The sequence below is a fragment of the Physella acuta genome, unplaced genomic scaffold (assembly GCF_028476545.2).
Source record: "Physella acuta isolate Inbredline_101_S28 unplaced genomic scaffold, ASM2847654v3 ptg000150l, whole genome shotgun sequence".
Taxonomy (NCBI): domain Eukaryota; kingdom Metazoa; phylum Mollusca; class Gastropoda; family Physidae; genus Physella; species Physella acuta.
The window spans coordinates 58,992-203,170 of record NW_026731669.1 but is presented as its reverse complement, the minus strand read 5'-3'; the positions used below and the strand labels follow the sequence as shown (position 1 = coordinate 203,170).

Below are 144,179 nucleotides of genomic sequence, written 5' to 3'. Positions count from 1 at the left end.
GTCCAAAATCAACAAGTCCTTGACCTGACACACACACTTGAATGAGGTCGCCGGTTTGCAGATAATATACCCCACCTGTAATGGTTACAATCAAATCATGGTGCCTTTATCAGAAGAGTTTTAGACCATTGTATGATTATTGGTTTTCTTCAAATAATTGCAAGAAATGTTTACGGAAAACATGTTTTTTTTTCAATAGACACTATATAGTATTTAGTTTTACCCGTGAAACCGAAAACGTCATTTAGTTCGCACAATTTTTACTACATGTAGCCAGCAAATACATTGCATTAACTTACTTGGTTTTTAAGAAAATAATGACTTAAAACATCTTACTTTTTAAACCCTAAAAATATTTATTGAAGTTTAATATTAATCTTGTTAGCATCTAGTACTAATTACTTATAAAGTCTATTAAGTAGCTAACACCAACTCGCCCACCTGTATAAGCAGTTTCTTGGCTGTTAGTACAGTTGTCACAAAGAGTGTGGACTGTCCTCAACAAGACACCAGATAAAACTGGGTTGTTGGCTGAGTGTCTGCGGACGTACTGAAACCACGTCTGGGAAAAAATATAACATTTAAGTAATATTTTGTAAATAAAAAGATTCATTAATGCCGTTTTAATTTTCAAAACCTTTTTTATAAGGTTCCTCAGTAAACGACGTTTTGGATTAGAGTTAACATGTCTCTATGTAATGAGAATGAGGCTTTAACTAATAAATAATTACACAGTACAAAGATCACAGTCTTCTTCTTTCTTTTTCGTCTTAGTTTTTAGTTTTGGAAGGGATCGAGCCTTTTCTGCCAGAGGGTTCGAAATCGAGACATGTTTTTTCGAATTTTAACAACCATTTTCATTGACGTCACGACAACGCCTCCAGCACAATTAAGTATAAGTTTCCCCTGGTTATGCGCCTTAATATCACATCGATTTAAATAACTAAAACAATTCTTTGATATATGTAAGTAATTTTACCTGGTATGTGAAATATGATGAAGACCGGGTTGTGTTAGGTTTAAAGTTTACGTTGCTGTATATAAAGTAGAAACCTAAATGGAACAATACAGCTGTATGAATAAACATTTTTTTCACATTGAAAATGTAATAAACCTAACAAACTACGTTTGCATTACTTCTAATAATAAGGATAAAACGAGTCTTACTCTAATCTAATACATGGAGAACTTTCTAGAACAGTTTATTTATCAACCAACCAGAAAATAATATTTTAATCCCTTCTTGTGTTATATCCACACCACTGTTTTGTTGAGTGAATCCCAATGTACTCTGGTCTATATATAGAACTGAATGCTGAGTCGGACTGAATATTGGATCTTAGGAGTAGAATTAAAAAGGATTGTACACGCATTATTTTTCTGAATATTCAAACTTGATATTAAAAGGCGGAGTTAATATAATACTATTTACGAAGTGTTTGTTTTATATTATAAATCATCGTAAGAATAGTTTATCAATGTGTTGAGAATTGAGTTGTAATACAGTGAATCACTTGTTGGAGAATTATTGTTAAGTAATCTACATAAGACGATTGCGTAATGAAGAGGTAAACCCAAATACCAATTGAATTCTCAGTTCCAGAAAACCTGGTTGACGGTCGAAGATAAACGTGAGCTTGCACTTGATCTGATTTGTTGATCTAAAAGTATGCGTAATCAATTCTAAAATAGATGATATATATGTAACACATATCATGGTTACCAGATAAGGGGGATATTTTATTTTATGCGTATTTTATTAAATATGTATTACTCTATGCGGTCTGCTGAATATATATATATATATATATATATATATATATATATATATATATATATATATATATATATATATATATATATGTATATATATATTAGGGTTAAGGTTAGAGTTAGGTCTAGCATTAGTTTGGACAAAAGTTAGTTTTAGGGTTAGAGCTAGAAAGAAAACTTAGTGCAATTCAAAATGACATCCTAGCTTTTGATGCAACAAAAAATATGTTTCTTCTGATTCATTTGTTCTCTCAAAAATGGTGCTAATTTTGCATTTCTTCTTTCATTTTTTTGACTGTTTGGCATTACATACTTTGCCTGGGCAGTTATTGTCAATTTATTTATTGACTAGCTATTTTTTGTTATGCAAATGACAAGGATATATCATTGCCGATATTTTATTTTTGATTGCGTAATGAAGAGGTAAACCCAAATACCAATTGAATTCTCAGTTCCAGAAAACCTGGTTGACGGTCGAAGATAAACGTGAGCTTGCACTTGATCTGATTTGTTGATCTAAAAGTATGCGTAATCAATTCTAAATAGATGATATATATGTAACACATATCATGGTTACCAGATAAGGGGGATATTTTATTTTATGCGTATTTTATTAAATATGTATTACTCTATGCGGTCTGCTGAATATATATATATATATATATATATATATATATATATATATATATATATATATATATATATATATATATATATATATATATTAGGGTTAAGGTTAGAGTTAGGTCTAGCATTAGTTTGGACAAAAGTTAGTTTTAGGGTTAGAGCTAGAAAGAAAACTTAGTGCAATTCAAAATGACATCCTAGCTTTTGATGCAACAAAAAATATGTTTCTTCTGATTCATTTGTTCTCTCAAAAATGGTGCTAATTTTGCATTTCTTCTTTCATTTTTTTGACTGTTTGGCATTACATACTTTGCCTGGGCAGTTATTGTCAATTTATTTATTGACTAGCTATTTTTTGTTATGCAAATGACAAGAATATATCATTGCCGATATTTTATTTTTGGTCTAAAAACGACAAAGACTATATACAAAGCCTCCGCATTCTGTATAACGCAATGTTATCACAATTGTCGGCAATACACACACAAACACATTATATATATATATATATATATATATATATATATATATATATATATATATATATATATATATATATATATATAATGTATGTATATACCTACCTCAAAATTAAGATTTCTCTCAATCGTAGTAGATTTGTTAAACACGTTCAGCGTAACATTTGTGAGAATTCTGAATTCCAACTGCATAATAATATTAGAAATCATTATAAAATATTCTGACAAATCGACAGAACAAATTATTTTGTAAGTAACGCCCCAGCACTATACTCACACAATTTCTCTGTATTTGTATACACACACTCAAGATTAGTCCTTTAAGAAATTAAAATTAAAAACTCATCATGCATGCAAGGGTAAAATAAACTTACTTTAAAACGTGTAACTGTTTTAATTGAATAAATAAAAACAGCCACGGATAATAATAGTGTGCTAAGCGAGATACTGAAACAATAGAAAATAATGTTTAATTATTATGTAATCATATTAATATTTAGGCAAGTATAGATTATATTAAAACTGTTTACTTCGTTCACTGAATTTTTACGCTTGCATATCACACTAAAATCATTGTTCTCGTTTTAATTTGAAAATATTTCTGACTCGAAGTTTAAATTCAGATTATTTAAATTGAAAATGTAAATATTTGCTAATATGATTATTTTTTTTTTAAGTTTGTGAAAAGAAGTGTTCATCTGGTAATACTTACATATAATATAATAGCATGATTTGTCATTATGATTTGAGGTGTATCACTATTGTACATTTTTTTCTCAATTTTTAACCTGCATAAAAATAAATTTCGTTTAATACATCGTTGACTAATTTATTTAAAAATTGTTTGCCTTAATTTTTACTTAACGAATAATTTGAGTGCATAACTACAGACATACGAATTTGCCTTGCATAAGTTTATAACAGCATTACAAGCAAGTGCAAATTAGAATTAAACTCACATTATACTATTACTTTTAAAACACGCCTAGGCTGTTAATAATCTGTTGCGAAAGCTGACTAATCCGACACCTTTTTCCAATGCGTCAAAAAATCTTTGAAAGGATTTTAATCGACGCATTGATGTTGAAAAGGATGTTAGAGAGCAAGCAGTCTTGCATGGGGCCTAACGTTGTTCTAAACCTGACTTTAAGAGAACCACTTGACCTGATCTTTTCCTGCATTCGTAAAATGGTAACTCTTAGCTACCCGCAATTTTACACTTGACCATAAAGGATATACAGACTGCAATAATGATAACTTTTATCCTCGTTATCACTTACGGTTTTAACATTTACACTTAGCTTAAAGCAAACAGACCCCGAGCTTTACAATATGTAATGTAAAATACTGCATACTACAAGCTCTTAGAATTATTTTCATAAAAGCAGGGCATTAACTCATGTCAAGTATTGTCTCGGGTCATTTCCGTCTCCATACATTGCCCCTAAGTCAAATGCCTCCGTGTATTGCCTGAAGATTACTCCATTTTTAAAAACCTGGATGTGGACCATAGCTCATAACTTCTAACCTTTTATCATATTTATTATAATTACGTCTGACACTGACAGGCTCTAACTGACAACGATCTTCGTAACATAGAAATAGACTGCTAATGGTAATGAACAAGTGACTCATATCGTCCATATTTGGAAATAAAATAATACTTTATGACCACATAGATATTTTGTAAACATTGTCTGCTTCCAAATACTTGTATTGTCTTTTTTGTCCAATCATTAGTCGATTGCTGTTGATATTGTAATATTGATAGCTAGGAACCTAGATGTTTCTTGCAATTATGATTTTAATACATTTTTTTATAAAATAAATAGAGAGTAGCGTAATTGGTTGGGTTTGATAGATCAATAATTAGGTATTGACCCTTGAGAAGTTGACAGTTTGTTTTAGACATAATCTTTAAGGAAAAGCCTAAATAAATTAGCAATTCTAAGTTGATGTAAGTAATAAAGTTAGGATGGTTTTAAGTGTTTACTCTTTTTCTCGAATATCAACTGTTTATTGTTGTATCTGCCTCTACACAACAAGTTATGGGTCATGCAATTTACAATGCCGATACCATCACACAAGAAGAGATTTATTCGTGGTAAGCAATGGTAACAAATACAACGGTACAGCTAGAAAAACCGAAATATAACTTAAAAAGACGCAACTGTATTGATGAATGTACATATTCATTTGGAACCATTTTTTTCTATGGAGTGATGAGGCACCATAGTCAGCTATGTATCAGCTGCAGAGTTATCTCCAGGAAAATGGTTCACCATAGGTCACGTGTCTTTTGGAAACTCTTGCAGCCTAGAAGCTTCAATCAATATTTCGGAAGCATACAGCAGCTTATTATCATCTCTCATATCTTCTGATTCAGTGTAGTGAAGATGTAGGACCAGCTCATTTCATCAATTGAGTCACCATCTTTTGGTAACTCCTCGAGGAGACGCTGATTCTGTTTTCCATATAGATAAGTTTGTGATGACAGGACATCTAGAAAACAAAAATATACTATAAGTATTTGGTAATGATATTTAAACAAAGTGCCAACTTACTTCTAAATATACAAATACATAAATATCATTTTATTGTCCATTTCGATCATTTATAATCAAACTAATATATTGTACGTCAATCCACATCTAAAATAGGTAGTTTCCAAGAAATCCTAAAAAAATATTTGCTGTTTGTCATGACATTTCTCCTAAGCATTCGAATACACATTGATCTAAACAACATTTTGAGTAAAATGTTATAAATAAAAATCAAACACGCTTACCTGACTACTGAAGATGCAAATAAAAATATTTGGGCATGAAAAAACTTCAGTATTGAAATAAAACAAAGGAAAATTTAAGAAAACGTGTGCGAGATCTGTACAGAACGATTGTGAACTATCGATACAGGATAAAATTGAAAATTGCAACGCGAAAGATATAAAAAAAAACAACATCGAGCAGCATTGTGGAAGCGCTACTCCCCTAAATCACCTGCCCTATACTATTGCCTGGATTCAGCGTTAACTGTTTTATAAGATAAGAGCAGATTTAATTGAAGATAAAACAACGATAAATTATATAAAGGATTTTCTCTGCAACCTGTGAAAATAAGAGTTAACTTAAAATTAAACATACTGACGTGCTAAAACCTGATAATACAATTACATTTCAATTAATTGATTTGAAATTAAGTGAGTAAATAAAATTTCACAATGAGAATTACCCCGTTACGTTCTCAAGATCAATTGTGTTGTGAGCTCTCAGTGTTTCCAGAGAGGTTTAATTCTATCACAGACTATCTATTGTGATGTCAACAGTTTTATATAGTAGAAAAGTTGTACCAAGTACGACCCGCGTGACTAGTAGAGGGACTCTCAAACTTCAGCTTGTTGGGTGGATTGTTTTATAGTTGCTAGTTTCAGTGGTGTACGGCGGGTTAGAGCACACGTTTAACAACTAACAACACGTAAGCACAGTGGATAAAAGGTAAAGTTAAAAATACTCCATTTATATGGCAATATAATCTTTTACGGGACAATATCATAGAAACAGAAGTACGCAAGTGTCATTTGAAGTAGCAAGACTGTTCTCTAGCTCGCCTTCCAAATTTGCAACTTGCAACTAGCAACTACAAAACAATCGACCCAACAACCTAAAGCTTGAGAGTTTCTGTACTGTGTCACGCGGGTCGAACTTTGTACAGCTTTTCTACGTTATCAATATGTAATACATGGCTTAACTCTTCTCCATCTGCTTACGTATCATGTATATGCAATGTTGGTGATATATATATATATATATATATATATATATATATATATATATATATATATATATATATATATATATATATATATATATATATAGGCCTATATATGATATATAAATAGGCCTATATATGATAAATAATAGGCATATATATATAAGATATATATATATATATATATATATATATATATATATATATATATATATATATATATATATATATATATATATATATCTTATATATATATATATATAAAATCACAAAATACGAACATAGGATACTCATTGCTGGCCTGTTTGGGATTTGAAAAAAACATCAATTTAAAACATTTTCAACATGTTGTCATGTGTGTAAGTGCATTAGTGTGTTTTGTGAAAATCAGTTTTAATTAATTTCTGATAGAAGCCCTCTTAACATCTAGACGGTCAAAATAATATAAAACATTAAAGTTTTGTATAAGTAATGGTGTCTCGTGTTATGTTTTTTTTTAATGTTTTTTTTTATTGTATTTATATTATAAATTTTTAAAATATTATTGATTTAATACATTTCCTTTTTATACAATGTCATTTTTTAGTAATTACTTATAAAAAAAATAATAATTAAGAGAAGTAATTGCTTTTTAATTTGTTTAGTACCAATTTATTAAAAGGAGATTATGATCACCCCTATTTGACAATTTTTTTTGAAAAAGGGAAATTAGTCATGGAAGTGGTTTGAACATTTGCTTATCTTTGATAAGTTTAATTGTAAGAGAAAGGCTCGGCTCTCACAGTGGCTTAAAAACAAATGAAAAAATAATATACAAGAGGGTGGGGTGGTGTTTATAGAATAGAGATAATGCAACCGCAGCTACGGTTATTTTTTTTACAAAACAACCATCAAGTCAAAAATGAAAGAAAATTTACTTTTTTTATCTATAAAAAAAGTTATATGGTCGGCTCTGGGCCCCTAAATGGCGTGCCCCCCTCCCCCACTGTAGTTCCGCCCCTGCACTGTAGTAAATACAGTGCTGCACTGCTCATTGTTGTATTAAGGTAACTCAGGTAGAGGAGTCTCATTTATTTTTACCAAAGTAGGCGAGCTTGGTGTAGTCAGACTGGCTATGCTGTTGACCACATTACTTATTTACAAGCCGGGTTAGTAAAACAGATAAACTCTACTTTTCTTTATTCACACAGTGTGTTCTGATAGTGGATTTTGTCATACAACTATTCAGAATCACAAAATAATACTCGTGTAATGGAGTGGGAAAATTGATGACTTCTGATATTTACCAACATGCAAAGACAACTAGTTTCTAATCGTGAAACTTCCATAGAAAATAATTAGAGGCTATCTAGTGACTCAAAACGTATTTCCCTTGGGTCCATCATTTGTGTAAGAGAGGGCCCTAATAGATGGGCAACATCTGGCCCTTTGAAATTTACTTTCCATAGGGTCCATCAGTTGTTCGAGGCCTGATGCCATTTGAAACGTATTGGTCTAGCTTTGTGGCTTGAAAACAAAATCGCAATTATCAAATAGTATATATCAGAACATGCAGACATTAACTTAATTTAATGACTAGCATTTGTCCAACTCTACACATATATGAAAACATGTTACTTGTCAAATTGTAGCTTCATGGCATATGACACATTTGTTATAATAGATATAGCTGATTTTTAGATTTTTATTTAGACAAGGTGGCATAATGTCACTTTGCGCTTTTCTGTCAAACGATGCCAGTTTCTAGTAATAACAATACAAAAGTATTGTTTTTTTTACAGATATAATTTTACTGCTTACGTGATCTATCCCAGCGTTTTTGTTATTGTTATCAATAGCGATAACCTCCGATTTTATTTTTAAAAATGGGAAGTTCCCGATCAAAAAGGGGCGTTGATGGTACAGTTGTTATCTTTGTTTATGTGTAGATACGTTAACAGGGGCGGGTTTATTTAATGGCGACTTTCAATTTCAGGGGTTCTATTTCTTTTGGAAAGATAATCTGTTTGAAAAAAAAAATTAATTATTACTAGTTGACTTAACCTGTTAAAATATACATTTAAAAACTAAGTAATTAAACAATATCACTCTAAACAAGTAGCCGGGGGTTTTTATATATATATATATATATATATATATATATATATATATATATATATATATATATATATATATATATATATTTATATATATATATATATATATATATATAATGTATATATATGTTGTCTTTAATAGTTACTGGTTTATCTAATGCTGTTTTGTGAACCTCTTTTTGGTATGCTAGCATATCATATCAATCTATATATATAAAGCAAAGTGGTCAAGTGCCCGATAGGGCACTTCCCGGCGCCGCAGGCGCGTCAAATTTAGCACGATGGTGCCTTCGGGCGATAGAACACGAAGGCCGGTGACGGTTTGCCGAAAAGCATACGGACAGGGGGTCAAAACTGACCTCGACTGACCGGCGCCTTATATGGGCTATATTACGAAAAAAAATTTCCTCCGACGACCCCCCTTGATATTTTGTGAGGTGGTAGAAGAACACCTGGGGGTGTCACAAAAAACTCGGCATATCTGGGAAAACTTCGTAAAGCGGTCAAAACTGACCAGTTGTATTTCCCTATATAATCTTTGTATTTTATTGGAAAAACAGGGAATTTTCAACACACGTTTTAGGTTACTCAACCTCTGTACATCATGCTAATGTTTTGCATACACTTCTATGGATGACTAGGCCGTATGGAAAATCTGTTGGTCAGACTCAAAGCCCTCGAGCAGGGCTAAAAGATGACCGCGAGTGAAATTCTCCTTATATGAGATATATATATATAAATAAATTGACGAACGATCCCCTTAATATTATTTGAGGTCGTAGACCGACCCTGGAGGGTAACAAAAAAACGTTATTCCCGTCGGAAAAAGCCATTGTAGTCGTTAAATATGTTCATATCATATTTTCTTATATAAGCATAGTAACTGTTTTTAAAAAAAGTAAACAAAAAAATACGTCATTTGGTCTATTTTCAAGGAAGGTAACCTTTTTAATAATTATTTTTCAAATAATTGTATACTATTTTAAACAGAAAACGACAAAGTATAGCATTTTTTTTTTTTTAAAAATAAGTTTTTAATTAATTTACGTATAAAAATTAAATAAAAAATTAATTGTAAAAGTCAATGTAATATAAATTTTGAGATATACTGTTAATGGAACCTCTGTATTTCTAATTCTATTTTAGTTATAAATTGCGTACTTTCAAATTTTTGCTCTGAAAGCGAATGTTAAACAACATACAACATCTTCTCTAAAATAATAAATTACTGTTTAAATTTAAGCTCTCCACACCTCATCCATCACCAAATAATTAGTATTCAAATTATCAAATGTTTTTGAAAACCTAAGCGAAGCTAGGCAGTATGCCTAGTTATTTTATAAATATAAGTTGCATATAATGTATAGTAGAACTAGTCCAAAAGGAGGCGTTAGGAACACGGCCATCTTGGTGGGGGGGGGGGGGGGGGAGGGTCTGAATTTAAATAGCAGCAGATCATACTGATGTGTATGATGCAGTAAACAGTGTAAATATTTAATAATACTAGATCAGTTTCTTGGTAATGTAAACTTTTACAATAAGCCCTTCTTCCTTTGTGAGAACAACAGTGTGTATTTGTTCTACAAACACATATAACATAATGGCAATTGCTATTAAACCTAAATAAAATATATTATAATGTCAAATGTTGGTTTTAACGATATAACAAGAACAGAAACCTGCCTTAGTAATTGTTACCTGAATGCTATTGTTTTTCTTTATCACGTGTGTGTTTTTTTTTTTAATTTACGCATACCCACTTCACCCCCAAACATCATGTGATGACGCAAGATTACGTCAGACATGTTTAGCAGATATAGGTTAGCAGAAATAGACTATAGGCCTAGTTGGTTGGTTAGAGAGGCCAATGGGTGCACAGGGCTGACCGGTCACGTGGGACGGTCAGCTGACCAGTGAAGCGTGGGCCACTGTTAGGCCGGAGATCATGATCAGTTAGCGTGGGCAGTTGATAGGTAGCTAGCGAAGAGTAGAGAAGGTGTTAGGAAGCGGTCGGAGACGATCGCAATATGTAGAGCTAGAGAACAGTTAGTGTTAGGATTGATCATGGGAGTGTGTAGTTAGTAGTATAGTGAACAGTTAGTAGTAGAAGTAAACAGTAGAGAGTATAGATTAGACTAGTTAGAAAGACCTGATTATATACATTTGAATAAAGAACAATTATAGTTGAACTTGAACGTGTTTTGTTGGATTCGTGACGCCCTCTTAAAATCCCCACCCTCACAACTGGTGGTAACCACCATCAAAACACCTGTACCCTCACACATCACTTATGCGAGAATTTAATGTAGCTAAGTTCCCATTTAGACGTTACTTCGGGCAAGTATCCATTCGGGCATTTGTCGCATTCGGGCAAGTGTCCATTCGGGTGTTTGTCGCATTCGGGCAAGTGTCCATTCGGGCATTTGTCGCATTCGGGCAAGTGTCAGTACGGGAAATCGGCCTTCGGGCAAACGGCATTCGGGCAAGTGTCTTTCGGGAATTTGTAAAATATATCGATCTGTACAAAATATTGAATTATTTAGTCAAGGTATATGACTGATCCTCCAGTAACCGACCCAATGATCCATACATAGGTCGATAAACCAAATACATAGATTTTACACTTTTAACCCTCAACTAATACCCTCTTAGATGCCAACAGCACATAGTTTCTCTTGGACTGTAACCGGGCTCTTTTCATGTGCGTGACACAATAGGTCAAACCACAATTGGCATGTCGCTGTGTGAGATCCTTTCTATGCCGAACCATTTAAAAAGAAAGATAAGTATGACATGCTTTTGCATTTGAAATATGTTTATTATTTCCCTTTGACGATGAAATTATGTCCATGCATAGCTTACATACTTAAAGACTAAGGTAACTTTACCCTAATAGTCATAAATGAACGTAAATAAAGAAAACATTAAGAAGATATTACACTTTTAAGAAATAGGCTATTCGTCTCTAATGTGCTGTTAACTAATATTTTTCTTTTGTTGAGTATAGAGCGATGTTATATCTATTATATTGAGCTGTCGGCATACACTTATAAAACTTGTGGGACATAGTACCACTTCAACATGTTTTAAATTAAAATGTATTAACATTGACATGATGACTTATCTTAAAACTATGACTGATTTGCTACTTAGACGCTAACTTGCCCACTGTAACACGCGTATATATGTGACAATACGTTGTCATTGTGAGTTCTTTCTTCAATAGAGACGATGAACAGTTCTTTCATTTTCCATCTTTATTTACAGTAATAAAATAGATCCATAAGGAATAATGACAATAAATCTTTAGTAATATAATAATAATACAAGTACAATCCAGAAGCAGAGTGACAAGGGACAGCATACATTCTTCTATACGGGCACACTTAGTCCACCTTAAACACTTTTATATCCTTCATTCTCTCCCCTAACGTCAGTGAGCAATATGTCATAAAAGCATAGAAAAACATGATTAGTCGGTCGCTCACACAGTCCTTCCCTCTACTTTCATACAAGTTCATGCTAAAAACAATATAAATAAAAATTACAAGTAAACAATATAAAAAGTACAGTCTTTTACACATCCCCCCTTCAAATAAAAAATTGTTGCAACACTATTCTCAATGTAGAATGTCAATAGGGCAGGATCATGTGTCAGACAAGAAAAAAAATATTTTTTTTTGTCTTGTATCAGTTAAGTTTATTTAAACTTCACTTTATTGATCATTACTACATAGTTATTTATCCTTATATATTATGCTACATAGTAAAATTAGGAATGTTTTATTAATATAAAATTAAAAAATATATTTTTAAAACGTTTAGCACGAATTTGTTGCAATTCTAGACAACGCATTTTGTAAAAGACACACACAGACACACACAAACACACACATACACACACACACACACATATATATATATATATATATATATATATATATATATATATATATATATATATATATATATATATATATATATATATATATATATATAAAGCAGACTAAATTTCACAACAAAATTTCTTAACCTGTTTGATGGTTGATTCTTAATTGTAGGCCCTATTTCTAAATTAACTATGTTTAAATTTGAAAATTTAATCTGTTGCATCTAGCAATTTATAATTTAAAATATTGAGTAAATTGCCGTAATGCTTAACTGTAAAGGTGGTACAACAGCCTTATTTACGTCATGTTGTTTGAAGGATTTTTTTCTCTTGTTGATTAGAAAAACATTATATCTTTAATAAAAAAAATGTAATTTGCAGAAAATTAAAAAAAAAGTGTAAAACTTGATCATAAGAATGTGGTTTTTAAGCTTAGATTCATAATTAAAAATATCAATAAAGTTCTTATTGTAGAAAAAAATGTGTGTTTAATATTAGAGCATTAAATCACTGTCAAAAAAGATGTATAGGTATTTACTATAATTAAAAAGACTTTAGTCTAGTGGTACTTAACTAGAGCTCGATTTAACACCAGGAGTTTGGTGAGTCAGCCTCAGGAGTTATGCGGAGACCAGGATAAACACACAGACTAACATGATTCAAAATCGGATTTAGTCAATGCGCACGAGAGTTAGGGTTAGGGTTTCGATGCATGCACATATGAAACTGGTGAGGTTCGGTAACGTCGAAAATGTTAACAACCACTGCCATACACAGATATAAAAAATGTATTTGCATTGTAAAAATGTACGCATACTTAATAGATCGATAGATAAATTATGCACATCTAATATAAAATAACCACAGGTTATCACCAAACATTTTTGTGTGTGTTAAATCATCAGTATCTTCGACTGGCGATTCAAGACATGATCTTCAAGTATAGCCTGGATTCATGTCAAATATTTTGTAATATAGAACTGGCCATCAGAGAGAGAGAGAAACGTTTTTAGCGAAATTTCCATTCTGGAGAATTGCGTTTATTAACTCGTCATTTCTGGGAATGTATGGATGTGTGTCCGCAGCTTTAAGTCGTCTTCAAGTCGTATCTCCTCCTCAACGAAGCAATATCGAGGACTAGTTTCAAAAGCAAATATGTTAAGCAAGTTCCGAGGATGAACATAGGCCAAAAAACTTCCCGGAATTCCTTCTTGGATTTCCCGGAAAAGCCAAAAAAACCTCAAAAAAATGCGACTTGAAACATTTACCAATCGATTTCTGCTATAATTTAGAACAATATTGCCGAAGAAAGTTTTCAAAAATATCCTTTGTTAGGTCACACCATTTTTTTAAAAAGCGCGACAACTAAACACCCCCTACACGCCGCATTATTTAAAATTACATTATACAAAATACATTACAGTACTATATAGCAAAGAAGGCAGTCGAAGGCGAAGGAAAGGTGGGTAAATCATGTGACCTGGCTGGCTTAGCAGCGAACTGCGCGAGACGCAGGCGAAGGAGGAGGAGCTATGATTTATCTCGATTTAAAATTATTATGGATAACATAAGGGAATTGCGCTTAAATTGTCACTAGACATTTTATTAACTTGTTTTTACAGCAGTGGCGTCTCTCGGATCCACATTCAACAGTTGACACAGACGTGTAGAAGGGAACCAGTTGAAAGCAGTACAGCCGTCTGTGTAAAGTTTCTCTATACATTGAACAGCACACGAAATGGAACTGGACACTGTAAGATCAAACAGGACGTGATGTTAAGTGGCTTGTTGAGGTAATCGTTTAAGAGCTGGTGCTTCTGCCACAACTCGCAGCGCACAAAAGTTGGGGTATTCTTGAGTGTATCTGTTCAAAGAGCAAAAATTATATTTAAATCTAATTCTTTCACTCTCTCTCTCTCACACACACACACACTTTCACACAGACACACACACACACACACACACACACACACACACAAACAAGTCTGTATGATAAATATATGCGTAGCCGTTGCACACATTTAAAAAAATAGAAATAATATTTGTAAAGACATCAAAATCTAGAACAAGCCTAGCCTCATGTCGAGCTGGTAAAGAGACTACCCGGCATATGTATTCATCTGAAGCCAACATTTCATCACACTGGTGTAACAGCTATAAATCTAACTCAACTTTCCGTATTAGCTTTCATAATTTGTAACCCTTTGCGTATTTTATTTTCGTCTTTAAATGTGACAGTCTGTCTCGAAATAAAAAAAGTAACAACGTGAAAATTGTATCATCAACCTATTTTAAAAGACACATGCCACGACCAACAATAGGCTTGGTGTAGTTCCAAGTGTAGTTACCTGTTTCAACAGGTGCTGTTTGGTTGTAACACATTTCTCCAGAATTTAAAGGGAAGTTTGGTGCTAGTCTGGGGTCTATTTTAAACACGTCAATTTGGAAGTGGTTGAGTCTAACTGCTGCTTCGTAGTAATCATCTCTGAGTTATATATATATATATATATATATATATATATATATATATATATATATATATATATATATATATATATGTATATATATATGAGTATCTGTCAAACAGACTGAATTCTGCACCATTTAATCGATTGCTACGAAACTCCAGAAGGGTTACAATCATAAAAATTTATAATCCCTTAAACAGACCTTTCATTTCTTATGTGTTGCTGCTCATAAAGATAAAAGAACAAAGTTTCTTTTTTACATAAACAGATTACAACAATACTACTATTATTATTGAACGTTTCGTTACTTATCTGTTTGTGAGAGTTATAGCTTGGATGATGTATTCAGCCATCAAGTCCACCATCCACCAACCGTTGTATTCAAGCGATGTGTGGATACAATTGCCACTGCCCATGTTGCCACTCATACGACCGTCGTTTCCTCTATTGGCGGTATTGTTCTCAAACTCGGAAGATTGAAAAGCTGGTTTATAGAGCGCCACGTTAAACTATTTGTCAGCGCCAATCGTGGCTTGTAGAAATACAAATGCTGCAAACTTCTTGAAATAATGCATTGTTTTGATACGCTCTTTAGGTTTAAGTGTAAGCTAAATTTTACTGAAAGCTACAGCAAGTTGAACACTTGTAGATAATAATAAACATTATTTTTGAAGCCTCTGCTCTTGTTTAATTTTAAGAATGTAAAGAGAAATTATTCTTAAAAATATGTATTAATCGATAAAAATCGATTACTCAGAATTAATCAATATGAGTTAACGGTTCAAAATAACCAATCAAACTTGTGTTTTATTTAATCGATCTCTTGCTGTTAACGTGTTTATCAAATAACAATATAAAAACGCTCCATAGGTTTTTAAAGCAAATTGCAAAATGTTAACAATAAAATGATTGAATTATTATATAATATATAATTAAGGAATTCACGGATTTTTTCATTTCCAACCATCTTAAAACATGTTATTTTATACTTTGAAAATAAGTAAAATAATATAATCTCATGTTTCAGTAGGCCTATAGTTTTTTCCATATTGTTACTATGCAAAATAGATCTTGCTAACATGATATAATGTTGAGGTCGTGTCGGAAATGTGATATAAAAGAATGTATATATTTAATGAAAACTTAATGATTGATAAGTATTGCTACTTTGTAACATCTATTTATACAATTATCAATAAGAAAGCTGTATATTTGTTATCGTATTGTATTCATTAAATGGGTAAACGATCTGTAGCTGTTTTTTTTTTGTTTTTATATCTCATTGTATTCACCTCGATCAGGGGTCTCTTAACTTTGGCCCGCTGGTGGGATGCAGCGTGCGAGGCCCTCTCATGCGGAGCGTGGAGATATTTTTGTCTAAAAAAATTATGGAAACTTACGTGTATCCTGTCAAGATCAGCCGCTTACATTGACGTTATGTTTTTACCGAATTAAAATAGAGGCGTGTAGCAGTGCGTAATGTCTTCAAACAGATCACAGCATTGCAAACCATTATTACCAGAAATGTGTTGGACGGCGCTAAGAAACTTTGCCCAGAAAAGTCAAAACAAGTAGCCGAGTTGCAGAAGTGGGTTAAAGCATTACGATGCATATAGAGAAAAAGGCTAGACAGTTTTGAAATTTTTCAATTGCAATGGATGAGTGGCTGGACAGCTGCTCCACCTCGCAACCGAATCTGTTCATTAGAGGTGTGGATGAAGACATGAACACAACGCAATGTTACAGATGATGATTTATTTAATGAGTTGAAAAAAATATTTGCTGATTATAACTGAGATTGGACTAACCATATTTGCCAGAATATTGATATATGAAAGAACATTAGAAGCATAAAGAAAGGATTGGTTGGACAGTGAAGCAGATATTTAAAAAGAAATATATTCTACAACCAATGTTTCTGCAGTATATTATTCACTTGTAAGATTGGAACAAAAACAGGTCAGGAAAGGGAAGCAGTTTCATTTGTACAATGTCTTCATGGCAGAAGCAACAGCTGAGTTTCTCACGTCATTTGCATGCAAGATTATCAAAGACCTTCAACTAATGTTTCAGCAGCTAATTTATGACATGGATTGAACAGCATTTGAAGCAGATGTGGCCTGTTGCCCAGATGAACTGCAGATGGAGGTTATTAGGAGCAAGTTCAATGAAAGGCTGGTGTGGATTTACAAGATTTTTCCTAATGCCAAAACTTTTGTATCAATGTATTTTTCAATTTTTGGAACAACATATCTGTGTGAACAAACATTATCAAGAATGAAATACGTAAAGAACAACTTGAGAACAAACTTGTCTGATGATAATCTCAGGTCACTGTTGATGACGGTCACCGTTGATGTTAATGACATTAAATCAAAAGCCAGAAATGTCTGCTGTTCAGGCATCTAGGAAACAATTTCTCCATTTTACTTATACAACGATATGTTTTCTTGTGTAGAAATGTGTATTTAATAATGACTGAATAAAATAATATTCAATAAATAATTAAAAACAACATCAATGTATTGATTCGGCCCCCGAAGTGCTACTTGATGCGGCCATCGAGATGAAAAGTTTATTGATACCTGATCCAGATGATATACTAGAACATCTAGAGTATTGTGTAGAATTATAACGTGTATACTACACCCAGCCGCACTAAACCCAGCCACACTACACCCAGCCACACTACACCCAGCCACACCACACCCAGCCACACTAGCCACACTACACCCAGCCACACTACACCCAGCCACACTACACCCAGCCACACTACAACCAGCCACACTACACCCAGCCACACTACACCCAGCCACACCACACCCAGCCACACTAGCCACACTACACCCAGCCACACTACACCCAGCCACACTACACTCAGCCACACTAGCCACACTACACCCAGCCACACTACACCCAGCTACACTACACCCAGCCACACTACACTCAGCCACACTAGCCACACTACACCCAGCCACACTACACCCAGCCACACTACAACCAGCCACACTACACCCAGCGACACTACACCCAGCCACACTAGCCACACTACACCCAGCCACACTACAGCCAGCCACACTACACCCAGCTACACTACACCCAGCCACACTACACACAGCAACACTACACTCAGCCACACTACACCCAGCCACACTACAACCAGCCACACTACACCCAGCCACACTAGCCACACTACACTCAGCCACACTACAGCCAGCCACACTACACACAGCAACACTACACTCAGCCACACTACAACCAGCCACACTACACCCAGCCATACTAGCCACACTACAACCAGCCACACTAGCCACACTACACACAGCCACACTACACCCAGCCACACTACAACCAGCCACACTACACCCAGCCACACTAGCCACACTACACTCAGCCACACTACAGCCAGCCACACTACACACAGCAACACTACACTCAGCCACACTACAACCAGCCACACTAGCCACACTACACCCAGCCACACTACAACCAGCAACACTACACCCACCCACACTACACACAGCAACACTACACCCAGCCACACTACACCCAGCCACACTACACCCAGCCACACTACACCCAGCCACACTACACCCAGCCACACTACACCCAGGCACACTAGCCACACTACACCCAGCCACACTACACCCAGCCACACTAGCCACACTACAGCCAGCCACACTCACACAGCCACACTACACCCAGCCACACTAGCCACACTACAGCCAGCCACACTACACACAGCCACACTACACCCAGCCACACTACACACAGCAACACTACACCCAGCTACACTACACCCAGCCACACTACACCCAGCCACACTACACCCAGCCACACTACACCCAGCCACACTACAACCAGCCACACTACACCCAGCCACACTACACCCAGCCACATTACACCCAGCCACACTACATCCAGCCACACTGACCCAGCCACACTACACCCAGCCACACTACACCCAGCCACACTACACACAGCCACACTAGCCACACTACAGCCAGCCACACTACAACCAGCAACACTACACCCACCCACACTACACACAGCAACACTACACCCAGCCACACTACACACAGCAACACTAGCCACACTACACCCAGCCACACTACAACCAGCCACACTAGCCACACTACAGCCAGCCACACTACACCCAGCCACACTACACCCAGCCACACTACACCCAGCCACATTACACCCAGCCACACTACAACCAGCCACACTACACCCAGCAACACTAGCCACACTACACCCAGCCACACTACAACCAGCCACACTACACACAGCCACACTACACCCAGCCACACTACAACCAGCCACACTACACCTAGCCACACTAGCCACACTACAGCCAGCCACACTACACACAGCCACACTACACCCAGCTACACTACACCTAGCCACACTAGCCACACTACAGCCAGCCACACTACACACAGCAACACTACACCCAGCTACACTACACCTAGCCACACTAGCCACATTACACCCAGCCACATTACACCCAGCTACACTACAACCAGCCACACTACACCCAGCCACACTACACACAGCAACACTACACCCAGCTACACTACAACCAGCCACACTACACCCAGCCACACTACACCCAGCCACACTAGCCACACTACAGCCAGCCACACTACAACCAGCCACACTACACCCAGCCACACTAGCCACACTACAGCCAGCCACACTACAACCAGCCACACTACACCAAGCCACACTACACCCAGCAACACTAGCCACACTACAGCCAGCCACACTACAACCAGCCACACTACACCCAGCCACACTAGCCACATTACACCCAGCCACACTACACCCAGCCACACTAGCCACACTACAGCCAGCCACACTACAGCCAGCCACACTACACACAGCCACACTACACCCAGCTACACTACACCTAGCCACACTAGCCACACTACAGCCAGCCACACTACACACAGCCACACTACACCCAGCCACACTACACACAGCAACACTACACCCAGCTACACTACAACCAGCCACACTACACCCAGCCACACTACACACAGCAACACTACACCCAGCTACACTACAACCAGCCACACTACACCCAGCCACACTACACCCAGCCACACTAGCCACACTACACCCAGCCACACTACACCCAGCCACACTACAGCCAGCCACACTACAACCAGCCACACTACACCCAGCCACACTACACCCAGCCACACTACACCCAGCCACACTACAACCAGCCACACTACACCCAGCCACACTACACCCAGCCACACTACACCCAGCCACACTACACCCAGCCACACTACACCCAGCCACACTACACCCAGCCACACTACACCCAGCCACACTACACCCAGCCACACTACACCCAGCCACACTACACCCAGCCACACTACACCCAGCCACACTACACCCAGCCACACTACACCCAGCCACACTACACCCAGCCACACTACACCCAGCCACACTACACCCAGCCACACTACACCCAGCCACACTACACCCAGCCACACTACACCCAGCCACACTACAACCAGCCACACTACACCCAGCCACACTACACACAGCAACACTACACTCAGCCACACTACACCCAGCCACACTACACCCAGCCACACTAGCCACACTACAACCAGCCACACTACACCCAGCCACACTACACCCAGCCACACTACACTCAGCCACACTACACCCAGGCACACTAGCCACACTACACACAGCAACACTACACTCAGCCACACTACACCCAGCCACACTACACCCAGCCACACTACACCCAGCCACACTACACCCAGCCACACTACACCCAGCCACACTACACCCAGCCACACTACACCCAGCCACACTACACCAGACCACACTAGCTACACTACACCCACACAGCCACACTACACCCAGCCACACTACACCCAGCCACACTACACCCAGCCACACTACACCCAGCCACACTACACCCAGCCACACTACACCCAGCCACACTACACCCAGCCACATTACACCCAGCCACATTACACCCAGCCACACTACACCCAGCCACACTACACCCAGCCACACTACACCCAGCCACACTACACCAGACCACACTAGCTACACTACACCCACACAGCCACATTACACCCAGCCACATTACACCCAGCCACACTACACCCAGCCACACTACACCCAGCCACACTACACACAGCCACACTACACCCAGCCACACTACACCCAGCCACACTACACCCAGCCACACTACACCCAGCCACACTACACCCAGCTACACTACACACAGCCACACTACACCCAGCCATACTATACCCAGCCACACTACACCCAGCCACACTACACCCAGCCACACTACACCCAGCCACACTACACCCAGGCACACTTGCCACACTACACACAGCAACACTACACTCAGCCACACTACACCCAGCCACATTACACCCAGCCACACTACACCAGACCACACTAGCTACACTACACCCACACAGCCACATTACACCCAGCCACATTACACCCAGCCACACTACACCCAGCCACACTACACCCAGCCACACTACACTCAGCCACACTACACCCAGGCACACTAGCCACACTACACACAGCAACACTACACTCAGCCACACTACACACAGCAACACTACACTCAGCCACACTACACCCAGCCACATTACACCCAGCCACACTACACCCAGCCACACTACACCCAGCCACACTACACACAGCCACACTACACTCGGCTCCCGGTCGAAAACCCCCTGACATAAACCCCTTGGACAAAAACCCACCAATTGAGGTTTTTATAAAGAAAAACCAAAGATGACGAGAAACAAAGTTAATATATAAATACAAAACAAACTTTAGAAAAAAACTTATTTTTATTATAACTTTAAAAAGACAGATCGTGAGCGATGCCTCGCAAATACTCAATAATGGAGGACTCATTAAAATTTTTAACAACAGTTAAAATTTGAGAGCTGCTATCAATATTTTTTTTTTCTGTTTCGGTAAACAGTGACCTGAATTAATCTGTGTACAATAAACCTCTTGGAGCGATTGTTCCTTTTTTATAAAATCAATAAATTTCCAAATATTTGGGTGGCAACATCCCATATGCGACTGAAAACTTCTGTGCCAGCCTTCAACTGAGTTGTTTGTTTTTGGCATATGGTCTTCTGTACGTGTGTGCATGTTCCACATGTCAAGTGGAAACATAGGTTGTCTTCGACCTCGACGTTGTGGTCTGCCAATATCGTAGTCCTCAAAGTAGTCTGCAATTGGCATTGCTTCTTGGGGGAAAATTTCCAATAATTTTTCAAAGGCATAACTCATGTGTTCGATGGGAACAAAGGCCAACGCAGGTAGCATTCTGAGCTTGAGAGCAAATTCACTATCAACTTGGTAGAGTTGTTGAAGGCCTTGTTGCGTCTTTTGGAACACTCGACTGACAACGCCGTTCGCCAGATCTTTTTGCTTGACATAAACATAGCCTTCAAAAATCACCTTTAAATTTCCTTTATTGGATTGAACGAACTCAATTCCAGATAATATACGATTTGTCGAGAAATAAATTTGATTTTATATTTATACCATGGTTCTGTGTGCCAAGGTGGATATGAACCAAGCTTCTCACATCTTTTGTATTGTTAAGAATGTGTTGCTTTGATGCGCACGGCTCCCATTTGTGGATGACCTATATCTAATGTGTTGTCGGTGCCCGATCTTTGATCAAATAAAACTAAGTTCACTCCTTGATTTCGAATATTTTTTTAGGAAGAAACTAATTTCTTAGTCGTAAAAAATGTAAATTAATTTAAAGTAATTTTTTTTATTTCTTGGTTCACATCATCGTTACTATTTCTTTATACAAACCTCAGTCCGGGGGTTATTATCCGGTATCCGGGGGGGGGGGGGGTTGTGTCGCGGGGGTTTTTGTCCAGGGGGTTTATATCGCGGGGGTTCAAGTCGGGGGTTTATGTCCAGGGGGGTTTTGTCCAGAAGGTTTATGTCGGGGGGTTTATGTCCAGGAAGGTTTTTGTCCAGGAGAATAGGTTATGTTTTCAAAACAACATCTGTAGAAGTTAATTGCAGACAGAAAGTTTAGCCGTGTAGGTAATACTTGCACATAGAGATTAAAGGTGATACTATTTGGCTTATAGTGTAGGTCAGGGGTTCACAACCATGGCGCCCGCCGAACGATTCGTATGTACCCACCTCTCACTATTCGACAGAGACAGAATTTTTTCATAAACATTGAAAGGTTGAAGGGGATGGAAATCGAAAGTTTGAGGGGGGGGTGTAAATCGAAAGTTTTGTCCCAGGGTGACGAGAAGGGTCGCTACGCCTCTGGAAGGAGTTTGTCGATTTAAAATAGGTGGTGCCCGCCACCCTACCGATATTTTAGAATGTGCTATAGAGTAAAAAAAAAGGTTGGGAACCCCTGGTGTAGGTGATACTCTCTGAGAAAGTGTAGGTTATTGTCTAGGTGATTGTATCTTACAGAGAGTATAGGTGACACTAACTAATATGGAGCTTAGGTAATTGTCATATTAGAGCTAACTGTAGAAGTCGAGCTTATGTGAAGAAAATAGGTGTGGGACAAAAGGCCGACATCCAAAAGTCCGACAAGACTAAAAGCCGACATGGACAAAAGGCCGATAGCAAAAAGGCAGACAGTTAAAAGGCCGACAGACCATAAGACCGATATACCCTAAAGCCGACAAATCATTAGGCCGACAAGCATAAAATATACTAATATCGCAAAATATGTGTTACTGCATAGCGCCTATCTTGAAAACCATCGAAATAAGGCATTAAATAAGGTGAAATGCTCAAGAGACGGTATTAGTTGCTATCCTTATAAGGTTAACCATCAGGTCCAATTGACTGAAGTTTACGGGAGTTTCTTAAATTCTAAGAAGCAACACCTAAATAATGTGACATGCGTTCACAACTGTTTGCATAGCTTCTTTTATGTCAACCAGATGAAACAACCCTCAGAGAACGAAGTCAAAAGCTGCCGGCATCATCATCCGCATGGAACAAGAAGGAACGCCATGAGACAATTCTAGTTGCTCTCCTTATAACGTGAACAATGGGGTCCATGCGACTAGCGATGACAAAGGATAAACAGATGGGTGGCGTTATCACCATATTTCGCAAAGAAACCAAATGAAGGTGACCGATCACATGCATTGACTTGACTACATGTTAAATACCGTCAAACTTTGAATTATATTTTTAGATTTCTCCATTGCGGATTGCGTAAAACTAATTGTATACTATATTCATAAACGTGATACTAGCAGGCAGAGAGTGTAGGGGATAATATCAGCTTAAGTTGTGTTCGTCTGTAAATATTGTATTTGGGAGATGCAGCAATCGGACACTGGTTTACAGATAATTTAATCTTAGATATGTTGTATAGATGATATTAGAAGACAGAGGGTGTAAGTGATACTATCAGTTGGAAAGTTATGTTCAAACTAGCAGACCGACAGTGAAGGTAATACTTACACACAGAGACGGACCTATTTTTGTTTTAAGTAGAAGATATTATAAAAATATGAAAGTTTCAAATCGTGTCTGACATCTTTTTCTGTTTCTGATAGAGCTGTGTCTATTGTCTGTATCTTGATTTATTATTGTCTTGAATCCCCTAGCAGGCCTGTAAATCTTCTTAGGCTGGCCTGAACATTAAGCTTAATTCGTGGGCGGCAGAGAAAAAACGTGTTTAATTTTTGTTTAACAGCCACTTGAAGACTCTTTCTGTAAGGTTTAAACGACACGATTTGTCGTATTCGTTGGTGCTGATAGTGTACCATCTCTTTTGGTATTGTTTCTATTCATGTTTACGATAACGTTTGCAAAAAATATTATTGTTCTGAATTTACTAATAAGAAAGACAACCATGAAATTCTATTGCATAAAAAATATTTTTATTTTTACTTCCCTTTGACCATTGAAACTTTGTCCATGCAAAGTTAATCAATACGCCTAAACTAAAGTCCAAAGGCACCAATACCTAATGACCTAATGACCAAAACTAAATAAAACATTACACAAGTCAAGAAGACATTATATAATATAACCATTGCTTTGCTATACAATATATGACTGTCCCTATATTACGATGGAGGTTAATAACTTCGTTTCTTGAGTATAGAGAAATTTAACATGTTTTTTTTTAAAGCACTCTGTTATATTGTGTTGTCTTCAAAGAATTTTTAAACGGATAGGACATTTTACCTCTACAACCTGCACTTAATATATTAACATTGCTTCATGACTTAGCGTAAAACAATGATTGGCTTCAACTCGTTCTCTCATTGTTGATAAGACCGTTCTGACTGGCTAAAGGCTAAGGTAAGCTACAACCTGGTTATACTACATGTTACATTGTGTCACAACAGTGAAGATAATTCTGATAATGTCTGCATTTCAAGTCAGATAAAGTCGAGGAGAAGAAAGTCTGGTGTAGTGAATGATAGTGGATGGGATCATGGGAACGATTTTTAGAAAGAAATAGTAATTACGTTATAGTTCATTCTGAATTAGATTCTATTCTATTTTAAAACTTCGTGGATTTCAAAAGTCTTCACTAATTTATAAATTTGCCAAACAGATTGTTTGAGCTAGTCATGTAACAGATTTCTCTTTATTTTACACAATAATAAGTTTTCTCTAAAGATACAAGGACTTAAAAAATAAGATAACGAAAATCGTTTTCCTAATTTTAATGTAGATGGCTTTATCTTGCAAATACAAAATGTTTACAATAACATAACCATACAATTGTAGTTTAATGAATTATATATTGCTCTTTTAAATTTAAATGAGTGAAGTATAAAGAGCTTCTGTCTAGCTAGCAATACACAGATGACGGTTTAGGAGAAATGTAGATTCGACAATATAAAACAGTCTTCCTTATATTTATAGGACTTAAGTGCTTCAATAAGTTCCTTTAATATATATTTTACTGTTTTATATGGTTGTCATGTATTGAAAGTAGTAAAATGCTATGAAAAACATTTCTGCTATTACAAAAGAAATATATTTTTGCATCCAGTTATACAAAATTTGTTATCGGTTGGAACATGTTAAAAAAAGAAAGATAATGACAAAAATCTATAGTTTTAAAACATTTTAATTGTTGCTTCCCCTTGACCGTAAAAGTTTTCCTATTTAGTTTCAACACAAGACGTGTATCTTATAAAAAAAAACAACTAGCATTTGTCAGATAAAATGTCGGGTATATTTTTACCAGTAAAGCTTGTAATTACTTTGATTTATATTACATAAATTACATAAGATCTAAAATATACTTCAAAATAAAACATGCCCGTATAACCTTTAAGTGTTTTGCGAGCTGGTTTTGAACCGTTGGTTTTGTGCATTAACCATGGTTTTAAATTTTCCAAATATTTACCAGCTTTTGCCATAAAAGCGAAAAAAGTAACGGTATCTTTAAAATGTGAAGGTCAATCTAGCTGATGAAATAGAGTTAAGATATTTCTTTCAACATGGCTTATGAATCAACTGGGTCGTCACACACGGGTTTATATTTCCCAAGTTTTACCCAGGTACCCATCAGAGCTGGATGGACTCAGGAACAAGAGACTTACATTTCAACATGCGAATGCTCTATCACCAGTTGTTGAAAGTATTTAGAAGAAATAAGAATAAAGAAAATGTTTACACAAGTGTCAGTTTATCAGAGAGACAAACTCCGATCCCACTTAACATTTCTATTGGAGTAGGAGAACACAAGATGTAGATCTTAACGGTTGTGTCTGGTAACAGTTAAGTTTATTTTAACTTCACTTCATTGAAGTAGATCATAACTAGACATTATTTATCCATATATAGGCTACATGTCGGCCTTGTCGTTACATTGAATTAGGAATGTTTTAAAACCGCCGACAGCATAACGATAATACCAACAACAGTATCAAAAAGTTGTTTGATAACAATTTGCTGATTCTAATTAGTCTATAAAAATAAATTAAGAAAACAAAACAAATAAGTTTTATCTGGTTCATTTATTTTCTAGTATGTAATAATTTTGTAAACAAAAAAATAGCATTTAATGTAATATGTAAAGTTACAATTCATGGTAAGGTTGAACCAACTATGTTGCCGACATTTGTTACAGAGATAATATTTACAACATTAAACATGAAATGTGCCTAAAATACATTGTGGTAGATGCAAATTATAACGTTTAAACGGTTTGTGTCAATCAAAACATTTGTTTTAATTATTTAAATGTAATAAAATGTTCACAAGGCATGCAGGTTTTAACACAATCAGTTTAATGACGTGGAAGGTTCCGCCATTTTGTTTGTTTACATTGTGTAGACAAGGGGAGAGAACTAACAGTTACATCAGCCCCAACACTCCGCACTATAATTTCCTTCAGAGTTTGATCCACTGTGGGGATGTTGATACCACAACCTGTCATATCCCAGCTTGCAGACAGACGCTCCACTGGAGCCTGGACATGTACATGTTGTGTACCAGTACCTGGTGTAGGGGTCATCATCATCAAAAACATCATCCAACCTCTCACGTCTATGTGTCCATCGTCCTACAGAGACCTGTTTAGGACAGCCATGAGGATGTGACACTATAACGGTCAAATTGTCCACATCATCAAATCTCCTGTATTTGTTCCATACTTCCCAACATAGACCATTAAAGCGCTGACACATCTTGTCCAGTTCATCAACCAACTCTAAGTCACATGTCGCATATCTTAAATAACACCAGTCTCCCTCAATGCCTGCCCCACCCCACACCTCCCAGCCATCAAGACTGACCACTGGACTTTTATTGTCATCAAAACCTAAAACACACCTGGTCTGTCTCGCCTCACTGTCATCAAACACCACATGTGTGGCTGTCAACACTTCAATCTTCCCCCACACTTTGCTGGGTGTGGCAGAGACTTGACACTTGGCACAACGACACGTTTTGTCACTCTCTGTGTACTTTAACACACCACACACCCTCCCGGTACCTAACCTCATCACGTGACTTCCTCTGTCATTATAACATGGATATGGAACTTGAGTGCCTGGGTAAAACTCTGGTCTCTCTAGACTGGTGAATTTAGTCTTTACCTGGACAGTTTCGGCTGCCAATGCTTTGATTGTCTCAGACACAAGCTCGTCGCCATGGTAATGCGAGGGGAGACAATTTGAGTTGAAATCTTTAAGAGGTTAAAAATCTTTGTGACCTGGATTTTTCTTACAGCCAGTAACATGTTTGTGTAGATCAGCTTCTCCTCCATAGCACATCTCAGCTTCATGATTTCCTACAGGAATAGGGGAAACAGATTGTTTAAATAGCCTAAAAATGTAAACACTGATATAAAATGCACCTATTATTATTTTGATTATACTATGTTTACACTAACACTTAATTTAGCAAACTGATATAGATATAAATTAAACTTTTACCATGTCCTTCATTTCATCAACTTTACATTTACTGTACTAAAGTCATCTAAATGTTATCACTAGCACAGATTTATAATTGTTTAGACTAGAGTTGTCTTATGTTTGTCATATCTCACCTGGAATAAAGACACCTGTTTGGTCACTTTTGTTAACTTTTCTTGGACTCTCACAGCATGGCACATCTAAAATAAATAATAAGAAAATAACACATACATTACTTTATAATTACAGGGACAATAAATGTGGCATTACTGAGATAAACTCTTACAGTGTTATTGATACACTCTTAAAGTTTATAGTCATGTATGTAAGAAAATACATTTCCATAGAATTCATTGGGTATTGAACATTTTGTTTTTACACTTAAGGATATCACATAAAGGTTAATAAGAAGTTGATTTTAAAGTATTTGAGTGTTAAAAATGCCAAAATAATTTATAAATTAGCTAAATTACTTAAAGATTTGGTTAAAAGAATGATTTATCATGTATCTGGCTCTACCTTCAGGTGTACTTGGTGGCTCCAATTTTCCTTTTCTCGCTTTGTTTTGGGTTTTCATGGTTTGTTTTACTGTAGATATGATTATATAACATTAATATCAAATAGTAACTAGGTTTCATAAGTGCACTAATAAAAAATGTAAACAAAAAAGAATTTGTAGAATTAACTTTACATCTGAATATCAACGTTTCTCTAGTATTAGAAACATGTAGTAACTTGAAATAGATTTGTTTCTTCTAAGTAGTGAAAAACACATAAAATTAATACTACAAATGAAAAAAATTAAGATAATTGTTGGCTATAAACATAGCACCTATGGTAATCAGCTTAGTATTTATTTGATATTAGCTTCTGGTAAACATATTAATAATTTTAATTAAATGTGATTTTCAAATATTTATTTTTCTGATGAATGAGTTATATTGGAAAATAAGACCTTAAAATTGCAGCTTACATAATAAATTACCTGATTAATTTTGATACAAATATTGGGATATTCACTAGCTGTCACTCACGTGTCCACTAAACCTTGAAAACAAAAGTATCTGATTATTTTGATGAATAAATTTAGATTTTTTTTTTATTTTTTAAAAGATAATTTATTTTCTCAAAAGTCAGAAGTGTTAACCTAGAAAAAATATTTCAATTGATTCTCAGCTAATCAATATTCAGTTTAATTGCACTGTTTTCTAAACAATATAGTCTTAATATACTTATAAGCATGTTGGTTGTTAACTTTCCTCTACTATGTTTAATAAATATATAAAGTATTTTATTTAAACATTGGAAATAGCAACTAAAACATCTACACTAAGTTTGCAGAAACTGTAACTTATTTAAACAAGTATTATACACAATGTGAATGTTTAACAGCTTCTGTGGATACATTGCCTAATCCAATTAGTTTAGAATATTCCCATGCCCAAAAGTTCAGATGAAGTTAAAACACATTTCAAATAAAAATATTTTATGAGAAGAATCTTGTTTGGTAGTAATTACAGCAAGATACCTAAGTAGCCTGGATCATTAATGAGTTTAATAAAAATCAGTTATAACATTTAACTTTGAACTATTATGAACATAAAAATAGAATAGAGCATGTGCATGCAATAACAGTCGTCACATAAAAATGGTTAGTATTTCATATATATTCTCAGGCCTAAATAAAATGTATGAAGATTAACTTCTGAAAGAGAATCCATTTGTCTTTCAATATTCATTTTTTTGTAGATCTACTTATGAATAGCTCTATAGCATAGTTAATTGTTGAAACAAAAAATTGACATAAAAATTGAAAATACACCTCTATAAATCCCCAATGATGTTTATACTTATTAATGCATTAATATGCAATAATAAATTAGGCTAAAATACTACACTGTAAAATGACATATTAGTACCAAACATTTGGTTAGGTGGTTTAAGACTTCATACTGAATACTATAAAACTTTAAAAATGATACACCTACTATTATTTGTTATGGACTAATTTGATTAAATTTACTTAAGGTTTACTTTTCAGGTTTAGAATCTATTTTCTTTGCTTTATTTTTATTGTATACTTATTGGTTGAATTCTGCATCTTAATTTTAACCTGCACTCTTTGATATGACCCAAAATCCGTAGACAGAATTTCTAAATTGGATTCAGTTCTGGAAGTTGTATTGATATGAAATTAGATCTAGATCCAATCTAGTCTAGATTTCTAGATCCAGTTTAATACTAGAATTTAGATGTAGATCTAGAATATCTATATCATTAGATGATTAGAACAGATATAGAATAGATTTTCAATATATCTAGTGATCTATTATCTTGTCCAGATCTAGATTATCATGATATATTATTATAGATCTACTACATAATTAATAGGCCTATAGATCTACAACTACCGATCTAGATTCTATCAACCGCCTAATAATAGATCTAGATCTACTTAAGTAAAGTACTACTCTTAACTCTTAACTTGTCTTAAAGTCTTAAGTATCTAGATATATACTCTGTAGCTATAATTCTAGATCTATCTAGATATAGTATAGAAATCTAGATCTAGACTAGCTAGATCAAGAAACTAGATGAGCTAGATGTAGATCTAGATGTGGGCTTAGATCTAGAAAACTGAAAAGTAGAATCTAGATCTAGATCTAGATCTCTAGATCTAGATTCTAGATCTGGATTCTAGACTAGTCCCTCAAGATCTAGATTTCTAGATCAAGACTAGAAATCTAGATCTAGATTAGATCTAGATCTCACATCTAGATTCTGGATCTAGATCTAGAATATTCTAATCTAAATCTAGATCTAGATTCTAGATCTAGATCTAAATCTAGATTCTAGTCTATCTAGATCTAGTCTAGATTAGATCTAGATGCTTCTTTAATTTCTAGCTAGAATTCTAGATCAAGACTAGATAATCTAGATCTAGATCTGATCTAGATCTCACATCTAGATTCTGGATCTAGATCTAGATCTAGAATATTCTAATCTAAATCTAGATCTAGATCTTGTCTAGCTAGATCTAGATCTAGACTAGATCTAGATAGATCTAGATCTAGATAGATCTAGATTATAGATTCTAGATCTAGATCTAGATTCTTCTTTAATTTCTGATATTTAAAATCATAAATGTATTAGGGCCCAATAAATTAATACAATTATTTAAATTTTATTTTTAAATGTTTACCAAACTGATCAGTAGAATCTAGGGTTAATTGCTTATACCAGTCTCCGGGATTTGACTACATCCGGCATCGGCCAATGAAATACGCGCTTTCTAAGCGTTTTGGTAAGGCGTGACGTCATCAGCGCGGTGTGTCAAAACAGCGGTTTTGAAGCCTAAATTTAATTTATAGTTCAAATCGCAACGCGTTTTTTCAAAATGAGGGAAAAATGACCCTTTTAAAAAATGGAGATAGTCGTTTTTTTCAATGATGACGCCACAAAATCTCAAAATATTGACGTCCGAAAAAGCAATCATTGTTAAATATTTGCCTTTTCGTGCACTAATATTTTGTCAAGTCTACCAAAACGCTTATAAAGTGCGTGTTTCATCGGCCGATGCCGAAAGTATGTAAATAATACAAAGAAAACAGACAATAAATTTATTTTGATCATATTTTATTGCGTATTGAAGTAAAGCATGCAAACAAAGTTGTCAACAGCACACCGCGGAGGGTTGCGCGGCACGTGTTCCAAATTAGGTCAAAGCACGGATCTAGGCTAGCCCGCGCAGCTAAATGCCAAAATATAATTTCTTAGCGTAAAGCCACAAAGCAACGTTAACTTTATAGACAAGGGTGTTAAATGCTGCATTGTTTTAAATTTGCATTATCTAGAACGTGGGGATATTGGTATGTAATTAATTTTAAACTGTAACCGATCGATGGCAAAGTGGTCAAGGCGGGAAAATGAGGTCACGTGATGTCTCAAAAGTTTAGATGGACACCCGACATCTAGATCTAAATCTAGTATTTCGACGAACAGCGGCTTAGCGGCTGAATTTATTGATTAAACGCTTTGATGGAGGTATAGATAATTAATAAAAAGGAAAAAAAATTATCCTACTTACAAAATACGACATCATATCCATGCAGAAAAAATTATTCCAACGCCATTTATGAATATTAATTAGATCACCACATGACCCTCGAAGGCTCAGACGTGTAGGTCTAGGGCTCTAGGTGTAACACACATTCGGCCCGGGATGTTAATAGTAATAATATATTTTATTGGTTTGGGGCCTATGCCTAATTAGTTGGCCCTGACATAAGGATAATCTTTTTAAAATATTATTTGTAAATGAAAGTGGGTAAGGGTTAAGAAAATGTGAACACATTTTGTTTTATGTATGGCTATACGTTTAACAAGAAACATGTTTGAAAAGGAGGGCATTTATTTTTAAAATTTGACGAGTGCTGTGTGTTTTTTATTCTCACCTACTTAAAGTGACGTAAGCAAATTTGCATATGGCCTTGACCTTGTACTGCTTTGTAAAGATTCTCAAGCACCAAAAAAGGCCTGATTTATGTTATTAATACGAAAAACGAAAATACATGGACATATTTATAACCACGATTATCTACGCGGTCAAACGATTTTTGTTACATTTTATTGGGATTGGAATTTAATAATCAATATACACGCAGTGGTCATGGAAAGTTTAAAAGATGTCACTTTTTTGACGAAGTTTACCTCCTCCTCCCCACAGTTTACAATAAAAATTGCGACCCCCCACCCCCCGTCTCTGAAATGTGACGATGTTTATGGACGATTCCTATGTCCCACGTAGAAGGGGGGGGGGGGGGAATTAGTAAAATATATGTATGTTCTATAAAGTATTATAGATCGTTGTCTATTATGTTCGGGTCGGGGAGGGGTGGTAGGCTGTTTAAAAAATAATACTGTTTACAAATATCTCAGACCTGGCCACGCTTGGTGGGGGGGGGGGGGGGGGGGGAAGGGGGTGTATCCAACCCCCCCCCCCCCCCCCCACAAAGTGCAGAATAAAAATTAAATGTTGACCATTGTAAATAATCTATTTTAAGCATTCTTTATCTTCCATAAAAAAAATTGTCTGAAATAAATCCTAATTCAGATATGCATGTTTGCCAGAATACACATATCCACTCCTCTTACCGTAACTTACCCCAGCCACAACACAATTGGGTATTTTAAGGAATGTTTATAATTATAATTTGGGGTACTTGTATAATTAATTTAAAAATTAATCAAACTATTCAACTATAAAATAGACATCTGAATAAAACAATCAAATTAATTATGTTAATCACTGGATTAACATAATTAATTAATCTGGTCATGATAATATTTAAGTTCAAGAAGTCTTTTCAAGACAAAAAAAAACTTTAAAAAAAAAACACACCTTATAAACGAACCCACAAGTGCATTAACGAAGTAATTAGCATAATTAACATATTGTAATTAAGCTAATTAATTAATTAGCACTAATGATAATGAAGGGAGATAGTTTTTTTTTGTTATGGCACCTCTCCAAATCCTATTATTTTCATAATCACTATGCAAAAAGTATTTATGTTACAAAAACTACACATCTCTGTTCTCTCGGTGCCTAGCGCGACCTATTTAGGCCAAAGTGAGTTTGTTTATGTTGACGTTTTATTTTTAGACTTCACGGTACAACGCAGATCATTGGCCGGAAGAACATATTGTCAGACACTGGTATAAGTAATCATCGGAATCTAGATTCTATTACTCAGATAAGACTGTAAGATCTGCTATGAATTTTATTTTTAAGTCGGACTAACCCGAGAGTTGAAAGCAGCTCCATTAAAACAAATCGGGCGACCAAGGAAGTGAGAACGTCTGCTACAAATGATTGCTCCTTTTTATAAATATTTTAGTATCGATAAAAAGACACGAACTCACTCCGGACACTATTTATCAAGTTATATATAACTACTCAAATTTTGATTGCAAATTAGTTTGATCTGCTAAATAAATGCTAGATATAAAAATTATTTACATAACTTTACTTATTTTTAATTATTAATTTTTTTGCATAATCTAACACTAAGGTAATTGATGCTAGTACTCGATTTCTTTTTGGGTGTCGATACCGCAAGTTTTAATTGCCACATTTTAAATCTGTTGACGATTATGTGTTGGATCCAATTTTATGTTAACCAGTGTCTCTACTATTAATTATGGAATTGATGTTAAATCTAATTGCTTCGTTTATGGGTCCAGAAGCTGTTTAATGTGTACCTCGGAGCTATAATATTTTGTTGCAACTATTTTATAAAGGCTAAATATTTTAATAATTATTTATGCATTATAGTTGAAGGTTGTATCATCCCTTCTGGCATATGCATCATCAATACTCAAGACTAGAAAACATTAATTATGGGAATGATGAACGTTATTTGTTTTTCAGAAAGAACACTGTTTCTTTTAAGCACTTCTTCGGGGGGGGGGGGGGGGGAGGGATGGTTATGGGGTGGGGGTGTAAAGCTTCCTTATCAGGCAATTCTCTCTCCAACCCCCTCCCTTTAATGTCCTTGTAAAGAATGTAGGCCCATAGTATTTGCCAATTCAAACGGCGAAAATACTACATCCCTCTACACTATGATAGGAGCCTACATACGAGGTCGTCACGTGGTTAAAGTACAAATATTCACTAACAAGTAACGTCTCACACTGAAACTTTACCATTTAGATCCGAGATACTGGTAAAACTGGCCGTACATTTCAACGCCGTCACTTACGCTATCAGTCAGTCTGTTGCAAATTCAGTCTTGACCACATAATTATGTCAAGTCCTACCCCTTCAATGGTCGCATATAAGTTGCTGAATGAAGTACAATAACACAACAAGACACCCACTTCCCCTGCTGAATGAAGAGCAATAACACTACAAGACACCCACTTCCCCTCCAAGGACAGATAACGGGGAGGAGTCGGGTGGTGACGTTTTGAGCTATTTTACCTCAGCCGCCCACCTACCTCACTGTATGACGGGAAACTGAATGCTTTAGACTTAAGAGCAGCACAACCCTGTACTTGGACTACGAATCAATAACTTGACTGTAAATTTGGTTGTTTCCTCTTGCATCATAACTTGTATGTCGTTGTTTCTAGTGTGTTGGGAAAAAATGTATTTGCTACATCTACAATTGCATTTATACATCACACACATGTTTGATTAATAAATAAAAATGTCCAATAATGTTCTATAACACTTGCCTTTTATTTATTGTATATATTTAATTATAAAACTAGAAGTAGAAGAATAAAGCTAAATCAATTAAAGGACAAGAACATTTTACGGACAGTTTCTAAATTGTTGCTAAAAACTAGATAGGCTTATATGTTAAATGTGTTACATTTATATAAGAAACTATTTTTACACTCCTAACTAGTCTTAACATAGCTAAATATAATACAGATCAACCTTTTAAAAAATTAAGTTATTGCCTAATTTGGTTTCCGTTGCGTTTTTAATACAATAATCCCAATTAATTGCCGTACATGATACATCTTTAAATCTAGGCCTATATTATTAAGAATATAAAGTAATACATCAACAACAATCTTAAATTCTACCTTCAGATGCGAATTAAAATGTTTTCAAAATGGCCGTCCAGTCAGGTACTACGAAATTCTATTTATAACCTATAAAATGTCCCGGTTGTCTGATTTCCCCGCTATTACTTGTGTATGGGAAGTTAAGAAAACGCATTGGTTAAATAACGTGTGGTCTATTTGTGTCATATTTGTTCAAGTAAAGATAATACGACATAAAAGAGGGTTAAAAATGTGTCTGACAAACGTATTGTGTGTATTAAAGTACCTGCTGTAGCAAAGAACAGCGGGAACAGTCATTATTAACATCCTGAAAGTCACAATATGTAAAGTTTGTACTCCTTGTCCTTAGCACACTTTGTTATTTTATAAAATCTTCGCCATACAATTTGGTAAAGTAATAACATTCAACATAGCATTGGAAAGCTTTCAGAAATTATTTCTAAATAAAGTGAAGGAACTCTGATAATGACTTAACTGTATAACGAAATAAGGAGACCTATTTCTGGCGTACATAGATATGTCTAGATTTATTTCTAACATTAAAGGGAAATGATCAGATTTACATCTACCTTAAATAGGCAAAAATCAATGTAAACAATCACTTTTAAAAAAATCTTTATTCAAAAATGGTACTTACGGGAATGTGTAAGTTTTCGGGGCAGGGAAGTTTAAGTTATTGGATGGTCTGAAAACTCAATACCTACTTGCTCGTATACAGGGTAAGTGTTTCCATCGTGCGAAATCATGCTTTACGCGTACCTAAGTAAGACAATTGATTTGTTGTATTCTTGTCTGTGTACTTTTTGACTGTACACTCGTATGCATGTGTTCTTGTGCTTGTGTTATGTGTGCTTGTGTATATGTACGCGTTCGTGTGTGGGAGACTGAAAGTATGCCGCTCTTATCCAGCAATGTTCTATAACGTATTAACCGATTATTATAATATTTTAGGCATAAAAAAAGTATCACACAGTTCCGAAATATGACGATAGAAAGTACAGTCACAAAATTTATATCTCTAGCCTTCAATTGAAGACAATCCCGTGTCTTTACTGCCTAAGTCATATCCGCTTTTAACTTCACTATTTTAGCCCCAAATTATCATAGATAGGTTGAATGTGGTGTGTAGTTAATTCAACATTTTTTCGATTATATGAGGTGTCAAAAATCATGATTTTGTTTTTCTTGAAATCCCATTCGATTTCTCGTTATTGCCAGCACTCGATCATATGCAGCTTTTCGTTTGAGTCTTATAAAAGCATGATATACTTTCGGACCCTATCGCATTTGCAAGGTTAGTATAGAAAACTCTCGGTATTGTAGCAAGGTCTCTGTGGCAATCAGCTGATTCATGTTTTTTTCCCAACATACTTTCTGACATAACTAGGGTAGCCAAATCCTTTTCTTTAAATAAGTATTCATACACATACACATTATACTTAAATATAGATAGATATTATAATATTGATTAAATACAGATATATATATATATATATATATATATATATATATATATATATATATATATATATATATATATATATATATATATATATTAACGTAGGCTATGTGTAGCCTATAAATATGGGCTATATTGTCGAGCTACATAAGCATTATCCTTACCTTCTTTTTAATCCATCCAGCTATTTTCTAATCTATTTGTCTTCTTACTGTGACAAAAATATTTTAAACAAGCAGATACTATTATTAGAAATATAGAAAAAAGAGGAATTAAAATGAAATTAAAAAATCTTCTTAGCCTGTGTCTTTTAGTGACCCCGCTACAAGTGTCAAAAATAAGCTAAAAACGCCACATAAGAGTCTCGTGATACTGTATCAAACAGGAATTCCCGAAAGGACGCAATGTTGCGGTGCTTTATACACTAGGCTTAAATGTGTTCTTTTGTTTCTTTAGCCACTGTGTTTTAATTTATATATCTGTCTTTTAAAACAATTTGGAAGTCAGCGACTATTTCAATTGGGTATACAGAAATTAAAGATTTTCAGATGTAAAAAAAACTTGATATTTTGTACACTTTTTTCTTGAGTTTATCATAGAATTGCATAGTGAATCCAGCAAAATAATAGCAAAATCCTTATTGTATTAATTGTAAATGCCTACGCAACTTTTAATTACACAAAATATTTTCCATGAACCAGTAAAAATATCTGACGCGCTTAAACACGTAATAATATAATAGCACAACAACAACTAAATGATGCGTTAAAATGTGATACAGTAAAATATCATTACACTGAGAATGTATCGTTAACTTTTTTTGTTGTGTATGAAATATGTAAACCCATCTTCAAATTCTGTAACAGTTAGTTAATGAATAACGGGAAGAGAGATTTGATTTCTATCACCATAAAAGTGGCAGAGAGTAGAGTTGAGTTAAGAAAATGTTTTATCTTGCTCTTTAGCAGTTTAAAAATTAATATTCTATACTTTAGTCATTGTTGTCTATTCTCACGTTTACAAACATTGTGTAAATCTTTTAGAATGTATAAATGTTAGCCATGTAATTGGATATTTGAGAAAGAAAAACTCGAAAGACGTGAAGTAGTATGCTGAAATGTGACAAATGCAGTAGTATGTAATAAATGGAGGTAAGAGGTGGGTTGGAGTTACTAAATAAACGTTATGAGGTTTTTTTTAATGAATGCCAAAAACTCCTGGCAATGGCCTAGAAATGTGATAGTGACACAGACCTATATACATGATATTGTCATTGTTTATACATCACATGATTATGTAAATTGGTAATTCATTCTATAAACACACGCACTATTAGATTATTAAAAGTATTCTGAAATATAGTGCAACAGGAAACTAGAGACCTGGGTAACACTACCAATACTCAGAATTTCTGAAGAGCAGTTACTTTAGGACAACCATGAGGATTTGATACAATAACGGTCAACTTATCGACATCAGCAAATCTCCCGTATATTTTATTTACTTCACGACAAAGATCTTCAAAATGTCGCCACTTTGTGACCAGTTCATCAATAAAATCTAGATCACATGTGACTTAATTCAACCAACACCTGTCTTTCTCAACGTCTGCTTCTTCCACAGTCCAGCCGGTTAGACTGGTTACGTGACTTTCATCGTCATCAAAACCTAAAACACACGTGGTCTGTCTCGCTTCACTGTCGTCAAATACCATGTGTCTGGCTGTCAAAATACCTAGGACGCCATACACTTTGTTTGATGTGGCAGAGTCTTGACATTTAGCACAATGACAAATTCCGTCTCGTTCTGTGTACTTGAAAATCTGGACCACTCTTCCAGTCCCTAACCTCATCACGTGACTTCCTCTGTCTTTATAACATGGATATGGAACTTGAGTGCCTGGGTAAAACTCTGGTTTATCTAGACTTGTGAATATGGTCTTTACATGGACAGTTAGGGTTGCCATTGCTTTGATTGTCTCAAACATGAGGTCATTGTCATGGTAACGAGAGGGTAGATAATTTATATTGAAATCCTTCAGAGGTATAAAATCCTTGTGACCTGGATTCTTTGTACAGCCATTAATGTTTTCTTGTCTCGCAGCTTCTCCTCCATAGCACATCTCAGCTTCGTGATTGTCTACAGGGTGATGTATGCATTATAATAGTAAAATGCAACTATATTTTATTAAACTTCTACAATAAATTATATCTTCACATATGGATACCTGTTTTGTATTAGTTTTTGTCATATTTTATGTATCTTACCTGGGTAAACTGCGCTTGTTTTGTCCATAGTTGTAGATTTTTAGGAAATAAGCTGCATAACAAATCTAAAATTAGAATTTAAAAAAAAACCTGCAGTTTTCTCTAAACAACGCACATACATAAATGATTTGTCTTTTAAGGTAAAGTTTACATATTACTTATTACTATATCATTCGTCTAACAATCAATGTAAATCATTTCTAATTTATTGGGCATAAATATTGGTTATAGAATCCACATACAATTAATGAAATGCTTAAAAATGTTCTAACGTATTTTGATTGATTCTATCAAGTTATAGTTTTTAAGCCCTCTTTCAAAACCTGTTTTTTTAATTATAGTGATTTTATGAGATGTCCTGGGTTTGTCTAACCGTATATATATATATATATATATATATATATATATATATATATTTCTATTTATATTTCTATTTATATATATATATATACAAACAGATAAATAATTATGAAAGTCATATTTATATATATATTTGTTTGAATATTTATTTATATACTGTATGTAGGTAGGTATATATGATTGGTGTATGTGTATAACAATATTTATATATATGTATATATATATATATATATATATATATATATATACATATATATATATATATATATATATATATTTATTTATTTATATATATATATATGAATTTTGCGTTACTTTCCTTAATCCTTTTTTAAGTGAAAACATCTCAAATTAAGTGCCAAGAATATTATTCTTTCGCTACCTTTCTTTGATTCAGTCATGTATTTGAATTTTTAAAAATTTCATGAAAATAAACAAGGCAAAGCGTGTATGCTGTTCTATGTAAAATCTTTTTGCTAATGAGTCGTTGATTATTTTTTAATGGGACCAGTTACAGTTTAACTGAAACTTATCACATATTTTGCAGATCTAAGTTTAGAAGGGTTAAGTAATCGGGAAAAAAATGACAATAAGTTTAGAATTTCAGTTAGATTAATAGGACATATAATGCGTGTTTTTAGAGTAAAATGTGTTAAATCTAAATATAAATAAAGCATTACTTCGAGGTGTATGAACTCGGCTGCCAACAATTCCTAAACATGCATGCACAAACTTTGTAACCTGCCTCGGTGAAAACTTCACCGACCCTAGTATGGACTCTAAACCTACCGATTCCAAAACATACATGTTCCGAGTTCAAAACCTACCTCGGTGAAAACTTCACCGACCCTAGTATGAACACGGCCCCTAACAATTCCAAGGATGCATGTACGAACTTCGAAACCACCCTCGATGTAACCAAAACACCTCCGTCCCTAGTATAAACTCTACCTCATCCAATTCCAAAACATGGATGTCCCAACATTGAAACACGCTTCAGTGAAACATAAACTCCCACGACTCTCGTATAAATTCTCTACCTTTCAATTCTAAAACATGCATGTACCAACTTTGCAACCTGCCTAGGTGAAAACTCCCCCGACCATACTATAGACTCGACCCCTAACAATTCCAAAACATGCATGGTCTAGCTCCGAACCCTGCCTCGGTGAAAACGTCACCGACTCGTGTATAAAATCTGTCCCAACCAACTCCAAACCTTCCCTGGGCACCCGAATAAAAATAACTCACCCAGCCCCTTAATCAATAAAAATTATTGATTTGTACTTTAGAGTGATTAGATTGAATGATATGTATGCTAACGTCATATCATATTTAGTTTTTACGTCATTATATTGGTGAACTTTAAATGTAGGCATTTTAAACGGTGTGTCATTTGACACGACGTACTATAACGTTGTTGTTTTTTAAAACTTGAAGTTTATAATCTTAAGCAAATTTTTACTAAGGTGATCAAAAATTAAGATGACAATGTAAGATATAGAAAAAGAAAATACATTGAGTGGTAAAAATAAAAAAAAATGTCATTAGACGTAATGTAATATGTATAAGTAAACTTTCTTAAAAATTAAAGAAGTTCTAGTCAAAAAGAAGTTTGATGAAAACTGTAATACTAAAGCGAACATGGGAAGGTAATCTGCTGTAAGACTAAGATATATATTCGTCTTCCTTCTAGGTTCATTGCCTTTTTTGGTTGAGGTTAAACATCGCCATGTTTTCAAATATCGCGATGCAAGTCACGTTCTCTCCCCTCTTACTTAGTAATCGCCTCCTCTACCCATTGTTTACAACACGCTTACAAAGAAAAAATATCCCACCCCTCTAATTGAGACATAAAATACAAAAGTGTATTGTGCCTTGTCGTCACAGGAAACAAAAACGGTGGCGTCTAATGTTGTTAACCATTGTCTTCCTAAATTATTTTTAACTTGTTAAAGAAATTGACTGTTTAGTTAAGGATTCTGACGCGAATTTTTTCACAAGGGACGATATTCGTGGCTGTAAACAAGGCTGTTCTAATTTTAGAACAGTTGTCTTTGCTCTCGTTTCTCTATTAGGGAAGACATGTGGGGAAGACACGTGACACGTTTTTTAAAATGTAAACAAACGTGCACAGGGTGCACTTAAAATAAACCCCGCTGCGAAAATGACAACGGCCTGGTGACACTTTTTGGAAAACACGCTTTCATGTAAATAAAATAAGGGTCGCTTTTGTTGTTGCCATGATAATGTATACCTATAAGTTATCTCCGCCTTTACCGACCTAGTATGAATTTCGCGCGCGCGTCTGTGTGTGTGAGTGTGTGTGTGTGTGTGTAAGTGTGTGTATGTGTGTGTGTGTGTACGTGTATCTCAAAAAAGTGTATCGTGTCAACACCTGGACAACCAGTCATAGTCAAAAAGGCCTACTTCATTACAGATCTATAGGAAACCCCTCTTTACATGTACTTACATTAGGAAAAGTAAACTCGTTTGAATCGAAAAATGTATTTAAATATATAGAGTTATATAACCTTAAAGTTAACAGATGATGAAAAAATAAAATTAAAAATTAAAATTAAAATCCGCCTCCTCGCCCACCTCACTCAGGAGGTAGAGTCTTTTACTATATATCCTTTACTCCTACTCGTGTTCCCCCTTCACCCACCTTCTCCACCTTCACCCACCTTTCACCCTTCACCCACCTGCTCACCCTTCAACCACCTGTTCACCCTTCACCCGCCTACTCACCGCTCTCACCCATATTACTATAATCGAATATGTATTGAACACTAGTTAAGTTTACGCCGTGATATTTTAAAAGCCTTTGATGCCTTGGAAAAACGTTAATAAACAAATAAAATATAAGAAGAGTTTTGTTCTAATTTAGTGTGTGTGTGTGAATGTGTATACGTGTAGCGTGATAGAACAAGAAAACCAACAAGGTAGTGAACAAAGCCCTGGAGGCGCCTCTAATTACAGCACCAAATCGATCGGGGAAAAATCCATTAAAGTGGTATTATCTGTCGCTACAATTAACGGTAGCTTTGCGGTTAACCACTTAGCTCTTTCGATTAAACACCGGACCCCTGCGGTGTTCGCTTCGGCGAACCCCACATAAATCGCTGATGCGTGACCAAATTTAATTAGGCAGGCTCTCATTTGATGGCCCTGTGGCTGCGACCGAGAAAAAACCCATAAATCTCCGGGCGGTACCTGTCAAAAACGGACAGCACCGAAAAACTTCACTGGTGAATCGATAAGTAACAGGTGTGGCTGATCGTTATATTTAATGAATGTTCTATTTTCGGTACACGTTCGTTGTGGGGGAGAATTTAACCTGTTTTATGTACACGTTCGTTGTGGGGGAGAATTTAAAGCAACATACAAAGAAATAAAAGGAATTTCAAACAAACAAACAACAAATAAACAAATTAAAATTTAAAATTAAAAATTAATAATTTTAAAAATTTAAAAATTTAAAAAATTTAAAAAATTAAAAATTTAAAATCCAATCACGTAACTAGTTAATAATAATAATTAAACTAATTAAAAATTAAATTTTAAAAATTAAACTAATTAAAAATAAACAAACAAAATACAAACAAATAATTAAATTATGTAACTCGTTAATAAAAATTTAAAATTTAAAAAATTAAAATCAAATCAATTAAATCAAACTAAAATTAATTAAAATTTAAAAAACAAAATAAAAATAATTAAAAAGTAAACAAAGTAATTAAATTACCTAACTAATTAAAAAACTAATTAAAATTTAAAAATAAATAAAAACAAACAAACAAACTCATTAAAATTACGTCACAAGGTCACTGATTGCGTCACAAGGTCACTAATTACGTCACAAGGTCACTGATTACGTCACAAGGTCACCGGTGGTGACCCACCCTCCCCCACCCTACTTTTACTTTATGTCATTGCGCCAGGCTGCGCCACCCTCCGCATCACCCACCATCAGGTGGGGGAGTATTTTACTATATTTTACTTACATCTGGGTGAGCTTAATCTCTTCAGCTGGTTGAGCTAAATTCTTACAAATAGATCAGCTAGAGTCTGTCAGTTGGTTGCGCTTCAGTCTAACGGACGTATGAGTTTAAATATTACAGCTGGCTGAACTACATATGTATGTGTTAACGTCTTGTAGGTTGGTGAACTCTAAACGTATCAATAAATGATCGTATTTTTTAAAACTTTTTTTTTTACTTTTCGTTTATACGAAGTATGGAGATAGTCTTGTAATCGAAAAAAAAAATATTTTTTTTTGCAAATATCGACGTTTTACAGCTCCATGAGTCGGTAAAACATAGTTTTGCAATCTTGTCCGTATGTCTTTGTGTGTGTATAATTTTCTGTCAACACAATAACTTGAGTACCGTTACAGCTAGGTTGATTAAATTTCATATATAAGAATTATATCAAAATCGTAGATTCGTGTCAATTTTTTTAGCGCTTTAGATAACTAAAAGTGGCACTTTACCTTCAATTTTTCAAAATCCTATAACTTAAGTACTATTAAAGATAGATAAATGATCTTTCACATGTAGAAAAAATAATGTAATTGTCCGCCATCTGTCTAATTTTGAGTTGACGGGAAGTGGTATTTTACGCTATTTCCGATTTCTAAAAATACTTATGTGAATTTATAAAGTACTAATAATATTCCGCACTATTATGCACATTTTATTTGGCGCTCACTTAGTGTGCAATTCCTTTTTCTACGAGATTATATTCTATTTTTAAAAGTTTAAGTATTTAAAATGGACTAAAAAAATTCCATAAAAAACGTTTCAATAACAATCTTTTTTAAAATAATGCACTAAAAATTAGAAAATAAATTATACACTACTATTTAAATAACTATAAACAAAAACGTGAGTCCCTTTAGTATCTATTGGATACCTTTACTAATAATTAGGATGCGACCTACGCTTTAGTTATAGTTATTTAAATAGTATTGATAATTTATTTTCTCATTGTTAGTGCATTATTACATAATAGCTTGTTTTTTATGAATTTTTGTTTAGTACTTTACATGTTTTTTACTTTCTCGTATATACGAAGTATAGAGAAAGTATTGTAATCGTGCACAAAAATAACATGAAATTTTGACAGTTTTCACCGTTTTACTCCTCAGTCCTACATCACATCCGGAGTATAGAGGACTTATTTTAATCAGGCAAAAATTATTAATACAAATATATAAACGTTTTGGCGTTTTATGCGTTATCGAGTCGTAAAAACTGGACTTAGCCATTCTGTCCGTATGTCTGTGTGTCTGTCTGTGTGTAAAAACGATAACTTGAGTACCGTTACAGCTAGGTTGATGAAATTTCATGAAGTATTTTATCAAAATCGTAGATCCTGATCAACTTTTGAGCGATTCCCGATAACCGAAAGTGGTACTTTTTCTACTTTGAATTTTTCAAAAGCCTATAAGTTGCGTACTATTTTAGATAGATGCATGAAATTTCACACGTACGTAAAAAATCTAATTCTCTACTTTCTGTCTAATTTTGAGTAATTTCCGTTTACCGGAAGTACTAATCTACGCTATTTCCGATTTCTCAAAAAACGAATGTAAATTTATAGTTGCGTACTATTTTAGATAGATGCATGAAATTTCACACGTAAGTAAAAGATCTAATTCTCTACTTTCTGTCAAATTTTGAGTAATTTCCGTTTACCGGAAGTACTAATTTACGCTATTACCGATTTCTCAAAAAAACGCATGTAAATTTATAAAGTACTAATAATATCCCGCACTTTTATACACATTTTAGTAAGAGTTCACTAGGTGTGGGACGGAGTGGTCTAGCGGTAGAGAGCTGGACTGCTAACCCGTTAGTCTCGAGTTCGAATCCGAGTTTAAGTCAGTAGACGTCCCTGAGTCCACCCAACTCTGATGAGTACCTAACTCCTGTTAGGGAAAGTAAAGGCGGCGGGGCATAGTGCTGACCACACAATCTCTTCATACGCCGAGGTCACAGAAACAACTGAACTCTACTTCACTTGCCCCATAGACAGTCATAGAGATGCCATCCCCTGTTTTTTCATAAAAGAATATTCGAGAAAGTTTAGGGGAGATCACTCCAGGTTTATTAAATAGACAATACAAAAGGTTATATTATAGAATAAAATAACACAATACATTGCTTGATTATAGAGAACAAACGTACAAGCTAGACGATTCTATAAATGTTTTAAACATATAGATCCTATGCCTTCGATACAAATAACATTAGCAACATGGGCAACTGATTGGGAAGCCACCTTCAAACCCGAGTCATAGTAATTGTGAAGTCAACCGTGCAGGTGAAATACTTTTAAGGCTTTTTACATACGTCTTAAAAATTAATAATTTTTTTGAACATTCATTACAATTAGTGTATTGTCCAGAAAATCAATTTACTTCGATTAGTTAAAAGTTACAGAATATACAATACCATGGCTAGTGTTATTCCGTCTTCGGTCAATAAACATATTGTGGTCAAATGTTGCCGTCGACATTTAATGCACGAATTGACCATGTACATTGCTTTGAAGGAGTAAATCGTACGGCCACTTACAGAGACGTAGCGACCCTTCCCGGCACCCGGGGACAAACTTTTGATTTGCACCACCACCACCCCCCCTCGAACTTTTGATTTGCACCCCCCTCAAACTTTCAATTTGGCGCCCCCCCTAAGGTCGGCGCCCGTAGACATATGTCGTCCCCCCTCGCTACGCCTCTGGCCACCTATCAAAACACAGTGTGTCACGATGTACTTTACAAATCCTAAGTAGATTTTCGTAGCCTTGTCTAACCGCTTCCAACATTAACTAACTAGTGGTGGCTAATACTAATATATTGTAACTTAATGTAGGTGTCGGAGTGTTGTTGTGTTAAACATGTACTTTACCTTGTGGCTAATGTTACAAACGTCGCCTACAGATTTTGAATTGTTATTAATTATTATGTATCATTATGTTATAAGAAACATTTTAACAAACATTTTACATCCTGACTCGTCAACATCAACTGTTAGATATAAGTAGAAGTAACAGATCTTTATAAATTGAACATCATTCATCAAACACTTTGAATCGGTGACAAAATGTTGCAAATATCTAACTAACTGTTACATAACTACAATAGCAACAATAAAATATATTTAAAAGAAAAGCAATGCTTATATCTAACGCTAAATTTAAATAGCAGCACATATACCGTAATCTAATCATTATCTTTAAAGCTCACACACATAAACGCATACACACTCAATCAAAAGAACCAAAATGTGTCTACTTTACATTTACAGTTTAATAAACCCAATCAAAAACATAATATTTTTCACATATGTTCATTTTTATACAAAGTTAGCAAACTCTGAAGACAGTTTTACAATATTGTATAACGGGTAAGAAAATAAATTTCCAGTAACCTTTTTTGCAGTTGGATTAATCTTTTGCATATAAAGATATAGTTTAAGAACTGTCCGATTTGTATTTAAAACAAAAACCATATAATGTCATACCTATTCGTATATCACACGGGTTCCCAACCGGGGGGGTCGCGACCCCCCTGGGGGTCGCGAAGGTCTTTCTGGGGAGTCGCCAACTTGTATACTAAACCTTAGTAATTTGAAACAAAGCATAAATATTTAGAATAATTTTTTTTAAATTCGACTTCATTAACATCACTGGAAATGTAATAGAGAAGTAACAAAGCGCACTGTACAAAGTTGTTCTCAGTCACGAATCTATGAAATCTTCAAAACTAAAACGTCATTTGAGACGAGTCATCCGGAACACACCAAAAAATATATGGAGTTCTTTCATCGGTAAGAAGCTAGTTGCAAACGCCAGATACTTGATCGAAAAGAAAGTTTTCACCAGCATTAGTGCAAGCATCAAATGAAGTCGCGATAGAAAATGCCAAGCAAAAAAAAAAACAATAGGAGAAAATCTCATCAAACGCTGCATGTACGTAAATGTTAAATAACACATTTTTATCGAAATTAAGCTTTCACCATTGTTTGCTTTTCAAGTTGATAAATCAATAGACGTGAGTTCGTGTTCGCAGTTGCTGGTCTGTGTCTATATTCATGCGGACGATAGCAAAGAAGAGTTGCTCATTTGGGAAGATAGCATGGAGAAAATAAATACCTTTTTTGAAACTGGATTATTAAAATGGGTTAGAACGGCTGTGAGGGTTAGTACAAATGGTGCGCCATCTATGTTTAGGTAAAAATCGGACTTTCAGAAAACAGAAAAGATTTAGCTCCCTAACCACTGCCCTAACCAATCGACATCAAGAGTCCATTGCTTATATAAGTCGTAAAGTATATAAAATCTGGAGCCTTCAAAGAACTGAGCAAAAACATTAATATAGATCACGAGGTTCCGCTCTTCTACACTACAGTACGCTGGCTGTCAAACGAAATGCTTTAAATTGTGTTTTTGAATTGAAATCTGAAATCAAATTGTTCTTGGAAGTGCAAAGGAAACAAGACTTTTTGCTTACTTAAAACGACATAGAGTGGTTGGAGAGAGTATCATACCTAGCAGATGTGTTCGAACATCAAGATAAGCTTAACCTGAAGCTTCAGGGAAAATGAACGATTATAATAACTTTCCATGATAATCTCGGGGCATTTTCATCAAAGCTGCAAAATCGGTAAAAAAAAAAAAAATCTTGGAAATATTGTAAATTTGAGAAACTCTGCGGTGTGGTAGATGAATCTGATTGTGAGTTAATTAAAATTTTGAAAGAAGCGATTTCTGGGCATATTGAATCTTTTGAAAACGAACTACATCGCTGTTTCTCTGAGCTGAAAAAAGAAGAATCTGCATTTACGCATTACCCATGCTCTTCTTCCCTTGAAGTTGCCAGCATTCCCGATGAATTACAAGATGAATTCTTTGATTTGCAGAATGATTCCGCGTAAGATGAAAAACTGCAGACACAATTTTGGTGTAGTATTCACCATTCATACCCAAACGTAAAATTGATTGACTTTTCAAGAATATATTTTCAACACAATTCTTCGATTATAAATAAAATTAAGATAATTATAATGACATAGGTTGGCGTTAACAAAAATTTGTTTTAATTAAAAACTTAACCACGAAGATTTAGTGAATAGTATGCAATTTTTCTCATGCTATTAAAATAGTTATCAAAAGTAGTTCATATTGAAAGTCTACTAGAAATCTTATTTTAGTGCTTATTAAATTCCATACTAATTTCGGCTTTTTAATTCTATGGGGGTCGCGGGTCACTTACTTTTTATAAAAGGGGGTCGCCATTCGAAAAAGGTTGGGAACCACTGGTATATCACGATCTAGATGGGTTGAATTGTATTAATTGGTATCTGATTGATGTTTGACATATGCTGGTCTACGTTTTTACGACATAGAAATTGACATTTTGTACTTTAGTAAACTTTGCCACAACATTTACAACTCTCGTGTCAAAATTCTGCAGTTGACACAGACATGTAGAGGGGAACCAGTTGAAAGCAGTACAGCCGTCTGTGTAACGTTTCTTTACACATTCGGAAACACACATCACCGACCTTGATACTGTGAGTTCAAACATTGACGCCATATTCATTTTCTGGTTTTTGTAAACGTTAAATTCACTGGTTTGTGTTGATAGAGGGGACATCACTTGCAGCTCACAAAAAATGAGATACTGTGAAGGAAACCTAACGACAAAGAAAACACAAATAACGAATGCGACAAATGCACGAGTAGCTTTTAGCGCAATTTCCATTCTGGAGAATTGCGTTTATTAACCCGTCATTACTGGATGGATGAATGGATGGGTGAATGTATGAATGTGTGTCCGCAGCTTTAAGTCGTATCTCCTCCTCAACGAAGCAATATCGAGGACTAGTTCAAAAAGCAATTATGTTAAACAAGTTACGAGAATGAACATAGGCCAAACAAATTCCGGGTTTCTTTCATGGATTGCCCGGAAAAGCTAAAAAAAACCCTCGAAAAAATGCAGTTTTTTTCCCATATCTCGGCAACCAGACCATTTAGCGACTTGAAACATGTACCAATTGATTCCTGCCATAATTTAGAGCAATATTGCCGAAGAAAGTATTCAAAAATATCATTTCGTTTGATCACAAAAATTTTTTTGAATTAATTAAAATTTGGAACAAATTGGTAGGCATTTTTATCCAACCACACCACACGCGTCATCACGTTTAATAGCTACGCCATCAGTCCAATGGCTGCGTCATCACGTTCAGTAGCTAGGCGCGCAATGGTTTTTAGTCATGTAACTCTATCTATATATATAAAAAGCAATGTATGTGTATCTGTGTGTCTGTGTGTTTGTCCTTTATGCATTACTACACCTCTCATCACATCGCCGTGAAACTTTGGGAAGTTGTTGAGAATATTCCTGGGGAGGTTTCTGCGAAAAAAAAAATTTCAAATTCGCAGGGGTGGCGCCCCGGCAGGGCGCGATTTGTTTTTCTCTATATACGGTATATAAAAATAAAAGTCTATTTTGGTTTGGCATCGTTCATCCGATAGGCATGAAACTTTGGGGAGTAGAATAGAACACTCTAGGGAAGGGTTCTCTACAAAAATCATTTTTAATTTCGCAAGGACGGCGCCACGGGAGGGTGCAATTTTTCTCTATATACGGTATATAAAAATAATAAAAGTGAATCGCAGTGACACCGTTCATCCGATAGGCATGAAACTTTGGGGAGTTCATTATAAAACTCTAGGAAAGGGTTCTGTAAAAAATCATCTTTAATTTCGCAAGGGCGGCGCCACGGGAGGGTGCGATTTTTCTCTATATACGGTATATAAAAATAAAAGTCGATTTTAGTGTGACACCGTTATCCGATAGCCATGAGACTTTGGGGGAGATAATTAGAACAATTCAAAGAAGGGTTCGGTAAAAAAAAATCCTTTTTAAATTTCGCAAGGGCGGCGCCACGGGAGGCTGCGGTTTTTTCTCTATATACGGTTTATAAATATAAAAGTCTATTTCGGTTTCACTCCGTTCATCCGTGTACCATGAAACTTTGGGGAGATGTTTAGATCACTCAATAGTAGGGTTCTGCAAAAAAAATATTGTTTAATATTGCAACGGCGGCGCCCTCCGGGGGAGGGGGGGGAGCGATTTTTTTTCTCTATACACGGTATATAAAAAATAAAACTCGGATGCGGTTCATCCGAGTGCCATGAAACTTTAGGGAGTAGATGAGAATACTTCCGAGAATATTTCTGCGAAAAAGAAAACTAAGGTTTCTTATGGGCGGCGCCATATGAGGTACAACTTTCGTCAATACACAGTTTGGCGTCCAGAGTTTAAGAGCGACTATGTTGGCACTTAGCATCCGTTAATCGAGCGTCCCGCATTGCGAGAAATGGGTACTATAATATTCAGCGGTAAAACTACAACACGCTTCTAAAAATAACTTTGTAACGCGAGGAAATCCTTCAGTGTAGTTTCGTCACCTTGCCAAAGATGAAAAAATAACTTTTTGAATATGAGGAGCCTACTGTAGAGTTTCGTCACTTTGCGAATGATGCAATAAGCATCTACTATTAGACAAGCCAGTCAGGGGTCGTACGCCGCGCCTATGCGGTAGTCTAATCGTGGGGGTGGGGGCCCTGAGAGCGCCCCTGTGCGTCTCTGACACATGGGCGGTCACCGAAGTGTGTTCTAACATTATTTCGGTGAGTGATTAATGTACACTCAATGTTTACATGCGGTAGTGTAGGTAAACCTGTGTCCCGATATTTATGATTTAAGCGCAGGCATTGTTTACATTTAAATAACTCACTTTTAGAAAAGACGGTCACGCGTCTTAGAACATATAATTGGTTGCTGAAATCCTAATACATTTCGTCAAACTTACTTCTACCCCGCGGCAACGCGCGGGGGACGGGTACGCTAGTTCTAAATAAAACATGTAGTTTAACCAATGGTTTTACTAACCCTGCTCTTGATTTACGCTACGACAGAGCTATTTTTAGATAACATAAGGAAATTGCGCTTACATGTCACTAGACTTTTTAAATAACTTGTTTTGTAAACTTGATAAATTCACAAATGGCTCATGTAAGAATGTCGTTTGTCCGAAAATATGTTATAATATTATCTACGGGTAGAAATTATTAAAAAATGTGTATTTAAAATATTTTGATAATTAAAATGCAAACGGCTTTTAGAATATAATTATATTAATATGTATATTAGTATAACTAATTGTGTACACACACAAAATCAAATAGTGTATTGATGTATGATTTTAAACAAATCAACTTGACAAAAGAAATATTTGACACTCACATGATTAACCTGACGTAACGACCAATAAGAGGTTTGACACAGTTCAGTGTAAATACACCAATTGTCGCTGCTTCTGTCTGTTGGTAACAGATGTCTCCAGACACTGAAGGAAAGGATGGCGTAAGTCTGGGATCTTTGGTAAATACATCAATCCGGAAATTGTTTAATCTCGTAGCCCACCGTATGTCGTCGTTTCTGGATAATAAAATCAACATAATATTTTAATAAATTCCGCTCGTATTAACATCATTGATTTTAACTTAAATGAATAAGTACACTCAAAAACACACACACACACATATATATATATATATATATATATATATATATATATATATATATATATATATATATATATATATATAATTATGTGTGTGTATATGCGTTGCCAAATAAAAAAACACAACCGAAAACACTTACATAGCATGGCACTATAAACTACACTCCAGAACTAAAGCCGGAACTACCCTCCCTCGCATGCAACAAATAACATTATTAAAACCTTTTAAAATTGTTTCGTCGGTTTCGCGTGTATGGTTAGATTTGGTGCTTTTTTTTATATGGACAATACTATGCAGCTATCCAAAGTGTTGGAATACCTGATTTACTCATGTTTTAGAAAAAGAAAATGTCTGTCAATCACATAAACTCACCTGTTGGTTAGAACAACTGACTTGATGACGTAATTATCCATTAGGTCCACCATCCACCAACCGTTATTTTCTAACAAGGTGTGTACACATTGTCCACCAGATTCTGTAACAGTTGTACCACCATCGTTTCCTTTAATCGGAGTCCAGTCCTTATACACCGACGATTGGAAAGCTGGCTTGTAAAGAGCTACGTTGTATAATGTATACGTTCCAAATGTAGTCTTGCAATAGAACACGGAAAGCATAAACAGTATCAGAATATTGATGATGTAGAAGCACATCGTTGCTTTGATGTGCTGATGATTTTAAATAGTGACTAATTGTTTTGGAATCACTGAGAAGTAAGGATTGCACCCACACCTAACCACCGGACTCGGTTTGGGCAGCTCTCTGTATTTTTGACCAATTAAACACGGCAGTCCTTAGTTCTCTTCCTACCCAATTTCTATAGGATTGCCTAGGTATGCCTACTTTTAAAAAGAATATCAATATAAATTGTTAAAAAGCTTTTTAGAAGTGCAACGAATGATACTTTTGAAAATGAATAGATTATATTGACACATAACTATTAGAAATAATACACAAGTACGTAAATAGAATATCTAGATGCTGATTGAGAGGTGAGTTAGTCAATATATATCCTTCTCTTTTCTATAGCGATTAATATACTCAGCGCAGATTATATAAATCGTATTTTGCGCATTGAACAAAGAGAGCGAAACACGATTTCTTTTTCAAATATACCAACTTATTTCGCAAGTCTTTTAATACTGTCAAAATATATTCGATGTGATTGAATTGTGGCCTACCCGTATTTTCTGGCGACCAGTTGATGTATGGAAATTGAACACTACAGATGTACAAGACAAGAAAATTAAAATGCTGTTTAAAAAAACCGTTTCGCTACTATATTCTAACTGAATATTATCAGACTGTTTCATATAAACTAGAAACTCTTCTAGCCAAAGCTAGCAGTTACAATTTAGTTTTGAAACATTAATAAGTCATTCAGCTTGAGAAGAAGTTTACAAAGGTAGTAATTTATTGATTATAGTGATCATTATTCAGCCGTGACCAGACCTAGGTAGTGTGTGGGATTGTACTGTGAACGGTGTGGAGCAGCTAATATCTTCGTCAAATTTATAACAAAGAACACTTCACATTTTATTGCACCTATTTTGTAAGTGCAAGTATGAAACCATCTGCTTTATTAGCACATCTATCTATTGGTCGATGAAAAGATAACCATTGAGTGTTTTAGATATGTTTGCAATTTGTGACTTATTGCAATCATGTGTTGTGGAGAAAAACCAGATTTACCTGAAAGAAAAATGGTATAAATAATAAAAAAGAGAGCATACTTTATGACATTTGACTATTACAAGAATGAAGATTAATTACACCGTTAATACTTCAGGAGAAATGTCTTGAGGGAATACAAAAAAATACATTAAGATGGTGGATACCATATTCTGAGACTAGGAAGGGAGCCGTGTTTAAGAAAAATGTGTGTGACTATCAGGAATTCATTATTTTATAAATACATATTTTATTTTTTTTAAAAACATAATACCCTTTATGTGCAATACATGAATGAACACGGGCTATTGAAGTTTAGTTAATCAAAGACATCAAAGATACAATACGTTATGAACAAATGAACCATGACTATTATAGCTGCTAACTCAGCCAACCATTACATTTTCAGTGGGTTATGTTAACAATCTTTTGCCTTAAAAGTTTAGTTTTCACAAAAATAATAAAACGATAAAAACACAATGTCTGGGGTAGTACGAGACAAAGTATAAAGTACAATTGAAGAGAAGCAGACGTTGAAAGATGCAGCAATCACATTGTGTATTTCATTTTGTCAAATTGTATTTATCCCTGTTAAAGCTCGCTTGTAATTGAGTTAATAACATGTATCAATACAAATATTTCTGGGCTAATCTATGTGAGCGTAATGGTTAATTTAATCTCGTGTATGAAATAGTCTTCTGTTGAATGATTTAAATATATTCTAGTGCCTCTAATAAAAATTAAATCCTTAAGCAGTAGGGCTTACATAAAAAGCATGTACTCGCTCTGAACGTATAAGAATTGCGCACGTACAATATAGAATTTTCGGACTAAGCTACAAACAAACAGAAAGGATTATAATGCATATAAAATAATCGAACATAATTGTAACAGTTAGAATGTTTGAAGTTTTTTATTTTAATAAACTCGTGGTAATTCTTCTACTGAAAAAATCATTTTATTGATTTTAAAAACAATGGACTGAATATTTTAAATAATTTCTAAATAGATTAGCACCACAGTGCACTCACTATGTAGCACCAGCTAAAAGATATATATCTGTAAACTGTGACAAACCTTCAAAGAAGACACACATAAAGCCATACAGAAGTTGAAAGAGGATACTCTATAGGGACCGAAGCACTGACAGCGGATTTTGAAAGTAGCCCCTCACTAGTACACACACATTCGACAGCTTTAAATGCTGAGCTTATCTCTTTACAATAACTATATAAACTACGCGTAACATTTTGACAGTCTAAATAGATGGTGAAATAATATAAACGCTATCAAGTGCCATAGAATAAATTCAACATAATTATATCCTTATATAAAGTTCAAAAGAATAGAATATGGACAAAAGAGTACAAAGGATGAGATTGCATACTTTCTCCATTATTGTTCCTGCTAGCAATTTCATTGGATTATGAAGATGTCAACAGAGAATAAGCGAAACGTTATACACTGGACACTCTGAGCTAGGGTTAAAATCTAAGATCCAAGAAATGTGGGGACTTTGCTTACATTTAAGGAACTAGAATTATTATAGCTAGAAATAAGCATCTAAAGAGAAAAATACAGAAGTGTGGTTTAACGTTGAAATCAATGAATTTCTAGACAACTGGCACAAGTCATATATTATATTGCCGGTTTTTTAGTATATCGTGTTTTACTTTATTTTATTCTTCACTAAGCATACACAAGCACTCATTTTCATGACTTTAAAATTTTAAACAAAAGTTAAACTCATTATATATTTTAAGTAAGATTTCTGATAATTTGTAATGAATGGGGCGCAGCCGTTTTTACTTAAACCGTCTAAAGGTTGGTGAAATTTTGTTTTATATTACGCTAAAAGAACTAGTAAATTAACATATATTTTAACTTTTGTGTCTTATTACAATTTGGTCATAAAAACGAAGCGTTCTATTTTAAATTCCGAATGATTTAGTTCAAAGATTTTTTTTTTTAATTTATTTTATTTCATATGTATGTGTTCCATGCACACCAAACATTCAATACACTGAACATTCGTGCTTATAAAAGCCGATCGATTATATAATCGATTGTGGCGCAGTGTGAACTTGCCTTTGGTGTGCTAACAAAAATGGTGTGTACTTTCTCAAACACATTCTACCAACTAGCTTGCCACACTTCACCCGTGGTTGAAATAATTGTTGAATAAACTCAATAATTCCACCTTAATGGTGGTTTATAGTTGATCTGACAAATCGCTCGCATAGGCTCGTAACCTGCATACAAATGCAGAAATAAACATTAAACACGTTTTTAGTAAAACAATGTTTATATTTTTCGTTCGATACGATATTACAATCAATATTTCATTGATATTTTTTATAAAAGTATGTTATTATTAAATGTTTCTCTAAAAAAGAAAGTTGATTAAATTAGCTACAAGTATTTCGTTACAAATATATGCTGGCGAGCTACCAGGCGAGGGATATATTTTAATGCTATGGATACACGTTGAGACAGCTTACTTCTTAGCTGTCTTTACACATACCTGTGTAAACGTAGAGGGTTTATTCATTCCGGCACGGATATATTAGTCTGATGCTACAGATAAGGTAGAAAAACATATCATTTACAAGTCTTTGTATTATTGTTAATGGGACCTCATGATAGTTGCTGTTCTTTTCACTTTTCTCAAGAAACGTGCTCTTTGAGGTGGCTCACAACGCACCAAATTTGTTCTACATTATATTATAAACGAAAATAAATGTAATGATTATATTAAAAAGAACTAGCAACAACAAGTATAGTCGCTCACAACGCACCAAATTTGTTCTACATTATATTATAAACGAAAATAAATGTAATGATTATATTAAAAAGAACTAGCAACAACAAGTATAGTCGCTTCGTTGGTGAAAATATATTACAAACGTATATTTTACTAATGTGCACTGAAATATATGTATAATATGTAAATTATTCATGCTTTTGAATTTATTAGTTTATGCAACAAGCTGCTTTTTCAGTAATACACATACATTTTTACTGTATCTACAGTTTCTTGAATATCGATTGTAATACTATTCACTGGAAGGCTGGTCAACAACACAAAATATCAAACTCAAGGGTCGTTTTGTATTGGTCATTAATGTTGAAAGAAACTCGTCATAAACGTTCTGTGAAGCCTATAGTTATTAAAATGTTTAAATTGGCGTTAGTGGGTGTTTAGTATGGACTTATTGCAAGAAGACCAACATGCATAGTGTGATAATAAACTCTAATTCTCAATCGTTAAAAAAAGTACAATTCTATGTTAATAAAATGTCTCATTCAGGTCTGACGGTCGATCGCTGGCAGACGAAGTAGAGTTTTTTTGATTGGCTAATTCAGCGATAAACTCCGATCTCATTTAACGTTTCTATTTAAAAAGGTAGACAAGGGACCAGCCATTCAACGTATTTGTTGAATAACATTTTAGATAATATTATTGTAATGTGTTTTTCTTAACGATTTTTATCTATTCAAACTTGAAGTTTATTTATACTTCTTTTTTAAATATTTAAAATTACGGACAAAACTTCGAAATTAGGTATTTTAGTGCACTGAATGGGTATGGGAGTATGTGTAGTAGAATGTGTTGTATTAATTAAAAAAAAATTGAATGTGACGAGACATGTAAGACCGTAACGTGGTAAAATATGATTTTATTTTGTTAGGGGAAGGAGTTTAATGTGTTTTGGTTATGTCGCGTTAGGGTGTGGATGTCTTCGTCTGTCCTTGATGTAGTCGTGTCCCGTATATATTCAGCAGTGCAGTTATACTATGAAATGAATCAACGCCGTTCTGATTTATATTGGAAACTCCGACTTTTGTGTACGTTTTCTTCAACTGTCAACCCTATCCTCAGCTTGCATCGTAAAATATAGTTTTGTTATTTATTTGTTTTTATCTAGATGATAGAAGATCTGTAGATTTGTTATCTTATTGTCTTCACCGTGATGTAAGTGCCGACTAAGTCTTAGAATTACTACGTAGCACGTTTGGCGACAAGAAAAGTTCCGACCTGTTTCTGATGTTCAGCCGTCAGACTCCACATGCACATTAGTCAGCTCCGGAGTTCTTCTGCTGTCTGTGGTCAGAGATGACCTGGCTCAACAGACACCAATGTTTTAGCTTCACCGTCACACAGAAAAAAGTTTGTCTTATCTTATGTAAAGGGAAAAGGCTGTCGGATGTTAAGATGTGGAAGGTTCCAAACATGTGATCTTAAAACTGGTAGGGGTGCTATGATGCTGAATAAGGTGAAACTATGACACCAACATTCGGATTCTACACACATCTGGGTAAAGTATCATCATCGCACCAACCTTCAGTATCGACACACCTAGATAAGGTAACACCATGACGACATCAAACAAACATCATTACCAGCGTAACTATCGTAGTAAAGCTAGTAGCACCGCTGTTATAATGATTAGAGTGTTAAAAAATAAAAAGTGTACCCGTTCTAAGATTTTCAAAAATTTTAACAAACTTTTATTTTAACCAAATAATCTATTTTTTTAATTGTAATAAACCAGCTTGAACATTAAAAGTAAGCATGTGAATCCGACTATCAGCAATAAACTTCACTCTAAAATTTACACCTGAATACTGCCAACAACAATGATTGAAGGGACTTTAACAGCATGGCAATAGATCAGATATTTTACAAAGAAGATTCCACACACTTGGGAAAGTTTTTGACACGAACAATTAAAACACATAACATTACATCTCAAAAACGGTGCTAAAAAGCTAGATGTATCACGAAGAAAAATGTAGATGTATTGTAAAATATCAGGCACATTATTATTACAGCTTAGGTTGTAGTTATAAACCAAGTAGACGAGGTGTGTATTTTGAAAACATAGACTGTTATATAGTGACAAGACAGGTAGACGCATTGTAAAAAATTAGGTAGATCAATTTAGCTTCACCTTAGTTCAGCGTAGACACATGGCAATCACATATCGTGGTTCGGACCTAAAATAGACTTTGTCATAACGAAAACAATTGAAATATTGACGCATGCGTGTTCTAACCATGGCCCAGTGGCCCATGGACCCCTCTGTACATTTTTTTACTGTCATAATATATGTATGTTTAGAACCACCATCCAAAAACTGACACTCTGAGTCGATATTCCCCAACCCCCCTCCCCTACTTCACCACCTAAAGCGGGATACAAGATTAATGTCACACCTAGATATAGGCTGGATAGGATAGACCTAAAGTGACCGGACAGTGGTGAATAGAGTTATATATATATATGAAGTTATATATATATATATATATATATATATATATATATATATATATATATATATATATATATATATATATATATATGTATATATATATATATATAAAATGCTGGGAAAAAATTGACCCCCCCCGAGACGATCCTGGCTACGCCACTGCCATGGCCAGATATGTTTATAGTGTCATGTTTGTTGGTTAAGGCACCACAACCTGTTACATTGTAGTAATTCACCAATGTGTGGTAACAAACACATACATTCTTTAGCGGAAACGCTTTTTAAAACTATAAAACTAGCAGCACGTACTTGGCGCGTCCCTGAACGTGTCAAATGTATAAAGTGTCCTGAGTTTTAAATTTTACTTATACTTGGTTAACGTGTATACTCAACAGGAGGGAAGGGTAATTAACGTGGGTGTAATTCAACTGAGAGGGACGGGTTTTACGAGTGTAATAATAGCCGGAGGTTAATAGAACCATGTAGGCCTACTAGACGCTTACATCTTCTCTATTTTTACGTTAACGTAATGTATATACATGTTTACTACAACGGGTAACATTGAATAGTACGGGCTGGCCTACTGTTAATTATAATTAACTAAAGAGCTAAGTTTTATGAAAAGCTCGTCGGAATTTCAATTCTCTTCAAGTTGAAGAGAGCCAGATTCGAAGAAAAGGTTAATTTGCCTGTTCTAAGCTTTGTACTCATCAACAAGCTGATCCTCACAACATCGTTCAAAGCCGTTTACCTGATCGTATAGCGGGGTAAACCACACACCATTGGGGAAACACAAAAAAAAAAAAGCAATGTGAATTTATAAAGTACTAATAATATTCCGCACTATTATACACAGATTATATTCTATTTTATAAGGTTAAGAAATTAAAGATAGTTTAAAATTCATGTCTATATCCCCCGGAGTGTTACATAAGAATATTCGAGAAAGGTTAGGGGAGATCATTCCCGGTTTATTTTTTTTGCAATTCAGTTTTCAAGTTATAAAATAAACAATAAGGATATCTGACCAAGTGTCTTTTATATTTTTGATTGTACAGCTTTGATCAATATTGCTTGTATGAAAATAGCTCTAAAATATTTTCTATAAATAAAAAAAATTTTTGTGAGCTCATTATGAACCGTTGGTTTTGTGCACATTAACCATTGTTTGTAATGTTACAAATATTTACCAAGTTTTGCCATAAAATCCAAGAAAGTTACGTTATCTTTAAAATGTGAAGGTCAATCTAGCAGATGAAATAGATTTAATATATTTCATTCAATACGACTTATGAATCAACTGTGTGGTCACAGCCGGGTACATATTTCCCGATTTTTCTCAGGTACCCATCAGAGCTGGGTGGACTCAGGAACGAGAGACTTACATTTCAACATGCGAGTGTTCTATCACCAGTTGGTGAAAGTATTTAGAAGAAATAAGAATAAAGAAAATGTTTACTCAAGTGTCAGTCTATCAGAACGACAAACTCCGATCTCACTTAACATTTCTATTGGAGTAGGACAACACAATATGTACATCTTAACGGTTGTGTCTGGTATCAGTTAAGTTTATTTGAACTTCACTTCATTGAAATAGATCATAACTAGACATTATTTATACTTATATAGGCTACATGTCGGCCTTGTCGTTTCATTGCATTTGGAATGTTTTAAAACCGCCGACAGCATGACGGTAATACCAACAGCAGTATCAAAAAGTTGTTTGATATCAATTTGCTAATTCTAATTAGTCTATAAAAATGAAATTAACAACAAAACAAATAAGTTTTATCTTGGGCATTTATTTTCTAGTATGTAATAATTGTATAAACAAATAAAAAGAGCAAGAAATGTAATATGTAAAGTTACAATTCATGGTAAGGTTAGATCAACAATGTTGCCGACATTTGTTAAACACAAAATATTTACAACATTAAACATGTAAAGTGCGTAAAATACATTGTGGTAGATGCAAATTACAATGGTTAAACGGTTTGAATCAATCAAAACAAATGTTTTAACCATTTACATGTTATAAAATATTTACAGCATATGCAAGTCTTTACACAAACAGTTTAATGACGGGAAAGGTTCCGCCATTTTGTTTGTTTACATTGTGTAGACAAGGGGAGAGAACTAACAGTTACATCAGTCTCTCCACTCCCCACTATAATTTCCATCAGAGTTTGATCCACTGTGGGGATGGTTATACACCCACCCGCTATATCCCGGCCTGTAGACAAACGCTCCACTGGAGCCTGGACATGTACACGTTGTGTACCAGTACCTGGTCCAGGGGCCATAATCATCAACCCACTCACGTTTGTGTGTCGATTGTCCTACAGAGACCTGTTTAGGACAGCCATGAGGATGTGACACTATAACGGTCAACTTGTCCACATCATCAAATCTCCTGTATTTGTTCCTTACTTCCCCACTTAGATCATCAAAGCGCCGCCTCATCTTGTACAGTTCATCAACCAACTCTAAGTCACATGTCACATATCTTAACTCACACATGTCTCTCTCAATGTCTACCCCACCCACCTCCCAGCCATCAAGACTGACCACTGGACTTTTATTGTCATCAAAACCTAAAACACACCTGGTCTGTCTCGCCTCACTGGCATCAAACACCACGTGTGTGGCTGTCACCACTTCAATCTTCCCCCACACTTTGCTGGGTGTGGCAGAGACTTGACACTTGGCACAACGACAAGTTCCGTCACTCTCTGTGGACTTGTACACATAATACACCCTCCCCGTCCCTAACCTCATCACGCGACTTCCTCTGTCCTTATAACATGGATATTGAACTTGAGTGCCTGGGTAAAACTCTGGTCTCTCTAGACTGGTGAATTTAGTCTTTACGTGGACAGTTATGGCTGCCAATGTTTTGATTGTCTCAGACAAGAGTTCGTCGTCACGGTAACGTGAGGGGAGACAACTTGCGTTGAAATCTTTAAGAGGTATAAAACCTTATGACCTGGATTCTTCTTGCAGCCAGTAACATGTGTATGTAGATCAGCTTCTCCTCCATAGCACATCTCAGCTTCATGATTTCCTACAGGAATAGGGGAAATAGATTGTTTAAACAGCCTAAAAATTTAAACCTTGATATAAAATGCACCTATTATTATTTTGATTAGCTATACTATGTTTACACTAACACTTAATTTAGAAAACTGATATAGATATAAATTAAACTTTTACCATGTCCTTCATTTCATCATCTTTACATTTACTGTACTAAAGTCATCTACGTGTCTATACCAGCGCATATTTATAATTATTTAGACTAGAGTTGTCTTATGTTGATCATATCTCACCTGGAATAAAGACACTTGTTTGGTCACTTTTTATAACTTTACTTGGACTCTCACAGTATGGCACATCTAAAATAAAAAAATAATAAAATCATTACAGTGACAAGAAAGTTGTCATTACTGAGATAAACTCTTATAGCTTGATAGATACCCTCATAAAGTTCATAGTCAGGTATGTAAGAAAATTTTTTTTAATAGAATTCAATGAGTATTGAGCATTTTGTTTTTACACTTATAAATATCACATACAGGTTATTAAGAAGTTGATTTTAAAGTATTTGAATGTTAAAAATGCCACAATAATTTATAAATTAGCTAAATTACTTAAAGATTTGGTTAAAAGAATGATTTATCATTTATCTGGTTCTACCTTCAGGTGTACTTGATGGCTCCAATTTTCTTTTTCTCACTTTGTTTTGGGTTTTCATGGTTTGTTTTACTGTAGATATGACTATAGAACATTAATATAAAATAGTAACTAGGTTTCATAAGTGCACTAATAAAAAATGTAAACAATAAAGAATTTGTAGAATTAACTTTACATCTACATATCAAAGTTTTTCTAGTATTAGAAACATGTAGTAACTTGAAATAGATTTGTTTCTTCTAAGTAGTGAAAAACACATAAAATTAATACTACAAATGAAAAAAAAACAAGATAATTGTTGGCTATAAACATAGCACCTATGTTAATCAGCTTATTATTTATTTGATATTAGCTTCTGATAAACATGTTATAGTTTTAATTAAATGTGATTTTCCACTATTTATGTTTCTGAAGAATGAGATATAGTTGATTATAAGACCTTAAAATTGCAGCTTACATAATGAATTACCTGATTAATTTTGATACAAATGTTGGGATATCCACTAGCTGTCACTCACAAGTGTACACTAAACCTTGAAACAAAAGCATCTGATTATTTTGATGAATAAAGTTAGATCATTGTTTAATTTTCAAAAGATAATTTATTTTCTCAATAGTCAGAAGCGTTAACCTAGAAAAGATATTTCAATTGATTCTCAGCTAATCAATATTCAGTTTAATTGCACTGTTTTGTAAACCATATAGTCTTAATATCCATAAAAGCTTGTTAGCTGTTAATTTTCCTCTGCTACGTTTGATAAATATATAAAGTATTTTATTTAAACATTGGAAATAGCAACTAAAACATCTACACTAAGTTTGCAGAAACTGTAACTTATTTAAACAATTATTATACACAATGTGAATACTTAACAGCTTCTGTGGATATATTGCCTAGTCTAATTAATTTAGAATATTCCCATGCCCAAAAGTTCAGATGAAGTTAAAACACATTTCAAATAAAAATATTTATCCGAAGAATCTTGTTCGGTAGTAATTACAGCAAATAAGTTACCTAATTAGCCTGGATCTTTAATGAGTTTAATAAAAATCAGTTATAACATTTAACTTTGAACTATTAGTAACGTAAAAATAGAATAGAGTATTTGCATGCAATAACAGTCGTCACATAAAAATGGTTCGTATTTCATATTTATTCTCAGGCCTAAATAAAATGTATGAAGATTAACTTTTGAAAGAGAATCAATTTGTCCTTCAATATTCATATTTTTTCGTAGATCTACTTATGAATAGCTCTATAGCAAAGTTAATTGTTGAAAAAAAAAAAATGTACACAAAAATTGAAAATACACCTCTGTAAATCCCTAATGATGTTTATACTTATAAATGCATTAACATGCAATAATAAATTAGGCTAAAATACTACACTGTAAAATGACCTATTAGTACCAAACATTTGTTTAGGTGGTTTAAGACTTCATACTGAATACTATAAAACTTTAAAAATGATACGTATGTATATATATATATATATATATATATATATATATATATATATATATATATATATATATATATATATATATATATATATATATATATATATATATATACGAAATATATTTGTGCAAGGGCTGGAGTGCCTCTTTAAATAATACCACCTCAGTGTTACTGTGTGATGTCTTTCATGGTGCGTCTAACGATTATAGAAAAATAACGATTGAGGTGGGGATAGGGGAGATGGTCAAATGTTAAAAAAAAACGTTATTTACCAACCTAAGATTACAGTAGGAAAAGGCCGAGGTTTGTTTGTTCTCGTTATTTACCAACCTAAGATTACAGTAGAAAAATAACGAGGTATGTTTGTTTTCGTTATTTACCAACCTACGATTGCAGTAGAAAAAGACCAAGGTATGTTTGTTCTGGTCCAAAATCAACAAGTCCTTAACCTGACACACACACTTGAATGAGGTCGCCGGTTTGTAGATGGAATACCCCACCTGTACATTTTTCAATGAAAATCCTGTTGCATTTTTAAAGTCTTTGAGCAAATAGTTCAAATTTTGATTAGCTTATGATGATTGCGAAATTCGTAAACTTAAAACATGTTTTTGCACAAGCTAGCACCCAATACATAATTTGTACATGTAAAAACATATTATTTCATATAGTTTACTATTTTTACTATGTTGCCAGAATGTTCATATAATTAACTCGTGTGTTTTCATTTAAATATTGACCTAAAACAACTTTTAGTTTAGAAGTTAAAAATCTGTAATATAGTTTAATGATTCGCTTTCTAGTGTCAAAAGTAAATTGCTATTTAAAGTCGTACAGTAGATAAAACCAACTCGCCCACCTGTATAAGCAGTTTCTTGGCTGTTAGTAAAGTTGTCACAAGTAGTGTGGACGGTCCTCAACAAGACACCAGATAAAACTGGGTTGTTGGCAGAGTATCTGTGGACGTACTGAAACCACGTCTGGAATATTTTGATTAAATAAAATTAAAATAACTATTGTGCTATTATATATATATATATATATATATATATATATATATATATATATATATATATATATATATGTAACTAGGGTAGGCCTAGCTACTAGTTACAAATCTGATAACGAACGATAAGCCGAGACGCAGTATTACAGTCTGATGCAACCGATAGCAGGTGGCTTATTGGATCGGACTGATAACAATCTCAAAGCCAACGCGTGCTATTTTGGGAAACGGTACGAGGGGATTCAGACGGCCTGTCAACTTTGATTGATAGGATGCAGATGTTTATGACACGGACTGTACGTTAGAACTGCGCAACTAGTGGTCGGAGACATCGAGTACAAGTATCGATTACGGAGGAATACAAGTACGAAGATGAGTACGAATACAAGGGATAAATAGGAGGGGACGGCTGAACTCGTTCTCTTCCCTCTTCATCGCTCGCTTTAGATCAGTCAGTCTGTGTGACATATCAAGTTGGTTATATTGTGTTAAGAAGGACAATAGACATGTGGATTCAGTTATATGAAGCCTAGTGAGGACTGTTAGGGGTCAGTTGATTCAGACTATTATTGTGAAACATTCCTGTTGATTCATTGTGTTATATTGAAGCATTTCTTGATTCATGTAATAAAAGGATCAATAGCGAACATGCATCTTCGAGTCTTTCTACTGTAGTCGATGTTGTGTAGCATGAGTGGTTCAACTCGTTACAATTGGCGTTGTCGGGCAGGATAGACTCGGGGAAGGTTACAATTGGCGCTGCGACCAGGATGAATTCAACTAGACTTGCCGTTTGAGGCACCCATAGTCAACCTTGTGCATAACTGTGTTTTGTGTGTATGTGAATTCGGACATTCAGGAACTGTGAAAATTGAGGAACGAGGAAAATCTTTTTCATATACACACGGTAAGAAAGAACTCTTTTGTTTTACTTACGGAATAAAATGTCTACTCTGGACGAGAAGCAGACCCATATAGTGGTCCTACCCAGAGAGTCCCACATTAACAAATTTTACGGGGACGGTGATCCAACTTTAACCAACAGGTTCAGTGAAGAGGTCAAAGCGGCCTGGGCCTCGAGAGGCATGTCACCAGAGGAAAGATTAAGACTGCTGATGGGCAGTATAGGAGAGACGGTTAGGGCAGAGGTCAAATGCCACGATAAAACCATCCAATCAGATCCAGATAAGGTGCTGGATCTGATTATGGAGACCTTTGGGGAGAGACGGTCGGGATCGCAACTGCTAGCAGGGTTCGTAGGCTTAAGGCAGAGATTGGCGGAGAGTGTGATGGAGTACTCACACCGGATGAACAGGGCCTTTGATTCGGTAAAGGTCAAAACACCTGACATTGATGTGCGCCTACTGAGGGACCATTTCATCGAGGGGCTGGCAACCCCGATCCTAAGAAGAGAGTTGAAAGAGGAGGTCCACAAAGACCCGCAGTTGACCTTCCTTCAGGTCAGGAACTCAGCGATCCGCAGGTCCGAGGATGAGGACCAATCGAACTGTTCGGTGGACAAAGTCTCTGTGCCTGAACAGAGACAATCCCCACCCACAGGGGCCGACACGATGGAGACCATGATGGCTCAACTGTTGGCCCACCTAGATAAGGTTGACCAACGTTTGGAGAGGTTAGAAAGCAGGTCAACAGCTGAGAATCAGGAAAAGAACGGGACAAAACAGGGACGGGTTGGACGGCCGCGTCCTGCCAAGCCATCACTCCAATGGACGGTCGACGGTCGACCAATTTGTTTGTCTTGTTCACAACCCGGACATATGGCACGGTACTGCCAGGGAAACGGTCGTCCTCTGTAAGGCAGGGCCAGGCTACAGAGGGGCGAGGTTATGGCCCAAGAAGCAAAATGATGGGAGTCTGTCCCGAAATGGTGATTACGATTGGGGACATCGCGGTGAAGGCAATTGTGGATACAGGCTCCCAGGTGACGACAATCACGGAAAATTTTTACACCAAATGGATGAAAGGAAAAGACCATAGGTTGAGGTCTGACACATGCATGCGCCTGACGGCAGCTAATGGACTAACCATTCCATACTGTGGTTATTTTCTGGCGGATGTCGTGGTGGCAGGACATAGGTTGAAGCAGGTTGGGGTGTTCGTTACGAAACACAACCTAGAGACAAATGTGTCAAATATACCTTGCCTGTTGGGCAGGAATATTCTTGGCCAGTTGCCAGAATTTCTTACAAATATTGTCGGATCGACCACACCAGGTCGGGGATCCAAGTTGGCCAGGTTTGCCAAGACCAGAGGAAGGACAGCAGTCCCGGCAAACACGGTCAAGGCAATCACATTACAAATTGGTGATAGAAGTGTGAATGGTGATGTGATGATAGAACCATGTGGCGCCGCACTGAGGGCAGGCGTCGTGTTACTGCGGACATACACATCAGCGGAAAATGGACTAGTTCAAGGATTAGTGGCAAATGTTTTGGATGAGGAAATTTTTATACCGCCTAATACTCTGGTAGGAGTACCACAGAACGTCGAGGTACTAAGGTCGGCACAGTGCATCGAACTGAGCAATACCAGCAGTAATGAAGTAACAATTAGGTCGGTCAATGTGACGGCCGAGGTGAAGAAAGAGGATGGCCGATCATATACATTCCCGGAAACTGAGGACCCAAAACTAAATGAATTGCTGAATAAATACAGTGATATATTTGCCTCGTATGAGGGTGATTTGGGGTACACGGAAGTAATAAAACACCAGATACCCTTACTACAAGACAAGCCGGTGGCGCAACCTTATCGAAGATTACCACCGAGTCACTACTCGGCGGTGAAAGCACACCTGAATGATCTACTAAAAAAGGGAATTATTACAACCAGTACAAGCCCGTATGCGACACCGATAGTAGTGGTAAAAAAGAAGTCAGGGGAGATAAGACTGTGTTGTGATTACCGGAAATTGAACAATATCACAAGAAGGGATGCATTCCCCTTGCCTCGTATTGATGAATGTCTTGATGCGTTGGGGGGAGCAAGATTTTTTTCTACCTTGGATTTGGCTAGTGGCTACCACCAAGTGGCCATGCACCCCAACGATCAACATAAAACTGCATTTATTTCTCCACTGGGACTGTACGAGTGGACCCGTATGCCGTTTGGTCTAACTAATGCACCTGCTACATTCCAGCGAGTAATGCAGAGTGCTATGAGTGACTTTCTATTTCAAATAATGTTGGTGTATTTGGATGATATTCTAGTTTACTCAAAAACTTGGGAGGACCATCTAAAAAGATTAGAACAAGTGTTTCTCCGTCTTAGGGAGATAGGAGTAAAGCTGAACCCAGACAAATGCTGTTTTGGTCTGAAATCGGTACATTTTTTGGGTTATGTGATTTCGTCGGATGGCATCGCCACTGACCCAGATAAAATTGCAGCTGTTAAAGAAAGGAAACAGCCAACAACTACAGTAGAGGTCAGATCATTCTTGGGCTTTGCTTCCTATTATAGAAAATTTGTGCCTGGTTTTGCAAAAATTGCCGCACCATTGCATGACTTGGTAAACAAAATGACAAAGAAACACAGTAAGGAGAAAAAGAAAGGTAAAACACAACTGATAGGTGAATTATGGACTGATGAATGCCTGAACTCGTTTAAGCTCTTGAAAAAGGCTTTGACAGAGGCGCCGATATTGGGATACGCGGACTTTGACAAACCATTTCGGTTAGAAATCGACGCCAGCTCTAAAGGTCTGGGAGCTGTGCTATCACAACAACAAAAGCAAGGTTTCAGGGTTATTGCGTATGCCAGTCGAGCTCTGAAGGGATCAGAGAGGAACATGACAAATTACAGCGCCATGAAACTAGAACTTTTGACATTAAAATGGGCTGTGACTGAGAAATTCAGGGACTATCTATTAGGTGCTAAATGTGTGGTATACACTGACAATAACCCCTTGAGTCACCTAAAGACAGCAAAGTTGGGATCCATCGAACAGCGATGGGCAGCAGAATTGGCACTCTTTGACCTAGAGATAAAGTATCGCCCGGGGCGGTCCAATGGCAATGCGGACGCCTTATCAAGGAATCCTTACGAGAAACCGGGTGATGAGGAAGAAACGCTGACAGGAATATGTGAGGTCAGAGCGTCAACAGATATCCCTCATGGGGTACAAGTGATGCAAAACGGGCAGACCGGGGTGGAGCACATTTCCACAGAGCCCGGACATATGGACAGTGGTGATGTTAATTGCCTTAATCACAAAAAGATAAGAGATGCCCAGAGAACGGATAGTGGCTTACAACCGCTATTGAAATACGTCCAGGAACAAAAATTCCCAGGAAGAAGGGAAAGAGAACAATTTGGTCGAGAAACAAAGAAAATACTGAGTCAGTGGGACCGTCTCAGTATAGAGGATGGTGTTCTCATGCGGAGAATTCATGACCAAATTGATGGGACAATACACCAGGTGGTGGTGCCTGGACAGTTACGAGAAGAAGTGCTAAGGTTGGCACATGACAGGGCAGGACACCAGGGTCAGGACAGGACGCACAAAATATTACGACGGAGGTGTTACTTGCCCAATATGGAAATGGAGGTCAAACGCCATTGTGAGGCTTGTGTGAGGTGTCAGCATGCGAAAATGCCAGTTGTCAAAATGAGACAGCCATCAGGACACCTACTAGCGACAAAACCACTAGAGATTGTGGCTATGGACTTTACGTCGTTGGAGCAATCATCGGATGGGACGGAACATGTGTTGGTAATGACTGATGTATTCACCAAATGGACGGTGGCGGTGCCCACGCGAGATCAGACTGCCAAAACAGTGGCAAAGGTCTTAATAGAACATTGGTTCATCAAATATGGCATACCAAGACAATTACACTCTGACCAAGGAAGGGCCTTCGAGTCAGAAGTAATTAACCAACTGTGCAGCCACTACGGGATCAACAAATCTAGAACAACCACATTTAATCCGAAAGGAAACGGACAGTGTGAACGGTTCAACCGCAGCATGCATGATTTGCTGCGTACACTAGAACCTGAACAGAAAAAACGTTGGCCTGATTTTCTCCCAGAGTTGGTATATCTATACAACTGCACACCCCATGCCACAACCGGCTTTTCGCCACACATGTTGCTGTTCGGACGGGAGGCTCGACTCCCTCTTGATTTGTTCCTAGGAAAAAGAGAGAGTATGACTGGCTCATACACCGCACTGGAATATGTGAATGAACATATGAGAAGAATTAGAGAAATGTACAGGGTAGTACAGGAAAGACTAGAACATGAAGCACGGCGAAGGGAACCGCCGGTACAGACAAAGGACCCGCCACTCAAACTGAATGACAGGGTATTACTGCGTAGCCACCCGTTAGGCAGAAACAAAATCCACGATCTCTGGGGACAGGAGATATGGCAAGTCGTGGAGATGCCTAAAGTAGCAGGTGGCCCCTTTAAGATAAGACCCATCGATCACGCCAAACCGGATCGGTGGGCGAATATTGCTCAATTAAAGAAATATTGGAATAGGCAAGAAGAGCAGTTACACACAAGGAAATCCAAGACAATTAGGGAACCGGAAACTATAACGGAAATTCACATACCCATCCCGGAACCATATCACCATCAACAGAACAACCGCGATATACAAGTGGAGGATAACGGCAACAAAGAGGATCCCGTTCCTTCCAGAAGCAGAGAGACAGTAGACCATCAGATAAGTGGTCCGCGGAGAAGTTTGAGGAACAGAAGGAAGACGAAATTTTTTGTCAGCAACCATCAAGTCTTTCATGGTCGCGCTGGTATGAGAACAGACGGTTCAAAAAGCTATAAAACTGAACTGGTGAAGGCACCAAACGAAAAGGGTGGATGTGAATTCTAGAACTGTTTTGTGTCTCAGGAAGACGATGTAGACACAGTTGATATGTGAAATAGGTATAACTGTCAATCGTATACGAATGGAACGTCGTGGACAGTGAGTGGAACAATAAAATTTTTTTTACGATTGTGCGATTGACTTTGGAGGAGTGCACCTGCCAGGCGTTGTTTGTGGTTGAAAACACACAAAAAAAGGCAGGGGTGGATGTAACTAGGGTAGGCCTAGCTACTAGTTACAAATCTGATAACGAACGATAAGCCGAGACGCAGTATTACAGTCTGATGCAACCGATAGCAGGTGGCTTATTGGATCGGACTGATAACAATCTCAAAGCCAACGCGTGCTATTTTGGGAAACGGTACGAGGGGATTCAGACGGCCTGTCAACTTTGATTGATAGGATGCAGATGTTTATGACACGGACTGTACGTTAGAACTGCGCAACTAGTGGTCGGAGACATCGAGTACAAGTATCGATTACGGAGGAATACAAGTACGAAGATGAGTACGAATACAAGGGATAAATAGGAGGGGACGGCTGAACTCGTTCTCTTCCCTCTTCATCGCTCGCTTTAGATCAGTCAGTCTGTGTGACATATCAAGTTGGTTATATTGTGTTAAGAAGGACAATAGACATGTGGATTCAGTTATATGAAGCCTAGTGAGGACTGTTAGGGGTCAGTTGATTCAGACTATTATTGTGAAACATTCCTGTTGATTCATTGTGTTATATTGAAGCATTTCTTGATTCATGTAATAAAAGGATCAATAGCGAACCTGCATCTTCGAGTCTTTCTACTGTAGTCGATGTTGTGTAGCATGAGTGGTTCAACTCGTTACAATTGGCGTTGTCGGGCAGGATAGACTCGGGGAAGGTTACATATATATATATATATATATATATATATATATATATATATATATATATATATATATATATATATATATATATATTTATATTTCATTCATAATTTTTTAGTAATGGATAATGTTTATGTTGAAAATCGGCTGTTCAGTTCTATAGAAAATTCCGTTTGTGTTGGAAATACACATCTAAATTGACTATCGCAGTATAAAAGTTCATACGTTTAAATTTAAGATTACATTTTTACCTGATATGTGAAATCTTTCGAAGACCGGGTAGAGTTGGGTTTAAAGTTAACGTTGCTATATACGTAGTAAATTCCTACATTAGACAATTCAAATGTGAGTATGCTTTTCTTTCATATTGAACAAACAATAAAGTATATTTACTATGCTTACAACACTTTTAGTGATACACAAAATTCTGTCCAAAGATAATTTAAATCTTTGAGATTTACTAAGGATAATGATTTATTTTTTTAACCTTGAAAAACTCTAACTAACCAGAAATTGAAATTTTGATTCCTTCTTGTGTTATATCTACACCGCTGCTAATTTGAACAAGTCCTTTCGTACTTTGGTCTATATATAGAATGGAATGTTGCGTAGAGCTGAACGTAAGGTCTAACGCATAGAAAAGAAAAGATACATTCTGTTTCTACATGGTTTGAAGGTGACATTGATCTTAAGCATGAAAGTTTGACATTAATAAAATAATACTCACAAACTGGTAGTTGTGGAATATAAAATATATAAGGTATATTTTACCATACTATTAAGAAGAAGTATCACCCTTGGATTCGGAAAGTAATGTTCTAAATTACAAAAAAACCAATACGTTTTCACCAAGCACTTTTACTTTATAACCTGAACTAAATTAATTGCTTTGACGTAAAATTCGAATATTTTTTCCTTAATTTCTAAACTTCTCATCTGTCTAAGGCAATAGTATTACATTTTCAAAATTATCATGATACTCACAAATTTTAGAATTTCGATTAATTTGACCCTAATAATACAGTAAGTTGAGAATGTAGTTTTGTTTTTAAAATTTTGCAAGAATGCTAAGGATTTAGTCTCACAAAAAATGATCATGTTGGGATGTTACAATTATCGATAAAAAATGGCAAATTACTATAAAACATGTGGCTTTTTTTAATGTATATGTATATACTAGGACAAAAATTATATGCTGTATTTTAACTGCATGATTTTTCATAACTACTGTGAAAATTGTATGACTTATAGTTTTATTTTTTGGTTCTTTCCGTTAGTCTGGGTGATATGAATCGTGTTTTCTGTACAGAATAAATGAGTTGTGATTGGGCAGAAAAGAAGTTTGAAGAATTTTTAGTAATGATCTACCTAAATAAGTGGCTAACGATACGGTAAAAAGAAATACCAATAGAATTCTCTGTTCCTGGAAACCTGGGTGACGGTTGAAGATTAACGTGAGCTTGCACGTGATTGTATTGTTTGATCTGAGAGAATTAATGACAATTTGCAAAATGTTTAGTAATGTTAGTGTGTATTTGTTATTACAACGAATATTGAACTTTAAACGTTTAGTATCTATACTTTTGATATCAGTTGCTCATTAATATAGATACTTATCAGTTTTATTTAGATGAAAACATAATCTACGAGAAAAATGGCCCGTTGAGGAAGGGTAAAACGGGCGCTAGGTTGATAGTGCTTTCTATTTTCTCGGTACTTTAATTTATACAAAATATAGTCATAGGCATATCCCAAAACCATGCACCTAATCTCTTTTATGACAAAAGTCGCATTTAGAGTTTCTTTCAGGCAACTCTACTTGGGAGGAGGGGCTTCGCCCCCCCCCCCCCCTCCCCCCCTCTTACACACACACTCCAAAACATGTCTACCGTCCCATTCAACTAAATATAATTATATACTTTTTCCAGTGTCCGCCCCCTCCCCGAAAATTCTACCCCGCCCCCGAAAATTTCAAGTACCCCCACCCCTCTCCGGGGAGGAAAAAGTCTGAAAGAAACACTGGTGTCGCGCTTAGCCACTACCCGAAGAATTGCATTAAAGAAATTGCAAGAAAACCACTTTTTAGATTAGACACATTAATTAGGCGGTAATTTTATTATAGAGTATCGATGAAGAAATTTCTTTTGAGTTGGGGAGGGGGGGGGGCTCAGACGTTCTTACGCGGGGGGGTGGGGCTTCGCCCCTACCCGAAGAATTGTATGCAAGAAACTCTTCACGCAAACCACTTAGTTTAGACCAAATTGCCTTTGTATTGAATGTTTACTCGATAATCAATGACGTCATATTAATGTGTGCACTATCCGGCTTGAGATTATTTTCTACTCTGTGCTAAATGTGTCGACGTCATACTTCGTTTTTCGAATTACTATGCATGTTTTTAACTTGCTTGTGTTTTCTCTAGAGCGTTCTTGTCAGATAGATAGATACACAGACAGCGAAACTATTAGTATTAATAGATGTTTACAAATGGGTAATATTTTATGAAACTACATCCTAATTTTACATCACATGCAATATATTAATTATATTAGCAACACATTTTCAGGGTCAAATCAGTTTATAATTTTATACAGCTCTTTTATTGTCAACTATTTCCAGTCGTGCCGATTTAAATCATTATTTTCTGGGGTTTTTTTCATTGATTAGTTAATACACTATTTAAGCACATGTTTTTCTAATTGTGACATTTGTGATCTATAAAATGGAAAGATTGTTTATATATATATATATATATATATTTATATATATATATATATATATATATATATATATATATACATATATATATGTATATATATATATATATATACATATATATATATGTATGTATATATATATATATATGTATGTATATATATATATATATATATAAATATATATATATATATATATATATATATATATATATATATATATATATATATATATATATATATTAGCGTACACGTCCCTGTGCGTTGTCGCGGGGATAGAAGAAAGTCTGACTGAATATATAAGAAAGGTTTCATCAATGCGTTACCAATCCTATATTCTTAGACGTTTTTTATTTCAAACTGAGTTATTTAAATGTAAACAAAGTCTGCGCTTGAATCATAAATATCGGTACACGAGGTTACCTACACTACCGCATTAAAACCTTGAGTGTATGTTAATCACTCACCACAATAGTGAGGAAGAACACACTTTAATGACCGCCCATGTGTCAGGTATGTAGAGGGGAGCTCTCGGGAATTCTACTTATTTTTTTCGCAGAATCCTCCCCAGGATTATTCCAACAACTTCTCAAAGTTTCATGGCGATCGGATAAAAGGTGTAGTAATGCATAAAAGACTCACAGACGCGCACAGACACACACATTGCTTATATATATATATATATATATAGCCTATATACATAGTAAAGCTATACAATTAAAATGCTTACGTCTGCAGTCGATCTGTCTACCAGATGTACTGGCAAATGTGTGATAAGAGTTGAAGACAACTGCAAGTGAAATAGAATAACACGTAAATACTACAAAATTAACCTAGCAAATAACTGCGTAAATAACGCACTTTATTTTTCAAACACACAAACAAAATTAGGTCTTTATCACATTTCGGAAAATGTAGGATTAACTGTTATGTTATGGCTAACAATCATATACTTACTTTATAACGTGTTTTTTGTGTTTTAATCGTGTATATCAATATAGCTGCTGATAGTATCAGTGTGCAAATTGATACACTAGTATATAAAAAAAACAATAAAATAATATTACGACATGTAGACATATGACGTTATTATTACAAATGTTTAATTTATCAGCTGAACTTTTACGTTTTCAATCATTTTTTACTTTTGATTAAATGACTACTTGCAATACAAAATTAATTAATACGCGATATTTTCAAATTCTAATTTATATGTGTAAAATTGTATGTTTGTATAAGTAATATAATAAGTTAATATAGTAAATAAATGCGTTTTTATTTTTATTTTTGGAATACGCGTCCTTCTGAAACATCGGAGTTCATTCAGACACGCCTGTAGTGGTACATTATATAAGTTGTGAATTTCTAAACTTCTGTCTGAACATTTATGATTTTGTCCATTTTAGCTGTTTAAACAATAACTATTACAATAATGTTATAGTCTGTCATTTGTTGCACAATTGTGTGTACACTAATTGAGCATGGACATAAATCATTTACATAAACCGGGCGATTTAATCTTGCATGGGCGGCCCCCCTGGCAGGATGCGATTTGGCGCCCTGGTCTTTCCCGTGAGCGCTATGGTAAATACGTTCGGTCTAAACAGTGTGATATACAATGGATAGGATGGGGCTTTACAAACGCTTACTAAATTGAATCAGGCGTGTCCTCTGGCGCCCTGGTAGGGTGTGATTAGGCTGCAAATAAAAATGTCTGTTTCGGCCCCAAAGGCTCACATGGGCCGCTGAGTGCCATGTAATACGTTTTATTTTAATAATCAGGAAAATTAACCAAGGTTAGATTGTTAACTGGGATGTTTCTTTTTGTCCGAAAAAAAAAATCCAAACAGTTTCGTCACTTTGCGAATGATGCAATTATAATCTATTTTTAGATAATCAAAACAGAAATTGAGATCGAGCATCTAGGAATAGACTATGAGTATCGCTAACATATTGCATCAGTCACACTGATGTTTAAAACGCGTCAAAAAATTTTTTTACGTGTTAATTAACAAATCCTGATCATTTGTGTCACTTTAGTGAATGACGTAATCTGCATCATTGTTAACAGGATGCTATTTTAAGGAGCCAGGGGTCGTACGCAGCGCCTATGCGGTAGTTTGAACGGGGGGGGGGGTTCCTGAGAGCGGGCATCTACGTCTGTGACACATGGGCGGTCACCGAAGTGTGTTCTATAGTATTATTTCGGTGAGTGATTAATGTACACTTAAGGTTTTTATGCGGTAGTGTAGTTAAACCTGTCACCCGATATTTATGATCCAAGCGCAGGCATTGTTTACATTTAAATAACTCATTTTTAGAAAACAAGGTCTAAGAACATATGATTGGTAACGCGTTGGTGAAATCCTTCTAATATATTTCGTCAAACTATCTTCTATCCCCGCGGCAACGCGGCGGGGGGCGGGTACGCTAGTATATATATATATATATATATATATATATATATATATATATATATATATATATATATATATATATATATAGCCTGAATTCAATGAATATAGGAAGCTTAATCAATGTTGAATGTTTACGGTTTTAGAATTTTTTCTGTTTGAAAATGGGTCTTTAAGTGTTTTTTAACTACAATAGCTAATAGAACACTATTTAAGTTAATGATTTTAATATAATTTTGGATTTTTATAGACTGTTGTTTCAAAACTAGGTTGATCTGTGTAAATACTTACATATAGCATAGTAACATGATTCTTCATTATGATAAAAATAGTTGTCGAAGCCCCATCTAAAGCCTCTTCCTCCAGTCTTAATATGTTGAAAATAGAATAGTTTTCTAATAAAATGTGTCCGATATTGTACTTCGAAACTAATAGTATAAAGTGATCAACATTTAAAAAATAATTAGTCTTTTTAAATATGAATGCAATTAAATTGTACAGCTATATCCAGAATACATTGGTTAAAATATATTAAAATCAATTAAAACTACGAATACTAGAAGAGCAGCTGTTTTACATTAAATATGTTTTTTTCCATATAAAAACTGTTCATTGACATTAAATATGTTAAGTCTAATGGAAAACAAAAATTATATAGTTTTTGTGTTTAATAATAATAATAGCTCTTTCCCCCATTTAGTCTATATTTCTTAATGACGATTCTTATTGTGATATTTTATGTTTTTTTTTAATTTTATTGTCTCATCCATTGTTAAAATGTAAACCGGATATCTATATTCTTAGTTGTTGTAGATCTACTGATAATTCGTTTTCTATTTAATCTATTTCTACTGATGTCAGCATGATATTCTAATATTACTGGTGGGTGAAAATGTTAGGGACTGGCTTTGTCACCAGGAGCAGCAGAGCTAAGAAGTATCGCTTAAATAAAGAAAAAGCTAGATCAAAAAAGATTGCTAACATTTGTGCAGCGGATGATATTCATTTTCAAAAGAAAGATGGAGGACAAGGCGTTATTATTGCTTTTAGAAACTCAATTAGCTATGAAAAGTTAAAAAGAATTATAAAAAAATATGCTGATGTTGTTAAGGAAAGAAGGGATGATGATGGCGCCAATGTTGAAGATAATTATAAATTACCAGGGCTTTCTGTCCATCTGTACCACACGAATAACAAAATTATGGTACAGGGAAAATCTAACGTTGTGTCTGTTTGGGTGGATACGGAATTTTGCTGTATTTTAAATAACCTTATTACAACAGACAAAGCTATCGACATGTCTCTACCCATGTCGCCGCCACTATCACTGTCACCACCACCTTTACTGTCCCCACCCAGAGTATTGGAGCTACCCATTTCACCTCCCATGATTATGTCCGCTTCCAACAGTAACAATCAATGTGCAGAGGTTATGATCAATACCAATTCGTTAGATTGTGTAACACCTATAAAAAACTATACAGTTTCTTCGAAGCTATCTCAACCAACTGATTTGCTTAGTCCAAAAATATCATTTCATCAAACCACACATCTGGAAAATAACTTAAGATCGTTTATTCTTAATGAGATCACCTGTGTTAAAAAAGCTTTTAAAGCGGAGAAATTGCAGTTTAACAGCCAACTAGAACAACTTCGAGTAGAAAACGCTTTCTTAAGGGACGAAGTCAAGAGACTATCTAATAAAGTGCATAGCTGCAAAGATATACACGTCAACCTTAAGAAGCGTTTGATTGATCAAGAAAATATTTCTGCGTCACTAAAGAAACTCCTCACAACCTAGAAACCCTCTTGCAGAACAATATCCACCTCAACATGTGAGGATAATCAACAACTAATTAATGAAACAAAAATCACTTCGGCAAGCATCCTGCAAGAAGCTCCGTTCCCAATCCCTGTTAAAATTACACAACGTGAAGACAGAGCGCGTTTATCCAAACCATCGGAACATTCGAGTCCCAGCACCCTGCAGCGACCACGCACTAAAAGTGATTCTACACAATACAGCGTCCCAACGGTCAAGGCTGTCCATGTCCCAGTTGTCCAACGCTCTACCCACTACGGCACTAATAGAGATAGCACACAACATGTCGCCGCCCCCTACACCAACCAAACAACGAAACACCATTTGATCCTTGGTGACTCTACACTTTAAGGTCTCCATCCTGATATAATGGCCACGGATCATTACAAGCGTGTATCGGTAATAGCCCTGCCTGGGGCAAATTTTGATAACATTAGGGACGTTATTAGTAGCCGATCACGTGACTCTAGTACCACAACTGTAACCTTACATTGTGGTGTCAACGACAGTCTATCAAACGTCAGACTTTCACAAGCTAATATGCTAGAAATTGTGAGAAGTATTACTCACAAATTTCTCAACGCAACAATCCGATTCTCATCCATCGTACCCCCATGTCGGGGCAAGGGTAGGAACTTGATAGAAGTAAATAATAGATTTTTACAGCCTTTCTGTATTAGTTATAAATACTGTTTAATAAACAATACACCTTTTTTTCACTGCGAAGTCAGGTGCCCCGAGACAACGCTTGTACAGTGACAGTATTCATTTAACTAAAATTGGAAGCAGTATTCTCGCTAAAAATATAAAGTATCCCCAAAGAGCCGTCAGCTTAACAGATAAAGACCATGTGCAACTTTCAAACGTAAAAGGTACAAAGGCTGATTTGGTTTCGACCGTTAATATGCTTCCAACAATATCTTCAGATCAATTGAACTCTAGCCCAGGCTTACATCACTTAATGGGCTTTAGCCCTTTGTTGCTTCATCAAGCTCTAATGTAGTCGCATAAGCGCCTTCCTGGAACCTAACTTTTTCTCTTACTATTTACTAGTTTAGCTCACGGTACTATTTTAATTATAATACATAGTGATACTATTGTACATTTATATAGCAATATACATATATATTTATATTTATATATAGGTATTTATTTTGAGAGAGAGAGAGAGAGAGAGAGAGAGAGACAGAGATAATAAGGCAGTGTGAACAGCAGCGAATGTTTGTTTTATTGGGTGACAAAGTGTGTAATTGTAAGACAGTTATATTGATTCTGTTTAATTAGTTCATTTTATTGATTTTTGTTTATAACATCTCTTATTCATTGATATTTTATTATCTTTATGCATTGTCTATTTTCATCATCCTGGCCCTCACAAAGTGGGCTAAAATTGGGCCATTTAAATATTTTCCACATATTTCATAAACACCATGAAGTTCTTAAAATTTTAAACAATTCCAACAATCTTTTTCATATCTTTGGTTTCTCTGAAACTCGATAACAATCTTTTAATAATGATGTTGAGATATTCGTCTCTGATTATAACCTAATACGCCGAGACCTATCCTTACACAAAGAAACTGGCATTTGTGTCTATGTCAACTCCTCAATTCGTTTCAAGTACAGGAAGAATCTGTCAACGGACAATATAGAATGTATATGGATTGAACTGGAAAAAAGCAAACACCATCCGACAATTTTAATTTGCTTCCTTTGTAGAAATCCCTGCTAAAACATGGATTGGTATGATCGTTTTTGCTCCATGATAGATACCGTTTGTCTACTAACAATGAATTTATCATATTTGGAGATTTTAATATAAATTTATTAAAACCTCAAGGATATTGGCAAGATATTGTTGATTCTCTGAATCTAAAACAATTTGTACACACGACTACCAGGGTCAATTGTGATGGGGGGTTTCATATATATTATATAATTATATCTTCTCGATATCTTTTCTATATTCTGATCTGCTACTATTCATACGACAACTATTATACTTGTGAGTAGGACGGGAATCACTCTTATGTTCCGCAAACACTAATTAACAAAAGTCAACCATTTCGTTTATGAAAAGAACACTAACTTTATTAATACACACTTATTTGCACAATATCAAAGAATACATCCGTCTCCTACAATTACTAACCCCCAACTCACGTTACTGCCGCGGTCTACGTCATTGGTACATTGTCGCGTCATGCTCACGTCACATTCGCGCCACAAATATTGTATTCAACATGCGCACAATACTCTCGCACCAAATCGTCTACAGTCAAGTTCGCACCGTCCTTTGTAACCTCTACTAGTCGTCTAATTCTTTATATCTACGCTATGACATCTCCTCCCCCCCTACAATTAAAAAAAACTAATACTATTAGTTTTTTTTTTTCTGTCTTCTTAGTCAATCATCGTATAAATACATAGTCATAGCGTCATCAATGACTGAATTACATTAACATTTCAATAGCAACAATTCCAGCATTCACATTTTCAAAAAAACAAACGACAACAATGTCATGCCGCATCTTGAACTGCCAGTAGAGAACTTTATCATCTGTATTGAAAAATTTACAAAATAAACGTCAGTCAATTTATTCTTTATCTTCGGTAAAGACTGTTCCACAAAAGTTTATCATCTGTGTAGACAAATTTACAGAATATACGTCACTCAATGAATCTTTATCTTCGGTAGAGACAGTTCCACAAATGTTTATCATCTTTGTAGACAAATTAACAAAATGTACGTCACTCAATGAATCTTTATCTTCGGTAGAGACAGTTCCACAAACGTTTATCATCTGTGTAGACAGTTTTCCCTGTTATACTTGACGTCTAAATGTTCCCTTGAGCTTTATAAACACAAAACTTGGCAACACTGTGACCGAAAAACAAATATTTATAAGCTGAAGTTGCCGTTACGACTTGATCGAAAATTGACCGCGACCGTGCGTAAGGCTTTTGTTAGCTGGTTATGGTGACTCTTCTTGCCGTTACGACTTGGTCGGAAATTAACCGCGACCATGCGTAAGGCTTCAGTAATCTGGTTAGGATGACCCATCTCACATTGATTTGGTTCCTCTAGATGTGTTACTTGACGTGATCCTGCGGACGTGTCCTTGACGATGTGTTTCATATGTTCACGTTCATGATGTACTGGTCGTTTGACAGCTGCATTCATTTAAGCTGGGCATCAGTGCGTAGCATTCACGAAGATGACGTCAGATTCTGAGAAAATATGAGCGGACATGTCGTCTTAAACATATGCCAGCTAAGCGTTTTTGTGCCCGTCGGACAAATAACCTTCCTCTTTTAAAGAAAAACCCACCAAATTTTGATATGCTGGTTATTTGTCCACGACACACTACATAATAAAAATAGTAACTACATTATTATAATTATCAACAAAATACCAACTACATTACTAAATCATTAACTACACACGACTAGCATTAAAATAGAAAGACATCTACTACACACAAAAAAAAGACATGTGTGTTGTATTGCGTGTCACATATCTGTAGTGCAGGAGCAGCTCTCTGCCTGTGACTGTAGACTGTACATAGCCATAATTATTCATCCTCCAATAGCAACTAATATATTCTTCACTTTATGGTTATAATGGAGCAGCTCTCATTATACCATGTTATGACAACGACTTCCTTCTGCACCATCAGAATTGAAAAATTGCCTCACGTCGATATTTACGACGACTTAGATTCATACCATACATTTAGCTATTCGATAACTTGAATTTACTTTACTTATTAATCCTTGTGTAGTCGTTGTTCAAAACCGTTCGTAAGGGGGTGTGCGTGGTCTAAGTTCTATCCGTCATGGGGTAAAGCACATGGGGCGCTAGGTCAAGGTTAGGGTTGAACAGGTCCGTCGTCTGTCTTGTACTCGTGTGCAGGTCATTTCTTTAGGCTCTGTAGTTTCTTGTGCTCCTGACATTATCTGATTAAGTGCTGACCAGGAATAGTAGTAAGCTCTCTCACCAATTGAATTATTTAGGACATATTCTTCATTTTCATTGTTGACTTTTTTCTCTAATCTGAGCAATCTGTCATTAAGTTGATCATTCTGTTTCCTCAAACTGAGAACAACTGAGCCGATTTCTGTGATTTTTTTAGACAACTCTTCAGTAACTGTGTTCATGTCTACCACCAAATTATCACTCCTTTTCTGTAGATCGTACATCGTTCTGTTTACCGGTTCGATAGAACTTTGTGTGTCGGCCTGCTCGCTTCTTACTTGTGTTGTATGGTTCATGTCATTCTCAACTTGAAATTGTTTGACACCTCTGATGTTGCCTAGGATCAGATCGTGTGGACCATATCTAAACACAACTGCTTCTACTGTTCTTGTTGCTGATGGCGTGCTAATCTGGATTATTGCTGTTGGCCAAACATATGTTATGCCTCGTGAACTCTGGACATGTTGTGTTCTGCCTGTGTATTGATGTCGTCTAACAAAGTAGCTTCTAACAGCTATTGTTGAGCATCGTGTGTCCCTTATGGCTCGCGCGAATCTGTTGTTAATCTTGGCTGTAAATATTTCTTTCCTGTTGCTGGCTTCACTAAAAGATGTCATGTATGCTGATCTATAAATTGGTCTCTTGTATTGACGTCTATTCTGCTGTATATTCCGCTGGAGTCTATCATCATATAGTTTCTTACAATTAACCTTTTTGTGACCTGATCTATTGCAGTAATAACATCTGATATTGTGATAGTTCTTTTGTCGACAATAGTTCATCTGTATGTTGTGGGCTGTTGTGGTATCTTCTTGAACTGAGAGTGGCGTATTAATTTTTGTAGTAGGTTTGCTCTCTGTTTCACTGTATGAGTCATCTGAATCGTAGTAATATTCATAAGTAGATCTAGGTAGCTCTGCTTTTTGTTGTAGCGTTGACTCATGTTTAGGTTGCTGTGATCGATTCTCTAACTTTAATTTATATTGACGTAGTTCTTCTACTTCTTTTCGCCTTATTTCTACTTGTAGTCTCATTTCGCTTAGTTCAAGTTCAGTTTGTTTTTCAATCTCGGCTTTATAAAGTTCAAATTGTTTTTCCATCTCGGCTCTACGAAGTTCGGATTCTCTTTCTCTTTCTTGCCGAGCCTTGGCAAACATAAATTCAACTTCTGCTTCACGTTTTTTGTAGTCTTCTGATTTCTCATCTAATTTAGCTTTAGCTTGAACGGATTCTTCTTCTCGTTTGGCCTCTAGCTGAACTCTATAGTGAGCTAACGCCACTTGACATTGTCTTTCCTGTTCTGCATCCTCTAAAAGTCTTAATTGGACTAACTCAAATAATTTATCTTCATCGACAACTTTGTCTTGCTTTCCATATTTGTTCTTCTTCAGCGATGGTTCACCAATGGTATACTCTAAGCCTAACTCGGGCTTAGTTCTAGTTAGAAGTTCGTTAAATGGAGGCATGTCTTAGTGTGGTGTAATAAAGGTGATGTGTGGGGAAAAAAAAAAAGAGTAACAAAATAACATTAACTGAACAGGACAATACACATAAATGGGCGAGAGTAAGATAGATGTAGCTTACTCCAAGCCTACCACAGTACGTAACACGTGACAGGTTATAAAGAGAAAAAAAAAATGCTGGGAGCAGCACGATAAACACGATAATGCGAACATTACGTGATACAGCTAACTATAAATGTGTACCTCTTAAATAGCAGGCCTACACTCAGTGTGTCCTATAATTAGGAAGCCTCAGCCAATTTAAGAATAACAAGACTAGATCTATAAAGACATAAAACAAACACGGAGAAGAAAAACTGCTGAATAACCAGCACAGGATCCAAACAATCCCGGTTACTTAAAACAAAATTTGAGGAAGGTACTTATCTTGCTTCCCTGCGATGATCAAGTAGCACCTCTGGTCAACACGAATCCGCTTCAAACTTCACAACTTTTCACTCGAATCTTTTTTAAAACACCACTTGCGGAATTAAGGACCACTTGTGCTCCACCAATATGTGATGGGGGGTTTCATATATATTATATAATTATATCTTCTCGATATCTTTTCTATATTCTGATCTGCTACTATTCATACGACAACTATTATACTTGTGAGTAGGACGGGAATCACTCTTATGTTCCGCAAACACTAATTAACAAAAGTCAACCATTTCGTTTATGAAAAGAACACTAACTTTATTAATACACACTTATTTGCACAATATCAAAGAATACATCCGTCTCCTACAATTACTAACCCCCAACTCACGTTACTGCCGCGGTCTACGTCATTGGTACATTGTCGCGTCATGCTCACGTCACATTCGCGCCACAAATATTGTATTCAACATGCGCACAATACTCTCGCACCAAATCGTCTACAGTCAAGTTCGCACCGTCCTTTGTAACCTCTACTAGTCGTCTAATTCTTTATATCTACGCTATGACATCAATGATAAATCAAGTACAATAATTGACCACATATAAGCATCACCTGACTGCAACCTAATAGAGGTCTGTGTCCGCTGTTGTGGTGTTAGTGACCACTTCCCTGTTTGTTGTACTTTTTCGACGAACATATTATGTGTACCTTCGCAGCAACACATAACTATAAATTATCGCTCTTTTAGAAAATTTAATGAAAATTCTTTTTTTTTCGGATTTATTGGCTGCCCCCTTCTGCAACGTATACAATTATAATTGTCCCGATCTAGCCATTTCTGAATGGCTGCGTATTTTCTATACTATATATGACAAGCATATTCCTAAAATCTCTAAGAGGGTTAAGACTACATACAAACCTTCTTGGTTTAACAACAATATCGATTCTGCAATTAATAAAAGAGACTGGCTTAAACGTTATGGAACTTCTGAGGACTTTTGTAGGCAACGAAATTATGTCAAACTGCTCGTGCGTAGGTCGAAGAATGAGTATTTTAATAAGCTGCTGTCAGGCAAACCTAATTCCAAATCTATCTGGACTGCCATAAATCAAATAATTAGAAAAAAAAACGCACATGCAATACAGCTGGACATTGCCAGATATCTGCTGATGACTTTAACAATCATTTTATATCATCTGTAGCGATCAACACAGATGCTGATTACACAATCCGTGAGGAGCTTAAAATGTTTTGTAATTCTGTTCACCGTGGTAGGGCAGACTGATAATTCCGCTTCTCACTGTTCATGAAGTATATGTTAGCCTAAGATCTCTTAAACCGTCTTCAACAACTTCTATTGATGATATCTCTAATAAAGTATTGAAGATTTCAGCTCCAATAATCTCTGAAGTTTTAACCTATGTCCACAACCTCTGTATTGTCAAGCATTATTTCCCGACACATTTTAAGCATGCTAAGGTCATACCATTACACAAAAAAGGTAACATCCAAGATGCTAATAACTACAGGGCAGTTTCTATACTTTCTTCCCTCTCCAAGCCACTAGAAATACATAATTATAAATGAATGCATGTCAAACTACATAGAAAAGCATTATATTTTCCATAGTAATCAGTCTGGGTTTAGAAAGTTTCATTCTTGTCACCCTGCTCTGATTAAGATGAATGAAAACTTGCTTAAAAATATTTAAAAAAAAACTACTCTGTTGCTCGCTGTTCGTCGATTTCAGAAAAGCCTTTGATTCTATTGATCACATCATACTTCTTAAAAAACTAATTTCATACAGACTCCAAGACTTTACAGTTGGGTTACTTCACTCCTTTTTATCTAATCGATCTCAACGCGTGTTTCAACTTAATACCATCTCTTCACAGAAATATGTCAATATAGGGGTTCCACAGGGCTCAATCTTAGGTCCTTTACTTTTTTCTTTATACATTAATGATCTTCCATTCCATTACACATTGACGCTGGTCAGTGCGAGATGTTTGCTGATGATACTTCGTTACATGTCTTTGCAGACAGTGCTGAGTAACTCAGTTACAAACTTCAAACATGTGCCAATCAGCTTGCTACTTGGACAAACTTTAACAAAATGAAAATTCACCCCTATAAAACCAAGTCAATGGTTATTACAACTCATCAGAAACGTCTTCGTATTTCATCCACCGCATTACGCATTACTATAGACAATACAAACATTGAACAGGTTAACAGTTACAAATGCCTAAGATTGGTTATAGATCACAACCCCACTTGGTCCGATCATATTCATCTTTTAAGAATGTCATTAAAGACAACTTTTCAATTAGCAAGGATAAAGAACTTTCTGGACTATAGGAGCAGGCTAGTTTTTTATGAAGCTTTTATTCAATCTAGGTTGGATTATGCTTCTGTAGTGTGGAGCGGCAGCTTTATAACTAAGCATCGTCCTCTTCTACCTTTACAAAAAAGGGCTATAAAACTAGTTACTGGCTTGTCTAGTAGTCTGGATTCTTTTATTACAACTAAAATACATCCATTAAAAAAAAGACAATATATACTAAATCAATTTTTTTATAAAAAATTATCCACGAAACAGCCCCCCTCTTACTTATCAGACCTATTTTCTTTTAACATAAAATTAATTTAATGTTCCCATATACAACTTTTTTCCAAAAACATAGCTTCCCCTACTCTGGGTCTAATTTGTGGAACAATCTTCCTAATAAAATAAATCTGAAACTAAATCTAAACTAAAAACAACAATTATTTAATGACCTCTCTAACTGACTCATTGTAACATTTCTCATTCATCTATTATATTCCTTTTTTTATCTCATTTTGTATTATAACTATGTAACATTATTTCTTTATTCCACATTTTTAGTGCTATGTTACTGCTATGTGTTATTGAATTGTTTTATTTTTTTAAACGGCCAATGTGTAAAAAGGCTTTCGTGCCTACAGTTGTTACCGTTTTTTGAATAAATTTTAATAAATTTTAATTTGAAATTATATCAGGGGTTAGCAACCTTTAAAGACAAAAGTGCTAAAAGTGCAATTTACAAAATTATCCTGTTTTTAAAGAGCCTCTAACATTTGTATGTCAGTAATATGATACGTGTTTAGGGTTACACACATCTCTCTCTCTCTCTCTCTCTCTCTCTCTCTCTCTCTATATATATATATATATATATATATATATATATATACGTGTTTAGGGTTACACACATCTCTCTCTCTCTCTCTCTCTCTCTCTCTCTCTCTCTCTCTCTCTCTATATATATATATATATATATATATATATATATATATATATATATATATATATATATATGTATATATATATATATATCTAATACATAAAGCTCAGTTCTGTATGTAAAAATACATATGTATATCGTTGACAAACTTACATGGATTAAAGTGTTAGAATATTACCGTGCGCATTTGTCTAAATTTATGAGTTAAAAAATTACTGTTGAAAGTGTTGGGAAATAATTTTCATTTTTCAAACTGATAGTAATAATTGTCGGCATGTTCATTAAACACAAGTTTTAAAAAAATATCATCTTTTACAAAAATTCTAATTATGTCTTTATTTAGTCCTATAGCACTTACTTCCCTTTGATAAATTAGGCAAAAACAATTACTTCCCTTTATAAAAACCATTGCATTAGATTTTACTTTTTAATTACTTTGTTTTGGTGTTGGGAAAAAAAAATAATTACATAATTAGCGGGGATTGATCAAGGGCAAATGTTGTAGGTATTTTAGGGATAAGCTTGGAGTATTATAATTGTTCATTAAATTGAAACAGACGCGTTCGTTTAAGTGAGTGCAAAAGACTATGAATAAGTTGGGGTACTATAGTCGTTCATTAAGCTAAAACAGGTGATTCCGCCCCGGGCGTTTATGGTCGCGTTAGTGTTTTCTTTGTGTTTAGGTGGGTTTGCGTTAGTGGTTGCGTTTTGATTTGGTTCGTTTTTGTTCTTTTTTTTTTCGTTTTTGTTTGTGTTTGGGTTTGTATTTGTGTTTTTGGTTGGTTTTGCGTTTGGATTTGGTTTGTTTTCGTTTGCTTTTTCGTTGTTTTTTTGTTTTGGTATTGGTGTTTGTGTTTGTTGTTAGGTTTTTGTTTTCGTTTGCTTTTTTGTTTGTTTTTTCTTTGTGTTTGTATTGGTGTTTGTGGTTGTGGTTGGGTTTGTTGTTAGGTTTTTGTTTTCGTTTGTATTTGTAATTGTGTTAGCGTTATGTTTGCGTTTTGTTGTTTTGGTTTTGGTTGGTTGTGGTTTGGGTGGGCAATGCCGGGTTTATGATGATTACTAAACACACAGGTAATGGTCTTTAACAGAAAGGTTTTTCACAGAAGCCAGAGCAGGGCCTGGCCGGGACGGCTAGTATATATATATATATATATATATATATATATATATATATATATATATATATATATATATATATATATATATATATATATATATATATATATGTAACTAGTTATGATGCAACTGATATACTCTGGTGTGACTATGTGACTAAAATAGAATTTTACTTGTCAACTTGAAGACAAACGGACAAGTTATTAATAAAAACGATGCAATAGTTGGTATCGAAATAGAATGGTTTGACATTGTTGACAACACCGGATGTACATCTGGGTGTGACTGTGTGTGTATATAAGCGCGATACTTTTGGGTATGAGAGAGCGAGAGCCATAGCCAGAGTGAGAGCCAGACTGAAGATGTAGAGCGAGACAGATATATGCAGAAACGTAGAGATAGAAGATGTGAGCTGAGAGACAGAAGATATGAGATACAATTGTTAATAGACTGAGTTACGGAGTGATACAGTTTGTGGGCCTGTGACAGTGGAGGTCTGGTGAGATTCACCTAATTATCTGAACTGTGATTATTCAAGAAGAAATAAATTGAAGTAATATTGAACCTGCGGGCAGAGTGTGCTTCTTTATATCAGGTAGGTGGATCGGTACCAAATGAGGTGTCCTCGGCCTAGACGTGGGATTTCCTAAGTCGCGCAAATACCTTCAGACAGGAGATTGTACACGTCTCTGTCGCATTTGGGTACCGTGAGGAAGGGGTCGCACAAGACCTAACAAAGAACGACACACATGCTGCTGGCCGCCGCTACTACTACTTGGTGACATATATATATATATATATATATATATATATATATATATATATATATATATATATATATATATATATATATATATATATATATATATATATATATATATGTAACATACACATTTTTCGCCCGAAATAAATCACCCTATTTTAGCTAACTCTGCTAGAATAATAAAATAATTAATCAAATTACACAACTTAATTGTTGAATAATATTTACAATAGTTTAGCATAGCATGTCTTTTTAAAGTTTGATTAAATCTGGATCTTAACTTGTAGTTTCAGTTTCAAGCAAGCATATAGATTTGTTTTTTGTTAAATGGCTTCTTTACTTTTATTCATTATATTCATGCAAGGAAATATTTGCTCGCATGAATACGTTGACCCGAAGATCGTCATCACTCTAATCACTTCTTTACCTAATTGTACCATTATGTAAAACTATTTCATGTTTCACATTATTTTGCCTCAATAACCCCATTTCTTTTAGAGTAGTCCACTTGTGCAGCGCAACGTGCTTGTTTTACTGTCCGTCACACTCTCCTAACTTGCTCTTGAGTTTAGAGAAGTTACCACTCCACAAATGTTTGGTTTTCCATTCCATCATTTCATTTGAAGCTAACATACCATCAATCCCAAATAGCTCAAAGTTAATCTCATTTGTTTTTGTGTTGAGAGGATCTACTATGAACATCATAGTACTTGCATTTGTTTTGAATTGATACAATTTCTCAGTGAAACATCCTTCATTTTGTTTATAGTAATGCTGAAGTGATTCATGTTAGTAGTAGCATTGGTTTCATATCAATATTTTTTTCAGAATTTTCAAAATTAAGTAATTTACCACTCTACATGTCTTCAACACATTTTTTTTTCGAAACAAACCACTTCTTCAAGCAATGAATATGCTAGGTTTTCCTTTCCTTTCAGTTTTACATTCTGCTAGTTTAGTTTCTTTGGGATATCCACCACGAAACTAAATGTTTCAATTTCAAATGGCCAATGTAGTACATGTATAACACTGGCCTACTTTAGGACCCCTCTAAGCTAACAGAATTTAAGCTCAATATTTCCATCAAGTTTCAGGTCCTAGAGGAAGAGACGATTGAGGAATAATGGAAAAAAACAATAAACCTATTTAAGTCAGCATGTGAAGAAGTGCTATGTCCTATCAAAAGCAAAATAAGGAATGGATTTCAGCAGATATTCTGAAAATCATTGAGAAGAGAAAAGGGGAGAAGGCAACATTAAAAATCAGCCGCACACGGGCTACTAAATTAAAAGCCATGGAAGATTATGCTAAAGTAAACAAAAGTGTCAAGAAATGCATACAATGCATAAGGAAAGACAAGCGGAGTTATTTTGAACGGCTGTCAAGTGAAGTAGAAGAAGCACTTTACATTGGGAATATTTGGGACATATACAATACAATTAAGAAGATATCTGGGAAGTACAGTAAGCCAGAGAGACAAGTGAAGACCAAAAATGGAAAGATACTATCTGATGCAGTAGGACAGAGGAAGAGATGGGCAGAACATTTTTAAGAACTACTGAATAGATCAACACCAGAGTGCACGCAAGATGAAAGTGACATCCCTATAGACTGCAACCCACTTTCAAAAGAAGAGATACATAAAGCTATAAAGCAGCTGAAAAATTGGAAGGCTCCAAGAATAGATGGTATACCGGCAGAAGCACTGACAGTACCACACTATTATACACACTCTTCAAGAAAATCAGGGAAGATGAACGAATACAAGAGGAGTAGAAGGAGGGACTACTCATAAAACTTCCAAAAAAATGCGATCTTGGTACATATTCCAACAATAGAGGGATAACATTTTTGTCAATCCCAGGCAAAGTCTTTAACAGAATATTATTACACTGAATGAAGGAAGTGATAGATCCCCAGCGTCGAGATCAACAGACGGGCTATAGCCCCTTAACGCCGCAAGTCGCGTTTTCGCGACATACCGATTTAGCGCATAGCATATGCGCATAGGTGCATTTATCCTACTGCTCCCGGTCGTGGTGTATTGGGTACATCCAGGCGGTTGTATCGGTACTAATGATTACGTTGTCAAGTCGAAATTTATGACTTCACACACTATTGACTCACGCGCATCGTATTTTTTTTTGACTTCGTGAATTCAGGCTACTTACATAAATTATTTTTTTCTAAAAATGTGATCAGTTTTTGCTGCAGAAAATATTAATAGCTTTATTATTCACTCTATACCCACAAAGTTACAACAAGTACTCACAGCAGCTGCATTGAGCATAGAAGAATATAAAACGGCTGAACACTATCATAATTTGATAGTATATGTTCAAGTGCTTTGTGTGTAGATCAAATATAGGTCAAGTGAGAAATATGCGTCTTTATAAGTTGATTTTGAATAGAAGGTCATGAAAATGACGTAATCGCGGACAACTAATTTTCTACACATGAGAAAGTCCTTTCATTTGTGTGAGCGGGTGAATGGATTATTTTGTATTATTTTATTTGTTGTGAATCTGGGAGTGCATGGTGGTCCAATGGGGAGCGGCCACGGAGTCCCCTTCCGTCCGAAGCGGTCAGTATAAATTGACCGCTCGGAGTGATTTTCTTCCCTTTTTTGACCCGCGGCGAGATGTAGGTCGGGTCAGGTTTCTGTGTGGGCGCATGGCGCACCGCACGCGTGGAGGTAATTGTTTTATTACACTGTATCTTTATGTGATTTGTATGAATGCGACTGCCAATGTTTCTCGTTTTCTTTCATTTTCGTCTAAAACGAGATAGTGAGCATCGGCATGTCTGGTATGCACGTGGTGTTATTTTGAATGATTTAAAATGTATTTGTAATGTTTTCTAAACCCTTGGCGTGTGTTTTCGGACCACGTGGTTTAGGTCAGTGTGTTTAGGAGTGTTTCCTAAACTAGTGTGAATGCGTGTGTGTATTTACTTGATTGTTTTATGATGTGTTATTGACTAGGATTGGCTTAGTCAATAGTCAGTTGTTTTAGACAGTAATTAGATTAGCATATTTTAGTTGCCTCGAGTTTTAGGTGGTTTAAAATTAATGTGTGTGCTGTTTCGTGCAACGTCATGTTGAGTATCGCTTGCTTTGTGTCTGCCTTCATTGGGGCCTTAGCGGAGTGTGTTAACTTTAATGTTATCAATATGGATATTGTTTATGTAGACCAATGGCTTCGGGCTGCTCCTTGTGTAGGAAAGATTGGTTCTACAATGAATTTGTTTACACGTTATTTTTAAGTTGCTAGTTCTTCTTTAGACAGTGGTTAGTTGTTTTTGAGAATTGCTTTTAGAATTGTATAGTAAGGATTAGTTTTACTCGAGGCTTTAGCTAGATAGCATTTTGAACTTGTGTATATATTTATGTATATATCTGCCATTACCATGCATTTTTCTTATGTTTTCCTTTTCTTTTTCTCTCCCCCCCCCTTCCAGTGAGGTTGCTTGGGCAACTTGGCTGGGTGTTTTGTTATATATGAATTGTTTTGTTTGGTGTAAAAAGTTTGTTGTGTACGTATTGTTTTGTACGTAACGTATTGTACGTAGTGGTTTTACGTAGTGTTTTGTTTGGTGTGGACTTTTGGATGTCGAGAATGGATGAAGGGAGGTTTCTGTGTGTCAGGGCCTGGACCATCCTAGACATCATAAGTCGGCGCAACACCATCAAATGATCAAACGTAATGTTTTGTGTGGTGTAAAAAGTTTGTTTTGTTACAGTGTTTTGTTACGTTAAAGTTCTGTTTTGTTAATCTATTTTTTATTTATATAATTTTGGTTCCATGCAATAAATTTTATTAAATTGTTAAAAGTTTTTTGTTTTTAATTTAGACTAAGGTTAGGTTATTAACCAGTCTGGGTTACCGGACTTGCACTGACCGGACAGTAGTTGATAAGCCTAGGGAAGGGTAGACAGATATTAGGTATCCCCCCTTAGCAGGGCTTACATTTGTAGTGTGTTACTGTAGTGTAGTAGAACCACGACAGCAAGGCTTCAAAATACACATTCATAAAAGTTAGTCAGTAAGCAGGTGTAACTCTATTCTTGAGCTAATAAACTATAGTTTTCATGAATTTCTCAAGTGAGTCTACATCTCCTTGCATTTCCGCATGTTTAGTTTGTGATATTCTATTGTTTGTATGTGGATATTTAGAGAAACACATGTCAGTAAACATAATAAAATGACCCGGACTAAAAAAAAAAAAATTACTGTTTGGTCCATAATTGCATGATGTCGCGTTTTCGCTACATACTGTAATTAACATTTAAAAATAATTTAAAATAATTTAAAAACAACTATATTCAGTGTCAGTATGATGAGAGAAAATCAGCACAAATAATTTTTACATTAAGGGGCGAGGACGGAAAGGTCATGCGTAGAATGAATTTAAAATACACAAAGATATACTGAACTGGATATCGTATCTTTACTTACGGGACAAGTTTGCATTACACTGTGTCTATCGCTGCCATGTCTGGTCTGTGTACTAGTAGCTCTTGGTTTCCAGTCTTATTTATACATATACGATTCTAAAAAAAAGACATCATCATGAGAAATTCAAGTTTCCCTTCACGTGTTGTTAATTTGTGATAGGTCTAAGAACTGTAACATGTTGTACATAAAGAGGAATTATGATATGTTTTTTTATGAGTGAAGTCATGGAGATCTGTCACTTTTGTATAACAATACCTGGTTTGTTGGATGGCGGGTCGTTAAACAAGTCAGTCAAAGACATTTGCTGACCCGCCATTCTTTTAAAGTTCTGGGCTTATGAGACTAGTTAGGGCAGCAATCCATCGAGGAGAGAAAACTCTAAAATAAATGGGATAAAAATGCTTAGGCGCTAGGATTATCAACCTAGCGATCAGTTTGTGGATTCTGCAACGGCGATTACCAAACGTAATTCATTTATTCTATACCAATAGGTAGATATGGAGAGGGATCTCGATGGTCAACTCATGATATCGTAACTTCTGTCTTGGTACGTAACCCTAAAATTGCACTAACGAGCGTGCATCCATTGTATCATGAGACACAATAGAGCCTCTTATATATATATATATATATATATATATATATATATATATATATATATATATATATATATATATATATATATATATATATATATATATATATATATATAATATATATATATACACATATATACATATATATATATACATATATATATATATATATATATATATATATATATATATATATATATATATATATACATATATATATACATATATATATACATATATATATACATATATATATACATATATACATATATACATATATATATATATATATATATATATATATATATATATATATATATATATATATATATATATATATATATATATATATATATATATATATATATATATGCATGTGTAAGTAAGTTTGTGCGTGTAAAGGAGAGAGATATTAGGCGTTATCTGATTTTCGTTTTCACATTGTCTTGACATTTGCGTTCCTCTATATTTTTTTTGTCATTTTATTATATCAAGGTGAAAATTATTAGCATTTATCGCATTTGAAGTCAGCTACAAAAATAAATTAGACATACGCTGTCAACTTATTCAATACATGCAAATGCTCGATCCCTTGTCTACTTGTTGTGTTACGTTAAATTTGATTTTCAAATTGTTTTCCGTTTCCAGTAAAAGCACTGACGAGTTCCCTGATTTTATAAGCTCTAAGAATATACCGAATGCAGATCCTGATATATTTTAATGTTAGGAAACCAGTGGAGGAACTAAATGTCTCAAACCCCCTTAACGTCGGGGTTGTGGGGCAAATACAGTTGTGGGCCCTGAAATCTTTAATAAAAATTAAGGACTAATACTGTAATTTGTTAGAATATTCAACACCTTTCAATAATTATAGAAAGTATGCAGCTCTTGTTTGACAGGTCTTACTTTGATATTATTTTATGCAGTATTAGAAATACAATATTTTAAATGAAAGTGACATCTAGCTAATACTTCCAACAAATGAGTCCGTTGAGTGTTGTTGCACTTTAGTGTGTGGAGAGAACGTTCTACGCTGTACATTTACCCTATAAAGATCAAGAGTATCATACATTTAAACTGATGTGCTCGTTTTCAAGCCAAAGTTTCTTCCAGACTTTTTTCTCAGGGGTTGCACTTGAAATTTTCTTGGAAAAAAATTTCCGGTGAGGGGGGGGGGGGGGGGGCTGACACTGTTAAAAGAATATATTTCCTATAAAATTCCATCGTGCATCGTGTTAAACATGATTGGCCATAGGATATTTAAATTCATTTACTTATGTAATTATTAATTATGTTTTAAAATTACCCAAAACGTTGTAGACTGCATTGTTATATTCTTTTTCATGTTCAATATTACCCACAACCTTCTATAAACCACATATATCTCACTATACATAAATATAAAGTTTTAAAGATTTTTTTCATTACCACATAACTTTATTTAACAAATGTGGATACATCTTCATTAAATAAGAAAAATTACATTACAAAAAGATTGTAAAGGGATAATGTAAGAAAATCTAATAAAATAAAAGAACCATAATAAGTCGGTTAAAATATTTTTAGAATAGCTTAATATATTTTCCTTTTAAATGTAAAAGGTCCCGTGATCGTACACTTCGTCGCCAGAGTCAGCAATGAATGGGTATAGTTTAAATTAGAAAACTTTGCAAATTTGATGCATTGGTTGGGTTTTAGCGATGATTTTAAACTAAACAGTACATGATGTGTAGCTTGAAATACTTTACATTAACAAAGAAATCGATTTTTAGTGTGTTCTTTTATTTCAATTTTAACTATATGTTATGTTAATGCCTCCCAAAACTTACCTGGAATGTGGGGAGGGGGGGGAGGAGCGAGATATTTACTACAGTTGTAACAATGTCAATATATATTAATGATCAGTGCACGAGTGCAGATGCATTTACACTTTGCAGTCAGCTTGGAAATAAACCCTCTTTAGATTCCTTTAAGAAAAAATCCTTGTTACGTCCTATAAATTATGTAGACCGTTTATGGTGATTATTGTGGCTATTGATTACATATTTTCAGGTTATAGTTGTGAAGAACGACTGTTAAGACACTAAGGGTGAGAATGCAAGACTAGCATGTTTATCTATTTAAACAACGTATTTGTATTTAATAAGCATGTGTATTGTGATGTAGCCCTACCATATCGCAAAAATTGTTGAACCAGCTATGTATAAATACATATTTATAACATAAAGATACATCGACCGAGGCATTCTAAATAAATGTTCTTTCTTTTAAATGTACTACTGGTTCTAGACACTAATAATTATTTCAACAACAAAAAATTTCTTATGCGACCCTAGCACTGTTCCAGCCGCCATTGGATCGCATATAAATAATCACAGACAGAAACAATATTTACCTGTTAAGAGCTATGATTATCCTTTATGTCTATGTACTCAGATCTACTGTAGGTGTCATATTTTTTTTTTGGAATTAAAAAAAAAGACTCATTTTCGACATATTGTGAACCTCTGCACTCTTCTGATCAAACGTGTGTTTCAAACGTACTTGTTATAGGCATACATGAAACTTAAATTAAAAGAAGCGTTGTTGTCCTACATTTTCAAATACTTATCAAGTATATTCTTTCATCGGACATTTTTTGGTGATGTTTTAAAAACGTACAAAATTTCTGTTTTTTACTTCCCTTTTTAATTTTTTCAAAAACTGAGAAAAGTCAAATTCAATGCAATTAATTTAAATTTAAATTTAAAAATTCTTTTTTTTTTACTTTTTAGTTTTTAAAAAAATGAGTCTGTTCTCTTTGTTTTCTGTGTGTTTGTAATGAGTTCAAAAGATTTTGTTTGTGACATATACTTTTACAGATATAACCTCCCAATCATGGCACCTTTTAGGGTGTTGGAAAAAAATTTAAAACACCATTTTTTTTTAAAACGTCATAACTTTTTTACTATTTGAGATATATGAACAAATTTAGTGCCCACTATTTTAGAGTCATGAGTTCTTGACATAGCAACTTTCAAAAAAGCTCTGGGACCGTTTTAAAAAATCAGTCTGACACCCCTAGTTTTTGAAAACTTTTTAAATAAATTGCACTAGGAATTGATTAAAATACTCTTATTTGACAGAGTTCAGACAAGATTTTGGAAAAATATCGACGTTTTAAGAAAAATTCAACTGCAATTTCGAGGAGGGTTGTAGACAGAGGTGTGATGTCATTTTAGAGGGGTATGGCTTTTTGTGACGATGTGTGACGGAGGGGAGGAGGGAGGTAAAAATCGTCAAAAAAGCGTGACGTCATTTATGGATAACCCCTTATCGTACAAGCGATACAAAAATATTGTTTTTAAATTTTTAAAAAGCTTGTAATGCTATTAAATTTTACGAGCTTAAAAAATAAATTAAAATAAAATAAAAATAAAACAAAATACGTAATGTTTATAACATGAAAAAAGAATTGATATTATTATTTTGGGTTAAGATAAAAAGACATACCATTTTATATCTACTATAGTGGCATTAGACGATACAATCAAAAATACACACACTAACACTAGATATCGTATCTTTACTTACCAGAGAATATTTGCTTTACACAGCTTCAAAGCTCTGTCTGCTATGTGTACTGGTAGCTCCTGGTTTCCAGGCTTATATATACATATACATAGACGATTCTAAAAATAGACATGACCTGCATAGATCTGGGGAAATCCCTGCATGTCTTTTATGTGTTGGTGTTGTTCACTTCGATATACACTGTTAAAGGGTAGAAGGTGGTGTGGGTCATGACTTGAGTGACAATATGTGGTGGATGGTGATATTAAGGATAAGAACTATGCGATGTTGTACATAGAGAGGAGCTATGAAATGTTGGCGGTGAAGTGAGGGTGAGCTGGTCTTTCTGTAGTGTCAATACTTGTGTCGTTGGATGGCGGGTCACTAGTAAGCCAAAAACATTTACTGACCCGCCATTATTGCGTTCTTGACCCGGGGCATATAAGACTATTTGATGTGTCGACTGCAATGCGATTTAACAAATTAGTTTTGTCTTCTAACAACTACAGAAAATTTAAACTTATTCGTATCATAATAATACGTTTTATGTATCGTTTTATTTTTCAATCATGTTTATATAATCTTGTACCGCATGACACTACAGAGAGAGAACCGTCTATAAATTAGATCCCGTCAGTCATAGTTTATTCTCTTCTTAAAGTCTTTACCCACGTCAAAGAATGGAAGTTCAACTTGATCGATACTTATTGATCCATTACTAAAAATAAATCTTACCTTTTTCTTTGTGTTGAATGTATTAAGATCGGGCTTATTCCAGAGTTGGGAATAAAATCATTGCCGTCACGTAAAGGTTGTCAAACAGCCAGGATAATTTCTTAAAAATATACGTGTTTGCCAGATTTTTTTTCTCATTTTATTGAATTCAACTATTAAACAGCGTATTACTTATAAATCGTAAATATTTATACTCTTACAAAATGCGTGTGTTGTTATTTATTTAGGTCTTTATCTTAATTTATGTGTTGCATACGAAAACAAACAGATACATATTCAATTAAAATGTTCCTTTGTTTTTATCTCATTCTTGTCAAAATTTGATGTTCTGGAATGTTTGGGTGTGTGATATTTAATTACGAATTTTGATGTTACCTTCATTATTGGCATGATGATATGACATAACAATGCATTCAACACCCATGTTAGCCAAACCAAAATGTTAAATGATAGAAAGGCAGCCATTCTAGGCATTTTCTTTTTAAATCAGTTACTCCAGAATCATCGAGAGAAAACTACGGGGTAGTTTGTTACTGTAAAATGAAGATATTAAAATGAAAATATTATTCAAACATATACACATAAGCAAACAAATATATATATATATATATATATATATATATATATATATATATATATATATATATATATATATATATATATATATATATATATATATAAATGATTTTAAGAGTTAAATTTTAAAATATAAAAGACGTTTAAAACTTGTAAAGAATAAACACATAGAGCTACAGACACAACGTTGTCAATAGCTGTAACTTGAAGCACCTCTTGTTCTGGTGGTCGTTGATTGAGGGCACGTAGTGGGGTGGAGAGTTGGCAGTGGGGGGGGGGGGGTTACTGTTTACCTGTAGCTCTTGGCTACACACGCTGCCAGCACCGAGCTAAAAATAATTCTTTACATTATAAATGGATTAGTTGTTTGGAATTCCCGATGGTAACACCATGTTAAGAAAAGTGTATGTGGTACTTCTATGTCAAGTCGTTAATAATGCAAACAGTTTGTAATCCTCTGCAGTAGTAATTGCGTATTGCAAATACTTTCGCACATTAAAACACACATACACAAACATTCAAATTTTTAAGCACTGCTGTCCGCAGCTTAAAAAAAAAAAGACGTGGATGATTTGCAAAAGAAGCTAAAAAATAAATTTAGACGAAAGCTTTGGATAAAATCCAGTCAATTTTCTCTTATTCTAAAAATAAACCTTATAGTGTCTCTGTAGTTTGTTTCTTAACAAGTCCTTTCATTAATAACAATATGTTGTACAACCGAGTTTTACTTCACCTCATTGTCGTGAGCTTTCACTAATATAAACATAACCCTCTCTCATAAAATGATGTCCAACCCTGCTTGGTGTGGGTGATCATGCTGGGTGAAGAATATAAAAAATGATCAATTTCACTTAAATCGCATAAATTATGTTTCCACACATTTTCCCCACGCACATTCTATCTATATGGTCACATGGCTCTTAATATGCTTCTCTTCTCACAATAAATAGCGACAAAATTAAACATTGCAACGATATCTAACATCAGCAATGACTTTTTAAGAAAATCTTAATGAATATAACCCTGGGCCCCCTCTCCAACACGTACTTCGTTGGTTGAGGCGTTCCACCCCAAATAGTCCCCTCCCTCCCCCTTCGAATGTTAATTTACTGACAACCCTTGAATGGACTCTAAAAATAACATGTAAAAATTGGCAGTGAATCATATCGATTAAAGTGTATGCGGTGGCTCTTTGTGTTTGACATTCTATAGCCTTATCTTCTTCGAAAATAAAAAAAAACAAATCAATACGACTCGGTTCTATTCCATAAACATTTAAAATAATTTTAAATATGGTGACCTAAAAATATAGACAAAAAAGCTTCATAATAATGAAAATAAATACATTCAAAAGTCCCGAGTTTAGGCCCCGAGCATATGAGGCTCGTTTACCTGGGGCGAGCAACCCATATAGGAGATGAAACTCCGAGATAAAACAACTTTTGCCGTAAAGTTTGTTTTTGGGCAGTTTATTGTTTTAGAAAGAACATCCAGAATACAAAACCGGCTGATAGTGGAGTCTACTGGCTGTACATGGCATACATTTTTGACACGTAATAGTTTTATAATGTTGAAGGATTGCCACTATATTATAATTATGAATACAAGTTAAACGAATTAAATTTTTAAACGCATCTAAGCTTTAAGGTACACATTTGAGCAGTTGATCTAGAAAGTCTTACATTAAATGCTAAGTCATTTAAAAAATCCATACAATACAAGAAACATATGTCTATTAGCTTATGTAAGAATGTTGTTTAGCTTCCTTGGAGTTATGTTGCAACAAGAGATCTATTATAGAGCAACTAGTAAATATGACAGGGTACTTTATTTTATTCGTGTGTTTGTGTGTTTGTATGTGTTTGTGTGTGTTTGTATGTGTTTGTGTGAGTTTGTGTGTGTTTGTGCATGTTTATAATCAAAGAGACACTTAGCGATTCTGAAAGAACTAATGGCAGAAGATATGGCATCTACTGCCCAATATAGCTAACGGTTAAGCTGGTTAAACAAGACATAGAAACATTAATAGCTTTTATCGATGTTTTAATCAACGTGTGCATTAAGTAAACTGTCCATTATTAGTTTATACAGCATTATCAACAGACTATTCTTTTAAACGTAACCTTATAGGGTATTTACATTTTGAAAATATAAGTACTTTATCAGCTATATACTCAATATATCAACTGCAATTTAGGGTAAGACGGGATAACAAAACTTGATAACAATAGATTTAATTATAAGTTATATTTAACAACTTTAAGTAGAGCATAACATCCACCCTTCCCCTTAGCAATTACCACGCAGTAAAATACCAACCAGAACATTACAAGATTTTAGTTATAGCACATTTGCTGACTATCAGCTAGGGGTCTACGAAAAATTTCCGAAAGACACTTGCCCGAATGCCGTTTCATTCGGGCATTTGTCGTATTTGGGCAAGTGTCCCTTCGGGCATTTCTTGCGTTCTGGCAAGTGTCCTTTCGGGGAATCTGCCTTCGGGCAAACGGCATTCGGGCAAGTCTCTATCAGGAAATCTTCCAGCTCCCATCAGCTAGATACTTATTTAACTGTATACACCAGAATGTTGCCAAAAACAATGAAGTAAAGTACTTGAACAACATGACGATAGATTAATGCGACAAAATGTTAACGAAGATTCCACACATGTTGAAACATAGCATTTTAAAACAGAGTTAAATAAGGCAGATGTATCGTGAAAAATCACGTAGATCTATTTGAACATATCAAGTAGATATATTATGACAGCTTAAAGTTATTGTGGCATATCAGAGATTGTGAGAATTCAGGATCTTATAAAGTGACAAGACAGGTAGACTTATTGTGAAATATCAGGTAGATGTGATGTGATAACTATGATTGAATGGTAGGACATCATTAGGTTAGTTAGGTTAGGTTTGCCTGTCGTCCCTACTGGGACATAGGCCGCTGACAAGAGCTTTCCAGACGTATCTGTCCTGGGCTAGTCTCTCAAATTGTTCCCAGGTGTATCCAATCTTTTTGGTGTCTTCTGCCAGGTCACATCTCCAGGTGTTTCTTGGTCTGCAAAAAATTTCAAATTTCAAAATTTCAAATTTCAAATTTATTCTTCTGCTTCTCTTCCTCCTGCCTTGTGGATTCCAGGTGAGGGCCTGTCTTGTTATGAGGACATCATTAAGCCTGATTAATTAATTTCAGCGGTAGAAGACATTAGAAGAACCATTTATAATTCTTAAGTGCGTATTCATCGACTCCAGATCGTAGGTTGAATAAAGTAAAAAGATATTATTGTGTTTTTACATTTTTTCTTCCTACGCTGTTTTTTTAAATGTTAAACATGAACTTTATTTTATAAATTATTTTAAAATATATAGAGCTACAGTTGTCCAAACATTAATTGTTTAGTAATATATATTAAAATCATTTTATAATTCAACAAACCGTTAAGCCAAAAATAATTGAACCAAAAATTAGGAAATATGTTTTATTTTTTAAGTATTAAAATGCCATGTATGTACAATTTGTTAAGACAAATACAAGATATTTAATGGGAACACTGGGCTAAGCAATTAAAAAGGTTATTTTCTAAGAAAACAATTAGCCGATATTAGTTAACACCGATTAGAATGATAGATAAGAAATTTATAACAAATACAACATGTTTAAATTAGTTTTATATGTAATAACATAACGTTATGACTGAAACAGTTCAATAAAAAAATAAGTCCCACAAATATGTGTGTTTAAATTGTGTAGACACCAGGAAGGAGCTGTCAATTACATCGGCCTCTCCACTCACCACTATAATTTCCTTCCGAGTTTGATGCACTGTGGGAATGGCGATACAACCTCCCGCAATATCCCAGCATGAATATAGGTGCTCCACTTGAGCCAGGACATGTACATGTTGTGTACCAGTACCTGGTCCAGGTATGGCCATCAACCCTCTCTTCTTTGCGTGTCCATTGTCCTACAGAGACCAGTTTAGGACAGCCATGAGGATGTGACACTATAACGGTCAACTTGTCCTCATCAACAAATCTCCCGTATTTGTCCTTTACTTTTTCACAAAGACTATAGAAGCGCTGACACATCATGTCCATTTCATCAACCAACTCTAAGGTATTTGATTCACATGTTACATAAATCAATACACACCTGTCTCTCTCAATTTCTGCCCCACCCACCTTCCAGCCATCGAGACTGACCCCTGGTCTTGTATTATCATCAAAACCTAAAATACAGCGGGTCTGTCTCGCCTCACTGTCATCAAACACCATATGTGTGGATGTCAACACACAAACCTCCCCCCACACTTGGCTGGGTGTGGCAGAGACTTGACACTTGGCACAACGACAAGTTTCTTTACTATCTGTATACTTGTCCGCCCAACAAATCCTCCCTGTCCCTAACCTCATCACGTGACTTCCTTTGTCATTATAAAATGGATATAGATCTTGAGTGCCTGGGTAAAACTCTGGTCTCTCTAGACTGGTGAATTTAGGCTTAACCTGGACAGTTAGGGCTGCCATTGTTTTGATTGTCTAAGACAAAAGGTCGTCGTCATGGTAACGTGAGGGGAGACAACCTGCGTTAAAATCTTTAAGAGGTATAAAACCTATGTGTTCTGGATTCTTCTTACAGCCAGCAACATGTTTGTGTAGATCACCTTCTCCTTCATAGCACATCTCAGCTTCATGATTTCCTACAAAAATTTAAAAAGGAAACGTTTACATTGCCTAACAATAACAGATTTAATAAAATCAACTAGACGTTTACACTAGGACATATTAACAATTGTTTAGATTAGAGATTATATTTGTCATATCTCACCTGGATAAAAGAGAGCTGTTGGGCTAGTTTTGATAACTTTACCTGGACCATTAGCATATAATGCACCTAAATAACACATACATTTATTTTAAAATTATATTAAAACAATAATTGTATATCAGTATATAGTATAAGTCATCTATATTCTACTTTTACAACCATGTTTTAGTTATTGGAAAATTGACGACAAAGTATTTGCTTTACGATGCCATATTATCTTTAAACGCTATTACCAAAATATGTGTTTACATCAATGCTTTAATATTTATATGGCTCTACCTTCAAGTCCACTTTGTGAGTCCAGTTTTCCTTCTTTCAGTTTGATTGAGGCTTCCGTTGTTAGTTTCTGTAGATAAAGGCAAACATGATTTAACATACAAAAAATAACTAAGGATTTCATAATTACGGTGATGAAAAATAGCAAAATTAAAACTTAATATCTTTAGAATTAACTTTACCTCAGTATAATTGTATACCAATGTATCATGTTGAATGAAGAAAGCCTCATTTTACTGCTGATTCTAAGCTCAACCGTTACTGCATATCCCTTGGGTCTATCAGCTGTGCGAAGAGAGGTGGCCTGATACACGGGTCCAGCCTTTGTGCTTGGATTTTCATTATTAAGACTGTGGAGCCATACATAAGTGGTCGTCCATAAATGACGTCACACTCACAGGGGGGAGGGGGTCCGTAATTTTGTGACGATGTGTAACGAGGGGAAAGGGGAGGGGGGGTTCAGATGGTGCGACGTCAAACTTTTACATTATAAAAAAGCAATGTTAGAAAACGAATTTTAGACATTATTTCGCGTTTTAGATAACTTATTTAATAAATTGCAATGGAAATTGATTAAAATACTCTATTTTGACAGAGTTCAGACAAGATTTATGACAAATATTGATGTTTAAAGAAAAATTCAACTGCAATTTTAAGGGGGGTTGTAGGCTGAGGTGTGACGTCGTTTGTTTTTTGGGGGGGGGGGGGGGTCTGGCTTTATGTGACGATGTATGACGGAGGGGAGGGGGGGGGGAGGTAAAAGTCGTCCAAAAAGCGTGACGTCATTTATGGATGACCCCTAAGATTATGTAGACATTGCAATCATGCATACACATTTTATTTTAAAATAATTTAAACCACATAAAGTCCTTATCATTAACCCATTTCCTATATAAAACATGCTTATTTTAATTTACTTCTTTAAAATATATACATTATTTTTCTTTTATTTGGAGATGGTTAGACTATTGCTTTTGCGTGTGTTTTTTATATTTTGATTTAGAAAATATTTAAAGCGTGGGTTTCGCAAAACTTATCAAAGTAGCGGAAAAAAAACGCGAGCACAAATAAGTGTAAAATCTTCATTAAAATTAATAACTTTAACTGCAAAACTCATTTGAAACGTGTAGCAGTAACAATTTTATCAAGTAAAATATTAGCAATAATATTTTTTAAAAAACTACTTCCTTATATCAAAGTACACCAAGTGTCACGTAAATGGGACGCTTGCAATAAATGGCCCCATTTAGATTTTTGCACAGACATCACAAGAAACAGAAACGTAAATGTTCATGTTAAATAATTACTTATGGTGAAACAATGGATAAATGTGTTAAGTGTTGACTTTGGGGTGTTAACTAGTATTTATAAAAGAGTAATTATAGCATTGACCTATATATTAGTTATTTCATCATCATTTCCTGTTCGTGCCCAAGACACATGGGGCTGATGAAGTAAAGTTCATCTGTTTCAGAGGCCTCAGCATTTGAAAGGATAGTGTGGTCAGCACTAACATAAACTAAGTACCCATCAGAGCGGGGTGTACTCAGGGACGAACCACTGACTTAAACCCGGATTCAAACTTGAGACTCTCGGGATAGCAGTTTAGCTCTCTTCCGCTGGACCACGCCGTCACATTAGATATATATTTAAGTTTAAAATAATGAAAGTTGAATTTGTTTTGGAAAATTTTAAAATGTTATTTCTTAAGAGTCATATTTACTCTTACTGTGGAATTCAATACAATTGAATATACTTATTTTGTATTTCTTCAATTTCACCAGCCACATGAATTAGATGTTAAACAAACGAGAGTAATAATAATGGTCACTATTTAAGTAAAATATTGTTATATTGAATTGTGTAAACAGCGCAATACTATTCAACTTTTTCCATATAATGGAGCTCAAGTTTAGAATAAGTTTTATTTGTTTCACTTTAAAAGCAGTTAAAAGCTCTATCCATATTTTATTTATTCCTTACATAAATGTATATATATACAACATGCATATATATATATATATATATATATATATATATATATATATATATATATATATATATATATATACAATCTATATAAACAATCTATATATATATATATAAAATAAGGCAAAACAGATGTGCAGGGCATTAATAAATCTCGTCAAGCTTTTTTGTGAAATTTCATTTATCTATCTCAAATAGAATTCAAGTTAAAGGCTTTTGAAATATTCAAAGTAGAAAAGGTTCCAATTCTGGTTACCGGAAATCGCTGAAAAGTTGATACAGAACTATAAATTTGATATAATACTTATACATGAAATTTCATCAATCTAGCTGTAACGGTACTAAAGTTATAGTGTTTACACACACACACACACACACACACACACATATACACACACACACAAACACACAAACCCAGACTTATGGACAAGATTGCAAAACTATGTTTTTTCCGACTCAGGGAAGTGTAAAACGTCAAGATTTGAAAATATATCGAATTTTTTGCACTATTACAATAATTTCTCTGTACTTCGTATACGAGAAAGTGAAAAGTATTAAAATAAATTATGTAAATTGAATAATTCAGCCATTGAAATAGTAATGTCAATATAAAACATTTACATTCTATATAGATTTTACTATAGTATTTATGTTAAAACGTAAAAAGCCTTTCGATTTCATTAATACTTACATTTAAATTCCATAATAAAATAATACACATCATATGCCAGGTGTTGAACTTAACGTATCGAAGTAGGTTTGGTTTACACTGTGACATTGATCCTACCTAATTAGTTCTGGAAAAAACCGTTATTGTCTTTAGTTATGTCTTGTTGTTGACGTCAACAAAAACTAAGAGACAAAAATTGACTTCATTGCTGGTCATCGTATACAGTCAGAGGGGGTGGGGGGGGGGGGGGGTATCGGCAAATAATTTGATTACAATTTAATATGCGGTGGATGGTGAAAATAGGGTTAACAAATGTGATATGTTGTATTTGTGTTTAAGAGAAAAGTATAATTATATGTTATTGCAAAGAGTGGAGCTATGAAATTTGATTTTACATGGGGTTAGAGAGAGCTTTTTTTTTCTATAGTATCAACTCTTACTTCATTGGTTAGCTAGTAGTCAAGTTAGTCAGCCTATAACATTTACTAACCCGAAATTCTATAAGTAGAGTCCCTGGACTTAAGAGTTTAGATAGCTTGGTACAGCAACACATCCGTGAGAGAAAAGTTTAAAACCAAATAGAAATTTGGGGGTCCTGCAATCGAAATCGACATCAGAGTTCACATCAATGAATTAACGTTTATATGGTTTTACCTTCAAGTCCACTTTGTGAGTCCAATTTTTCTTCTTTCAGTTTGTCTGAGGTTTCCGTTATTAGTTTCTGTAGATAACGGCAAAAGTTATTTCATCCTTATAATTAATTTGTACTATACAAGTAAATGGAGAGATTGAGAGGGAACTTAGTGTAAAGTTAAATTATGATATTCTTATCCGATAAGCTTTCATGAGACACTAGGATTTTCGTTCTGAAGGTGCATCCATTGTATTCCTAGGCGAAATGCATGTACATATTTATATCTTTATATCTGGTGAGACGTGAATATGTACATGATGTAGGAAATAGTATTAAGGGCTAAGGTAAAATGAGATGTTCCAAGTTTGCTTTATAATTTTTTAATTACCAGTTATGTTTTTGTCAGTTCTGTAATTACATTATCATGACTAAATGTTTGCCATCGGTTGTTGTTTTTAACTGCAAAAAATCTGACATACTCTAAATATGATTTTTAAAATGTGTATTTCCTTGTTACATCAATTCTAAGCTTGAAATTATTATAGTCCTAATAATAAATCTCGTGTGCCGTTATATTTTTCTATCTGGTCAAACTGTTATACACCTTGCTTCTACAGAGAGAGAACCCTCGAATAATTACGTTTTTTACGAACGTAATTTCTTTTCTTTTTAAAATCCTTACATAACCCAACAAACGGAAATTCAAACTGATCGCTAATTATTGATTCAGTACTTAAATTATACCTTACCATTTTCTTTGTGTTTAGTTTATTAAGGTCAGGATTTTTCCAAAATCGGGAATAAAAGAATGACCTTAATCAAACAGGTACATAACTTGTCGGTTGGCTAACATCCAGAATAATTTGGAAAAATACACATGATTGCTAAACTATTTTTTCATTTGATTGAATTTAAATACTATCTGGCGCGCTAAAATATATTACGTATTGTAGTACATTTAATATGCTCTTCCAAGATGCGCATATTAAAATTAATTATTTTATCTGGGCCTTTATCGTATGTGCAATATACCTTAAAATATGGCAACAGGGCATTACCCCCCGTCAGTTACCCCTGGACATATACACCCCCGACCTTAACCCCCCCCCCCCCCGACGTTAAACCCCCCACACCTGGATTGATTACACCTCTATCAAATCCCCCCCGCCCCCCCCCCCCAACATAGCGTAAGGTACAGTTATGGCTAGGGCTAGGGCTAGGGCTAGGGCTAGGGCAGGGCTAGGGTTAGGTTTTTCTCAAGGAAAGCGTCATGAAAAACATAAAATAATTATAATTACTAGTCTGTCTATATTGTTTGAGTCTAGGACACTACTTCACCCCCAGCTCCATCACTTACACCCCTCGGAACAATAAAAACCCCTATTTTTTTCACCCTCCCCTTATCAATTACCCCCCCCCCCCCCTCATCTAGAAAATTAACCCCCTCTCCCAAGCTCAAGAATCTCCAACCTTAGACATCACTAATATGTACATAATCTCCTCCCTAAAATGATGCTAAACCCTGTTGGGTGAATGGCTTGGCTGGGTCAAGAATATAAATAATGATAAATATAACGATTGAAATAAAGAGCATAAATACATTTTTCACAATTGTTTTTTTTTTCAATGCACATTTCATCGGTATGGTTACATGGCACTAAACTTGCTTCTCCTCTCATTAAATATAACAACGAAGTTAAATATTGCAACGATATCTTACACGAATAAATATATTATGTTCATTTACTGACGACCCTTCAATAAACTCTAAAATTACCCTATAAAAATTGTCAGTGAATCATATCGATTAAGGACTATGTGGAGGCTCTATGTATTTGACATTCTACAACCTTGTCTTTTTTAACAAAGCGAAAAATAAATCAATACAACACGGTTCTATTGCATAAGCATTTGAAATGAAGTGAAATTTTTTTAATGAACTTGTTAAATATGTTGAAGTAAAATAATCAATATATATTATGCATCCAGAAAAAAAAAACAAGCATAAAAATACTTTCGAAAAATAAAACTTCTGTACGGCGTTGTCGGGCACATCAACTCATCATACTTTCTTAGTATTGAAGGATGGCCACTTTTATATGGCAATTACGAATACATATTAGATGAATACAATTTTTATAAGTATCTAAACACCATTAACTTACACATTTTAACAGTTGATCAAGAAAGACTGAAATTAACGTCTGATGTTTATTAGTCATTGAAAAATCAAAACAATACAATAGCTGAACGTTTGCCATACGTTAATGTTCTATCTTTGCAGGTAACATGACGACTAATGGTACAATGTTTTTTAGTACATAGATTCTAATCTTGTCTTGTGAAAATATATCTATTACAGAGCAACTAGTACAGATAATTGGGTTCTTTGTTTTATTCGTGTGTAGATGTATGTGTGTGTGTTTGTGTTTTTATGTTTGTGTGTGCATGTGTAGTACATGTTTAGAACCAAAGAGACACTTAGCGATTCTGATAGATCTAATGGCAGAAGATATGGCTTTTTACTACGCAATATAACGCACGATTACGCGGATTGATTACACACTAAAATAGCACATTAATAGCTTATATCGATTTTTCAATCAACGTATGCATTAAGTTTCCATTAATTAATCAATACATTATCTACTGACGTTTAATTTAATGGTGATTCTATTGTACTTTTTCGGTTATTTACATTTTGAATCTTTATATTTTATCAACTATATACCTAATCAATATTTCAACGGCTATTTAATGGGAAGACGGAATGACACAATTTAATAATAATAGATTAAAATTTAAATTGTATTAACCAACTTTAAGAGGAGTAAGACATTATCACCTTCCCCCTCCGCGTAGTAATAACATTTTGAAATAAACATTTATATTTTGATAGTATTAATAGACAGCATTTTGTGATGGGGGAATTTTTATGCGTGTTATCTGATATATATAATAACTTCTTCTAATACTAATACTCCAACGACAAACATGTGGCTGAAACATTCTTATTTTCTGACGACACTAAAGATACCAACAACTTCGATCATAAAATAGAATAAACTTTATTATCAACTACAAAACTAAACGAACAAGAACTACACTGCTAGATATAAAACACCTTGTTTTTTTCTACTATGACTAACCCCCAAATGTCTCCACTGCGTCCTAAGTCATCGATAGCAATGTCGCGTTACGCTCACTTGTCACTCACGCTACAAATATTTTACTAAACACGCGCACATACTCTCGCACCAAATCGTCTACCATCAAGTTCACACCGTCCTTATTAGGCCTGATCTCTACCAATGTAGTCTTATTTTTATCTATCTACGCTATGACACGGACAGTCTACCATAGTAAAACATAAACATTCCACTGTGTAGTACATGGAGAATCGACTGTGCTAAGACATGGACTTTCTAATTAGGTAAGACATGAATATTCCACTGTTTAGTACATTGAGGATCCACTGGTATAAGACATGGTCAGTCTAATATGGTAGGACATGGGCTATTGGTAAGTGCGTGTTCAATCGTAACAAAAAAACAATTTCGATTTTATTTTTAGCTTTGATCTTATCTTTACTTTCAAAAATTCAATTTCCATAGCCTCGAAGCTTTTTGCCATTCCTAAATGATTACACCTGCTGTTAAATGTTTCTGTTTATAAAAGACATATACTATAGCATCTATATACTAATGCGTAGAACACATCTCTGCTCAAATAAAATACCCTACTCCGCGGCCATGCCAAACAGCGCAGACACATATAATATACAAGTTCTAAAATTTTTCTCCTTCACAAGCGTTTATCCAACAGTACCTTAAGTACTGAAAAATAAATAAAATAATAAATACAATTCCTTAAATATAGAAACCCTTTCATTAGTGACATTTTGGGTATAAGTATTTCCATCTCTTTTCAATACTTAATATATCTATAATTATTGCTATTTTAAAACTCATGTCAATCTTCATCTCGTAAAGGTAAACCTATCGAGGGAGGTTGGGGTATATGTCATACTGAGTTGGGGGTAATGATTTTGGTGGTGACTGACTGACAGGGCGTAATTGCTCCGACGGGTAATCAAGGCGTGATTTCTGGGGGGGGGGGGGGGGAGGGAATGACAGCTGGCGGTAAAGTCCTAGACCCATTTTAAGTGATAAGTAAGTATAGTTTTTAAATTGTTTTTTTGTTTAAAAAAAAAACATTACTATATTGTTTTTTTTAAACATTATTATATTGTGAATATTGCAATCAGTACAATGCTTTTTATCAACATAGATATTATATCATTATAAAGAATTGGACGTCTGCAATAGCGACAAGTGTTGATAGAAGAGTTGAATTTCTCGGATCAACATTCAACAGTTGACACAGACGTGTAGAAGGGAACCAGTTGAAAGCAGTACAGCCGTCTGTGTAACGTTTCTCTAGACATTGGGAGCCACAGGTCACGTGACTGGACACTGTGAGTTCAACGTCATGGTTAGTTTCAGGTTGTCATACATTTTAAACTCGCTGTTTTGTGTTGTTCCTAATGTGGCCATTACTTGCATCTCACAAAAGTTGAGAAAATCATGGGTGTACCTGTTGGAATTATACAGTTCATGAGGGTTATCGTTACAATACAAATTACAGGGGACATAACTAATGTTGTCTGAATATGTTTCACGAATTAAGAAATTAGAACACGCACTACTTATATGAGTCTAAGTTAAAAAAAAGTAGTATCTTGAAGTCCCGCATGATAAATTTTTTAGATGCAACACATATAACGAATATCATAACTTTTTAGGCGAATGGCTTACAACAACAACAACGGCTGTTTGCTCTCTCATATAATGTAAAGTATTCTTTATTGTTTTATTGTAATTGAAGGATCCTGAGTCCAAATTGTCTGTTTTAGGACAATTTGACCAAACACGATAGTACTGAGCTCGCATGCTAAACATATTAAAGCTACGAATCATGACAGAAAATTAAAAACTGCAGCCGTTTTTAAACTAAGACTCACGCTTTACTAAAGAGCCTGGGAATTATGCTTGTAAAGCGAAAACATAATTACAATTAGAAAAATAAATATAAATGATGCAGTGCTTCTAATCTACATACACAATGACGTTGGTATGTTTTAGTTGTCCGATTCCAATCACAGGTTCGAAGGTGATTTTTTTCCAGCGTACATTTATTGTAGGTTGTGACCATTTAAAACTTAAGCCTATATATTTAATATAATTAGATGTAATTGGAAGAGGCTTCGTGAGGATTTTGGTTTACAAGCTAGGCAAAATCATAAAATGTTTGAAACACTATTGAATGTTTTTACATTTTCTATAAAGAATATAAACAAAACCTGTCATAATTTAAAAAAAAAAATTATTCCGTGAAAAGAAATGGTTATTGTAGAAACCTATTCACTTTTACTTTTCCTGTAAGTATATTGCAAATTTCAGCCAGATAGTATCCCCTTAGTGGCTCTAGGTATTGTTAGAAACGTTTTGACAAGACTCACCGGATAAGACGAACAAACCGGCCAACAAGAGATTTGCTACAGTTCCATGTGAAGGTTCCAATAGTAGCAGCTGCTGTCTGGTTGTAACAAATGTCTCCAGACTCTAAAGGAAATATTGAGACCAGTCTGGGATCTTTGGTGAACACATCGATCTGGAAATAGTGTAACCTCGCAGCAACCTCGCTGTTGTCATTTCTATAAAAAATATACAATTTCTATAAGTTAAGCGTACTTAAAAATATATTATGTGTTAAAAAAGTGAACATTTTTTTGTTGTTTTTTTAAATTAATACAAACAGTTTTGTGAATTCACCTGTTGGTTAGAATGATTGAATTGATGACGTATATGTCCAGCAGATCCACCATCCACCAACTGTTGCTTTCGTCCAAGGTATGTATACAACCATTATTCATAATGAAACCACTCATTCTGCCATCATTTCCATTATTCGCAAACCAATTAGCGTATAACGACGATTAGTAAGCTGGTTTGTAAAGAGCTACATTGTATAACTTATCATCTCCTAAAGTAGTCATGAAGTAGTGCATCAACAGACCAAACATCATCGCTACATTTAAAGCTGTGCTATACATTGTTATTGTTTCTTCGCTTGCAAGCGACAATTTAATTTAATATTGTATTACTGAAGCGTGCTGGAAATATTAATTAACTAATATTTTAGATTCTCATTTAGATTCACATACTTCCAGTTCATGTGGCATTTAGAAAATGAGATCTAAGAATAAAAATAGAGCACAGGACAACAAACTAATATCAGAATATCAAATACACAGTCAATTATATTATTCGATTGCTCTAGCGCATGAAATGTTTGGTTAATTGTTTTTTAGGTAATTCTTTATTGATTTCTAATTGGCTCAAATGGGTTATTTGTGTACGCACACATTTCAAACAAATCGATTTACTCCCAACGTTAATTATGGTAAAAGTTTTTTAGCATTTAAAAAGTCACGATACATTTAACCTGGACTTGAAGTGTTTATAACAGAGATACAAAAGTAAACAAAACCTCAGAAAACAATAAAATGAAGATTTTTGGTTATACTGCAGATTATTTTATTATTCCTTTTATCTATTACATATGTAGAGATGGTTGGTCCACAATGTAGGTTGTCCACATGTCAAGTGTAGGCCTACATTAATAGTGTTTTTTTCAGACATTTTTCTTCAGTGAAATTTAAAGCTTTCAGATGGTATGCACTTTAGTTTCAACGAGAGTTTATATCTGTTAAAGTATAATAGTATAATAGTTTCCAGGTAAATTGAATTTTTTTCTCTAACACGTCCAGGAGAGAGGCAGATTGCGGACGTGTTTCGTTAAGCCCGTTGAACTCTGAAAAGATGCCTCAAATAAACTCTGTTCACAGGTAACTTTTATACTATCAACTTTTTGATAACAAATAATAAGCTGTTTACCTGGGGCTCAGTTATCAACTCCATGACGTTTCGTGGGCTGTTATCGACAAGTGATATAAGCTGTGTAAATCAGTGATCATTCGAGGTCAGTTTTCACCCTTCATGGAGGTCATCTATGTCGGCCGATAATGTGTAACTTCTTGACATTTGGGCCTAAGCTAATTTAATTCATCATGTTTATAAAGATATTTCTCTTAGGCCGTAGAAAATTAGCCTGATATAAATAATTTCCTAGAAAAGATAAAACCCCTTTCTACATTGAAGTTATTCATTGTATATGTACACGAATACTAGTCTTAAAGTAACTAATACATATTAATTTCTAGTCATCGATAAATTATATTCATATCAAGGCCTTTCAAACTGTAAATAGCCCATTAGACTGCACGTTTTGGCCACTGAAAACTCAACAATGGCTTATAACGGTGTTGAACTATACCTTTTTCTGTTTTTAACCACAAAAGCAGTCACAGTAGCAGGATTTGTGCATCTCCACAACATCAGTTAAGTGCAATAATATTTTAAGAAACTCGCATAAATACATATTAAATACATTGTGTACTCAGAGATCTCTTTTGTTTATTTTTTTTACCTAGCCCTGAAATGTAATAAAAAAACGAAACGCATACACATCTACACACATATGTACACAATCTCTCCAGAGTCTTAGCGAGGGGGAGGGCAGGGATGGGGCCTTTTGTACCCGGGCGCCGATGTTAGGGGTCGCCAAAATGGATTGGAAAAACAAATTGAAAGTTTGAAGGGGGGGGTGCAAATCGAAAGTTTGTCCCCTGGCGCCGGGAATGGTCGCTACGCACCTGAATCTCTCACACGCATACACGCATATATATATATATATATTGGCGTAGCGAGGTCGGGTGTCACCCGGTGCGGCACTTAATGGTGTCACTCCCCCCAGAGGCGTTGCGACCCTTCCCGGTGACTAATTTTCAAGTTTTCGATTTGCACCCACCCCCATCAAACTTTCGATTTGCACCCCCCCCCTCAAGTTTTTTATTTGCACCCCCCCCCCCTCAAACTTTCGATTCGCACGCCCCCCCTCAAGTTTTTCTCTACATATTTTGCTATTTTTTGCCTTGGTGACATCCCCCCCTAAATGGTGTCACCCGGTGCGGTCCGCACCCCCGCCCCCCCCCCCCCCTCGCTACGCCCCTGATATATAAGTATATATATATATATATATATATATATATATATATATATATATATATATATATATATATATATATATATATATATATATATATAAAGCCTATACATATACAATTACATCTCTATACATGAAATGCTAATAAAAGCTAGTATACCTGAATACAATTATAATTGTAAGAATTGTTAAATATTATAGTAATTAGCCCTATGATGTGACAGAATATTGAATAATTGCAGCTAAATAAAACATATCTGATTAGTGAGTTGAGAAGAGTCAGTTATCACCCTTACATTAGGTCACATCAATCAACTCAACTAATGGACCCAAGGAAGAGGAGTTACATGTACAACCTGGCATCAGCTGGGTCGCAGGAGCTGTCAAAAGCAAAACAGAGTTGTTGATTAAATTGTGTAATATGAAAACTTATGTGGTTATATAGTGAAAATGCAGAGAGACGCATTATGAAAAATCTGGTAGATGAATTTAGCCTCACTTTAGTACAGTGTAGTCATATGGCAATCACATATGTGATGATTCAGACCTATAATAGATTTAGCTATTTCAAGGATACAATTGAAATACTGACGCATGTATTTTCTAACCCTAGCCCAGATATGTCACAGTACCAAGTTTGTTGGGTTACACTGTAAGAATATCACCAGTGTGTTGTAATAACCATGTACATTCTTCTGCTGAAACACATTTTTTTTTAAAATACAAAACTAGCAGCATGTACCCGGCGCTTCCAGAAATGTATTGAATGTAAAATGTGCTCTGAGTTTTAAATTTTACTTATGCTAGGTATAATGTGTGTACTTAACAGGAGGGATTTGTTAACTCATATGGGTATAATTCAGTTGAGGTGAGTAATAGAAGTGAAATGCTAGGTTAATTGACCCGTGTACAAGACGCTTACATCGTCTCTATTTGTACGTTAACAAAATGTAATGTAAATATTTATTTACGTGTAGGTGGAATAATACGGAGTGGACTACAGTTCGTTATAATATAATAAAGAGCTGATTTTTATGAAACGCTGGTCAGATTTTTTAAAATCTTGAAGGCGAAGAGAGCTAAATTCGACGACAAGTTTATTCTGCTTGTTCTAGGCTTTGTGCCCATCAAAAAATCGGTTATCACTGGATGTTCAAAGCTGCTTTTCTGATCGTAGACCACAAACCATTAGGGAAACACTTATAACACCAGCTGTGTTGATCATGGGGAATATCAAGATGGGAAAGCTTATTAAATAAATTATTCTCAATTCCCCCTCAAATGACACCATCAGAGATAGACTAGAGTACACGAGCAAAACGTCCAAGCTCAAGTAGACGTAATTTCATTATAATTCTATTTATAAATCATTCTATTTACATCTCGACTGAAACAATTTTCAAAGTGCCAATCATTTTAACACTAACCTCGAGCAAATATCCACATAGATCTACACACCTCGAGCAATGATACACATAGATCTACACACCTCGAACTATGATAGACATAAATCTACACACCTCGAACTATGATAGACATAGATCTACACACCTCGAACTATGATAGACATAAATCTACACACCTCGAACTATGATACACATAGATCTACACACCTCGAACTATGATAGACATAAATCTACACACCTCGAACTATGATAGACATAGATCTACACACCTCGAACTATGATAGACATAGATCTAAACATCTCGCGTGGTGCTACACATAGATCTACACACCTTTTTCAGGTGTTTAGGAATAACCGATAAGTGCGTTATCCTTGTTAGACGTTATCGATGCTAAATATAGATGTTGCCGTAGCTCTAGTGATGAGATAAAAATGCAAACTGTAGCTCGATACACAGAACATACTCACACAAATACACACACACATATACACACACATACACAAAGTTTTTGTAGTTCATACAATCTCTACACATTTTGATTAAAACAAAAATAATAAAATTATTGCAGCAATGTTTTTTTACCGGCCTTTTTACTATTTTTTTCAATTCCATTACATTCTTTTTTCCCAAGTTGCAAATATTGTAGAAAACGAACGTTATTTTAGTAGGAATAAACGCCGTGTTGGGTATAGTGTATTGTATGGAGGGCATTTTACTGTGTTGTATCACAGTGTAACGAGGTATTTAAGGATGCGTACGTGTCATATCATAAGGAACAGTGCCATGCCACAGGAAATCGAAGCAATCCAAACAATTTACTTGACAAACAAGGTAGACAATTTTACTATGCATATTCCTTGCCATACAGCTCACACCTAGAGATTCCTTTTGTATCTACATCGGTGTTGCATCCACTGACACTAGTACACTGAGCCGGTCCTATTTTGTTTTATGTAGTTGTCTAATCGTGTCTGACGTCTTTTTCTCTTTCTGATAGAGCTTTCTCTATTGTCTGCATGTTAATATATATTGTCTTTATTCCCTTAACAGGCCCGTTACATCATCTTAAGCTGGCCTGGACTTTAAAATCAATACGTGGGCGGCAGAGAAAACGTGTTAAAATTGTGTTTAAAATTTCAGTTGTAAACTTTAAAATACCTTGTTTTGTATCAAAGAAACCGAACAGGTATGTGCACTTGATTCCGTGTACAATAACTTGTCACCTTGTAGGCTACCCAGCTTCACACTATTGTATTAATAGCCACTTTAAGATTCTTTTAGTAAGGTTTAAACGACACAAGTTGATGACTTCATTGGTGCTGATTCGGTAGCCTCACTTTTAGTATTGTTTTTATTAATGTTAGCTATAACGTTGGCAACACAATTATGGCTCTGAAAATAAATATGAAGAAAGACAACCATGGAATTCTATTGAATGTGTAATATTTTCATTGTTATTTCCTTTTGACCATGACACTTTGTTCGTGCAGATCTTACAGGACAGCGCCAACTAAAGGCACCAATAGTAAATGACCAAAGACAAAACAAAACAATAAATACATTAAGAAGATGTAATTTTATGGAACACAATTTATACAATATATGAATGCCCCTATAATTCGATGGAGGTTAATATATTCCTGTGTTAAGCATAGAGAGATTTACGACATAAACTATTGACACTACAGGAAAAAAAGAAAGATAATCATGAAAATCTTTTCTCTTAAAATATTTTCATTGTTGCTTCCCTTAGACTGTACTCCTTTTTATTTTCTCGTATACAGAGTATAGAGGAAGTATTATGATCGTTCACATAAAATCAAATGACACTTTTCATCGATTTACACCTCAGTACTTCATCACATTCAAAGTATAGGGGACATATTTTTATCTCGCAAAAAATAATATCTATGCGAAATCGAATCGGAAAAACTGGGCTTTGCAATTATGTCCGCATGTCTATGTGTGCGTATGTGTGTCTGTATACACGATAACTTGAATACTGTTATAGCTAGGTGGATGAAATCTCATGTACAAGTATTATATCAAATTTGTAGTTCTGTATCAACTTTTCAGCGATTTCCGGTAACAGATAGTGGAACATTCTACCATTTTTTTTCAAAAGCATATAACTTGATTAATGTTTTAAATAGATAAACGACATTTCACATGTAAGTAAACAATATAATTCTCTGCTTTCTGTCAAAATTTAAGCAACTTCCGTTGTATCAAAATAAGTCTAAAATTATTCTATAAATAAAAAATATCCGTTCAATCTTTAAATATGTTGTGAGCTCATTATGAACCGTTGGTTATGTTCACGTTAATCATTGTTTGTAATGTTACAAATATTTACCAAGAGTTGCCATAAAATCTAAGGAAGTTACGTTATCTTTAAAATGTGAAGGTCAATCTAGCAGATGAAATAGAGTCAAAATTTTTTTTGAAAATGGCATAATTAAATTATGCCGTCACAGCCGCGTTTAAACTACCCGATTAACTCAGGAACCCATTAGAGCTGGATGGACTCAGCAACGAGAGACTTACATTTCAACATGCGAGTGTTCTATCACCAGTTGGTGAAAGGAGTTAGAAGAAATAAGAATAAAGAAAATGTTTACACAAGTGTCAGTTTATCAGAGCGACAAACTCCGATCTCACTTAACATTTCTATTGGAGTAGGACAACACAAGATGTAGATCTTAACTGATGTGTCTGGTATCAGTTAAGTTTATTTGAACTTCACTTCATTGACATTGATCATTACTAGACATGTTTTTATCATTATATAGGATACATGTCGGCCTTGTCATTACAATTACATTGCATTTGGAATGTTTTAAAACCGCCGACAGCATGACGGTAATACCAACATCAGTATGAAAAAGTTGTGTGATAACAATTTGCTAATTCTAATTAGTCTATAAAAATGAAATTAACAACAAAACAAATAAGTTTTATTTTGGGCATTTATTTTCTAGTATGTAATAATTTTGTAAACAAAAAAATAGCATGAAATGTAATATGTAAAGATACAATTCATGGTAAGGTTGAAACAACAATGTTGCCGACATTTGTTACAGAGATAATATTTACAACAATAAACATGAAATGTGCCTAAAATACATTGTGGTAGATGCAAATTATAACGTTTAAACGGTTTGTATCAATCAAAACATGTGTTTTAATCATTTAAATGTAATAAAATGTTTACAAGACATGAAAGTATTAACACAAACAGTTTAAGGACGGGAAAGGTTCCGCCATTTTGTTTGTATACATTGTGTAGACAAGGGGAGAGAACTAACAGTTACATCAGTACCTCCACTCCCCACTATAATTTCCTTCAGAGTTTGTTCCACTGTGGGGATGGCGAGACAACCACCTGTCATATCCCAGCCTGTAGACAGTCGCTCCACTGGAGCCTGGACATGTACATGTTGTGTACCAGTACCTGGTCCACCTGCCAAATCTCTCATGTTTGTGTGTCCATTGTCCAACAGAGATCTGTTTAGGACAGCCATGAGGATGTGACACTATAACGGTCAACTTGTCCACATCAACAAATCTACTGTATTTGTTCCTTACTTCCCTACATAGATCATCAAAGTGCTCACACATCTTGTCCAGTTCATCGACCAACTCTAAGTCACATGTCACATAACCCATATTACACCAGTCTCTCTCAATGTCTGGCACACCCCTCACCTCCCAGCCATCAAGACTGACCACTGGACTTTTATTGTCATCAAAACCTAAAACACACCTGGTCTGTCTCGCCTCACTGTTATCAAACACCACGTGTGTGGCTGTCACCACAAGAACCTCCCCCCACACTTTGCTGGGTGTGGCAGAGACTTGACACTTTGCACAACGACAAGTTCCCCATCTGTTTCTCTCTCTGTACTTGAACACCTCATACACCCTCCCCGTCCCTAACCTCATCACGTGACTTCCTCTGTCATTATAACATGGATATGGAACTTTAGTGCCTGGGTAAAACTCTGGTCTCTCTAGACTGGTGAATTTAGTCTTTACCTGGACAGTTATGGCTGCCATTGTTTTGATTGTCTCAGACATGAACACGTCGTCATGGTAACGTGAAGGGAGGTAATTTATGTTGAAATCTTTAAGAGGTATAAAACCTTTGTGACCTGGATTCTTCTTACAGCCAGTAACATGTTTGTGTAGATCAGCTTCTCCTCCATAGCACATCTCAGCTTCATGATTTCCTACAGGAATAGGGGAAACAGATTGCTTAAACAGCCTAAAAATTTAGACATTGATATAAAATGCACCTATTATTATTTTGATTAGCTATACTATGTTTACACTAACACTTGATTTAGCAAACTGATATAGGTATAAATTAAACTTTTACCATGTCCTTCATTTCATCAACTTTACATTTACTGTACTAAAGTCATCTACGTGTTTATACTAGCACAGATTTATAATTGTTTAGATTAGAGTTGTCTTATGTTTATCATATCTCACCTGGAATAAAGACACCTGTTTGGTCACTTTTAAAAACTTTACTTGGGCTCTCACAGTATGGCACATCTAAAATAAAATTATAAGAAACTAACACATACATTACTTTATAATTACAGTGACAAGAAATGTTGCATTACTGAGATAAACTCTTACAGTTACAGCGTTATTATACCCTCTCAAAGTTCAAAGTCATGTGTGTAATAAAATACATTTTCATCAAATTCATTGGGTATTGAACAATTTGTTTTTACACTTATAGATATTACATAAAGGTTATTAAGGAGTTGATTTTTAAAGTTTTTGAATGCTAAAAATGCTACAATAGATTTTAAATTAGCAAAATTACTTAAAGATTTGGTTAAAAGAATGATGTAACATTTATCTGGCTCTACCTTCAGGTGTACTTGATGGCTCCAATTTTCCTTCTGTCCCTTTGTTTTGGTTTTTCATAGTTTGTTTTACTGTAGATATGAAAATAGATCATTAATATCAAATAATAACTAGGGCTTAATAAGTGCAGAATTAACTTTACACCTGCAGATAAAAGTTCCTCAAGTTTAATAAACATGTAGTATTGTAATTTAAAATAGATTTGTTTCTACTAAATAGTGAAAAAGCTACTTAAAATTTTTACCACGAATAAAAACACTGTTGATAATTTTTTTGGGTATAAACATAGCACATATAAGCTTATTATTTATTTGATATTAGCTTTTGATAAAGATTTTAATAAATTATTTGCGATTTTCAACTATTTATTTTTCTTAAGAAGGTGTTTTATTTGAAAATGAGACCTTAAAAATGCAGAATAAAATTACCTGCTTAACTGTTATACAAATGTTTGGATATCAACCAGCTGTCACTCACAATTGTCCACTAAACCTAAAAACAAAAGCATCTGATTATTCTCATGGAAACAATTTTGATCAATGTTTATTTAAAAAAAAATAACTTATTTTAATTAAAGTCAGAAGTGTGAGCCTAGAAGTAGAAGAGCAAATTTAAGTTAAATCTAAGCTAATCAATATTTAGTTTAATTGCAATTTTTTTGTAAACCATATAGACTTAATATGCTTATCAGATAATTTGCTGTTAATTTTTCTCAACTATATTTAATAACTATATTGAGTGTTGTATAGTAATTAGCAATATCAATTAACACATCAGAACTAAGTATGCAGCAACTGTAACTTATTGAAACAAGAAAAATACACAATGTAAATGCTCAACAGCTTCTGTAAATACATTGCCTAATCTAATTAGTTTAGAATATTCCCATGCCCAAAAGTTCAGATCACACTTTTGTCTGACGTAGTTGAAGGTAACATTATTTTTGCATACTTTAAAGGTTTGATTGTAGATTAGTAAAGCATTTATTGTTTTGTTTACAATTATTGCATAATTTATAACCAAATAATGTTCTCAAAATTTATTTCTATAGAGTATGCCCATTTGCGAAAAATGATGAAACTCCTCAGGACCTTCTCAATTGTCTACACCAAGGTCTTCATTAGCAACAACAGAATGATCAGTCCCAGTATACAGCAAATGTTCCACCATTTCCTGATCCTAGGAGAGAAGCCAAACATCAGAGGCGGCCATTGGATTATTTCAACAACATCTTTATAGATAATCTGTGTTCGGACAGTTGTGTATCAATCCAACCTGTACTGTCCTCTAACATGACATCAACAGTCCTTTAGCACTGGATAAAGATTATTCCTGGAAATTAGATTTTACATAAACAATGTAAAAAATTCCTAAATGCTGAGTGTATTGGAGCCTTGCCACCAAGTTTGTTACGGTCACATACGTCATGACCATCAACAGATTCAAGCGGAATAAGAATAATCTGCACCTGTCAAACAATGTCCTCCACAGGACAAACAATCCATTAGCACTGGATAAGAATGAGCTAAAACATTTCCTAGGAATTGTGTGTATTACATAAACATTGTAAAAACTCATATATGCCGAGTGTATTGGAGACTTGCGACCAAATGTGTTACGGTCAATACATCATGACCATCAACAGATTCAAGCGGATAAAGAATAATATACACCTATGTCCTCAGCAGGACATAAACAATCCACTAGTACTGGATAAAGATGAACAAAAACATCTCCTGGAAATTGTGTTTTACATAAACATTGTAAAAAAAATCCTAGATACCAAAGATCTTGGTGCCTTGTCACCTAATGTGTTACTGTCACAGACATAACCATCAATAGATTCGAGTGGATTAAGAATAAGCTACACCTGTCAAACAATGTTCAAAGGGCAGAAGTTGACCAATGTCGGAATTCTGTGCTTATCAAACCCCATGCCATCTGAGATTCTAAGTATTCATGAGCAAATTGACCCATTCACATATCGTAGGCAAAAGCAGTCCAACCTACAACCATAGAAAGCCATATAGATGGGCTACAAAGTCTTTGTTGTGTCCAACAACTTGTATAATCCAAGATTTTGAAGTGCATACAGGTAAAGCTACAAAGGGGCAAGATGACAAAGTGCTGTTGCTAATATTGAGCAGACATTATTACAGAGTGTTCCCCAATATGTTGGGCTCAAGATTTACATAGACAATATCATTTAGTTCATCATTTAGTTGCAGGTTGTCCTGCACCAAGAATGCACAGAAGTTTTTATTTGTTGTATAGCAAACAAAAAAAATGCTAATAAATTTTTTACTAAATAAACCTTCATGTAATTTTTCAGTTGTTTTTTTCTCTTTCAGTGTACATGTTTTTACTTTTGTTTTCATCATAAATAAGCTTACATGTTACTATTGTTACTCTCAAATGATTTGTACAAGTTATTTACATTTCTATCAACAATTCTATATAAATTTTTTTTTTTGCTTATTATGGATAAAAAGTTTGACCGTTGCGCATAGTTGCAGAATTGCAACGACCAAAATTGTTGTGATATTTATCATCTATTCAAAAAAAAATTCCCTACATCTCAAGTTAGTCCATTTGCTGTAGAAATATGAAGTCAAAAAAATTTTACCAAGTAAACCAATAATTCATGCAATAAAGGGTTAAATAAAAATATTTTCAGAAGAATCTTGTTTGGTAGTAATTACAGCAAATAAGTTACCTAATTAGCCTGGATCTTTAATGAGCTTAATAAAAATCAGTTATAACATTTAGTTTTGAACTATTATGAATATAAAGAGAATAGTAGTCACATAGAAAAGATTAGTAGAATCTATTTCAAATGAATTCTTAGGTCTTAATAAAATGTAAAAACATTAACTTTTGAAAGATAAACAGTTTGTCCTTTATAGTTTCATATTTGTTGTAGATCTACTTATTTATGGTCCTATAGCATATAGTTAATTATTAAAACAAAAAATTTACATAACAATTGAAAATACTCCTCTATTAATCCCAAAAAGGTCTTCTTACAGACTTCATACTAAATACTTTAAGATAATTTTTTTACTGCTTAAAATGGTACGGCTTCATACTTCTATTTGTTATAGCCTAATTTACTTAAATTTACTTGGTTCAATGATTATATTCTTTGCATTATTTTTATTTTATAATTATTGGTCAAATTATGGATCTAAAACCTAAATGTTAACCTCCACCCTTTTCTTAGACTCTAGATGTAGATCAATATCATTAGATGTTCGGAGTGTCTTTTTACAGTCGGCTGTGAATAGCAGTATAAGGAATACCCTAGGCCTTAGATGTAGGGCCTATAGAATAGATATTATAAATCTAGATCTAGAATAGATTTTAAATAGATATATCATCCTTTTCCAGATCTAGATTGTCCCTATACTTATACTATAACTATAATATAAACTATTTAAAACATAATATAGATCTAGATATATCTATTACTACTGTACTAGATTTAGATCCTGGATCTAGACTACCTAAGATTTAATTTAAATCTAGGTCTACTTAAGTACTACTCTTAAGAAGACTAAAACTCTTGGCTCTATGCCATGGAGTCTATGTCTAGATCTAGCTATATTATACTAGATCTAAATTCTAGATCTAGATCTATAAATCTCGATCTAGACTCTAGCTAGATCTCTAACTCTAGAATCTAGATCTAGAAACTGGATCTCTAGAATCCAGATCTAGAAATCTAGAGTAGATCTAGTCTATATCTCTAGATCTAGACTTAATAATCTAGATTTTGATATAAAACTGAAAAGTAGAATCTAGATCTAGATCTAGATCTAGCTAGACACGTCTAGATCTAGATCTAGACACGTCTAGATCTAGATTCTAGAAATATCTCTAGACTCAACATACTTTTAAACTCTAGATTAGATTCTCTAGCAGTAGCTAGACTCTAGCACTCTAGCAGCACTCTAGCTAGATCTAGATCTAGAAATCTAGATCTATATCTAGTATTCTAGAGTGTCTAGATCTAGATCTAGTCAGTCCTAGAATCCTAGATTTAGCTAGCTAGAGTCTGGAAATTAGAATAGATCTCACTTGTCTAGAGTCTAGTCTAGACTCTAGATCTAGTTGTAGATTATGGATACAACGGAGACAGAAGCCATGAGCAGAGGCGTATCCAGGTTTTCGTTGTAGGGGGAGCGAAAAGAGCAAAAAAAGGCGCCGAATTTTTAACACGTTCAATATACGTGTATTATATATAGATACATGTTCTATATATGTGTATTATATATATATATATATATATATATATATATATATATATATATATATATATATATATATATATATATACATATACAAGCTGTATGTCATTACTTCACTATGATGTAAAATAAATTGAAAGTAGCACTCTGAAGAAATAAGAAAAAACACACAATGTAGGCCGACAAAACAAAAATTGTATCAATCTAAACAAAATATATATATATACACACACACTACAGCCAAAAACAATGAACGTAACACAATCTGTTTTGTAATTCTTGTAAAATAAATTTTTTACATAATAATTCCTGGGAAATTATTTAAGACAAGCTAAATAGGGGAAATAATCACTCTCTCAATATAAATATGTATATATCTACACATTTAATTATAAATGTCAAAACAAATAAATAATTACTTTAGAATATAATGAAATTATTTAATTCTATTCGTGTTTACAAAATGTTTTTGTCTATAATCATAATTTAATATATCGTCATCATAAGTGCTAAAGTATTACAGCATAATGAAAGTTTTTAAAATCAGAGTTGGTATAAAACCTTGCTTTTCGATAAAGTAGAGGAACATTCGGTTTAACATCCGACATTTAACTAAATATAGGTTTTTTTATTTCAGATCATATATTTTTAACTACTGCTTCTTTGTGTTCTTTAAAGATCATTTTTTTTACTTTCTCGTATATACGAAGTATAGAGAAAGTCTTGTAATCGTGCAAAATAAAAAATCGAGATTTTTACAAACCTCGACGTTTTACACCTCACTGATACGGAAAAACATAATTTTGCAATCTTGTCCGTATGTCTGTGAGTGTGTCTGTCTGTCTGTGTGTAAACACGATAACTTGAGTACCGTTACAGCTAGGTTGATGAAATTTCATATCAAATATTTTATCAAAATCGTAGATCCTGATCAACTTTTGAGCGATTTCCGATAACCGGAAGTGGTACTTTTTCTACTTTGAATTTTTCAAAAGCCTATAACTTGAGTACTATTTCAGAGTTTCTCTACATGTACTTAACAGATCAGCTCGGGGTAGGTGGGGGGGGGGGGGGGTGGGTTCAACTTCTTTCATTCACCACTGTCCGTTCACTTTAGGTCAATTATCCAACCCAGTGTATACCTAGGTGTGACATTAATGTCGCTCTACACAATTGTGGTGGTGAGGTGTGTGGTGAGGGGGGGGGATGACCAACTCAAAGTGAACATAGCGTCGGTTTTTAGATGACTGTTCTAACCATACATATATATTACACAAATATATATTACAGAAATAGATTTAAATAAATAGCAGTGGTATTATGACTATAATTTTTTTACAGAAGGGTCCATGGGGGAGGGGGGTTGTAACTGTTTCATATAATTTGTAATCGTAATCACTATCGCCCAAACAGTAAGAATACTACTTCTTTATCGTGATGACGTGGTTGACCTTGTCAAAATGTCCCCACCACTACGCAGTTTGCTCATAAGTAAATTTAAATAGAGGTGCCACATCAGTTGTATTTGTTTCTGTATTGTAATTTTTAAAAATTAATCACATGATTCAAACTGTATATATAAAGTAATTATGTGTGAAGTTTTATGTATAATATTTTCTAATTCTATTATTCGTAAGCAAATACATTATACTGTTGCCCAAATCTTAACACCCCTCTTGCCAAGTGGTACTACCGTAGAGGTTTTTTAAACATTGCAATGCATTGTAATGGTTATTTTTAGAATAGCAAACTGGTGCAGCTGTTAATACGTTTTGTAAACGTAGACACTACTAGACTAGTACAATAATGCTTAATTGCTGCGGGAAAAGAAATCTTGTGATTTACATAGATGTGCCGACCAAAAATATTTTTTTACAAATATCATTGTTTAAAACTTTGTTTAAAAAGCTTCAAAAAGGCGCCACTTTGATGAAAATGGCCAGAGGGGGAGCGGCCGCTCCCCCTGCTCCCCCCCTGCGTACGCTACTGGCCATGAGCATGTAAACAGCTTTATTTGTTAACCGAAAAGGGACGGAAGTACAATGCACAAGGGACATCACTCAAGATAACAATATAAATATAATACTAATACAGAAGAGTGAGTTCCCTTGACCTCACAATTATCTCAATCTATTACATCCCTTTACCCTTAGAACACAATAACACATCTCTCAATAGAACAATTGATAGTATCCTAAAATCACCAATTATATTGTAACATGAACATTATGGTAGATTACATCCTTACAAACAATGCACAATATGCCACAACATAATCAAGATACAAAACAATGATGTCAAAGTCCTTGTGACCTTTAAAATCATAGGTCTAACTTATTTGGGACTTTGATTGTCCCGTTTGACCTTCTCAGTAGCTTTTGATTTGGTGAATCAATATTCTGACCATTTGGATTCTCTATCTCAGGAGGTCTAGGATTTAAGTCATTAACTCCAGAATTTACATTTTCTGACTCCAGACAACTTGGTTCACTCATATCAACAGAACTTGGTTGTGGAACAAACTGAGTTGGTGTGAACTGATCAGACTTGGTGGGATTGACAGATTCACACTTATTATCTGCACAAGTTATTTTTAACTTTATAAGACACAGGTCCTGTACATTGAACAATTTGACCTGGTATCCATTTTTCCTTTCTCCCATAATTTCTTAGATACACATTCTTATTAACACCAAATTCTCTTTCAATGGGTGTTCTGTCATGATTTACTTTTTGAATTGGCATCTGAAAGTATTATGCTATTATTCAGATCCTTGACTGACATAGATTTCTTTGATTGATCAATTTCCTCAGGTAATCTGATAGTACTTTTTGGTAACCAAAAATACTGTTTAAAAGTAATATCCTGGACAATATCACTTTGCAACTGTGATCCAGCATTTGAAGTGGGTGTATTAAATGGCAAAAATCCTTTTTCTTTTCTTTTGATGTTACCCTTTTAGTTTCTTTTAGTTTCTGTAAGTGCTAATGATGTTAGCAAAGTTGTTTGATGATCACATTCCTTCTTACTAATGTATTCTCTTTAAAACATTTGAAATTGCCATATCACCATAATCATTTATTAAGTTACAAATACTTTGTTTAGGCAACTCTGACTGGTAATGGACTGCATCTTCTCCATCTTTTAGACTTAATTCCAGTTTTCTTATTTTATATGGCCTTAAGTCATCATTCACAGACTCTTCAGGCCAACCATTCATACAGTGCTCATATACTTTTATTAAGCACTCATCTTTTTGTGTTTCTCTCTTAATATCATTCACATTTATATTGGAGTTATCCATGATAGTGAAGAGAACAAATACATCTTCTGGTACATAGCTCAGGCTTTGGTTTTTTAAAGGTAATCTACTCAGACTATCTGCACTATTCTCAGATCCCGGTTTGTATTTCAATTCATAATTGTATACAGTTAATGTGATAGCCCATCTTTGAATTCTTGGTGAGGCATGCTCAGGTAGGGTTTTGTTTTCTCCAAATAAACCTAGCAATGGTTTATGATCTGTAAAGATGGTGAACTTCCTACCAAACAGAAACTTATGAAATTTCTTAACACCAAAAATGATGCCTAAGCCTTCCCTATCTAACTGAGAATAATTTTTCTCAGCCTGGTTCAAAGATCTACTGGCAAAAGCAATGGGTCTGTCACCCTTCTCATCCATGTGGGACAAGACTGCTCCTACACCATCTGGTGAAGCATCACATGTTAATATAAGTCTTTTCCCTGGGTCATAGTGAGTTAGTAAGGTGTCAGAAGACAAAGCCTCTTTTGCTGTATTAAAAGCAGTATCTTGTTGTTTACCCCAGTGCCAAGTTGCATTTTTCTGTAGCAGCTTGTACAGTGGTGATAGTTTACCAGACAGATTTCCTATGAACTTTGCATAGTAATTTATTAAGCCCAAAAAAAGCTCTTAATTGTTGGGTATTTTCAGGTTTGGGTGCTTCTTTAATGGCTTTTGTTTTCTCAGGTTGAGGTCTGATGCCTTGTTTGCTCAATATATAACCAAGAAAACTAATTTCTGTCAACATGAATTGACATTTATCTTTGTTTATCTTTAAACCTTTTTCACCAACAATTTTCAATACTTTATCAAGTGTTTTAAGATGTTCAGTGTCATTCTTACCAGTTATGTACACATTGTCAAAGTACACACAAACATTTGGAATATCCTTAAAAATACTGTCCATGACAGCTTGGAAAATTCCAGGGCTAGATGATATGCCAAAACATAGTCTTTCATATTGGTAAGTATGACTAAAGTCTAATTCAGTGAATTTGTCTCCTCCTGCCAAATTCAAAGAGATTTCCTCAATGTTAGGTATAGGGTACCTATTTAGCTCTATTTGCTTATTCAGTATAGTTTTATAATCTCCACAAATTCTTATAGAACCATCCTTCTTTAACACTGGCACAATGGGCGACGCCCAATCGGAATAGTCTACCTTCTTTATGATGCCATTAGATTCCAATCTACTTAGCTCATTTTCAATTTTATTCCTCATTGCATAAGGTGGAACTCTAGCTTTGCAGTATCTTGGATTTGTGTCTTTAATGCTTAACTTCACTGTTCTATCATTTAGTAATCCTGGATTACTAAAAACACATTTATTTTCAGATATAACTCTATCTAGTGAAGTAAGACTAGATTCTTTTACATTCTTCAATGAACAAATACTCTCCCAATTTAACTTAAGATCACTTAACCAGTTCCTACCTAGTAATGGCGGTCCATTTCCTTCAACCACAATAAGAGGAAGTTTAACACTTTGACCATTATAACTTACATGAACCATACACTCTCCTATTACCGGAACATTGTCACCAGTGTATGTTGTTAGACACTTGTGACACGGCTGTAGAGACACTGATCCTCCTGTGACAGCGTCAAAATCTTTCTTTGTGATGACTGTTAGAGATGCTCCAGTGTCAAGTTGGAAGCTGATGCTCTTACCGTTGATATTAACTTGTACACTGATGGGAGCATGACTTATTGATTTCACAGAGAATAGGTTGAAATCCGGCTGCGAATCAGTTTGAGCATTTTCACAGGTAGAGTGGTTCATTGGTTGGGTTAGGTAGTCTTGGTGAGAGTTAACATAGTGCTGCCTTTGGTTGCGGTACTGTCTTGACTGGCTAGATTTAGCAACAGACGAAGACTTTGCAAAGCAGGCCTTGGCAATGTGACCTTGCTTACTGCACTTATAACAAGTTGCAGACTTGAACTTGCACCGATGAGATGCATGGGGACCTTTGCATCGATGACATTTTTGATAATTATTACTAGATTTAGATCTAGGCTTTAAACGTGCAGGCTGTTTAGCATAAGTTGGAATGCTCTGTTGGGGTTGATGTTTGTTGACTAACCTGCTGTTTACTGCATGGATCTCTGAAGGTGCTAAAGATCTCGCCGCATCAGATGACTGCTGGAATGAAGTTGCAAGTTGTATTGCTTTTTCTAATGTTAGATCTGACTCGAGCAGCAACTTTCTTTGAATATCAGGGCTGTTTACACCTGTCACAAACTTTTCACATAATCTGTCAGACAGCGTGTCTCCGAATTCACAAAATTCACTTAAATGACGTAAAGCAGCAACATATTCTGATATTGACTCGTTTGGTTGACGAGTCCTACTGTCAAATCTAGCTCGACATAAAAACTTTGATGGGGTAGGTGCATGGTGGTCTGTTAGCAATTTGCTCAGCTCGTTAAAGCTCTTGGTAGTTAGACTAGCTGGTGCGCATAAGTCTTTTAGTAGCCTAAATTGTTGAGGCCCTATGACTGTTAACAAAATAGCTCTCTTTTTGGCTTCTATCGTCACGTTGTTTGCTTCAAGGTAAAAGCTTAACCTATCTAGGTAATCCTGAATGATTTCATCATTCGAATCAAATTGATTTATTTGGCCATACAGCGCCATTATTCTAGAAATACTTAGCTAATAAGCTCTAGCAAACCTCTTTTTTGCGTAATTAGGTGCTCTTTCTAGTAGATCTTTATCCTCGTCGCCAAATGAGGTGGATTATGGATACAAGGGAGACAGAAGCCATGAGCATGTAAACAGCTTTATTTGTTAACCGGAAAGGGACGGAAGTACAATGCACAAGGGACATCACTCAAGATAACAATATAAATATAATACTAATACAGAAGAGTGAGTTCCCTTGACCTCACAATTATCTCAATCTATTACAGATAATATCTAGATTCTAGATCTAGAATCTAGAGAATCTAGAATTTAAAAAAAAACAACATAGCTCTATTTGGGCTCGATCAATTTATAAAATTATTTAAATGGTTACCTAACTGATCCGTAGAATCTATTACTCAGATGAGACTATGAGATCTGCTGTGAATTTTATTTTTAAGTCGGTCTAAACCTAGTGTCTAGATTCTAGAGTTGAAAGCAGGTCCATTAACAAAACGGGCGACCAAGGAAGTGCGAACGTCTGCTACAAATGATATTTATTTTGGTAAATATTATAGTATCGATAAAAAGATACGAACACTATCAAGTTATAGATATAACTACTCAAGTTTTGATTGCAAAATAAGATTATTCGATAAATAAATGCCAGACATAAAAGCTATCTACAAAACATAAATTATTTTTATTTATTAATTTTGCATAATCTAAACCTAACGTTATTGATGCTCGATTTAGTACTCGATTACTTTTTGGGCGTCGATTTTACAAGTTTTAATTGCCTCATTTTAAATCTACTGATAATTGTGTGTTGAATTCAGTTAGTCGTTAACCTGTATGTCTACTATTAAATATTGAATAAATGTTAGATATAATTGTAGTCGTATATATGGCCATAATGTGTATCTCGTATCTAGAATGTTTTGTTTCAACTATTTTATAAAGGCTAAATATTTTAATAATTATTTATGTATTATAGTTAAATGTTGTATCATCCCTTCTGGCACATGGATCATCAATGCTAAAAACTAGAAAACATTAGGGTACTTTCAAGCATCTCTAGGGGGTTGATAGAGGGGGGGGGGGGATGTGAAAAGTTCCCACTCAGTCAAGCCTCTCCCCACCCCCCTCCACCCCCCACCCCTTTAACTACCTCAGAAGTATGATAGGAGCCTATATATGAGGTCGTCAGGTGGTTAAAGTACAAATATTCCCAAACAAGTAACTTCTTACACTGAAACTTTCCCATTAAGATCAGAGATACGGTTAAAACTGGCTGTATATTTTAACGGCATCGCTTTCTCTATAAGTCAGTTTACTGCAAATTCAGTGTTGACCACATAATTTTGTCAAGTCCTACCCCTTCAATGGTCGCATATAAGCTGCTGATTGAAGTACAATAACACAACAAGACACACACTCCCCCCCCCCCCCAAAAAAAAATTCTACCGCCCCCACCCCCCCCCCCCCCCCCCCGAACGAAATGAAATTTATATAATTTATATAGAAAATATATAGGCCTACTTTTAACAGTGTCCGCGCCCCCCCCCCCCGAAGAAAGTCTACCGCCCTCCCCTCCACCACCCCGAAAATTTCAAGTGTCCCCCCCCCCCCCCCCGGAGGAAAAAGTCTGGAAGAAGCACTGGTCTTAACGTAACTAAATATAGATTAACCACTTAGAAAATAGCTGTTCTTAATTTCTTTAATTTTCTTTCAGTTGTGTTTTTAATACAATGACCCCAATTAATACGGCTATAAATATAGACCTTTATTATAAAGACTTATAAAGTAAGACATCAACAACAACAGCTGCGAATAAAAATGTTTTCAAAATGGCCGTCCAGTCAGGTACTACGAAATTCTATTTATAACCTATAAAATGTCCCGGTCGTCTGATTTCCCCGCTATTACTTATGTATGGGAATTTAAGACAACGCATTGGTTAAATAACATGTGATCTATTTGTGTCACGTTTTCTAAAGTAAAGAGAATACGACGTAAAAGATAGGATACACATCTTTATTATATTGAAGTACCCGATTTTAGCAAACGACAGCGAGTACCTTAATAATTAACATCACGTGTCGTACGAAAGTAGGATGCATTTTAGAAAACCTTAACATTTATAGGCTATTATTGTAAGATAATTTAAAGAAACGCTTGTATTGTCGCAAATTCCCTGAGGCTATAAGCTGATAAGTGTTGAACTAATCACACACAACTCAAGAGTTTTTTTTTTAAATGTCCAAACAAACTTTCAGTGATCAATGTAGCAAAACGTTTTTTTTTAAATAATTACTCATACATACAATTATAAATAAATAAATAAATAAATGTATATATATATATATATATATATATATATATATATATATATATATATATATATATATATATATATATATATGTTTTTTTATATTTATCAGTTTTATATATAAAACTGATAAATATAAAAAAAAACATATATATATATATATATATATATATATATATATATATATATATATATATATATATATATATAGATATGTATATGTATATGTGGATGATTTATAAGGCCCACAAGGCCTATATCAAGGAAATACATAATGCATTATCTTTACCTCCTTAATTATTATAATTAAGCCAGCAGTTTTCTATTAGCTTCTTACTGTGATGACAGTATTTTAAGCAAGCTCATAATCGCATTAGGAAAATGCAGAAAAATAATTAAAATCAATTACAAATACTTCGTAGCTTTGTCTTTTGATGAAAACGTTACACGTATAAAACAAAGAATGATCTATGTACTAAAAATAAGTTACAACCGCTACGCAAGTGTCATGTCTATATCCCGAGGTGCCATCTCCCGAAGTGTTATATATTTATATATTCGAGCTGACCCGCGCCGTAAATATACGCGGCTATTTAGTTGTTTTATTTGCTACTTTTCAGTAATTCATAATTTGTCTTTTGATGAAAACGTTACACGTATAAAACAAAGAATGATCTATGTACTAAAAATAAGTTACAACCGCTACGCAAGTGTCATGTCTATATCCCGAGGTGCCATCTCCCGAAGTGTTATATATTTATATATTCGAGCTGACCCGCGCCGTAAATATACGCGGCTATTTAGTTGTTTTATTTGCTACTTTTCAGTAATTCATAATTTGTGAATTCGCTACTACCCTCTCTTCCCCTTCCCCCCCCCCTTCTACAAGTATCACTACTTGGGCTAGTCACTTTTCTTTGCTGTGCATGTTTGTACCAGTTATCTTACTGAGACCATTTTGTGTCAATCGGCAGACGTAATATCATTTAAGAAAAATCGAATTAAACAGATGTATTTTGTACATAAATATTTAGTGGATAATATTGGTTTACAGGTAGTTTAGGTAGTAATCGTGGACATTGAGTTTTGATGATAGTAGAGAATAAAGAGTGTAAGTGGCAGTGTTATTAATACTAGGAGATAAAGAGTTTAGGTAATAGTAGGAGACAGAGAGTGTAGGTGATACAAGCAGACAGAGAGGGTAGGAGATACTATCAAATAATGGAGTTCGGGCGATGTAAAATTAGTTTACAAGTAGTCAAGTTTTTTTTTAGTTGTATTAGCATGTGTAATATATTTCGTAAACGGTATTATACAATTATATCGCACCTGTTGATAACTTACACCATGCACATATTTATTTTAGTTCCTATGGTTTATGTACGGCAGCGGTATGCTTAAATCAGTGTTTCGATAAATGTAAAAAAAAATCGTATTGAATCTACGGTTGATTCTCAAATTAGCCATTGAATCAATGAAGGAGTATTCACAAATTGATTAAGATATAAATAATCCGACACGATTACACGTACGATAAATCTGGATTTAGAATATATATATATATATATATATATATATATATATATATATATATATATTATAGAGAGAAAATAAGTCCCATATAATCCATGTATGATGAAGTACTATGGAGTGAAACGTTAAAAGCTGTCGAAATTTCAAGTGATTTTTGTGCATGATATTACAATGCTTCCTCTATACTATCTAAACGAGAAAGTAAAAATGAATTTTGCAAGACAAAATTATATTCTCTATTGCAGCTTATTTGACAGATTTTTTGGCCTCATGCGATCAGATTCTATTGCGAATTACTTTTAATCGTATCTGAGGTTATTAAGATCCCATTAAGAAAAGGGTAACAAGTGGTGACATCTGATAAAAGCAGGATTTGCTCTCTACATACGGCAATGTAGTGAAAAATCAGTCAATATAGGCTACATGCTTTTTCCATAAAAACTCATTGGCTAATATGCTAAACACCTACATACAATTTTAATATATAATATACGAAAACTTATTTTACACGTTTTAGTTTTAAATTATAACAATGGTAAAATATTTTATAATACAAGTACCAGGTATAAGAAACGGACTTACGATTATTTAACAAAACGTTACAAATGTAGAATATATGACTGTCGTCGTTGTTTGGGTAATCGGGTTGTGTTGGCTGATGGTAGTCTAAGCGGATCGGCTGTCAGCGGTTCATCTAAAAAGTAGGTCAAGAGGCGAGGAAGGCTAGGCGAGTTGGACGTAAAAACAGGATGTGCTGATTAATCAGTTGGGAAAACCCAGTACAAACCAGTGGCGGAACTAGAAAAAAAGGGCCTCCACGCAAAAAGAATAATTCTGGGCCCCCATATATATATATATATATATATATATATATATATATATATATATATATATATATATATATATATATATATATATATACATAAAACAAACATTGCATACTCGTTTCTAGCCTGAATTTTTTTTTATATTTAAACAAATTACAACATGTCATGTGTGTGAGTGCATTAGTCTGTATTGATTTTCCTTTTTAAGATTTAGAATTAGTCTATTCAAAATGTTTGCTGTAATACTGCCTACCAGCTAAGTTTTAGCTGGTCAAAAGAATATAAAACGTGAAAGCTTTGTATATATAATGGTTTCTCGTGTTATGTTTATTTTTATGCTTTTTTAAATTTATATTATTTGTTTCAAATATATTTCTTTTTTTATGCTATGTCATTCTTTAGTATGCATTTCTTAAAAAATAATAATAAAGAAAAGTTATTGCTTTTTAATTTGTTTAGTACCAATATATTAAAAGGAGCTTAGGAGCACCCCTATTTAACTATTTAAAAAAGGGAAATAAGCCATGGAAGTGTTTTGAAAGTTTGCCTATCTTTCACACTACAGCTAAGGCATATATTTTTTTTACACAACAGCATGTGTTAGCAACTGTATAACATTACTGCTACAGTAGATCTGTTTGTTATTTACAAAAGCTTTTACCGTCAAGTCAAAAATGCAAGAAAATTATTTTTAACTATAAAAAAATTATTGCATTGCGGGGTCTGGCGGCACTGTAGTTTCGCCCCTGGTACAAACTTACTTCCCTTTTGCCAAGTGTCCAGCTGCGCACAGTTTAATAAAGTCCACATAATCTAGTCATATTAACATAGGGCTTGGTTATCAAATAGTCTACAAACTGTCAAACTTTCAAACATTCTTATTGTCGATAAATTTTCATCTGAAGCATTCATTTTAATTTACCGTAGATTATTACCCAATCAAATATTCCTGAAGTTTATACTTTCACTCCTATTTTATATTTTTGTTCTATTCATGTGTAGCCTACCTTTTATGCAAAAGAGTGTATAGACTTCTTCTAGTTTCATGAGACCAGAACGTCAATCTTCCAAACCATTCAGTCCTCTCCTCGGTAACATCAGTCCATAGTAAACTGCTGTATTCTCGCTTCTATACGCCTACAAACCAATTCCAAAAAAAACCCTTCTAAATAGAGCTGGAGTGACTCATTTTTCCTGCTATTTTTAAATACTGACGTGTAAAAGCTATTTAAATATTTCAAGCTTATGTATAATAAGGGCTGGAAAAAAAAACAAAACCTGGAAAGCAACATAAGAAACGTTTAGTGATTGTAAATGTGGTAAGAGATTTGACAGACTGAATTAGTGTTCAGTATAAAGAAATATTTTAAAAATTTGTAGTACGAGGTAGAGTTCACTAGTTTCTGTGACCTCGGCATATAAAGTTTATAAAGAGATAGTGTGGTCAGCACTATCTCCAGCCGCCTTTACATACCCTAACGTTAGTTAGGTACCCATCAGAGCTAGGTGGACCGACTTGAACACGGATTCGAACTCGAGATTTTTTTTCTATTATATTCGGGAATTTCATTTTTGTGCAATCAAACAGAGATTACTCACCACATAATGTGGCGTACGTGACGTGTACAAACGTTTAGCTCAACAACCCGGATGTTTGAACTATTTTTAGAAACTATTCTTCTCGATGTTAGGTAGAGCTGGCCTGTTGTGAAACATTAGAAACTTACATGTGACGATGAGAGTTAAATAAAGCAACGGATAATTTATCTTCTTGCTACTACATTCATGTATACGTTTTCTTAATACAAGCTTACAAAAAATGAAATACGTTCACTAGTAGCCCACAGTCCTACTAGGACATAGTAAGCCAACAAGTGGCTTCCATACAATCGGCCCAGGGCTAGTTTCTACAACCGTCTCAAGATAAGCACATAACTACATTGTTAATAGGGGCAAAATATGTGTAAAGTTAGAAAATGTCGATATGGTACTTGTAGATAAATTTAGAAAAGCATAAATCTCCAAGTTATATTTTTTTTCAGATAGAAAGTACAAGAATACACACCCAACATCAACGTCACTTAACCAGATTTGGTTGGTTTTTGGGAATTCCCAAAAGTGTTATATATTTTCTCACTGCGTTACTAATATTTTTTGTACACTATTCTCTCCTCCGAATTTACAGCATCCTGATTTTAGTATTCCTGTAAATCTTTATTTAGACACAAGTTTCGACAGGTCTGCTTGACTTGTTTGTTTCATTAACAAATAAGTTTATTGTTTTATAAAAATTTAATTTCAATAATTTTAAATTACATATACCACAATCTTAGAGTGCATTTATTTCTATAAGATATTAGAGATGTCAACATGACAAGTTACAGCATAATATAGCTGCCACTCGATTCACTAAAAAAAGGAAAATAAAATTTTAAGTTAATGTTCGTTTTAATTTTCTCCTCTCGCAAAGTTTACTGAGTGCCTTATGATATGTGCAAATTGTGTTGGGTAAAGTGTATTGTTTTGTAGGCATTGATTTGACGTATTGTTAGGTTTTACATTGTAATGTGGTTATCGTATATGTACGTGGCATATATTTTTATAACATGAAACACCTACCACGGATTACGAATCAGAGGGGGAATATATTGTAATTTATTTGGTTGCGGCCCCTGTGGGACCGCAACTGTTGATGTATTTTTCCCACGTTTTCTTTAACTTGCTTTCTCTGTTTGTTTGTTTTTCCAATCAAATCTTGCGATCGAAATTTCTAGCACTTCCCAGTTAGCTAGCGCGCTGAAATTTTCAGGGAAGCTTTCTTTTGGATGACCATAGAATATTCAATTGTTATTATTACTAAATTGATCAATGGAAACATTTTATTGAGCATTTTAGACCGCTATATAATCTATATATATAATTCTCCTCTGCGAGCCATTAGAAAAAAAACGAGCGACGCGTAGCTCGCCTCTCTCTTGCAGGCGCGCAGTGACGCGAACGATCCTACGTCGCGACAGGCTTAGGGGCAGATAATTTAGTTTGAACCGACTTTGAACTTACAGGAGGTAACTATTACCACTGGTGGCCAGTTTGGGGGAGACGATATGGTCGAGTGGTTGGGCACACGATTGCTATCCCACTCGACACGGGTTCAAATCTATGTGTTCTAGTCAGTAACCAGCCCTCGTCCTAACCGCTATCAACTAACCTCTGACAATCATTCACTTGCGATTGAGACCGAAGAAGAAAGGGTCTCTCGTTTTTTACGAGTTGTCTTTTTACGAGTTGTCTTCGTTTACCCAAAAAAAAGTGAAAAGATAAAATCGATAGCAAGATTTCAATGCAAACAAACAGACAAAGACTAAAAAGTAGAAAATAATAATCATTAAAAAAGTTTTAAAAAACCCACGTTTTCTGATTGAACTAAAAAGTAGAAAATAAATACTATACATCACAATAATGCAAGCGATCACTCTACTATAAGCGATGAAAAACGTGGGGCGCCGTGATTTTCTTACAGTTTCTAATACTGTTGACTCTCGACAAGCTCCCTAATAAAAGTCAATAGTATTATCTAATCAATAGTAATATAACTTTTACTTCGGCGCCCCACGTTTTTCATCGCTTATAGTAGAGTGATCGCTTGCATTATTGTGATGTATAGTATTTATTTTCTACTTTTTAGTTCAATCAGAAAACGTGGGTTTTTAAAACTTTTTTAATGATTATTATTATGCTCTTCTGTGATCGATGTTCCCCGTGTTCCCATGTCATGTGACCTCTAGGACTCCGGGTAGTTGTACCCCTGTCCGCGGCATTCAAACCCCGTGCTGCTAATGACAAGGACTGTTTAACTTGGTGATGTAGACTTAATGAAGGGCTATATTACTGTACCACTACTGACATTTATATTACTGAACAAATACTGTACATGGATTTGTCGTATACGGAATTGCCGTATATGCAATTAAGACATGATCTATCTGAAAAAGCGTCATTGATCATTTGTGTGTTATCTCTCAGTGTCAGCCCTTAAAAATACTACACTTCAGTAGGTGACTTCATACCACATACCCACCGAGGCAGTGTGACATACATTTTAGGGTTGAGGGGTGGGGGAGGGTGGGGTCAAGTCGATTGGTTGGTGCTGGGTCTCGTGCTGAGAAGTCTTTAGTTATTGTTGGTTGTTTGCTTTAGTATTCTTGTCAGTTGTTACATGATCCAGTCATCTCCTTCTTTGTTACTGTATATTGTAATCTTTAAATTATTATTCATGCTTAATTAACTAACCATGTAAAATATATTATTTTGATACGATCAGAACTACTAACTCATATAGAGTTAGAAGACTGACAAACAAAATAAAAATGCCTAATACAATACGCAATGTTAGACAAAACTTAAAATTCAAACGTAAACATCGATTCAACTTTATTACACTCTCAAAATGTCACAAAAATATGAAGTATTTTTAACTGATAAAAAGTAAAGTCGGTATTGATGGCGGTACAGTGCAGTGTCTCAATGTTATCTGGAGCTCTATATATGGGTATGGCTTTAGTGTTACTTTTTCATTCGTCGAGCCCGCAGCATCGCTTGGAAAGTTTTGGATGAGATAATCTTCTCATCCTGTCATGTTGCATGTTTTTGATTGCTTGATTGATTTACCAACATCCCCTAGCCTCGCCAACAGATTGCGTGATTCATGGCGGTCTATAATTAGAATTATCACCTGAACGTGAGTACGTTCATGTATGTTGTCCTACCTGACCCAGGCTTTCAGACGCGCTGCCAAATTGACAACAAAACAGAACATCATGGCTACTTAAGGTCAACTCGTGAAACTTTATCTCTTCTCATTAAAGCCTGTACTGTTCAGCTATTTAGATCTCATCTGACCAATCAATGTAATCTATAGGGCTAAAATTGATAATTTAAATCTTCAGTGTCATTATAAGTTAATTTAGATATAAGATTACATTAAAAAACTGTTTGTGTGTTTTTAACGTACACTAAAAGGAAAGTTTAAGAACAGATATTGCATTTAACATTAATTTTTTAAAAGAGAACTACAAATTAAATAGGAAACACACAACGCACACACTATGACGAGACGAGTGACATCTATTTAACTTCTAATTTCACCTGTAATGATTAGTGAGCTTTACGTGCGTTATTTCTATTTGTTGATTGTAACAAGTATTGTCTAATAATCTGTCGTAAATCTAGCTCAAGATAAACAAAAAAAATGTGTGTGTCTGTAAATGGTTTAGTAGTCGATATTGACATGTACTTTAGTTAATAATCGTTGACATCCGGTGTAGAAGTTAGTAGCATTGAGAGAGTTTTTGATTATATTAGCAGACAGAGAGTGTAGGTAATACTAGCAGAAAGTGTAGGTGATACTAACAGACAGAGAGTGTAGGTAATACTAGCAGAAAGTGTAGGTGATACTAACAGACAGAGAGTGTAGGTGATACTATAAGCGTAATGTAAGGCAACTGAAGATGTATTTTATGTAAATATTGTTAGATGTGGCAAGCTGGCATGGGCTTACAGGTAGTTTAATTGTAGAAGGCTGCGAGGGTGAGTAGTAGAAAGATAGTGAAGGTAAAGTACTAACACACAGTAACGGCCCTATTTTGTTTTATGTAGAAGACATAAATACATGAACGCGAAAAATCGTGTCAGACGTCTTTTTCTCTTTATGATAGAGCTGTGTCTATTGTCTGCATTTTAATAGGTATTGTCTTGAATAGCCTAGCAGGAATATAAAATCTTAGACTGGCCTGAACCTTAATTTGTGGGCGACAGAGAAAACGTGTTAAATTTTTGTTTAAAATTTCGTTGTAAACTTTAATATGTATTGTTTTGTCTCAAAGAAACCAAACTGTATGGGTACTTTATACCGTGTACAATAACGTGGATCTATGTAGGCTACCCAGCTTGGCATTAGTTTATTAATAGCCACTTGAAGATTCTTTCTG

General features: G+C 34.8%; 2 protein-coding genes and 1 long non-coding RNA gene across 5 annotated transcripts; all 3 read right to left on the bottom strand.

Moving 5' to 3' along the window:
* Positions 1 to 1,885: 1,885 nt before the first annotated feature.
* Positions 1,886 to 6,173, bottom strand: LOC131935607 (uncharacterized). The gene is made up of 5 exons (XR_009385957.1): positions 6,111 to 6,173; positions 3,592 to 3,667; positions 3,254 to 3,326; positions 2,985 to 3,065; positions 1,886 to 2,289 (listed from the first exon to the last, which is right to left on the bottom strand). It is a non-coding gene; the product is annotated as an uncharacterized LOC131935607 (long non-coding RNA).
* Positions 6,174 to 72,738: 66,565 nt separating this feature from the next.
* LOC131935600 (uncharacterized) lies at positions 72,739 to 99,282 on the bottom strand. The gene is made up of 9 exons (XM_059292090.1): positions 99,213 to 99,282; positions 95,299 to 95,421; positions 95,044 to 95,138; positions 78,044 to 78,119; positions 76,296 to 76,371; positions 76,069 to 76,128; positions 74,030 to 74,108; positions 73,132 to 73,251; positions 72,739 to 72,949 (listed from the first exon to the last, which is right to left on the bottom strand). Exons 4-9 carry the CDS (start codon positions 78,058 to 78,060, stop codon positions 72,864 to 72,866), a joined length of 438 nt encoding a protein of 145 aa, XP_059148073.1. The 5' UTR covers positions 78,061 to 78,119; positions 95,044 to 95,138; positions 95,299 to 95,421; positions 99,213 to 99,282; the 3' UTR covers positions 72,739 to 72,863.
* A 22,126-nt stretch (positions 99,283 to 121,408) lies between these two features.
* LOC131935598 (uncharacterized) lies at positions 121,409 to 139,318 on the bottom strand. Of its 3 annotated transcripts, XM_059292086.1 has the most exons (6): positions 139,200 to 139,318; positions 137,948 to 138,059; positions 123,754 to 123,817; positions 123,328 to 123,396; positions 122,936 to 123,001; positions 121,409 to 122,670 (listed from the first exon to the last, which is right to left on the bottom strand). In XM_059292086.1, exons 4-6 carry the CDS (start codon positions 123,383 to 123,385, stop codon positions 121,754 to 121,756), a joined length of 1,041 nt encoding a protein of 346 aa, XP_059148069.1. In that variant the 5' UTR covers positions 123,386 to 123,396; positions 123,754 to 123,817; positions 137,948 to 138,059; positions 139,200 to 139,318; the 3' UTR covers positions 121,409 to 121,753. The 3 variants fall into 3 exon arrangements, with proteins under 3 accessions (XP_059148069.1, XP_059148071.1, XP_059148070.1); XM_059292088.1 differs by lacking the exon at positions 137,948 to 138,059 and having other exon boundaries at positions 139,200 to 139,294; XM_059292087.1 differs by lacking the exons at positions 137,948 to 138,059; positions 139,200 to 139,318 and adding an exon at positions 133,895 to 133,974.
* Positions 139,319 to 144,179: the final 4,861 nt, after the last annotated feature.

Excerpts from the sequence above, each read along its gene's own strand:
- LOC131935600 (XM_059292090.1), bottom strand. Across the intron at positions 74,109-76,068 it reads TAGACAGATCGACTGCAGAC|ATCAAACAATACAATCACGT; the intron begins GTAAGCATTTTA and ends TAATTCTCTCAG. Across the intron at positions 72,950-73,131 it reads AATCAAAATTTCAATTTCTG|GAATTTACTACGTATATAGC; the intron begins GTTAGTTAGAGT and ends TGTCTAATGTAG.
- LOC131935598 (XM_059292086.1), bottom strand. The coding sequence starts at position 123,385 with ATGAAAAACCAAAACAAAGGGACAGAAGGAAAATTGGAGCCATCAAGT. Across the intron at positions 123,002-123,327 it reads GCCATCAAGTACACCTGAAG|ATGTGCCATACTGTGAGAGC; the intron begins GTAGAGCCAGAT and ends ATTTTATTTTAG. Across the intron at positions 122,671-122,935 it reads AACAGGTGTCTTTATTCCAG|GAAATCATGAAGCTGAGATG; the intron begins GTGAGATATGAT and ends CTATTCCTGTAG.